Source organism: Sorex araneus, chromosome 6, assembly GCF_027595985.1.
Source record: "Sorex araneus isolate mSorAra2 chromosome 6, mSorAra2.pri, whole genome shotgun sequence".
In the NCBI taxonomy this organism is placed as follows: Eukaryota; Metazoa; Chordata; class Mammalia; order Eulipotyphla; family Soricidae; genus Sorex; species Sorex araneus.
Genome location: NC_073307.1, coordinates 85446473 through 85590651, shown reverse-complemented (window position 1 = coordinate 85590651; position 144179 = coordinate 85446473). Strand labels below are relative to the sequence as shown.

At 47.1% G+C, this 144179-nt stretch overlaps 1 protein-coding gene across 11 annotated transcripts; it reads left to right on the top strand.

Moving 5' to 3' along the window:
- The first annotated feature begins 40276 nt into the window (after window positions 1–40276).
- On the top strand, window positions 40277–100358 carry PARP11 (poly(ADP-ribose) polymerase family member 11). 11 transcript variants are annotated; one of them, XM_055142403.1, is made up of 10 exons: window positions 40277–40484; window positions 66967–67180; window positions 69813–69923; window positions 75963–76091; window positions 77221–77341; window positions 80886–80961; window positions 84954–85026; window positions 85108–85238; window positions 94066–94217; window positions 97306–100358. In XM_055142403.1, exons 4-10 carry the CDS (start codon window positions 75966–75968, stop codon window positions 97620–97622), a joined length of 996 nt encoding a protein of 331 aa, XP_054998378.1. In that variant the 5' UTR covers window positions 40277–40484; window positions 66967–67180; window positions 69813–69923; window positions 75963–75965; the 3' UTR covers window positions 97623–100358. The 11 variants fall into 11 exon arrangements, with proteins under 11 accessions (XP_054998378.1, XP_054998380.1, XP_054998379.1 ...); XM_055142405.1 differs by lacking the exon at window positions 66967–67180 and adding an exon at window positions 55611–55734; XM_055142404.1 differs by lacking the exon at window positions 66967–67180.
- Window positions 100359–144179: the final 43821 nt, after the last annotated feature.

Here is a 144179-nt window from a genome sequence, read left to right as displayed (position 1 = left end):
GATCCAGCTCTGAAGCATAAGCTTTGTGTGCACAAGTCATGAGTTGGATCCTGAACACAAAGCTGGGTGTGACCCCCCCAAAACAAAACAAAACAAAAGACTTAAGTGTAAAGTGTCTATTGTGCCTGTGGAGAAAGAAGAGGAATAATATGGAAAGAAGTGAAAAAAGACCAAGCGTATGAATAGGGGTGAGTAGGGATGCTTGCCCAGGTTGAGAATGGGTGCCCAAGCAGGGGAGTCTTCAACGTTACAATACTTATTTTTATTTGGTGTGGGGGCACAGTGGTGGTGTTCAGGGGCTAGTCCTGGCTTAAATGAGGGGCCTAAGAAGACCCAGGGGGCCTTCTTGTCTATTTTTTTTCTTTTTGGGTCACACCCAGCGATACACAAGGGTTAACTCCTGGCTCTGCACTTAGGAATAACTCCTGGCGGTGCTTGAGGGACCATGTGGGATGCTGGGAATTGAACCCGGGTCGGCTGCATGCAAGGCAAATGCCCTACCTGCTGTGCTATCACTCCAGCCCCATTTCTTGTCATTTTTAACCAACTGGGCTGGTAGTTCAATGTGAGAGCCAAGACTGTTGTGCCACCCAGGGCCTCTAGGAATGCACCCAGAAAAATTTGGACAGCCATGTGATGCTTGGGATTGGAACAGCGCTGACCATATGCAACACAAGAGCCATTAGTCCATACTGTCTATCAAATGCCTCTAGCGGGACTTCTCATTCTCGTGGCTTGTCTTTACAGGTGTAATTTGGATGTCTTGGATGGCTAAACCACCTTCACGTGGCCTTCTTGGAAAGGAAATAAAAGGAATAGCCCTTCATGCAGCCATTTTTACCATCCTTCCTTCCTTCCTTCCTTCCTTCCTTCCTTCCTTCCTTCCTTCCTTCCTTCCTTCCTTCCTTTCTTCCTTCCTTTCTCTCTTTCTTTCTCTCTCTCTCTTTCTTTATTTCTCTCTTTCTCTTTCTTTCTTTCTTTCTTTCTTTCTTTCTTTCTTTCTTTCTTTCTTTCTTTCTCTCTCTTTCTTTCTTTCTTTCTTTCTTTCTTTCTTTATCTCTCTGTCTTTCTTTCTTCCTTCTCTTCTCTTTCTTTCTTTCTTTCTTTCTTTCTTTCTTTCTTTCTTTCTTTCTTTCTTTCTTTCTTTCTTTCTCTCTCTTTCTTTCTTTCTTTCTTTCTTTCTTCCTTCTCTTTCTTTCTTTCTTTCTTTCTTTCTTTCTTTCTTTCTTTCTTTCTTTCTTTCTTTCTTTCTTTCTTTCTTTCTTTCTTTCTTTCTTTCTTATTGAATCACTGTGAGCTACAGTTATAAAGCTTTCATGTTTGAGTTTCAGACATACAATGATCAAACACCCCTCCCTCCACCAATGCACAATTTCTACTACCAATATCCCCAGTATCCTTCTCCCCGCCCCCATCCCAACCCTCCCCCTGCTTCTGTGGCTTCTATTTACCCCATACTCTCTCTCTACTTCGGGGCATCATGGTCTTCAATACAGACGCTGAGAGGCCATCACGCTTGGTCCCTCATCTACTCTCAGCACACATCCCGAACGATCCCTCCAACCATCACCGACCCCGTGCTCCCTTCTCTATTCCAGCTGCCCTCTCCCCCAGCTCATGAGGCAGGCTTCCAACTCTGGAGTAATATTCCTGGCCCTGTGTCTACTGCCTTGTTACCCATCTTTTTTCCCCCAAAAGTTTCCCGTTGTGTCTTACTGTCCATGATGGAACTTTGTTCACCAGGTTGGGGAACTCGGAAAGAGCTTGATTTCCAGTCTCTATCTTGGAACGGGTGTTGGGGGGGGGGCATGTTTCCCCAGTTGAGAACTAGGTGTATTTCTGAGGGTCAGGCAGTAAACAGCCCACCACACTAAATAAATGGCAGCAAAGCCTCTATAGGATCAACTCCCCACGCAACCAATTCCATTAATTCTATGCAGTTATATTCAGTCTGGAAATTAAGTTTTATTTCATGGCACTTCAAACGCTCAGACTTGAATTTATATGGGAGAATAAAAGGCGAGGATAGTTAAGACAATGGAGAGGAGAAATGTTGGGGAACTTTATCCTATCAAAGATCAAAACACTTAGTTCAGTCATAGGAATTAAGTGGCAGTGCTTTGATACACAAACCATGGACCAACGGAAGGCAGTGTCGTCAGACAGGCTCACACTTTTTTTTGAAATTGTTGATTCTGTTTGGATGCTTTTAGTTTTTTGCTCCACATCTGAGCAGGGTGGCTGATCAATCTGTCCACCCAAGTTATCAGAGACCCCTGTAAAACCAGATTCCGCCTGCCCACCATGACCTCCATGTGTCCAGGAGTGAGTGAATTTAAATAAACTGAAGTATATCCACAGGAAGGCGAGATGTCATAGAACTTTTTTGTTTAATTGAAGAAACACAGGTTTGCAAGACAATCTGTAAACAATTTCACACTGTTACCATAACACACCACTACCAAAATACCAACGTCAACATCCCCACTCAGCCCCCACCCAAGGCAAGATCCCTTGGGTTCTCACCCATTCCTCTCTAGGAGCCTCAGTTCTGTGCTCAGAGGCTCAAGTTCATTCTCATCCCATCTGCTCTATGACAGCCTTTGCTTCTCCATACTCCTCAAATGCGTGCAATCAGCCAGCGTCTATCTTTCTCCTTCTGACTCATGTCACCTGACCCCACCCCTCCAGTCCCATCTCCTATTGTCACCAGAGACAAGATTTAAACTGTTATGAGTTCTAGAAATCTCCCCTTCTTCAGTCCCTCACCTGCCACTGGGCACCGGGGTCACTTCTCTATCTTGAGTATTAAAGTGAGAAACTTGGCCCAAGTCCCCTTTCTAGGGCTTCCCTGGGCGTGCCTCTATCCCACACAGAAGGGAAAAAAAGACTTGAAGGGTGCCGATCAAAATGGTAACAGTAGTCAATATTTCAAAATAATAACTCTTAAGGGGAAATCAAATACCATTTCTGGTTTCTTCTCTAGACCCAAGTTTCCTGAAATGAGTCTATTTTGTTTCTGTACGCTAAACAAACAAAACACCGTAAAAAACCCACAAGACTTACTATGAAGGAGAAGCATAGTACCCTAAGTGAAGCCCCAGTGCACTGATGTCAGGGGGTGAGGAGGGGGCAATGACCTTTCCCCAGCATTGGGCTGGATATTTACTTCTGTTCATGCTCAGTAACCAACTTGGTTTTAGTACCTATGTTCTCATTTTTGGCTTATGTCAAGCTTTTACCCCTTAACCCACATCCTTAAGACATTATCACTTGAACAATTGCCACTAGTTCAAATACCAGAGGTTGGTTTAATGTTTTTAAACAGAAATAAAGGACGAGCATATTCCTCCATTGAATTCCACTGTATTTGTTTTGGTTTCTGGTTCAGGCCAACCATATCCCCTGTCTGTCTTGCAGCTCACGCCCCTTAGCTCTGGGTCGGCCTGTGTTGAGACATTGCCCTTGATTTTGTGTCACTGAAGGATTTTTCACACCACAGAACTTGAACAAGGAGCAGTAAAACACCTGGCTCTTTGTGCCTTTGGGTGACCTGACTCAGTAAGCGATGCTTTTGGGGTTCCTCCATCTACCCCAGTTTGTGCCATCCCTGAGGTGAAGATATTCTAGTTCTTATCTATTCAACTGACCTGAAGAAACTTTGTCAAAGACTCTGGAACAATCCGGTGTACTTTGGTAACCTTTCAGACAAGAAAATTAAAAAGCAAAGATGAAACAATGCGCATATGATGTGGTTTGTTCTACATGAATTTGTGCTGGCTTCTTGAGATGACCACTTCCTTTCAGAAGTGATAACGATCTAACTCTTTAATAACCCAGGTTAAAGTTTTCTGGAGATCAAAGCTAAACTCAATAGTGCAAGCTTTTCAAAGTACACATATATGTTATGTAGCATAGCAGGTAGGGCGTTAGCCTTGCATGCAGCCGACCCGGGTTTGATTCCTCTGCCCCTCTTTGAGAACCCGGCAAGCTACCAAGAGTATCCCACCCACACGGCAGAGCCTGGCAAGCTCCCAGTGGCGTATTCATTATGCCAAAAACAGTAACAACAAGTCTCACCATGGAGATGTTACTGGTGCCCACTCGAGCAAATCAATGAACAATGCGACAGTGCTACAGTGCATATTATATGCACACACACATATACACACATATATTTATATATCTCCTCCTTCCCCTTTTGACAACACAATTGCCCACCACTGATCATTTTTGCACTGCTCCTGAGATTCCAGAAAGATCACTGACAATGTCTCTGTGAGTAAATCTGTAAGTTCTTCCAGTCCTCACCCTCTTCACCATGTTTACACTCCCCCTTTTAGCCTGAAGATCCTTCTTGGAGATACAAAAGATAGAAGCTAAGGAGCTGAGCGATTCGGTGCTGTATCTTTCATCTGTCAGTGTTGCACCATCATCCCCCCGCTCTGACCCCGACTCTTCCCTGTTCTTCCTGCTCAGCACCGACTTGCACAAAGCTGGTTTGCTCTTCCTGAGCGTTGTTTGCAAGTCTCAGCTCATTCTGAGCCCCGGACTTTGCTAAGACAGTGGCTGCAAACCTGTGACTCTCTTTGCTCTTCTTGTCTGGTTCTGCACCTCTCCTTCTCCATTGAGGCCAGGCACTTTGCAAGCCTGAGAAGGTTGCTGTGTTTCCGCGGTGAGCGCTGGGCCTTCTCTTGCTTCTGAGTCAGGACTTCCAGAGATTAGAGTGTCAGAAATCAATTCTGAAAAGAATGGTTCTTTGATGCAGCCTTTGCCCTCTGATCCTCGGGCCCAGGAAAACAACAAAATGAAACAAAACAGAAGCACCGTTCACCAAGAGGTGGTGTGACCTCTTTGGATATCCAAGAAATAACTGGCCCTGTGTATTCGGGTTGATCATGATCGATTTTCCTAGAAAAATATAAAATGAGCGATTTTTTCCAAAGTGTTGCTTAACTTGCTTCAAGTAAGAATGTGGAAGAGCAATCCTTTCCAGTTTCTTGTGCAAGGGGAAAGAGGGGAGAGGGCAGAGATTAGAGAAAGGAGGGAAGTGAATGTTCAGTATCCAAAACATGACTCCATGTAGTCTTCATATCAATCCTGGAAGCATGCACTCAATCTTAGAGATGGAAAAAATGAAACGTGAGTGAAGTAACTTGCAATGACTTTGTTCCCGCTCCAGTAGGCAGAGCCAAGAACTTTGTTTTGTCAACTTGGTCTGACTCTCCTGCTTATGGTCTTTCTCCTACAAGACAGGTTGTAGGGAAGCAACTCATGGGACCGTCCATCCCAGAGAGAGCACAGAGAGTGAGCGGCCAGCTGAGGCAGGTAGCTTGCCCTTATATTAGAGAAACACTGAGGGGTTTCCCTGGACCCTCCAAAAGTGAAAACATTCGAATGTATGGACAGTATTTCTGATTCAGGAGGCTGTATATCAAATTCTAGATGTATGTCAAATTCTAGATTTGAGTTTACAGTTTAAGGTATTTGCCTGGACTGGAGTGATAGCACAGTGGGTGGGGCGTTTGCCTTGCACGCGGCCGACCTAGGTTTAATTCCTCCATCCCTCTTGGAGAGCCTGACAAGCTACCGAGAGTATCCCGCCCACACAGCAGAGCCTGGCAAGCTCCCAGTGGCGTATTCATTATGCCAAAAACAGTAACAAGAAGTCTCACAATAGAGACATTACTGGTGCCTGCTCGAGCAAATTGATGAACAACAGGATGAAAGTGCCACAGTGCTATAGTACCAGATACTTGCCTTACATGTGGCTAATCTTGGATTGATCCTCGCACCCCACAGAGTTCGCTGAGCACCTACCAAGAGTGATCCCTGAGCACAGAACCCGGAATAAGCCCTCAGCCCAGCTGGGACTAGCCCCAAAACCAAAAATTAAGTCACTCTTTCTCCTGGATTTTGTCCCAGAGCCACTCTGAGTTGGAGCAGCCCCATTAGAGAGAAGCATCTCTAGGCTGCCTTCATCCCTATCCCCTCAGTGATAGTCTCAACTTGGTCCTATTTGCATATATACGGTTCCCAGCTCATGCCACTGTTTATTGGTTTTTTCTTCTTCTTTCTTCTTCTTCTTCTTCTTCTTCTTCTTCTTCTTCTTCTTCTTCTTCTTCTTCTTCTTCTTCTTCTTCTTCTTCTTCTTCTTCTTCTTCTTCTTCTTCTTCTTCTTCTTCTTCTTCTTCTTCTTCTTCTTCTTCTTCTTCTTCTTCTTCTTCTTCTTCTTCTTCTTCTTCTTCTTCTTCTTCTTCTTCTTCTTCTTCTTCTTCTTCTTCTTCTTCTTCTTCCTCCTCCTCCTCCTGATTTCAGAGAGAAAGTCTTTTGCTCTATGGAAAAGAAGGGAGCAGATGTTGTGGAAATCAAAGATACATCTCTTACACTCAATGCAAGTACAATCTTGTGCCTTGAAAAATTGGGTGCCAGAATCCTGAGTTTCCAAAAAGAATGTTTTCTTTTGCTCCTCCCAACTCTTTAGTCCTTTGGACTTCAACTTTAGTCCATTCCCAATAACGGACTCACTTGAAATACTCTGCATAAGATCATAAAACCTCAAAGGATGCTTAAAACAGGCAAACATTTCTCATATACCCACTCCCAGTGGAGACCTGCCAGGCGATCTTAGAAGGGGCTGGAGGCTGGAGTGATAGCACATCGGGGAGGGCGTTTGCCTTGCATGCAGCCAACCTGGATTCGATTCCCAGCATCCCATGTGGTCCTCTGAGCACCGCCAGGAGTGATTCCTCCTGACAGAGCCAGGAGTTAGCCCTGAGCATTACCAGGTGTGACCCAAAAAGCCAAAAACAAAATTAATTAATTAATTAATTAATTAAAAGAAGGGGAGTGGCCAGAACCTGCCCTAGCAATGCCTCTGCGACTGCTCCAACCCCCCAAAGACACCACCACGCCTCCAGCCAGACCCCACCGCTCAGGACTGAGTGCCACAGGGAACCTAATCGCTGAAAACTTCAGGTACACGGGGCCCTGTGGCTGAAAACTCCAGGCCTTCCCGGAGTCTGGATGGGCGACCTTCCCTGTGCTTCCGGAAAACCTGGCAGCCGTGTCTCACTGCTGCCACCACGGAAGCCCACTACCGGCCTTGTTCCAAGGACTCCTAAATAAATCTCAAAATAGAAAGAAAAAACACACACACACACCTTCAGAGGATACGGAAAAGAAGCCCCTCCCCCCTCCACTTTGTCTAAACAGAAATCTCAGGGATGGACAACGTCCGCGCTCCCCCTGTCTCTGGCGAGGCGTGCAGCCACAGCTGGACACTATCACAGAACCTTAAACATGGAGGAAGCCCCCCACGGGGAAGGAGGGGGGAAACGGACTCTGGTGGAGTGTGTGAGGTTGGGGTGTTGCGACGGACAGTTTGTGAATCACGCCGAACTCTAAAAAACATTTTAAGGGGCTTTTTTTTTTTTTATTGGGTCACACCCGGCAATGCACAGGGGTGACTCCTGGCTCTGCACTCAGGAATTACTCCTGGTGGTGCTCAGGGGACCCTATGGGATGCTGGGAATCGAACCCGGGTCGGCCTCGTGCAAGGCAAACACCCTACCCGCTGTGCTATCACTCCAGCCCCTTAAGGTGCTTTAAAGGGTAAAAATTACATGAAAATTAGGCAAGACTGTAGAGATCCGGTGGGGAAGTAAAGCCTAGTCTGGGACTCGGGAAACCTGTCTTTTCGTTTTGGCCCTGTTCCTGTCAGCATTCCAGCGCGTGGGATAACACAGCGATACGGATCTGACGGGCGAGCCACAGACTAGCGCCAGTCGTTTCCCCTTACATAAGGGAAAATCTGAGCATCGTTTTGACGGAGAAACCATTCAGTCAGCCAGTCAGTCATTTAATACATATTGATTTAATTTATTGTGCGTCTACCATATGTCAGGCCTCGTGTGTTTCAACCGTATTCCAGACATACTTTAGGCAATAAATATCCCCAAGGGAATAAGTGAGGCAAAAGCCCTGTTATCATTTTGGGGGGTGGGAGGGGTAAGGAGAGAGACCATGAAAAAGCCAAGTATATTAAAAAGCCATAAAAGACAAGTATATATATGTATAAGGTCAGTTGCTTATTGTGGTAACATTCAAGAAGGGTGAAGAAATTGGAGACCTCTGAGTCCGGGAGAGATAGGGTCTTTAAATAGAGGAAGGAAAAAAGGAAGGAAGGAAGGAAGGAAGGAAGGAAGGAAGGAAGGAAGGAAGGAAGGAAGGAAGGAAGGAAGGAAGGAAGGAAGGAAGGAAGGAAGGAAGGAAGAGAAGGAGGGAGGGAGGGAGGGAGGGAGGGAGGGAGGGAGGGAGGGAGGGAGGAAGAGAGGGAGGAAGAGAAAAAGGAGGGAGGGAGGAAGGGAGGGAGGGAGGAATGAAAGCAGGAAGAGAGGGGAGGAGGGAAAGAGGGAGGGAGGTAAGAAGGAAGGGAGGAAGGGAGGGATGAAGGAAGGGAGGGAGGAAGAGAAAAGGAAGGAGGGAGGGAGGAACGAAAACAGGAAGAGAGGGAAGGAAGGAAAGGGAGCAAGGGATGGATGAGGGGGGAGGGATGGAGGGAGGGAAGGAAGGAATGATGGAAAGAAAGAAGGAAATAAATGAGAAAGGGAAGAAGGGGGAGGAGGGAAGAAGGAAGGAAGAAAGGAAGGGAGCAAAGAAGGAAAGAAAGAAGTAAGGAAGTCATGAATACTCAAGAATTCTGCATAAAATCCTTAAAACCTTAGGGCAGTGAAAGCTCTCTGGGGGCTGGGGGGAGTTGATCTAGACATGAACAAGCAGTTCAGCTCGAAATACATTCAGACGCCTATTAAGTATGGAAACAGATTACAAAGGGACAATTGGGTTATGTGTGCGCACACGTGTGGGTGTCCTGCACATATTGGCTACATTTAAAGCCATAGATTGAGTGAGATCACTAAGGAAGAGACAGTAATTAGGAAAGATGGGTGCCGGCACTGGCCCCAGGCACTGGACTCGTCAGAAGCGGGGACATAATGGGACCAGTCGAGGACACCGAAAAAGCTTCTCCAGAAGGAATAAGGAAAACCCCACGAGGGGCTTCCCAGAAACCAAGCAGGAAAGTATTTTAAAGGACCAGATGGTGACCTTGGCCAGCATTGTCTTGTTTTTCATTTTGGAGGGCACCCCAAGTAATGGTGAGGTTTACGCCTGGCTCTGCACTCAGGAATCATTCCAGACAGGCTCAGCGAACTCTACGGGGTTCTGAGGATTGAAACCCGGTCGGTCGGGTCGGCAGCATGCAAGCAAGAGCCTTACCCACTAGACTACCTCTCTGGCCCCCTCTGTCACATCATGACAGCCGAATGAGGACTTGAAAATGAGCCTAGGTCGTGGTGGTGAAAACCTTGGGACAGGGCCAGGTGTGGGGTAGGGTCCACCGGAGGAGATGTATGGGAGGGACGAAATGCCAGGAAAGCCCAAGTAGAAGAATTGGGTTCTGTAGGGAATGTGGGAGACGAGAGATTGGATGGTGAGTACAGAAATAAGGTTCTAGAGGTTGTTTCCTGTGCAGAGGATAGAGAAATAGGATGGTATGTGGAGGGGATAAGGGATTTCCCAGGGGGTTGTATTTAAGATGGGAGCGTGTCTGAGTACTTATAGAGGGGGTACAGGCGAGGAGGGAGAGTGGGGAGAACTTCAGGATAGTGTTGGAGGGAATTGTCAGTGAGAGGGGAAGGTGGCTCGTGGACAGAGTGGTCTTTGCAAGGAATGGGGCCAATTCATCCAGGATATCGGCGTAAAGACAAGATATAGATAGATTGGGAATATGTACGGAAATAAGTCATAACTCTATAAGCTGATATCATCAGCAAACCGAAAATGGGTCATGGAGGAGTGGAAGGACTTGAAGAGGCAGGTCCAAAGGTCCATGGAAAGGGGGGCAAGGATCAAATGTTTAGCTCCAGCCACAATCTGAAAAGATACCGAGTGGAGACACCTTTCAAGCACAAGGCCAAAGACTGCAGAGTCACATGAAAAATGACCATGGGAGCTTCCTCTCCATGCGGAGGGCTCAAATCGAGGCTGGTGGGCGTCCTGAGAAAGAGGGGACATGTGCACATGCCAGGGCGTGAGCAGAGAAAGACATCCACATTGAGAAAACCTCTGTGTGTGTGTGTGTGTGTGTGTGTGTGTGAGAGAGAGAGAGAGAGAGAGAGAGAGAGAGAGAGAGAGAGAGAGAGGGTTGAGGAGTCAGTAGAAAACCAGAAAAAGAGCATTAGATTTATTTTATTTTTCTTTGGGGGGCTGGAGCGATAGCACAGTGGGTAGGGTGTTTGCCTTGCACACGGCTGACCCGGGTTCTATTCCTCCTCCCCTCTCCGAGAGCCCGGCAAGCTACCGAGAGTATCTCGCCCACACGGCAGAGCCTGGCAAGTTCCCTGTGACGTATTCAATATGCCAAAAACAGTAACAAGTCTCACAATGGAGACGTTACTGGTGCCCGCTTGAACTGATGCCCGCTCGAACTGGTGCTCATCGAAAATCAATGAGCAACGGGATGACAGTGACATATAATTTTCCATATAGATTGAAACAGTCAACATTCCCACCAGCAGTAAATAGCATAGAGGAAGTTGGGACATCCCCAATTCCCCCCACCACCACCCCATATCTATGCCAGCACTAGTTATTTCTGTTTTTTTGACATTTGTTTTTTCAAATACATGTCAGTTGAAAGATCACATTGGGAAAGAAGCCGACGGAGAAGACGATGATGCAGAGCAAAAAGGTTCGAGCAGTAGCAGGTGGGCATGGCCATCGGTTTGGGTATTCCTTGCAGACGAGCTGGGAGGTACATGGAAGAGGTCGGAGGACATTTCAGGAACTTCCGTGCATCTTTTTTTACCACCACTTGACAAGACCTTGGATGAGAAAATGGGAACTGGTAATGTATAGTGTCCCCAGATCTCCAGAGCTGTTGGGCTGGACGCGTTGATGACTTACGAAGACCACGTAAGACAGGACGTGTAGGTACGGAGTCCTGGGTCCTTTTTCTCTTTCTGATTTGCTTTTCCCACATGCTTCTAACCCTGTAAATGTGTGTCTCTGCGGAGCGCTGTAACAGGGTCCCATTCAACAGGAGGGGCCCCGAGCACTTCCTCTTGGAAGCAGTGCCTGCAGGGAGCGGCCGTGTGGCACTGGGGAAAGAATCACGCATTGTGCTTTGGGCCCTAAAGCATCCTTATAGCACCAACTCACAAAGGCCTTTCTGGATACTCAGACGAAACACTTCAGCCACCGAAGAATAAAAAGCTCCGTGCCCTCCCTCCTGCTATTTACCCCTCTTATGTTCTTAGAAAAGGACTCATTAAGTCTTCAGAGCTAAAGCGCCAGTAAAACGTTTTTTACACTAAAAAAAAAAAAAAAAAAGACGTCTACTTCTTTTGGACGTTGGGAGTACAGCATGGAGAGGACCCAAAGACATAGGGAGTGGCTGTGGCTAGGGGCCGTGGTAACATGCATTTTGAAGAGATGTAAATATGTGCTCCTCTGACACATATGATGTCGGAAACCAATGTTATCTCAATAAAAATAAAATAATAAAAGATAGGCAGAGGAAGAGAGTAGAGTAAAAAACATTCAGAATGTCTGAGGCTGGAGACACAGCACAGCGGGGAGGGCGTTTGCCTTGCACGTGGCCAACCCGGGTTCGATTCCCAGAATCCCAAGCACCGCCAGGAGTCATTCCTGAGTGCAAAGCCAGGAGGTCATCCCTGGGCATTTCTGGATGTGACCCATAAAGCAAAAATGAATAAATAAATAAATAAATAAACCATTCAAAATGTCATAAAGACAACCCAGGTTAGATGATTTTTTTTTTTTTTTTTTTTTTTTTTTGCTTTTCAGGTCACACCCTGCAATGCACAGGAGTTACTCCTGGCTCATGCACTCAGGAATTACTCCTGGTGGTGCTCGGGGGGGGGACCATATGGGATGCTGGGAATCGAACCCGGGTTGGCAGCGTGCAAGGGAAACGCCCTGCCCGCTGTGCTATCGCTCCAGCCCCAAGGTTAGATGAATTTTTATGGGCTCAACCCCAGGTACTACTAGGACTACAGTCCTAGTAACAGTAGAAACTTGGTCTTCCTCCATTCCGTGGGGATATAACAAACTAGAAATAAAATATCTGGGGTAGGAGCAATAGCACATTGATGTAAGGTGCTGGCTTTGCCCTTGACTGACTTGGGTTTGACCCCTGGCAGCCCAACTGGCCCTCTTAGCCCAGTCAGGAATGATCCCTGAGCACAGGGTCAGGAGTAAGCCCTGAGCAACACCAGGTGTGGCCCAACCCCCCCCCCAAAAAAAAAAAAGAATCAGAAAAGAAATATCTAAAGGAGGTGTGGGTCAGGGGTGGAGGCCTGGGGAGGAACTTCTGAAGAACTTGCTTTCCTTGTGTTTTGAATAGATGAGTATTTATTAATACATAGCAAAGTGAGTTCATCGATATATTAAGTTTCAGAAAAAGAACATTTAGAGAAACCACCTCTTCACTTAATGCAAAAATGCATCTTCATGGAATTTAAACAGATATGGCTGAGAACTTGAAATATGCCATTCTCGGGCCAGAGGCCCTCACATACAGGATCAGATCCAAGCTTAAAAGCCAACTGAGGAGGCGGGTATTCACAATTCCTAGTTTTTTGGTTTTGTTTTGTTTTGTTTGCTTTTTGGGTCATACCTGGAGATGCTCAGGGGTTACTCCTGGCTCTGCACTCAGGAATTACCCCTGGCGGTGCTCCGGGGACCCTATGGGATGCTGGGAATCGAACCCGGGTCGGCCACATGCAAGGCAAACGCCCTCCCTGCTGTGCTATCGCTCCAGCCCCACAATTCCTACTTTATAGGTACAAACAGGGAGGTGCAGAGATGGTCTTGAACCCAAGCCCAAGAGTGGGTGAGAGGCAGAACTGGGGTCACAGTGCCGGAATCCCCTGTCATGATCTGATGAGCCTTCACCCCCACTGGTAGGGCGAGAGATCGCCCAAAAACCAGAGGGGTGGTCTTCGGAAAGGGCTCCAGCCCCTGTCTTTGTCTGGGTGCCCCTCATTACTTGGCCTCGTGGGAACCCTCTCACACTTTCTGCTCAAGATCACAGGTCAGCCAAATACATCTAGATCATTCCTAGCTGTATGGACAAGTGTTTAGACCCCCTAGACCTCCTTGATTTTCTCCCTGGAAGGAGGGGTGGTCTCCTCCCCCTGGGGCAGGGCGGTGGCGTGGCGGGGTGGGGGGGTGGGGGCGAGTGGCTGACACGATTCTGCTCAGGGTAAGAGAAGAGAGAAAAGGAGTCCCTCTCAGTCCTCGGAGACAAAATGGGTAGGGAAGAAAAACTGGGGACACCCAGGGTCCCGATCAGACCGAAGGGTGGGATTGACAACCACGTGCAGTTGGAAAATGGGGCGGGGGGGCTCAGATTTGGAGGTTAAAAGGTGGCCTTATTGGAGGGGGGAGGCGGCGGTCCTTCCCGGGCTTCTTAGGGACGAGGTGAGAGGTGTGCTTTCTGGGGAGAGCTGTGGCGTAGGCGGTGCCCTACCTGGATGGCTGTCACTTCAAGGAAGTCAGGTGACAGGCGCCAAGTTTCCGGGCTCCGCGTTCCACTCAAGCAACGCGTGTGGCCAGGCGGTTCCTCCTCTCACTTTCGCTTTTGCTTCTCGCTAAGAAGCTGCAGTGCTGTCACAGTTGGACGGTCCCACGCACCTCCGTGAGTGACTCACTCCATCTTTACATATGTCGGCCCAGGACCGCCGTGCTCATCGCCCTCTCGCAGGACACTGAAAGGGCCGAGCGACCTTTTCTAAAAACTGAAAACATACAATCTTTTAATGGAAAACCAATTATCAAATGCTTCCTTAGTAGGGCTGTCTTTCTTGGGGGGAAACTCCAACAACAATAGTGAATTCTGTTTTGCAATATGGAACGTAATCAAGGTAAAGAGAAAATGAAGTGAAATTCATCAGTTATACAGTTGGGGGTGGTGGGGGGGGCGGGGGGTATACTGGGGATTTTGGTGGTGGAATATGGGCACTGGTGAAGGGATGGTGTTTGAATATTGTATAACTGAGACATAAACCTGAGAACTTTGTAACTTTCCACATGGTGATATAATAAAAATTAAAAAAAGAAAAGGAGACAAACTTGGAAGCACAAGGAAAAAAAAAAAGAAAGGGCTATACCAGGGGGCAATAGCACAGCGGGAAGGGTGTTTGCCTTGCACGTGGCCAACACGGGTTCGATTCCTCCGTCCCTCTCGGAGAGCCCAGCAAGCTACCGAGAGTATCCCGCCCACATGGCAGAGCCTGGCAAGCTCCCTGTGGCGTATTCGATATGCCAAAAACAGTCACAACAAGTCTCACCATGGGGACGTTACTGGTGCCCGCTCGAGCAAATCGATGAGCAACGGGATGACAGTGACAGTGACAGTGACCAGGGAGTGACTAGGAAGCTTGCAGGTCTCTTTTCCAACAGTCCTTGCTTTGGCTGTTCCATTCCCTACCTTTCCCTGGAGATGTTAGGCCACCTCTTAGGCAGACATATAAAGTCATCAATTCATTTCTCACGCGCACGCTGCCTGTGTACGCTCTCCCGTGCAGACACGTGTGCATGTTTCAGGGAAGTTTACGAGTGCCACCCTAGGACGGCCCCTGCCTGCATTCTGCTTAAGCACCAGCCAGGTAAAGGGGATCTCAGAGTCCAGTGCTCCTCCTAGCACACTGTCATTACCCATGCCATGGGGGTCCCCCTTCTCCCACCACGAGCTCTTTGTAAGCAAATCTCCATATCTTTTCTCCATCCCTCCACTCCTGACCACCGAAGGCCGCATCAGGCTCTGTGTGCCCAAGGAATGAACGAATGCTTTTTTTTTTTTTTGCTCCAGTCCTCTTTTCTGGCCTGTGACCTGCTCATTTTTGGAAAGGCGTTGTTTTTCCTCAGGGACAACCTCGCTGTCTTTTCCTACATCGACGGTCAATGAGGACCACCGTACACTTCCGAGGCACTCTGTTAAGACTGGTCAGCACAATACGCGCGTCGTGTATTCCATGAGTCCTATGGGAAGTGGGAGAAGCTCACAGACTGTCACCGGCATATCCCACCAGTGGCTCCCGCTAGGATGTCACTTCGTGGGACAAGCAGAAAAGTTTCCGTATCTTTTCTCCATCTCTCCACCCCAAACACTGCCACCAGACTCCGGGGACCCACAGACACTCAGTGTGCCCAGGGAATGAATGAATGCGTTTTGCTCCAATCCTGTTTCTGGAATCAGTGGGTGCAAATTTCAGTGCAGGGGTCAATGTGTTTAACAACCTGTGTCTGCTGAGGGTGTACGTCAATTCGGACATACAGCACGTGAAAGAAGTGTCTGTCTTATTGTGAAGAGGAGCCGTGCTACTGTGTTGGATAAAGGATGAGCTACTCAAGGACCCAAAGCTTTAGGCTGCATTGGCTAAGATGGGACAGATCAGATCTGGATAGCTGAGGCACCAGAAACTTGAACTTGATGCTGAACCAATGAATAATTTTGTATATTTGGCAACTTTCCTCAACTCCCATCTCTGTGCTAACGGAGGAAGAAGGTGAACTAGTTACAGCTTCTCATTCTCAGACGTGTTCTAACCCCCCCTTTTCTGTCTTATAGCTCAGGGGGTTCCTAGCATCAAGCTACCTGAGCTCTCACCTTTATTATGCCTGCTCAGATGGCAGGGCGGGGAAGGGGGGAGCAACCTTCTGGGGGCTGGAGCGATAGCACCGTGGCGTTAGCCTGGCACGAGGCTGACCCGGGTTCGATTCCCAGTATCCCATATGGTCCCCTGAGCACCACCAGGGTTAATTCCTGAGTGCAGAGCCAGGAGTGACCCCTGTGCATAGCCGGGTGTGACCCAAAGAGAGATAGAAAAAAAAGAAAAAGCAACCTTCCATCTATTAGAGAGTTACCTAAACATTCTGATTCAGAGAAACTGTTGATAGCGTGGAAGTCATTCAACATCTTGCCAGGGCTTAGGGTCTCCTACCCCACCCCCAGACTGGAGGAGGAGAAGCAGGGCAGAACCTGCACCCAGGAGGTCACTTGTATCACTTGAAGTCCCGTTGATCTTCGATTTGCTCGGGCGGGCGCCAGTAATGTCTCCATTTGTCCCTGTCGCGTGCTAGTGCAGCCCAATGATATCTGCTCACTCCAGGAACAGGAAGAGCCTCAAATCATTCATTCAGGGATTTGACGAAGACATCTGACCATCTAGTTGGCATCCACTACCCAGCCACCGACACGCTCCAGGTTGCTCTCCGGACACTTGGGCCGAACCTCATGCACCCAGGAGGTGTAAAATGCAAATCTGTCGTGGTCCAACTGAGTTGCATGCGGCGTTACCTAAATGCCACAAGGATGCTCCTGTTGAAGTACCAGAAGATCTAGAGGACACGCAGTAGGAACGCAGAGGTAGGGGCAAGCTGCGTGCAGGAACCTGGGAAGCTGGTCACGGAACTGAGTTTCACAAGGAAGAATGGAACTAAGAGATGACCGTGCAGACCACCCTGCTCAGGGAACTGTTCTTAGCAAAGGACTGGGATGCGTCTTCACGTGAAAGAGGGGGTGTGGTCCACCTGAGAGGAAGGAGTTGGATATAAAGCCGGCGGAACATGCCCGCCCTGCTAGCACTGAACTCTGAGTGCCCTTCTACTGTGTTTTACTTGAAAGTTTCAAAACATGCATCTTAACACAGACGATAGAGCACTTGTCTTGCACACCGTCAATCCTGGCTCTAACCCTGCACTGCATGTGGTCTCGGAGCACCCCAGGAGTGATCCGCAAGCACAGAGCCAGGAAAAAGTCCTGAATACTGCTGGGTGTAGCCCCAAACCCCTCTCTAGTGTATCTTCAAAAAGTGGGGAGGGGAGGGGAGCAAAAACAAATTATCTTGCAGTTGAGAGCCGTGAGAAAGAAGACACTCAGCAAGAAAATGTGCAATTACTTGAGACAGAGAACACAGACCATCAACACTTGAAGGAGCTTTCAGCCTTTGCTGGTCCACATGTCTTTCCAGTTGGGAAAAATTTAAGGTGAAATAAAGTGAAAACCAGCCCTCACTCATTCAGCTAGGAAAGGGCAAAGCCAGAGCGAGAAACTAGTGTGGTGTTCTTCCCCCACTCCCCCACCCCGCCTTAAAAAATTCAAATCTGCAGACTTAGACAAATCACATCCCAGGTTGCTCAAAGAACCCCCAGAACCATTGTCAATAACCTTTGAAAAAGCCTGGAGAATAGGACAACTGTTAACAGCCAAGAGAAGAACAAAGTTGTCCCGATTCTCAAAAAAGGGGGAAAGGGGCATATTATAAAAACTATAAGCCAGTCAGCTTGACAATTATCCCTGGCAGAATTCTAGAACAGAATTTTAAAAAGCTATTTACTCCCCAAACATTATTATAATAATAGAAACGAAGGGGGAAATAACCCACAATTTCACCACTTTAACCCATCAACTGAACAGATGATTAAGTAGACTCTTTGTAACTCTTTAGAAAAGCAGAGATCACTCAGAGCCAACCCCAAACCTCAGAAGACAAAACATGTCTTCATTTATTCCCCTTTTTGAAGGGGATATTAGATTGGTAGAAAGAAGAGGCATCAGAACCATACTTACTTTCATCAGGGTATTTGACAAGATCTACCCTAATCACCTAGTGGGTAAGACATGCGCTGGCAGGAAGCCAGTGGGTACAACCAAGGGAGGGTAAGAATTGCACCTAAAAGTGCTGATTAGTCCATAGATCTGCCTGGAGGGAGGCTGGTGTTGAGCCCTGAGACCACTCTCTTTCACACTTTCTGGGAGTATTTTTTTATTATTTTTGTCTGCCTCTGAGAGGAGATGCTTCAGCTTTTCTTGCAATAGGAAGGAGGAATCTATAGGATGCATCCGCAGCCTGGCCACAGACACTTCGTAAGCACTTGCTGTGTGTTTTGTGATTTGTGCTCACCAGAGGTTTTTTTTTTCTTTCAGCAAAACCATCACACATAAGTTTTACCACCAGAGGTGGCGAGTAGTAATATTATCTCCACTTAGAGAGCGGGGCAGGGGCTGTTTTACAAGAAGACCAAGTCGTGTTCTTACAAGGAGATGATTCACCGGATGGAGGAGCAGCTCTGGGTCTACCTAGGTCTGGTACCAGAATTAGGAATTAAATGATTGTGTGAGGTCACAGCCAGGTGTTCACATCCACGTTTTTATCACAGGGCTAAATACCTGCCGTTTTTAAATCTAAACATGAGTTTGCAGCACAGAGAAGTTGGGGATGTCAAACTCTCCGCTTCCATGTGAGTGACCAGGAAGTGTCTCATTGCCCCCAAGTTCCAATGAGAAAATGGTGAAGAGAGTTCCCCAAATGCCAACTTCATTCATAGAAACACAGACTATAAGTGGAGGCACTGCACAGGCCTATAGGTTTGGTGAACAAGTAAATTATTCTAAAGTAAATGAAAAGAAAGGTAACCAAAGTTCATCCAGAAACCATAGCACTGTAACACTGTCTCACTGACGTTCCGTTGTTCATCGATTTGCTCGAGCGGGCACCAGTAATGTCTCATTGTGAGACTTGTTGTTACTGTTTTTGGCATATCAAATTCGCCACAGGTAGTTTGCCAGGCTTTGCTCTGTGAGCAGGATACTCTTGGTAGCTTGCCGGGCTCTCTGAGAGGGACAGAGGAATCGAACCCAGGTCGGCCACGTGCAAGGCAAACGCCCTACCCGCTGTGCTATCGCTCCAGTTCTCCATGTGACAGGGAAAATGCTTTTCTTTGCAAAAGGTTACTTCAGGCTGAGAAGATTTAAATCATCACATATTTAGAAGTTCTCCTATCAAAGGGCAGTTTATTGAGGACCAGACAAATAGTGCAGCAGGTTTTCGCCTTGCATGAGGTCAACCTGGGTTTAATCCTGGATAAGGCATTTTCCTTGTACCCAGTAAGGTTTCTGGAGTCCTTCGGGAGTGATCCCTGAGCACAGAGCCAGAAGTAATCCCAGAGCACTGCTGGGTGTGACCTAAAAACAAAGCAAACAAATCAACAACAATGGTAGTCTAAGGATGTTATGTTAAAGTCTGTGTTACCTTCAGGATGACGGGAATCCAGGAGGTGGAAGGAAAACCTAAGGAAGAACTCTCTGGAACTATCCGGAAATAAAAGGGCAGCTTCTCTGAGTGGTCAGTTGATCACGACTCCAAGAATTTGAGAGAGTCCTTGTTCGTGCCCCGCCGTGGATGCAGGAAGGAAGAGAGAAGCCACAGGCTCTCCTCCTGAAATTCTAAACCCTAAGCTGGACGCTGATATCATCTCATCAGAATGTGATTGGTGTTTTCCTGCTCAAAAGTGAATGATCAGGCAAATCGTACCTCAAAAGGCTGCCTCCGATAAATGCAAATACATTGAAATAGATTGATTTGTGGAATTGTGGAAGGAGAAGCGTTCCCGTCTTTTGAAGTTTCTTGAATCGGCATTAGGTAACTGGCGAAAGCTTACTCAGATCAGAGTAGACTTAAAACTTATCACCTGGGCTCCGAGTAAGCAGTTCAGTCACCAGACTGCTTTTGTGACACCAGGTACCAGGTAACTGGTTTATATGAAGGGCCTCACTCCCAAGCTCTGATTCCATTCCGCCTTGACCCTTAGGCTTATTTAGGGTAAAGTAGTTCTGGACCAGTGCTCTAGAAATTGCTCTGACCTGGGCTTGTTTCAAACACAAAACCAAACAAAACTGAATTTGAACATCCAGAAACAAAGGCATGCTGACTGAACTAGAAAGTTTGGGATCACATTTTTCCATCCGTCCTTCTTGCCTTTATGCTAGCGCCATCTACTGTTGGAACGAGCACATTTCTTCCCCCCCGCCCCCATTGGGAAATGGGCACTTTTTCCAGGCAGCGATGGGTGGGCGGACCTGGAGGAATCACCCATGGCTAATGAGAGATCACCCCTACTCTCTTCATCCCCAAATATCCGAATTGAAAGAACACTTCCTTCAAATACTTACTATCCCTGTCTCATTATTCAGGTAAGCATTCGGCCAGAGCCAAGCGGAGACACCAAGCATTAATCCACAACAGAGCTTAAAAGAACACCTCCTAACACCAATGCCAATGATCCAACTGAATAAGAGGACAGTGACTATTTTCTATGTCCTTAATTTGAGCTGGAGTGATAGCACAGCAGGTAGGGTGTTTGCCTTGCACCAGCCGACCCTGGTTCGATTCCTCCGTCCCATTGCATATTCAATATGCCAAAAACAGTAACAAGAAGTCTCACAATGGAAACATTACTGGTGCCCGTTGAGCAAATCGATGAACAATGGGACAACAGTACTACAGTGCTGCAGTCCTTTGTTTAATTTTTTAAAAGAAAAGTGTAGGATAATATTGGTTTGTCCTTTCTCCTCTTTTCTCCCTTGCCACAGAAACCTTAGGCTTATCGGGTTATACCCATCACAGTGCTCACGAGTCACTCCCATTCCTCTGTGTTTATCTGTAAACTCTTCTCTGTGCTCTCCTCCTCAATCTACCTTCTTCTCCTAATCAGATTCGTTGACTTTTAAGAACAGATCCTTCTAAGGACACATGATTTGTAGTCCTGAGTGAAATGTTGCCTTTCTGCTCTCTTTATGTCTTCTGCATAGTTTAAAGCAATGTCCTTTTTGTATGGGCACAGGAAGACAGTTGATATTATGCTTTTGTGACTGGGGAGTTAATTGACTCGGGATAATAGCCATGCCCAGGCATCTGCTTTCTCGACTTAAGCCTCAGTTGCCCTTAGTTCCTAGCACCCCAAAAGCAGGGTCCTGACGAGGGACTGAATGGACCCAGCAAGCTGTGAGCTACCCTGGCATCGAAATGGTCCAGGTCAAAGTGCCACAATATTGAGCTCTAAGTCAAGAGCATGGTCATGGACAAACAAGGTAAATGAATAAGGACCCCGCTGGGGTTAGGGAGACTAACCCGGCCTGAGGACTGTGGTCTGGAATCTAGAGTGAGATGTCACCAGGAAGAACCAAACTTTAAGCTTGATACATCTCTTCCTGTGCTCATACAAAATGACATTGCTAGAAATATTAGAAGTAAATTTACTACAACTATTTAAGTGGATTTCTAGCTGGGGAAAAAAGAAAGCAACACTCCCTGAATGGAATCCCGCCCTTGAGTGGATCTCCTAGTAATCTGGAGTAATCTTAGATGAGATTTTTGTCTGGGAGGCATGGCCTTACCTCTCTTTGTTGGTTTGTTAATGTTCAACCCTACCTCTGTATGCCCACCCTACATGATTTCTATATAAACTAGGCTGTAAGAGTGGGTTGGAGGAATCCAGAGAGAGAGAGAGAGAGAGAGAGAGAGAGAGGGGCAGAGAGAGAGAGAGAGACCCCGAGGTGGGGAAGATGGCGTGGCCCCCTTCACAATTTTATTTTTTCAATATACATATCTGACGTCCCTGCACGTGCCTGAACCACCAACCTGTGTGCAACTAAAGGTAAGAACAGCGTTCCCTAGACCCCCACTCTAGAACGTTTAGTGGGAGAACAGGATTTTGTGGTGCGGTGAATTAGAATACAGCCGTACTTCCCCACGAAGATGGGACAAAAACAGTGCCTCGTCAAGCCCTTTCAAAATCTCTCATGCCAAACTGAATGTGGCAAGTTCTTTATTGAATTGATTAAGTATTTTGCACATAGAACTGGACCTTGTGTTTCTCGGGACCAAACTCTGGTCCTGCCTAAAAACTGTCTACAAATTTCATCCTTGGTTTCCAGGTAAGGGTACTTTGGAGCCTAAGGTTTGGGGAAGGATTAAGGATAATGTCTTCAGGGAATTTTAAGAAGGGGCTCCCCCAACAATTCTGGGTAGCCTGGGAAATTGTTAACTCCATTCTCAACGCTTTGGAAGTTTCCGAGGAGGAGGATGTTAGATATGCTATGGGAGGCTTTCCTCGGGAGTTAAACAGAGAGGATCTTAAATCTGAGCATGAAATGAAGAAAGTCCCTACTACCGAGAGAGCCAGACCCTCGGCTCCTCCCATACCCAAGCCTAGGAAGAAACCCGATGCTCAATGCGTGGCTATTCCTCTACCCAAGCCCCGAATCTGCTCAACGCATTTTCAGTGGAAACACATTCTCAAAGTAAAAATCTCTCTGATGCTGGTGAATTAATGTTCCCTACTGGTGTCAAGCCAGAGAGACCCCCTCCCCACCTCCTCTGTATGACTCCACTTCCAGTGTATCAGAGGAAAGTGATGGGTATGACGAGCCAGCTACCACTTCCTTAGGTTCTGAGTCTGAGAGGGGCTTGGCAGAGAAGGCTTCACAGGAGCCGCCGCTCCTTGGCCAAATGACCTCCAGGCCACTCTGGACATGCTCCTGATAGAAGCTTACAGCTGAGACCTCTCCACCGTAAGTGGTCAATCCCACCCAGACCCCATGGGCTCCGTCTCTTTTTTTCCCCATCCAGCTGGAGGAAGATCCATCTCCGCCTTATGAAGGGTTAAGAATGGATTCACTCAGTCATTTCAAAAAGGCCTGTGATTCCGGGGGCTGGAGCAATAGCACAGCGGGGAGGGCATTTGCCTTGCACACGGCCGACCCGGGTTTGATTCCCAGCATCCCATAGGGTCCCCTGAGCACCACCAGGAGTAATTCCTGAGTGCAGAGCCAGGAATAACCCCTGAGCATTGCCAGGTGGCCAGGTGTGACCCAAAAAGAAAAAAAAAAAAAGGCCTGTGCCTCCAATAGACCTACATCTCCGAACCCACATCTCCATACTGCAGGGAGTATCTTACAGACTGGAGCAAAAAGGCTGATTGGGTACCTCAAGATTTTCACATGGTTGCTAAGACGTGCTTAAGCCCTTTTCAGCACATGCAGTGGAGGATGTGGTTCAGTGATGAGGCCAAGGCAAAACTTCAGAGCCTAGGCCATGCTGGGCAAAAATTTTCAGGGATTAAATTGACTTATGAGTTGTTAATAGGTGAAGGGAAGTGGCAGAACCCTAAAAAGCAAAGTCACCTTGCCTCGTGCTGCTTTTGCTCACGTCCCGTCCGTCCGTGAAAGCCACCCTGTGGGTCTGGGAGAAGATTCATGCAGATGCTGAATTTAAGTGAAACTGTACAAAGACTATTGAGGGAGCCTTGGAACCTTATGCAGACTTCAGGGGGAGGTTGATGGAAGCCATCAAAAGGCAGGCTAAGGGTAAGCAAACTCAGGAGCATTTATGGAAACAATTGGCCTTTGAAAATGCTAATGAGGATTGCCAGGCCATGGGCGCCCCATTAGGAAGAAGGAGGACATAATGGAGTACTTGAAGTTGGAATGTTGGTTCTATCAAACATCAGGCTTGTATTAATGCTGTCCGAGGCCTGGGCAGTACAAAGGCAAGATCAGGGCAAATGTTTTAATTGTGGGAAACCAGGCCACTTCCACAAGGATGGCAGGACACCTCCCAACCGTGCCACTGTGAGAGCACCACCTGGATCTTGTCCACGACGCCTTAAGGGAAGCCACTGGGTCAGAGACTGCCGAGCCAGATTTGCATCTCCCGGGCCCTGTCCCTGGTGTAAGATGGGAAACCATTGGGCCAGAGATTGTCACTTCAATTTGGATGCAGTTGTTGACCCCAATTCGGGAAACGTGCAGTGGGACCAGCCCGAGGCCCCACAAAATCGGGCAATGTTCCCAGCTGCAGCCCTTCTCCCCAATGTGGAGTTTCAGAGCTCCCATCAATAGATTCACTGCAACCAGCCCCGGCAGGGAGCACTGCCTTGGATATTCCCTGCCCTGATACAGTTGCCGTCTCTCCCACCCAGAGTCCCGACAGATTAGATTCTGGTAACAAAGGGACGAGATTTGAACCCCCAGGGAGAAAAGGAGCTTACTCAAGCAAACCTTGCAAGCAGCACATCAGGTTTTTGTGGTTGTCTGGAGGATTCCCTGACAGTGAAGGTAAAGGCGTCTCGATCCCTGACTCCATCCCTCATGGAGAGCATCCAGAGGCTCACCGACAAGCGGTTGAGTTCAGGGAACAAGGAGCTGTCCCGCGTATGGGATATACGGAGCTGAGTTTTGTACCTAAGGGGCATCAGGTTTTGAGCCAGGACAAAAGTGAGGAACTTTGGAATCAAAGAGTTGTGTCTATTGGTGAATTTGCACTGGCAAACCAAGCAGAACTTTGTGTAAAAGGGTCCAGCTACCCCGAGAGCTGTCAGTCAGGCCAAGGTGGAGAAAGCCTTGTCTAGTTTCTAGTCTCAACTCCCAAGACTGTCTGCCAGGAACTCAGTCTGGACAACTGACTCTCAGGTTGTTGTTTTTTTTTGTTTTTGTTTTTGTTTTTATCAGAACCTGTGGTGACATGCCAGTTCCAAGGAAGGTTATTCAAAGACTCAGGCTGGTACAGTTTTATTTTGGGGGAAGTGAACTTCCACTGCTAGCTCATGAGATGCCACCTCTGGGAAAACAGCTTCAGGGCCAGCGGGTACCTGGTTATGGAGAATAACCGATAAGCAATTGACCCAGGAGGCACAGAGACGCCTCATTCATGGGTACTCGCCCGCACAGCCATTACAGAGGCTGAGTCTGGTGAGGGACAGGAGGCATTGTCACTAGGAAAATTGTTGTGATTTGGTAAACAGAAAAGGGAGAGATGTAGGGTAACATTGGTTTGTCCTTTCTCCTCCTTTCTCCCTTGCCACAGAGACCTTAGGCTTATCGGGTTACACCCACTACAGTGCTCATGAGTCATTCCTGTTCCTCTTTGTTTATCTGTAAACTCTTCTCTGTGCTCTCCTCCCAAACCAGTTAATCACCTTCTTCCCCTAATCAGATTCTGTTGACTTGTAAGGACAGATTCTTCTAAGGACACGTGACTTATAGTCCTGAGTGAAATATTGCCTTTCTCCTCTCCTTATGTCTTTTGCATAGTTTAAAGCAATATCCTTATTGTATGGACACAGGAAGACCGTTAATATTATGCATTATATTATGGATGGTTAATATGATATGAACATTATATGGACATTAAAATATGGACAGTTAATATTATGCTTTTGTAACTTGGGAGTGAATTGACTCCGAATAATAGCCATGCCCAGACATCTGCTTTCTCGACTTAAGCCTCAGTTGCCCTTAGTTCCTAGCACCCCAAAAGCAGGGTCCTGACGAGGGACTGAATGGGCCCAGGGCAAGCTGTGAGCTACCCTGGCATCAAAGTGGGCCAGGCCAAAGCACTACACTACTTAGCTCTAAGTCAAGAGCATAATCATGGACAAACTCTGTCGTGATGCAAAAGAGGGAACTGAATAAGGACCCCGCTGGGGTTAGGGAGACTAACCCGGCCTGAGGACTGTGGTCTGGAATCTAGAGTGAGATGTCACCAGGAAGAACCAAACTTTAAGCTTGATACATCTCTTCCTGTGCTCATACAAAATGACACTTCTAGAAATATTAGAAGTAAATTTACTACAACTGTTTAAGTGGATTACTAGCTGGGGAAAGAAGAAAGCAACACTCCCTGAATGGAATCCCACCCTTGAGTGGATCTCCTAGTAATCTGGAGTAATCTCCTTAGATAAGATTTTGTCCTGGAGGCGTGGCCTTACCTCTCTGTTGATTTGTTAATGTTCAGCCCTACCTCTGTATGCCCACCCTACATGATTTCTCATGATTTCTATATAAACTAGGCTGTAAGAGTGGGTTGGGGGGATCCAGAGAGAGAGAGAGAGAGAGAGAGAAAGAGAGAGACGCAGGATTCAGAGGAGAATAGAGAGGAGATTAGAATAAACTGCAACTGATACCGACCACCCTGGCCCTCGTTCCTTCCTTCACCTGCCCATCACCATTGGCCTCCCCGAGGTAGGGGAAGCGATGTGGCCCCCTTCATCATTTTATTGTTTCAATATACACATCTGGCATCCCTGTGTGCGCCTTTATGACCAACCAGTATGCAACTAAAGGTCAGAACAGCTTTCGCTAGAACCCACACTCTAGAAAGTTTAGTGGGAGAACAGCATTTTGTGGTGCGGTGAATTAGAATACAGCCGTTACTCCCCCACGAAGATGGGACAAAAACAGTGCCCTGTCAAGCCCTTTCAAAATCTTTCACACCAAACTGAACGTGGCAAACGAACAAAAAACCCCAAGAACTCGTGGTTGGCTGGGGGTGGGGATGGGGGAAATGATCAATGATGAGTGGGAGCACACACTGTGCATTCAGAAGCCCCACATTCCACCCAGGGACCCCCTGCCTGCCCCCCCCCCAAGCACCACTGAGTCTGACCCTCCCAGCCCTCAAGGACTTGTTGGAAACTAAGAGGCGCAAAATTCCTTAGACTGCAGGAAGGCAGCTGTAATGAAAGGGGGACAGAGGAAAAGACACACGAACCCCTTGATGTGAATCACAACCAAACTCTTTTCAGAGTGCCGATGTTTGGGGCATCGGCCACACATGTTCTGTCCAAGGCAAGGACAACAAAGACATTTTTTTGTTTGGTTTTGTTGGGGGCCACACCCCGGTGGTGCTCGGAACTTATTCCTGGCTCTGTCCTCAGGGATCACTTCCGGCCAGGTGTGGGCAGGAATGGGGACGGGTGCATGGGATGCCGGGGTTCAAACCCGGGTTGGACCATGCAAGGCAAGCACTGTACCCATTGTACTATGTCTCCGGTCCCATGGCAAGACACTTCAATCCAAGGTCCTGTCTAATCCACGGGGCTCCAAAAAGAAGCTAATCTCTGTATTCGCGTTCCACATGCAGACTGAGTGGAGGTGGAAGGATTTGTATGGGATGATTCTAATTTGGGTCAGAGAGGTGCTTAGACACAGTGGCACTGAGTCAATGTTGGATGCTTGCAAACCAAGCACCTTTACCCCTTCCCCCTCTGTACAATCTCTCCAGCCATGATTCTTTTTTTTTCCTTTTTGGGTCATATCCAGAGATGCTCCAAGGTTACTCCTGGCTCTGCACTCAGGAATCACTCCTGGCAGTGCTCGGGGGACCATACAGGGTGCCGGATATCAAACTCGGGTCGGCCTCATGCTCTAGCCATGAATCCTAATATTCTTCTGTTACTCTGCTGGTTCCTTGTTTGTTGAGCGTAGTGTATACACAAGCCTCTGTGTCTGAGTGCTCCTTTGGTGAACCCCAGGGGCCCCAGGGAAGAAGTCATATGGCACAGGTGAGTCAAAGCAAGAGCAACAATGGGGGCTGGAGTGATAGTACAGCGGGTTGGGCGATTGCCTTGCACGCGGCCGACCCGGGTTTGATTCCCAGCATCCCATATAGTCCCCTGTGCATTGCCAGGTGTAATTCCTGAGTGCAACTCCAGGAGTAACCCCTGTGCATGGCCAGGTGTGACCCAAAAAGAAAAAAAAAAAAAAAAAAAAAGCAAGGTAGCAAGACCAGCCATCTGATAATGCCTTGCTCAGTATCTCTCTGTCCTTGCGTTCTCTGGATGGTTTGAGTGTTCATTACTTAGGGACACATGGCTCGGGGCTTTCTTTTTTAGTATCCTCTATTGAATACAAAATTACTCAAAGTTACTTTGTTAAATACAAAGTAACTGAATTATGTTTCCTGCTTCCTGTGTGTCTGGGCACCTTGGCACTGCCACGTGGGGCTTCACATTAACTTGTCTCATCCGGACACGACCTCATGGACTATGAGATAAAGAAGACACTCCCCACTCCTCCCAGCCCCTAGTCCTGAGATTTGCTCAAGTCTCATCAGGTGGTGAGAATTTGCCTCAGCCCCCAAATTTCTAGGGAGTTTCAGACTTGAGCAGGACAGTCTCAAACTTCTCTCTCCTAATACAGGGACTAAGTAAGCCCCCAGCCCCCTGGGTGAGAGCAGCCAGCCATGGGCAAGGCACTGATTTATATCCACATTTCTGTATGTTGACTTCATTATCTCTGTACCTATCTACATAGGCATATGCGTGTTTGTTTGTCCACACACACAAAAAGATCATGTTGGGGTTGGGGAATGTAACTCTTTGGAAGGGTACATACATGCTTTGCAGGAATGTGACAAACCAATTGCATAGCACCAAAAGAGTACTGTAGCACTGTCGTCCCATTGTTCATCAATTTGCTCGAGCGGGCACCAGTAATGTCTCCATTGTGAGACTTGTTACTGTTTTTGGCATATCGAATACGCCACAGGGAGCTTCCCAGGCTCTGCCGTGCTGGCGGGATACTCTCGGTTGCTTGCCAAATAAAAGTACTAAAAAAATTACAGATATATTTTCTAATAAAGAAGGTATAACAAGAAAAAAAATCCTTTATCCTCCTTTGATAGTGATGGAGAGTTTGGAGTTAGGGCAGAGTTGTAATTTTATGGGAGGGCACTTGGGATTTTAGAAAGGGGAGCATCTTTCTCTCTTTGTGCATGCGTGTGGTGAGGGTTGTGACTATACCTGGCTCTGTCTGCAGGAGTGATTCCCCTGGTGGTGCAATGCAAGGCAAGCAATTTAACCCCTGTACTATTATTTCTCTGGTCCAAGATGAGCAATTTTCTGAGTATGATCATCAGCCTCTGAAACTATATGAAGAAGGAAAGGAGGAGATAAAAAGGGTGGAGGGCAAAAAGGAAGATTCTAAAAAAAAAAAAAAAAACCCAACTTTTTTAGGGACAGAGATAGTATAAAGAGTAAGACACTTGCCTTGCCTGTGGCTGACATGGGTTCAATCCCTGGTACCACATATGGTCCCCTGAGCCCTGTCAGTAGTGATCCTTGAGTACAACTATATATAGCCTCCCAAGCCAACTGAAACCATCAAATTTGTTTTAACAGCCCAGAGATGTAATTCTTATTTTATGCAATTCCTGCCCATAAGGTGTATAATTCAATAAGATTTATTTATTTATTTTTGCATTTTAGGTTACACCTGGCGATGCTCAGGGGTTACTCCTGGCTCTGCACTCAAGAATTACTCCTGTCGGTGCTCAAGGGTGTAAAAAACTAAGGCACGCCGAGGGGCGTGTGCACTCTCGGGCTCTCCGGGCAGCTATCTCGCCATTCGCGTTCGGTGCTCTGGAACCGCAGTGTGTGGGCTGGATCAGGACGGCCGGTGGCCAAGGACAGGCGAAGGAAGAACGAGGACCAAGCTGGTTGCTGATTAGTTACCATTTATTCAATCTTCCATCTTTCCCATCTCCCGCACTCCCAGCTCTGGCCTCTCTCTGCATCAACTCCAGCCTCTCCTTCTCTAGTCTCTCCTCCTACTTGTCTCTCCCACCTTGCCCTCTAGGCTACCCCCAGCCAGGTAGCAAAATCAACATAAGAAAGCCCTTCCTGAGGGCAGGGCATTCCAAAGCCCTTCCTGACTCTTAAGGTTATTTTTCCTTTCTGTAGTCCAAACACTCATTAACATCTTAATACTATTTATTTTTGTATGGACATAGCAAGAGATACATTGAGGCTTGCAAGGCAGCTCTCCTGGCAACATCTTGCCACAGGCTCAGACCACAGCACTCAGGCCAGATTAATCATTCCTCACCCTAGCAGGGTCCAAATCTAGTTATCACTGTTTGGATCATGACAGCATTTGTCCATGACCAAGCTCTTAACTTATAGTTAAGCATTAGACACTTTGGCCAGGCCCATCTCGATGCCAGGGTAGCACACAACTCACCGCTTGCCCTGGGTCTGTCTCGTCCCTCGTCGGGACACTGCTTTTGGGACTGCTAGGATGTAAGGGCAGCTGAGGCTTAGGTTGAGAGAACAGATGCCCAGGAGGAAAATATCATGTAGAGTCAAATGACATAAGGTTACAAAAGCATAGCATTTGCTAAGTCTTCCTGTGTCCATACAAAAAGGACATGGCTCTGAATAAACTATGCAAAGGACTAAAGGAGAAGAGAAAAACAATGTTTACAAGTCAACAGAACACTAAGAAAGAAGCTACAAATAAACAAAGAGGAATGGGAGCACTGTAATGGGAGTAACCCAATAAACCTAAACTACCTGAGGCTATGTTATCCTACATAAGGGGACCATATGGGATGCTGGGAATCGAACCTAGGTCGGCCACGTGCAAGGCAAACGCCCTCCCCGCTGTGCTATCACTCCAGCCCTCCAGAAGCTCTTAGAGCACGCTGCACACAGAGATTATTGTCAATGAGCATTGCCTCATGAATGCACACATTCCCTCCGCTGGGCACCCTTAAAAATAGACCGATAGACTATTTTTTTTTCACGCAGTGTATACTGTCTGCCTCCTGTGTATTGTAGCGCATCATTCATCCATAGAAACACCCTCCCCAGCTCCCCACAAGCCCCCTCCACAGCGGCACAGAAGCTCCTTAGACAATAGCTTGATCTGTTGGGCAGAAGCAAGGACCTTGGGCGGCAGACAGAAAGGAGAGCAATTCTTGAGTGGGGAAGGGAAGTGGCGAAAGGGCTAGGAAAGGAGCCTCATGACCATGTCAGTTTTTAAAAAAATTATAGGAGTGGGGCTGGAGAGATAGCACAGCGGGTAGGGCATTTGCCTTGCACGCGGCCGACCCGGGTTCAAATCCCAGCATCCCATATGGTCCCCTGAGCATGGCCAGGGGTAATTCCTGAGTGCAGAGCCAGGAGTAACCCCTGTGCTATTGTCAGGTGTGACCCAAAAAGCAAAAAAAAAAAAATTATAGGAGTATAATAATACCCAGGGATGCACCTTGGTGGTAGAGTGCCTTCCCGCCCGATGTGCCTGAGGTCGCTGGTTGGATCCCCAGCCCTACCCATATCTCAGAGTGTGACCCCAACCCATGACAACCAAGGGTGCGTGCTTCCCTTCCCCAGACGCTGCCAGAATAATAGGGAGTGATGGGGGGGAAACTGAGGACACTGGTGCTGGGAAGTGCACACCGGAGGAGATGGTCGCTGGAGCACTGTATGACTGAAACCTAATCATGAGCAGCTCCCTAAGGCTCTATCTCACAGCGATTCGATTAAAAACATTAACTTAATTAATTTTTAAAACTACCTGGGATAAAAATTCTAGGAAAATCAATTCTTGTTGGTTGGAGAGAAAGCAAATAAGAGAGGTCTTGGAAGACCTCTGAAGATAACGATTTTCTTCTCCTCTGCATCAGAGAAGTATGTGTATGTTTCTGTGTATCAGGCCTATGTGGTTTGATAAGTTTTCATGCAAACTTTGTCACATAAAGAAGAGATGTTTAACTTTGACATATAAGTTGGATACAGTGGATTCTCTAGTATCTTGTAAGTGTAACCTTTACAAATATTTTAAAAAATGATTGTTGCTAATGCAATAAATAATAACATCTTTTGGAACTACAAACATGACATATAATAAAATCTACACGAGCAAAAATTGAGTCCTTCAAAAGGTATAAAAACTCAGGCAGAAGGCAAAAACTTTGATCATACATTTGTGTTATCAAGTCTAGAGAACATCTCTCACATTTGGTTCTATTCCCTTTGCAACCCTGACCACATCTTAAGTTGTATTTCCTATGGCACCCTATTGTCAATTCTAAGTAAATAAACATTGTAAGATCCAAAATATATATATATATATGTGAATAATAATGTAGCTATTATAAAATTTTTAAAAAACACACATTTTGCCCAGGTAAGCACTTGAATTCCAAGTGCAGGGGAATGCAGTGGAATGCCTGGTATGAGAAGTCAAGTTGATGGGTTGAAACTTTTTTGAGAGATGACACAGTATAGTAACGAGGCCAGGCTCTGAGACTAGGCATACGGATTTGGGTCCTTGACCTTGGATGAATTAACTGCTACATCTGTGCTTTTTAGTAAAAGGGAGAAAGAGTACCTGCTTTATTGGGAAGGTTGGGAGAACTCTACTGGTTAATATATACGAAAACTTAGTACAACATCAAGCACGTATGGAAATATTATTCATCCTTGAACAGAACAGCATGGGAACTGTGAGGATCCACTGATAATGGGTTAGTTTTTTCCAGTCATGAATTCAACCAACCATAGATACTGGTGGGTTGACAACTTGGATGTGTAGCCCTGGGCATGATGGGGGACAGAGACTCTAAGTGATCACCCCGAACCCCTGCTCACTAGTCCTCCCCACCCCAGTCATTCCAGGGACAAATGTATTTGTTAATTATTATGCTGTGCCTTTGTGCATCTACACACACACACAAACACACACATACACACACAAACACACACATGCACAAACATACACGCTTGCGCTCTCAATCTCTCTCCTCTCTTTCTCTCTCTGTCTTGTCCTCACAGACTTTATACTGACAATTGCCCGAGTGTTCTCTGTCCAGAGGTCCATGAATCTTGCCCCTTGACCTCCTTCAGACCTTCCCTGAAATGGTACCTCCTCAAACAGGAACTTCCCTTCTCCTCTGCACTTCCGTGCCCTCGTCTCTGGCTCCCCATCACTCATAGTCCCTTCTCACAAACCACACCCGCCCCTTGACAGTACACATTCTATTTCCTCCACAGCTGGACCTTCTCATCCCTGACTCCTGACCTACACTCAGGGCAGTTGTAGATACATCCTGGGAAGCTTGAGACCGGCCTGCATCAGGAAGCTGCTTGCTGAATATGTTGACTCAACAATCGAAGAGCAATTCATAGGAGATCATCTGGGGTTATAGCTTGGCCTCCCTGAGGGGTGCTCCTTGCAAGCGGGTGCAAAGTTATTTCTCACCCCCCACCACCCAATTTCCGCAGTGAGCTCAGAGCAAGCAGCCCACCCTCTAGCCGTCCTTTCCTCTCTCACCAGTGGGCATTATGGCTTGCAACACAGACACTGAGAGGTCATCATGTTTGGTCCATTATCTACATTCAGCATGCATCTCCCATCCCAACTGGTTCCTCCAGCCATCATTTTCTTAGTGATCCCTTCTCTATTCCATCTGCCTTCTCCCCTCCACTCATGAAGCAGTCTTCCAGCTATGGGGCAATCCTCCTATTTAGCCCCCCCACGCCCACGAAACACATACACGCACAGAGACACACACATACACAGAATTTTTCTTTTTTAGAGTGTGGTGACCAGAACTCTACTATGGCATTCCTGGAAGGAAAGTCCCCCAGGAATGTCAGTGCTCCGGCGCCTTTTGAAAATTCTCCATCCTCTAATTAGGATAGCCTCACATCTCAGCTGCTGCTTCTGACCGCCACTGTGAGCTGAATGTTGATGTCCATCATTGTGCCAAGATAATTTCCCTGAGCAGCTAAAACTAATAATCGCTGGTATTTTCAATGGAGCCTTTCCATTTAGGGGTGGGTGAGTTATTTAGGGCTTCATCTCTCTCTCTCTCCTCTCTCTCTCTCTCTCTCTCTCTCTCTCTCTCTCTCTCTCTCTCTCTCTCTCTCTCTCTCTCTCTCTCTCCCAGTTGAATTTCATTCCTTGTCATGTTTCTTAATTAGGAAGATTTACAGGATGCATTTAGATATATATGATATAATATATATTAGATGTATAATTTTGGAGACATTCCTGGATCTCAGCTTCAGCAAACGTTTCATCTGCTGATTTTCCCACTTCTTAATTCCTGCCGGGAGTTGTTACGTCAGACTTCAACTAGGGGCTGCCTCGCCTCATTGTTGGCGCTTTTTCAGACACAGGCTGGGGCTTTATATTCAAGGCCCATGGGCACACACGCCGCCTTTCTCTCCCATGAGCTCCTACCCTCTCACATGGCCCCTCCGCTCTCCCTTTCGCCTTCTTCCGCTTTCCCGCGTTTGGCGTCCAGCCGCTCTCCCACCTGCATGGCTCCTGATGCCTCATTCCTGGTTCCAACAACAACGGCAGTTGTGATAATAAAGCTAAAGGAGTAGAAACCAGAGCTCACAGCTCAGCGCTTGGTTCTCGTTTCTCCTCTTGTCTAGGGGAGGGCTGCTTTTGTTTTCTACACATCAATCTTACAACTTCCCTCTTCATTCCTCCACCACCTGTTTTCTTCCTTGGCTTTGTGACATGCCCGACAGGGGTAGGTCTCTTCTGCTCGTCTGCTCTCTCTTTCTCTTCTCTCTCCTTTTCTCTGCAGTGTTTCCTCCTTATTCCAGACCTCCATGGGCTCTGTGTGTGTGTGTGTGTGTGTGTGTGTGTGTGTGTGTGTGTGTGTAACCTGAACCAGCTAAGAGAGGTGTGGGGAAAAGGGAGGCTTCTCTTAGTGCAGAACTCTAATATGGACAATTTCAAGCATTATAGATTACTTAATGAAAAGTTGGGCGCTGGAGCAATAGTAGAGCGGGTAGGGCATTTGCCTTGCATGCAGCTGACCCGGGTTCGATTCCCAGCATCCCATATGGTCCTCTGAGCACCGCCAGGGGTGATTCCTGAGTGCAGAACCAGGAGTAACCCTTCTGCATTGCCAGGTGTGACCCATAAAGCAAAAAAAAGAAAGAAAAGTTTGTCAGTGGTTGAGCCTTAATGGTTGAGCCCAATGTTGAAAGAGTTAGGGTAGAGCACAGTAACGTTGTTTCCTATGAAAACAAGTCATAATGTTTCTTCAGCAATCTAAGAGCAAAGAGCCAAGCGAAAGCCCCCAGCATTGCTAGGTATGGCCCTAAAACAAACAGCAAAAGAAATAAACACAAGAACGTGAAAGGCAATTATCAGCTGGGTTTGTGCCTGTGTACAGGATTTTTATCAGTTACACTCAAATGGCTGAAGAGGTGACCCCGGTTTGATCCCTGGTACCACATGGACTCCTGCAGCACTGCCAGGAGTGAAACCTGAGTACAAAGTCAGGAGGGGCCCTGAACATGGCTGCGTGTGGCCCCCCAAACAAACAACAACAATAGCGACGTAACAAAATGTTTGAAATACTCTGCGCTTCAGCTTCCTTGTGACCTGTGACACTAACACAACATGGTCTTTAAGACCCTTTTCAGTGCTTAACTCTCTAGCTCAGTGATCATAGATAAAAATAAATAAGAAAACTGACCGTAGAGAAATAGAATAATAAAATAATACAATCTAATGGGGACACACTCAACTTTCAGCTATAAAACTGGACTATCATGCATTGGGGGAAGGGAGGTTGATGGGGAAAAGCTGACGCAGACAGTAGTAGAGAGTCTGGGCACTTCGGTGGTGGTGCAGTAACTTTGTACACCAAAACCACAAACATTAAGTATTCATTTTGCTAAATGACAACACACACAAAAAAAACCTTGTTAAAAGAAACAATTACTAAGGTTTGCAAAAGTTGTTCTAGTTTATAAAGCATGTTTCCTTCATATGACTTTAGGACATCGCCATATGCTTTGAAAACTTTGTCCACCTGGTCCCCAAACCAAATGTTCTCTCCATCCTATTCTCTGGTCACCAGTTCCAAGGAGCCCAGTATCAATTCAGCCTTCACAAAGAAGGTTCTATTCTCCAGTAAATGTACTTCGTCATGGTCATTCCACCACCTTGGAGGAAGATAAATTTCCAAATTACTTAGGACAGTTATTATTCATTTTATAAAAGTTGGCCCTGAAGAATCACTTAATGTGAGGCATGAAAGAAAACTCAGTGCCTGTGTACATCCTTGGCACGCAAGACGTCCAGGTTTGATCACTGGCATCACTTGGTCCCCTAAGCTCAGCCATAAGTGACTCTGAGCCAAGCTGGGGGTAGCACCCCTTCAGCACCACCAGTGTGGCCCCACAATGCCCCCACCAATCAACCAATTTGATTAATTATAAATTATATTATAATTATAAATTATAATTATAAATTAATTATAAATTATAAATTATGTTGATTAATTATAAATTTATAATTATAAATTATATTATGTTATGTTATAAATTATAAATTATGTTTTAAAAAAGATTAGTAAGTTGAACCCAGCAGTGCGTCAAAGAACAATAAATTCAGCTGAAGCAAAGTTTACTTTAAATGGACAAGAATGATTTGACTATTAGGAAATCTCTTGGTATACTTCAATATAAGTCAGAGTGAAAAAGGAATAAAGTAAGAGAGAGTTGATAAAATTTCATGGGTTTTTCCAATTAAATGAATGCTGTAAATCAGGAACAGAAAGAAATGTCTTTAAATGCAAGGATGGGACAATGCTTCCTTTGCACAGAGCAGACCTGGATTTGATCTCCAACACCCCATATGGCCCCTGGAGCATGGCCAGGAATGATCCCTGAGCACAGACCCAGGAGAAATCCCCCAGCATTGCCAGGTGTGGCCCTAAAACAAACAACAAAATAAATACAAGAATGTGAAAGGCAATTATCAGCTGGACTGCTGCACATGTGTAGGATATAAATAACCCAGGAAAATAAACCAGAAAAACAATAAAAGCAATTCTGAGGTTTTGTACAAACAAGGGTGGTCCTCAGAGGAGAAAGGAGGGAGAACTTTGGAGAGTGGCTCACTTGGATAATGTTCTGGGACTTTGGTGATGGGCTCCACGAATCCTACACACAAAGAAGTGTGAGATTATAATATTGAAGATCTTGAACGTCTCTGATGTTGTAAACTAGTGAAAAACTCTGTAAGAAATAAAATTTATATTCACAAAAATCAAATTAAATTAAATTATAAAATACAAAAGTGGATTAAAGAATATGATAGCAAGTGGGATCTGAGCACTTATTGCTTTGAAGATGGTATGTCCTTTTCCTTGTCTTGTAGTCTTCAATTTTTTTTCCTGAAATTTTGGCAAGTGCAACAGAATGAGAGCATATAGCATTATATGTAGTCTATATGATTGCTGAAAAACATTCACAGATCAGCTGAAAGTCTATTGTGTATTCAAAAAATGAAGACAAAATGACAGCACTCTTTCGCCGCCTACATTTGGTGGTCTTGGGCTGCTTCCCCTGCCCTGGACAGCCGATGGCACTGGGCAGAGGAAGGAGGAAATGAGCACCAGGCTGGTTAGTGTTCCGTTACATTTTATTCCAATCTCATCTCAATTCTCCTCCTATTCTCCTCCCTCCTCCTTAATTCTCTTCCTGATTCTCCTCGATTCTCTAGCCCGCTCTTACAACAAAATCATGAGGGGTTGGGGTAGCAATTACACATAGATGTGGTCATACAATCTACAGATGTAAAGCCCTTCTCTCGGGGGAATCTTCTTCTAGGACAAATTCTCATTCAGCAAGACGACCCGCCTAAGGGTGAAATAACATCCCCATCCCAGGGTGTGTTTCTCCTTTCCTTAGTCCAACAACCCTTTAAACATTCATCTTAATTCTAATTCTTAATAATATTAGTCATTTTGTATAGACACAGTAAGAGATACATTAACCTTATAGGGTGACTCTCCTGGGGACATCTTGTTATAGTTGGCAGACTACAGTGCTCAGGCCAGATTAGTTTTTTCTAACCCTAGCAGGGTCCTAATCCAGTTGTTACTCCTCAGATCATGACAGAATTTGTTCATGACTGTGCTCTTAATTTATAGTTAAGTATTATGGTGCTAGGCTTGGCCCATTTCGATGCCAGGGTAGCTCACAGCTTGCCCTGGGTCCATCCAGTCTCTTGTTAAGACCCTGCTTTTGGGGTGCTAGGAAGTAAGGGAAACTGAGGCTTAAGTGGAGAAAACAGATGCCCAGGAGTGAATATTATTTGGAGTCAATTAACTCCCAAGTTACAAAAGCATAGCATTAAATGTCTTCTAGTGTCTATACAAAAAGGACATTGCTCTAAAATAACTATGCAAAGGACACAAGGAGAAGAGAAAAGCAATATTATACTTACAAATACAAATCCAGTGTCCTAGAAGGATCTGACCTTACAAGTCAACAGAGTCTGATTTGGGGATAAAGGAGATTGACCGTTTGGGGAAGCAGAGCACAGAGAAGAGGTTACAGATAAATACAGAGGAATGGGAGTGCCTCAGGAGCACTGTGATGGGTGTATCCCAATAAACTTAAGCTCCCTGCAGCCAGAGAGAAAGGAAAAACCAATGTTAAGAGTAAAATGTTTAGAGCTATATTCCAACAATCTATTAAAATTCATAATAGGGTTTTATAATATTGTAGAATATGAGATAAATACAAAAATATCAATATTTTTAGTAACTTATCACAAGAACAAAAACCTTAATATCTGAAAACAAATAATTTAAAAAATGTATATCCACATGAACCAACGTGTTAATTTTTTTAAATATAAAGGACCTAATGACAAGAAGCATACAGTTCTGAATGGTAGGATTCACAACTACAAAATTTCTAAAAAGGAGAGATTTAGGAGACAACTTTCTTTATCGAAGAGAAAATAAATTACAAAGCTATGTTATTTGTAACAATGTAGAATGAATACAGAACAGTATAGAAATGAATAGTTAATAGACGAAAATGTTCAGAAACTGATATATGTATTCACTCATAAACAATAAATGTATAAATTTATCTGATCAACAGTAGCACTTCAAAGTAACAGAAAATAAAGAACTATTGAATAATATTTGGGCAAGTGGAAAAAATGTAGGGAAATAAAAGGTGGCTATCCTTATAAAAATCCATGTATAATAATAAACTAGACACCAATTTACACACAACTTTTGAGTACAAACACTCGAAGTTTCTGGAATCTCTACTGAACTAGTTTATAGGAACTCATTTAGAGAAAGCAAACAGACAAATATGCAGAAAAGTCTGCATAAGAATGCTGATGGCTACACTATTTTGAGTAACAAAAAAAAAGAAAACTATTTACAAATATATCACAATTATTTATTTAAAATAGGTAGGACTGAAGAGACAGTACAGGGGTACATGCTTGCCTTGCACGCAGACCCTACTGGTTCCACCCCTTGCGTCGCATATTCCCCTCCAGGAGGCCCCTCCAGTGGTGACCCACACCCTTTCCCCCAAAGGTCTATATGTGCAACATACACGTAGAGTAAGGGGTGCCACTAGTCTACTTTTAAAATCGTTAACAAGATTGATATGCATTGCAGGGAAGAATTTCCTATCAATATCCTATTAGGTTTGAAAAATCAGATTCCATACCTTTATTTTTTTTATTGAAGAAAAAAATTTCAGTGTGTGGAAGCACAGAAAAGTCCAGAAGGACATTAACCATTTTCTCTTTTGTTTCCAATGAATTGATTGTACTTCTTTGCCCAAGATTTTCTTTCTTTTAAATCTCATTATCCATTAGGATTATGGCCTTGAGGTCTTAGATCTAACTTCTCAAATAAGTGGGCATATAGCCTCACCTAGGTGAGTATATATGTTCAGAGAACACTGAACTTACCTTATACATACCTTTTAATTCAAATAATTCATTCTTATTTTATTTATTTATCTATCTATTTATTTATTTATTTGCTTATTTATTTATTTATTTATTTCCCCATGACCTCATCATCCTGGCTCTAAGCTCCATGGAGGGTGGAAGGCACGGACTGCAAATGATTCACCTGAGTCTGGCACAGTGGTTGGGGATTTAAAAAAAGTCACTTAATTTTTTTTTTTTTATTGAATCACCATGAGATACAGTTACAAAGTTTTCATGATTTTCAGTCATACAATGACCAAATACCCATCTCTCCATCGGTACCCATTTTCCACCACCAAGGTTCCCAGTATCCCTCCCTACATCCCCATCCCATCTCACCCCTGCCTCTGTGGCAGGCACCTTCCTTCTTACTCTCCCTCTCTACTTTGGGGCATCATGGTTTGCAATACAGATAGTGAGAGGCCATCATGTTTGGTCCTTAGTCTACTTTCAGCACACACCTCCCATCCCGACCTATTCCTCCAACCATCATTGACTTAGTGGTCCCTTCTCTATTCCAGCTGCCTCCTTCCCCAGCTCATAGGGCAGCCTTCCAAACCCTGGAGTCATCCTCCTGGCCCCTGTCTCCACTGTCCTTGGGTGTCAGTCTCATACTATGTCATTTTGTAGTCCACAAATGAGCGCAGTCATTCAACGTCTGTCCCCCTCTTCCTGACTCATTTCGCTTAGAATAATTCTCCACGTCCACCCACTTGTCAAATTTCATGAAAAAGTCACTTCTTGAGCTCTTGGTACTGTATGACAAATAAGGCCCGGGTGCTTTCTGGGCTCTCGTCGCCCCCTTAGGAAGAGGCTGTTATCGGTTCCCTTCCGAGAGCCAGTGAGACCTGTCCCGGCATGTCCAGGCATGTGAGCTTCCAGGCACGTCCCTTCCCGGTCACGCAACGGTTAGCGGGGCTCCCAAGCCCTTTAAACTCCTCCACCAGCCGGGCCAGGCTGCCCCGGCGGCTGCGATTGGCCGGCGGGGCCCGGAAGGGGGCGTCGCGGGGGCGGGGCGGGCTTCCGGGCGGGCGGGGCGGGCGCTGGTTGGCTGGCGGCGGGCGGAAGTCGGAGGGTCGGTGGTCGGGAGGCGCTGGCTTGCGACTGGGAGGGGGCCGCGGCCGGCCTGCACTGAGGTGGCCCGCCCGGCTCCGGCGCGCAGAACCTTCGGGAGCAGCCCCCCGCCAGGCCGGCCCCTTCCCTCAGGCTCTCTCCGCCCGATTTCGCCGTTATGTGGGAAGCGAATCCGGTGAGTGGCCGGGCGGGGCGGGGCGGGCCGAGGGGCGGGGCCGGGCCCGGCGGAGGGTCCGGGCCGCCGCCCCCCGCCCCCCGCCGCCCCGGCCGCGGCCCCTCCCGCGCCCCCGACCCCGACCCCGACTGCCCGGACGGCCTGGGGCTGGGTGTGTGTGTGTGTGTGTGTGTGTGTGTGTGTGTGTGTGTGTGTGTGTGTGTGTGTGTGTGTGTGTGTGTGTGTGTGTGTGTGTCTGTGTCTGTCTGTGTCTGTGTGTGTCTGTGTGTGTGTCTCTGTGTCTCTGTGTCTCTGTGTGTATCTGTGTCTGTATCTCTCAGTGTGTGTCTTTGTGTGCGTCTGTGTGTGTCTGTGTCTCTGTGTATGTGTGTGTGTGTGTATCTGTATCTGTATCTGTTGTGTCTGTGTGTGGGGAGGGTGGGGTGTGTGTGTGTTAAGAGGGAGAACATCCCATTTCGTTCCCTCCCCCCCTCCGTCCCAGAGTGTGTGTGTGTGTGTGTGTGTGTGTGTGTGTGTCTGTGCGTGTATGGGGGAACACCCCATTTCCTACCTCCCCCTGGTCCCAGGACTGTGTGTGTTTGTGTGTTTGTGTGTCTGTCTGTCTCTGTATGGGGGAGAAACATCCCCTTTCCTCCTCCTCCCCCCGCCCCCCTTGGTCCCAGGAGAGAGAGAATGAGAGAGACAGAGACAGAGAGACAGACAGAGAATAAGAATGAGAACGTGCCGCCTGTCTGTGTGCGGGTGGGGCGGGACCCATCCCCTTCCCTTGGCCCCTCCCCCCTGGTCCCCAGCCCCTTGAAAGGGCAGGGGGCGGGGTGGGGGCGGGAGGGGAGGGTCGGTTCTAAGCTTCCAGAGGAGGTTCTTAGGCGCCCCCACGCCCCGCCCACCCCTCACGCCACGCCCTGACCATGCCCCCACACAACGCCCTGCTCACGCCCCGCCCCCACACAATGCCCCGCCCACTCCTGCCCCACACCACACCCCGCCCCCACACCCCGCCCCGCCCACTCCTGCCCCCACGCCCCGCCCCCACGCCCTGAGCTGGACCCTGGAACGTTTCTTCTGCCAGCCCTGGGGTCTGTCTCCGAGTCTCTCCTCCGGTGGTGTTCTGTCTGCCTCTCTTCCTGTCTCCTCCACTTCAGACCTCTCCCCCTCTCCCCCTCTCTGTGGTCCGCAGCCCCTCCCCGAGCCGACTCTTGCCCACCCTGTCGAGCTGCACCTCGTGGTCACACGGCCTCGTGTCCGCCGAGTTTCCCAGCCCGCGGGGTGCCCGGGGCCGCGGCAGCAGCACAGCCGCTTACTCTGACTTACATTGCCCGGGGTCCAGACTTTTTCATTCCTTTGCGGTAATTGATACCCACCCCCTGCCCCCCTGGGTATTTAATTCCAGAAATGTCAGGCAGCTCTTCACTTAGACCCCGTCTTCTTTGAAGTGTTTATTTGCCCCGCGGGAGCCAGTCTGTTGACCTGATTCGTTGGTTGTCCATTGAGATCCAACCCCAGTCCATCACTTAACAGTGGTCAGTTAATACGATTTTTCTTTTTCTTTTGTTGGGTTTTGGGGTCACACCAGGCTGAGCTCAGGGCTTTCCCCTGACTTTGTATTAAGGGGTCACCCCTGGTGGTAGTTGTGGGATCCAACTAGGGTCCGCTGCATGTGGGAAAGTGTTCTATTCCGGTACTATCTCTCCAGCACTAATACGATTTTAAAAGGTAAAGGCCTACAATTTTTTTTTAAGTATAGAGGAAATCAATTTGATTTTATAAAAAAGATAATTTTGAATTATGAGAATGTGCTCTCATATAGTTTCACCTTCTGTCAAGTCTTTTATCATTGTATGTATTTTTCCTTAAATTATAAGTTATAATTTAAAATTTTAATTATAAATTTATAAAATATTAAATTTTATTCAATTTCTCCTTGGCAAACCCTTCAGTCATTCTCAGGTGGAAAAAAGGACAAAGTCTTGGTACCAATCGGAAATCTTGTTCTGAAGTCATATGTGTGTTCTAGATCCATATGGGTAGGGATATTTGTTTTTTCACTATCCTCAGACTAGAGAACATAGCCTGGCACATAGTGGCACTCAGTAGTTGTGTATTAAATTAGCAACAGTGATTGTATCAATAATGGAATCATTCATTCTTCCTCCCCCATTACTTGGAATCAGAATTTGCAATCCAAGCATTTGTATATTTGTGAGGATTTTAAGGGCATTCCTGAGTGCTTCATATTTGGTTGGTGATATCATTGTCCTAATTCTCTTTTTTTGTAAGTAATTTTCAGTTTTCTCTAAATTCACCCTGGTAATTTTGTCTGATTTCAGTAGAGCCAACCAACTTAATACATAGGAGCACACAAAAATGATAGTGACAGGGATTTCATCTCTAAGTCCACATTCTTCTGATCCTGCATTCTCCACCCCAAGATGTACTAGAGCTGCAGTATTTTCTTATCGATAGTGCGTCTCTTCCCGAGAACATGAATGCTATCTGTATACCTGTTTGGTCTTTAAAAATTGCATCAATGTTGTGTGTGTGAGTTTCTCTAGTTAGCTACCAGTTTATTTTAATAGAAGAGACTTATGGAATGAAAATCAAGTTTAATGTTACCCTATGGCAAATACCACTGAAAAGACTTTTTATAAAACTATACACAGTGCATCCTGAAGATATGATATTTGTATTGACCGCCTTTTAAAAAAATCCCCCTATACCATTCATTTCCATTGGATGAGACAATAACTTCTCAGTGAAGGACGGCCATTGTGAACTGCTTTGATTAAAACCTTCTCCCTAATTTCCCCCTGTGTATTTTTGGAGGCTTTCTTGACCTTGCTAATCCACTTCTAATCTGTAGATAAGCCTCTTTATCACACATACCTTCTATGTGATAATGTGTTTGAAAGCACTGCCCAAGGCCTTGATAATACTCCTGGCCTCTTTCAGATGGAAAGTTTCCATGCCATGATCTGAGGATAGAAAAAAGCCTTGCGGTAGTTTCCTTTGGGATTTGGGGGGGGGGGGAATCCCCAACAAGATAACTACAGATCTATAAGTGACTTGATCACTACATACACAATTTTACTCTATTTTTCATTGATAGTCATGAGCTCAGTTTGGATTCTGCTTAAGCCTTTTGTGACGAAGTGTAAGCAGAGGTCTCTGGAAGGCCGCTGCCAAGGCGGGCACCTGGTGTTCAGAGGTGCGTGTTGGGCAGTCTCCAACAACGTGGGCAGAAGCCCCTTGGCTATCCATGGCCCCAAGTTTAAGAAAGTGGCAGAGTGTGTAGCAAGAAGGTATTCCTTGGGCCTGCAGACTGCCTTCTCTGTCTCTTTTTCTTTGTCGAGGTTCTTTTAGCTGCCATGGAAGTAACTCTGACTGTATTACATATAATGGAGTTTCAGTGTCTCTGTCACCCCAGTGAGAGAAACTGAACAAAGCGACCAATATCTGAGACTCCAGTGATAAGACCTTACCTGCAGTGTCAACACCCTCCCCTTCCCCAACTCCACTGACACTCGAGCTATTCAAACCAGGTGATGAGAGGTTTTAGGACGGTAGGAGGATTTCCACAGGACAGACAGGTGGGTGGGCAGCAGAGTGATGGTGATTCTTATGCCCCCCTTCTGCTGTTGGGGGGGAGCCGTGCTAGTGTGTGTGCATGGCTGTGATGCTTTACCTGCTAAGCCCCATTTTCATCTTTAAAAACACTTGAAGTTTCTGGAATATTCAGAGTTGCTCTAAATTCCTTCAGTGGCCTGTCACGCATCTTGATGGAATAGCTCACATACTTTCTGTCATTTGTCCTCACTTCTCTGCAACTCCAGTCCCACTTTCACACCTCTTACTACAGGGTCACTAAGGACTTGGAATCACCACAAGCCTCTTGTGCCTTTTTGTAGCACCCATGTTGTCCTGATAGTTTCTTTCTCTCTCCCTCTCCCTCTCCCTCTCCCTCTCCCTCTCCCTCTCCCTCTCCCTCTCCCTCTCCCTCTCCCTCTCCCTCCCTCTCTCCCTCTCTCCCTCTCCCTCCCCCTCCCTCTCCCTCTCCCTCCCCCTCCCTCTCCCTCTCTCCCTTCCTCTGTGTCTCTCTTTGTATTGTTGTGCCCAAGTTTCAGATCCCCAATTGCGGAGAGACCCAGTTCCACACACGATCACATGATAATGCGAAAGCAACGGAACTTTTTCTTTTTTCCTTTTTTGGGTCACACCCAGTGATGCTCAGGGGTTACTCCTGGCTCTGCACTCAGGAATCACTCCTGCCGGTGCTCAGGGGACCACATGGGATGCTGGGAATTGAACTCAGGTCGGCCGCATGCAAGGTAAACGCCCTCCCCACTGTGCTATCGCTCCAGGCCCCCAAAGCAAAGGAACTTCATTACTAGCCCGAGCCAGCGCTGGCCCGAGCTAGGATCCAAGTCGCATCTACCGCAGTGGAGTCTGACAAGGACCCCGACTCCAAATCACAAGCAGTTTCTATAGGGTTCAGAGTTAAGAAGCAATTTATAGACGGGTCTATTTTTATTTTATTTTTTTTTATTTTTATTTTTTTAAATTTATTTTATTGAATCACCAAGTGGAAAGTTACAAAGTTCTCAGGCTTATATCTCAGTTACACAATGCTCAAACACCCATCCCTTCACCAGTGCCCATATTCCACCACCAATAAAAACAAAAACAAAAGCAAAAACAAAACAAACAAACAAAAAACAGTATACATCCCATCCCTCACCCCCCAACCCACCCCGTAGGTGAGTGATAATTTCACTTCCTTTTCTCTGTACCTGGATTACATTCCAGATTTCAACACGTAACTCACTATTGTTGTTAGAGTTTCAAAACAGACTCACTATTTTTGTTGGAATTTATCCCCTAAGAATACAGCTCTATTAACAGGGAAATATTTGATAATAAGTTTCCCACTGATGAGAATGAAGAGATTTACAATTTCTGTATTATAGTAATTAAGTCCGCGAAGATTTAAGTTTGAAAATGAATCATTTCCCTTCCTGGAACAGCATGTAGCCAAAGTTAGTTCACAGTCTCCATACATGGGTGCAAGCACTTGCTGGAACCCCAATTCCTAAAGCTGTCTCTGGTTCCCGCTCGTTCCACATCCACCGGCTCTGCAGAGGCATGGGCACCCGGGCCGAAAACCCGGCCGGCCGGAGCCGAGCACCGGCCCAGACGGGTCTATTTTTAGCATCGGCCCTGTGACAACAGTGGTCAGCAGTTAGACAATGGTTAGTAACCATTTCTAAGGAGGGTGCAGTGACCCCCCCATGACCGGCCAGACCCAACTGCCCAATTCCTTATCTTGGCAAATGACTCAACTGGGAGTCTACCAGAAACTGCAAGTCCCTCTCTGGGGAAAGAGAAACTGAGGCCTGGTTGGGACATGTTAACTGCAGCCTGTCCTGGCTTCTGTGGAGCCTGCTTCTGGGCCTCACAGTATTTTCCTGGAACTGTGCTGATTTGGGTTTCTTCCTGTTATTTGTCTGGAGTCATAATCTTGGCTTAAGAGTGCTGTATTTTTCTACCTCAACCTTATTTTTTTAACTTTTCTTCTCTCGCCACATCCCTCCTTGCTGAAATCCTGAGTCGGAGATATGACTATCCTTGTGAATATTGCTGCCAAGTGCTTGGTTTTGGTTTCCCGAGGTGGGTGGTGGGTAGTTAAGATGATTATCATTCAGACAAGTCAAAGGTAGTATGTCTAAATCAAGCCCATTTGATCACTGACTCATGATTTCACTGAAATCATAAGCGCATATTGAATTAGTGGCTATTCTGCCTAAAAAAACATCCTAGACCCTGGGAAGGGAGGTTATAATCATGGACCCAGTCAGTCTGCACCCTCGGTGCCTCGCAGTACCATTTGGGGGAAAAGTGGTACTCGAGGGCATCTGGAGGACAAGGAAGGCTTCTTGCAGTCATCTGCATTTGAGCCGCATGTTTAGGCTGTAGAAGTATTCTTAGGAGAAAGTCCAAGGAAACCAGAAGACCAGGCACCACGGATGTGAATGAGAACAGTGCATGCGGTTTGGATGAAGGAGGGGAGTAGGTCACATCAGGAAAATCTCAGTGGGAGCATCTTTGGAGAAGAACGGAGGAGTTACAGTGGGCAGTGGCTGATGTCTTGTAGCAACTCTGCTTAAGCAGTGATCTTTATGTGCATAACCCAAGGCCCTGGGGCAGGAAGTGGTGGGGCATGTTTCTAAAACTGAGAGTGCAGTGCGGCCCGAGAAATAGTGTCATAAACACAGGTGCTCCGAAGATCCACAACAGTCAGATGCATAGTTTGCTATCTCTGTGCCATTCTTTCTCATTGTTCTCATGAGGCATTAGGCTAAGCGTAGTGTTGGGACAGGAGCTGGAGAGACAGCAGAAGGCCTTGAGCACATGCTTTAAGTGCAGCCGTTCATTCCTTGGCCACCAAGGGGCCCTCAGAGCACAGAGCCAGGAGTAACTCCTAAGCCCCTGGGTGTGGCCCAGGACAAACAACAACAACAAAAGATAAGGTGGTGGCTAGATAAAGGCTGCCCAGACATAGGTTAACTGAAGTCACCATGAGATAGGAATGAATCAGTATCCTCATTTTGTTGTTTTGGGAGCCAAACCCAGTGGTACTCAGAGCTTAGTCCTGGGTCTGTACTCAGGATCACTCCTGGCAGAGTTTGGGGGGCCGTATGGGGTGCCAGAGATTGAACTTGGATCAGCTTCATGCAAGGCAAGTATCTTATCTGCTGTACTATGTCTCTCTACCCTTTTTTTTTTTTTTTAAAGAAATGATGGTAAAGTTCAAATATGGTGAACTCTCTGAGGACAAAACTAAGTTTTATTATTTTTTTTCTTTTTCCTTATTCCGTTTTACTTCCCAGTTTTTTTTCCCTGAACCACTGATCACAAAGAATAAATGCTAATAAAATTTCTCAGAATTTTTCTTTGAACACGGTTCTCAAAAAGCCAAGTTTTTCAATGCAGAACTGCCTGACTCCTGAGCAGTTAGTTAAATTTAAGATCTGGGATTCAGCGATTAAAAGGACCAGTGAAGAAGGGTTTCCTAAGCTGCAGGAAGAAAACCTAATCTTTATGTGCTCGTCCCCCCCAAGTCACATGGTTTTAGAGTTGTTTCCCCAGCATCATACCACCTGAGTAGGGGGAGAGAGATGGCAGGACCCTCTTAGGACTGACCCGGCAGTGTGAGACTTGGGAAGAGTCTGAATGTTTTCCGTATCAGGGAGGAAAACCCTGTTGGAGCTCCAGGCTGGGTAGAAGACTTTTACTAACTGCATGAGTTGAGGATTGCCTCTTTGTTCTTGGTCTCTTTTCTGGTTTTACCAACAGAGAAAGTTGATCTGGAGCTTGGCATTTCAATGGTGAAAGGTTTTCAGTGGTGAAAGTTTAATTTTCACTTCAGTACCACCGTATTTGCTGAACAAGAGCTGACAGGGAGTACTCAACACTGACCAAGCATACGGAGGTTTTACGGTGAGTTTGCTCACTGTAAGCGTAGTTGATACACTTATAATATTAAATAACTGTAGTCCTGGATGTTTCCAATTAGCCTGGATGTTTGGAGGATAAGAGTAAATGAATTCTTAATTATTCTTTGATTACTTCAGTCTCTGGAAGTTTGTTAACTTGGAAGACAATCAGGATTTTTGTGACAACCATTTTCTATTTCAGCTTTGCACAGTGTATGTGAAAATTTTATATTTCCATGGAGGGAGAAAAGAAATCCTGTGGATTGCTTCCTAATTCTTTTTTTGTTTGTTTGTTTTTTAGCTTTTTGGGGTCACACCCGACAATGCACAGGGGTTACTCCTGGCTCTTCACTCAGGAATTACTCCTGGCGGTGCTCAGGGGACCCTATGGGATGCTGGGAATCGAACCCAGGTCCGCCGTGTGCAAGGCAAAGGCCCTACCTGCTGTGCTATCACTCCAGCCCCACTTCCTAATTCTTGAGGACCGTGTTTGGAGAATGTTGAGAAAGTAGGAAGAACCACCGCCTGAGGAACCCTAAAACATGACAGGCTGAAGACAATGAATAAAGATTGAGAATTTGTGGCCAAATCTGCACGGCAAGATTCAGAGTATGATTTCAAGGAGATTGAGAAAAGAATAATCCGGGATAGAGTGAAATGGGTAGAGTATTACTGATAGATCAAGTAAGATGAGGGTTGTCACAAATGCATGCAGGGTCTAGTCACAGGAAGCTCCGTGGCAGGCCTGCCAGGCGTTGTTCACGTGTTGGCTTAGTTGGTTTTGCCAGTTAGTGAGGATGATGGACGCATTGGGCCAGAGGCTAGAAAAGCTAATAACTTGGAAGTCATTTTTAGAGTCCACGGAAAGTAAAGATATAAAGAGTTGTACCTCACATTCTAGTATACATATACTGCGGTGTTCGGTCTTTTTGATTTTGTTTTGTTTTTAATAAATTGAAGGCCTGTTGCCACTGTACCTGGAGGAAGTTTGTGTGTTAGGTTTTCCCAGAAGCCTGTGCTCGTGCCATGTCTCGTCACTGTGTTAGCAGCATGTTCCTCTTTCCACTAAGGCCTGCCCTTTGTGTTTTTAGACAGTGCTGTTAAATGTTAATAGTGTTTTGTAAACATAACTGTTATATAAACTTGGCAATTTAAAGTGGCGTGTGCCTCACTTGATGGTGACTTTTGCTTGAATGCGCTAGTCTGGAACAAAACACAGTGTGTCTTAAGTATCCTGGTAGACCATGTGTAGACCATGACTTAGCCAGGCACCAGAGTATATGAAATGGGAAAGTACTCAATCCAAAAATCACTGTATCACTGTATCACTGTCATCCCGTTGTTCATCAGTTTACTCGAGTGGTTACCAGTAACATCTCCATTCATCTCAGCCCTGAGATTTTAGCAGCCTCTCCTTACTTTTTTCCCCAACGATTGGAGGCTCTTTTCAGGGTCAGGGGAATGAGACCTGTTATTGGCATATCGCTACTGAGAGTATCCCCCCCGCACGGAAGAGCCTGGCAAGCTCCCTGTGGTGTATTTGATATGCCAATCCAAAATAAGATAGAAAAAGTGAAAAGGGGAACAAAAGACAGATAGAGCAAAATTAAAACCTCATTTATAGCAAGATGTTAAACCTCAGCCAGTAATAATCAATGATAAATACTCTAAACATCTCAATTAAAAGGCATTATCGACTGGATTAATGAGCAAGACCTTAGAACAAGTCTTAGAATAAATCTTTATAGCAAACACACTTTGTGTTTAAAGGCAAAATAGAATAAAGCGAATTGGAAGGAATAAACAGTACTGACACTTTTAATGAAGAGAAGATTAGAGGTAATTAGTATTAAGATAGATCTTGATAACATCAGGGGTAAAGAATGCCATTGCCTAATGATAAATCAGCTAATAACTAACATTGATGCACCTAATAGGTTCATCATACACGAGGCAAAACTAATAGCTTCCAGGAGAAATAGATCAACCTTATTACATTGAATCTTTTTCACTTTTTCTAAAAAATAAGCTACTGTGAGATGCATAGTTACAAAGTTGTTTATGATTGGGTTTCAGTCATAAAATGTTCCAGCACCTGTCCCCTCACTGGTTTATATTTCCCACCATCTGTGTCCCCAGTTTCCTTCCCTTCCTTCCCCACCCCTCCCTTTAGGCATTTTGGTTTGCAGTACAGGTATTGGAAGGTTGTCATGTATATCCCTATACCTACTTTCAGCACTCAGTTCCTGTCCAGAGTGACCATTTCCAATTATCATTGTCATAGTGGTCCCTTCTCCGTCCAAACTGCACTCTTCCTCCCCACTTTTGGCAAGCTGCCAACTGTGAACCAGTCCTCCTGGCCCTTGTTTCTGCTGTTCTTGTCTCCTAATGTTTTTTTCTTTTAATAGATGTTGGGTATTTTAATACAACAGTAACTAATAGCACTGTAGCACTGTTATCCCATTGTTCATCGATTTGCTCGAGGGGGCACCAGTAACATCTCCATTGTGAGACTTGTTACTGTTTTTGGCATATCTTTTGAATATACCACGGGGAGCTTGCCAGGCTCTGTCATGCATGTGGGATACTCTCGGTAGCTTGCCAGGCTCTCCGAGAGGGATGGAGGAATTGAATCTGGGTTGGCTGTGTGCAAGGCAAACGTCCTACCCGCTGTGCTATTGCTACAGTCTAATATGCTAGATTAAATGAACAATGGTAGAAAAGACTTGATCAGTGTTGACCGGCTGCTTTGTCCTAGCTGACATTTATATACCATTGCACCCAATGGCAAAATATACTTTCCTAACCTCATTCATTCCCAGTCCGTAGTTCAACCACAGGTATCTTCACTGCAAACACTTTTACCACATAATCCTTAGGGATTATGGTCATAGGGCAGTTTTGCTGTAAAAGAAAAGAATTGTTTGGCTGTAAGAAAACTTTTAATTGTATTTAGGTTTGTTTGGCTTCATTTTCTCATTGATGAAAGAAGAAACCAACTTTGTGCAAACTGATAAATGTAATCTTGTATATGTTGTATTCTGACTTCTAGGAAGATCACCAACACACTACAGTGTATAATATATGAATTAGCAAGAGCTTTCATAGATAAATGATAGTTACATTCAGTAAAATAAGTGTGTGTTATTATCATAAATCTGCTCATAAATGAGAAATATCTTTAATTTTATTAATTTTTTCATGTTTCAGTATAGTCTTAGCATAACTCTTTTTCTTTCTCCCTTTCTTTCTCTTTCTCTTTCTTCCTTTCTTCCTTCCTTCCTTCCTTCCTTCCTTCCTTCCTTCCTTCCTTCCTTCCTTCCTTTCTTTCTTTCTCTCTCTCTTTCTTTCTTTCTTTCTTTTTTTATCTCTCTCTTTCTTCCTTCTTTTCTTTCCTCTCATTGATTTTTGGCCAGTTAGCTATATGGTGAAAATATCATGAAACACACACACAAAATTTTTTTTTTTCTGACTACACAGAGAATGGTTCATGAGAGTTCATCCTTCTGGGCTATATAAACCCAGAAACCACCAGCTGAAAAGAATCCACGTAATACAAGGTCTGCTGTATGATCAAAATGGATATAAATTAGAAATCAGTAGCAAGAAAGATCTGTAGAGTTCTTAAGTATGTTATAAATAATACTTCAAGATAAAATATTGATAGCAAGTTAAGACAAAATAAAAAGTGAGAACACTTTCTGGCATGCTGCTAAAATAGTACTGAGAAATTTATAACTTTCTATCTAAATTTATATAAATTGATATGTCAGTGTCTTGTGTTGGAAATGAAATGTCACAAATCAATAACCACTGCTTCCTCTTAAGAAGCTAGAAAAACAACAAATTAGGTTTAATCAGGAGCAAGAACATGAAAGAGTGGAAATCACTGAAAGTGAAAAACAGCTAAACCAAAATTGGTGTTTTGGGAGCATCCATGCAATCAGTAACCTCTGGTAAAGCATGTGAAGAGAAAGAAAATATAAATTTCTATTGCTGAGAACAATATGGGGTATATCATAATTCTATAAACATTAAAAAAAGGAAAAGTGGTAAATAGTAAAATGTTAGCCGATATAGATTAAATGGATACATATTTTTTTAAGATACAAACTAATAAAGTTCCTCAAGAAGAAATAAAACAAATAGTCCAAATCTATTAAAGGACTCCTAAGGAACTCCAAGTGTGTAGGAAAAATATCTACCCATAAGGAAAGCTATTTTCTTTTATCTAAATCACAAAGATGATTTTAATAAAATCATACAGGCTCACATGATTACCTGTTAAATTATACTATACATTTAAGGAAGGAATGCCAGCAATTCTGTGTAAACTTGCAGACAATTGAAGAGAAGCTATTCAGTAACTCATTTTATGAAGTTGTCCATAAGTTGGTGCCAGAATCATTCCAGTTCAAGAAAATTTACTGACCAATATCTTTAATGAGCACAGATGTAAAAATTCTAAATAAAATCTTAGCAAATTGAATTGAATAATATAGATTAATGTGTTGTAACTGAATGACTTATCAGCAAGTGCAAAGTTGGTTTTATATTTTTATAGCTATCAAATAATCACTATATAAAAATGGAATGAAAAACATAACGTCAGTTTATGTGGGGAAAGTATTTGACAGAATCTAGTGTTTATTACTGATTTTTATAAATCAGTTTATTAGTAAATCAGTTTATTAGTTCATTACTGATTTTTATAAAAAACACTCAGCAATATGAACAGAAGGTAACTTGCTCATTTTCATGACGAGTGTGTGGAAATGGGTCATTGCAGTACCCTGGGCTTCTAAAACCTTGTATGCTCCCAAGAAAGGAACAGTGTTCGCGTGAGTGTCCTTGCCCGGCTCCATGGGACTGGAGTGATCGGGATGGTTCATCCAATGCAGATATTTTGCCATCGAGCCACTCCACAGCAGTGTGTCCACAGAGTGGAGCAGTGATGACCCACTTTTCCTCTGCAGGTCTGCAGTTGCAGGAATGGGTCAGTTACACAAGTGCTATATGCCTGCACGCAGGACTCCCCAAATAAACACCGGCCACAGGCTCACAGGAATCCCGTAGATGACTACAGTGTGTCTGGTGTCACATACGGTTGCTGCAGGAATGAAGTGTGTTCCCTGCCCCCTCACATGGAAGGAGACACGTGGGCCACTTCTGGACTTCACCCCGTGTGCTTATCTCCTGTGCTTATTTCAGTCTGTGCATCTTTATTTTTGGAAATTATAACTATGAGCAGAACAACTTTGGAGTCCTTTGTGCCCGAGGATGATCTCAGGGACCCCTGACGTGAAGGACTTCTACATCAACACTAATCATCTAACTGTCACTGTCACTGTCATCCTGTTGCTCTGCTCATTGATTTGCTCGAGCGGGCACTGGTAACGTCTCTCGTTGTGGGGCTTGTTACTGTTTTTTGGCATATCAGATACGCCACAGGGAGCTTGCCAGGCTCTGCTGTGTGGGCGAGATACTCTCGGTAGCTTGCCAGGCTCCCCAAGAGGGGCAGAGTAATCGAACCCGGGTCGGCCGCTTGCAAGGTGAATGCCCTACCATTGTGCTATTGCTCCAGCCCAATCATCTAACATCAGACTTAATAATACTTTCCCCCTCAGATCAGAGTGAATAATAAGAATCACACTATTCGTTCAGTGTTATACTGAAGAATGTAACAGTGCAATAAAGCAAGAAAAAAGTATAACAAATATCTATTTGCTAGACAAAGAAGTGCAAATTTCTTGCTATGTTGTCTGTATGGAAAGTGTGATGATTTGGTAGATAGGGCTAGATAGGATGTTTCTATAGATAATATAGTGACATGTTTATGGGCCACTATAGAAAATTTGATGGAATGTCCAAAAATCTAAACTGATAAATGAGTTTAGGAAGGTTGTTGGATACAGGATTCATCTACCAAAATCAAGATGTCTTTACATACTAGCAACGTATAGTCAGAAATGGAAATTTAAAATGCTATTCCAATGTAAAGAATATTAAGAATACAAAATATGTAGGTCTTTTACTAAATTATGTACAAGATATATACCTGAGAATTATTAAAATATAACTGAATTTTAAAAATACCTACATAACTCAAAACATACCTCATTCATTGGTTAGTACACGTAATATTATTAAACATACCTGTTCTCACCAGATAAATTTCTGTATAATCCAGCCAAAATTGAAAAGACCAAGACTAGTCATGCAATTCTGAAAAGTGACAGATTTGGAGAGCTGATACTACTTGATTAGCGATTAAGTATGAAATGACAAGCAAAGAGAAAGTCTAGAAATAGACCCACAGACATAGGCAGCTGATTTTAAAACATAGATATAGGATTCAGCAGAGAAAATGTATCAATAAATCATGCTGAAATTTTAATGAATCACATGTACCGTATTTTTTTAAAAAAAACTAAAAGTGGATCATAGGCCTAAATGCAATCACCAATACTAGAAACACCAAGAAGAAAAGTTGGAGAAATACCTTTGCAGCATTGATTAGACAAAGGTTTCTTAGATAAACTTCCAGAACCATGATCTATAAATTAATAAACTGGACTTTATCAAAATTAAAAATGTTTGATGTGCAAAACATATTGTTGGGTTGATGATAAATTAAACCAAGACTGGAGAAAAAAAAGTTTTTGTGAAAGATGTGTAAATAATAGAGTGACTTTGTAATAGTGAAAATGAAAAACAGCTCAGGTCTTCAGTCTATCAGTGATTAACTGGATATATTGATACAATTTAGAATATGCTCAGCTGTCAAAAGAAATGAACTCTCCTTATAGAATGGATTTCAAGCAGTCCTGCTGATCAAAAGAAGCCAGACAGCAGAGAGAACATTCTGAAAGACTCCATAAAAACCTATGTTTAAGAAAGGATAGGACTGGATAGCTAGCATAGTACCAGGTTAAGGTATTTATCTTACATGAGGCTGACCCTGATTTAATCCCAAACAGCACACGTGGTCCCTTCAGAACCATCTGATGTGATCCCTACATATAGAATCAGGAATGAGTCCTCAGCACCGCTGCTGTGGCCCAGAAAAAGCTGAAAAAAAATTGTTTAGAACAATGAATTTGAAGTAGGGAAAGAATAGTGGTTTCCTGAAGGCAGGAGAAAAGCATCAGAATATGAGGGTGATATATCATCAATTTGATTCTGGCAGTTAGTTTCATGAGTATTCATAGATATTTTGCTTGTCAGAACTTCCCAAATTAGACACTTTAAATACATATAATTGATGTCAATTTCACCTTTTACAAAGTTTTAAAAGAAGCCTACTATTGCATATAAAGCCCAGAAAATGAAAAATTGTAAGGTCTTCGTGCTGTTTGGTACGAGGTAAAATCATAACTGATTTAAAATGTAAGCACACTACCCCTGGCCGAGAAGAACAGGGGTACTTGATCTGATTTCTTTATCCTGATATCAGGATATTTATATTTATATATCATATTATATTTATATTTATTCTGAAATATTTATATTTATCCTGAAATAAGGATTATACTTTATCCTGATTTCGTGTGTGTGCAATATGTGTTCATTTCTTTCAAGTAATTTATTCATAATTAGGTTAAAACACAGGTTTTTCTTTTTGTTCACTGTCCAGGCATGAATCCGTGGCTGTTTTCTGGAGAATCCTTTACTTCTGAAGTGTCTTTTCCACACAGCTGCTGTCCTTTCTCATTTGGATGCGGGACTGCCTGCCTTCCCCTGCTACTGCAGTGCCTGGGGTCGGTCACATACCTGTGGTGCTTGCACTCTTGGTGGTGTGGTGCTCCCTGGATGTTGACACCTGGTTCCGGTGTTCACACACTTGTCCACGGTGCAGCCACACACACTTTAATTGTGATGCTTGCACCTGTGCCTATGGGGAGTTGCATCCTGCAGTTGTGGTGCTTGCCAGGGTTACCCGCTCTATCTGTGGTACTCGTGCAGCTGGCTGCAGTACCCTGTTGGTGCCGGGGACCCAAGGCAAGAGAGTCCCTGGATCCAGGCTCTGTGCCTGTGGGCGGTACCCGGAACTGATCCCCTGACCTTCTGCCAGTAAGGCAGGTGCTTCTACTCTGGACCCATTTCTTGGGCCCAGTCTGTTAATTCTAAAACAGTTTCATCAGAAACTCCAGACAGGCAACATCTTCCCAGTAGCAGTCATTCGCCTCCCTCCCGCTCCCTGCCAGCCCTTGGCAGTCGTTCATACGGTCTGTGCCACTCTAGACTGGCCTTTTCTGGAGATGTCAGTGGAATCCTATCATTTTGGCCTCTGGGAGTTAGGGAGGTAGTACAGGGGTAAAGGTGTTTGTTTTGATCCTACCAAGCCCAGTTGGAATTCCTGGCAAGATATATGATCCCCTGAGCACTGCCATTGGGTCATTCTTGCACACGGAGCCAGGAAGAGTAGTATTTAAATGTATTAAAATTAATAAGTCTCGGGGGCTGGAGAGATAGCACAGCGGGTAGGGCATTTGCTTTGCATGCAGCCAACCTGAGTTCGATTCCCAGCATCCCATATGGTCACCCAAGCACTGCCAAGAGTAATTCCTGAGTGCAGAGCCAGGAGGAACCCCTGTGCATCGCCGGGCATGACCCAAAAAGCAAACAAAATTAATAGGTCTATAGTTTCTCTTCATCTTCCAGAATGTTAACTATTGTCTGTCTTTTCTTTCCTTAATTATGAACATCCAAGTAAGTACAAAGTGGTAGCTCATTGATTTAGAATCCCTGATGATTAATGGTACTACCTTCTCACGTGCTTATTGGCCATTATGTACTCTCTCTGGGGCAGTGTTTATTCAAAATCTTTTGCCCATTTTTCCTCCGTTAAATTGAGTGTCTGGAGATCTTTATGTACTCTGGATGTGACTTGGAGTTACCATCTCCGGTTTAGTAGATTGTCTTGTCACTCTCTTAAAGGATCATTAACACAGAAGTTGATTTTATTGCACTTCATCTGTTTTCTCCTTTGCTGCTTGTACTGCTGGTGTCAGATATAAGAAACTGCTATTTCCTCCAAGGCCTCAAAGGGTTAGTCCTTTGTTTTCTTCTAAGACTTTTATGTACTTTATAGCTGGGGCTCTTCTATTTAGTATTATAATCCGGTTTTGTTTATTTTTTGGGTGTACTATAATGGAGGGGATTCAGCTGTATTCTTCTACATTGGTCCCATACCATTTATTCAAAAAGATCGTTCTTTCTTCCTCCAAATGGTCTTGTCATATTTGTTGGAATTCAACTGTCACTGTCATCTTGTTGCTCATCGATTTGCTCAAGCAGGCACCAGTGATGTTTCCATTGTGAGACTTGTTGTTACTGTTTTTGGCATATTGAATATGCCACAGGTAGCTTGCCAGGCTCTGCCGTGCAGGCAGAGGTATACTCTCGGTAGCTTGCCGGGCTGTCCAAGAGGGGCGGAGGAATCGAACCCAGGCCGGCTACATGCAAGGCAAACACCCTGCTGCTGTGCTGTCGATCCTCAGTTGACTGTAAATAGAATTTCTGGGCTGTAAATTTAATTTCTGGGTTAATTTCTGCACTCTGAGTTCTATTTCACTGACCTATAAAATGTTTACCCTCAACGGCCGTTCAACCCTTTCTTCTCTACTGGATTTTGTACTGTGTTTTGACATCAGGGAAGGTAAATTCTCCAACTTTATTTTCTCAAAATTACTTGACAATTCTGAGTTCTCCAACATAGATTTTTGGTAGGGATTTTATTGAATTTGATCAGTTTGGGAGGTATTGCCATCTTAAAAAATTAAGTCTAGAGGTCAGAGATATAGGACAACAGGTGAGACACTTGCCTTGCATGTGGCCAACATGGATTCCATCTCCTATACTACATATGACGCCCTGAGCACAGCCACATATTACACCCCCCACCCCTGCAAATAGTTTTAAGTCTGTGCAGGAACATGGGATTTTAAAAGTTTATTTATTTTTTTTTTAGTTTCAGTAGTGTTTTGAAATTTGCAGTCTTGCAAATATTACACATCTTTTGTTAGACCTCAGTATTCTGTTACTTTTGGTGTTATTGTAAATTCAGTTGTTTCCTTCTCCTTCCTGTAGTTTGTTTCTGCTGTGCTGGGGGCTCAGACCTGTGCGTTCCCCTGGAGATCTCTCCGGCCCGCGGAGAGACAACAGTGGAAAGCGCTCCTAATTAGGTGGATTCTGTGAGGGTCCCGATCTGAAATAAGACTAGTGAGGTTAGTAAACAGGGGGCCCAAGACGACACATGCCGATCAAGGGCAACTTTATTAACTGCCACACTGGCTTTATACTTTTCTTAGTAGGGGGTTGGTACATAAGTTGTCAATCATCAGGGAAGTGTCTTCTCAGACCAAATAAGGAAAGGTTCGGGGTGTATTAGGTGGGCTTACAACATTCTTCAAGAGTAGATTGAGAAATAGTGGGGAGGGGAAGGCAAGGGTCTATCTGGCAGGAGCATCTGGCAGGAGGAATGCACAAGGTAGAGGAAGGTATTCTACTTAATGGGGGGCTTAATGGCGTCTCTTAGTTAACTGCCCTGGGCTACTTTTACCTCTTGAGTTTGGCTATATCCTTTGTCACAAGGGCACCTTTGCCTCAGGTCAAGCAAAGCTGGTAATGGAATTTTCCGGTTTGTCCAGGGTAAAGGTTTTGGGGTCCTCTTTTGTTCAGGGTCCTGAGCAGTCCCCAACATCTCCCCCCTTTTTCTATAATAATAATGAGCGAGTGGGTGGAGTGCCTGTCTTAGGTTACTTGGTGGGCTCCCAGTTCTGGACATGGCAGTGACCAAAAAAGGTTAGAAAAAATGTGTGCACGACTCTAGGTGGTGCCATGTTCGCACCCAGATACTGGCACCAAGCTATCCCCGTCTTAGGCATTTCCACAGCCGGGAACAGAGTGAGCAGGGGCGGTATGCCAGGTGCTCAGGTGCTCAAACTCTGCAAAGCTCAGGGGCTGAAGTGTGGGCTTTTCCAAGCTATCCAGCCCTTCGGGGTCGTGTTGGGAGAGCTGCTGATAGTGGACCTGTACTGAACGTTTGGTTGCCTCATCAACCTGGTTCTTAATGAAATTTGTGAGCCGGCGGAATGCCCATGGGCCAAAGGAAACTAGCAGTAAGAACCCAATGAAGGGTCCAAGGAGGCTAGGCAACAGGGTCAAGAGCCAGGGTGAGGTGGAGAACCAATTTTTATACCAAGATTCCTCCTGGTCTCTCAATCTTTTCCTTTCCTCTAAGCTTTCTTCCACTCATCTAATGCTATGCTTAACTAGCCCAAGCTTATCTATAAAGAAACAGCATTCCTCCTAAAGAGCGGCACACACTCCCCCCTCTCTCAAAAAGGCCAGGTCAGGGCCGTGACTGTTAAGGTGGATGACCTCAGCCAGAGAGCCAACAGTGTCAGTTAGGTAGTTAAGGCCCTGTTTAAGTTCGAGGACATCAGCCTCCACAGCAAGGGACAGTTGGTGGAAGTTTTCCTGAGAGGAGACAAGGGAGTAGATGCCCGTATCGGCGCCTGGAGCACCCAGACTGAGAAGGAGGGCAAAGGTGATGGCAGTAACAGGCTCACGGCGGTGGCGCAGGAGAAAGGAAGAAGAGGAGAAGAGCAGGGCATCGGCAGGGCGAACTGTGAGGCGTGGCAAAAGCAGAACCAAAATGCAGTAATCGCTATGTGCCAGGAAGGCAGATGTAACAATGTGAAGAGTCAGGCCAGAGGAACAGGCGAAGTAGGTATCAGCAGGGGCCACGACGTAGGAAGGATAGAGGGTGGCATTAACGCGGAGGGAGGAATTGGATATAACAAGAGTCTGGTTGCAAACGGGTACTAAATCATACGGGGGGAGCATATTGGGCCCCAATAGGCAAAGTCCGGATCCCACCACATGTCCCAAAGTCAATCGGTGCGTGGGCCCCACTTCCCAGCGGAGTTCGTTGGCGTCAGAGACGTTCAATGGAGAGCCGAGGACAGCAATGCCTTCGTAGAATGGCGGTTGAGAGGAGTAGCAGATCCAGCATTGGTCATAGGCGGGGTCGGTGATGGCGGCAGCAGAGGCGTTGACCATATCCAGGATGAGCTGAGAAGAGGGTGCTGGACCCGCAGGCAGAGTAGGACGGAAGAAGGATGTGGGTGGCGGGGACCCGGAGGGCGCCGGTGGGTAGGGACGGAGGGCAGGGGGGCGAAGATGGTGAAGGGCGTTGTTGGGGCCCATGGAAATAGGGCGTGAGGAGGAGGCGGTTTTAAGAAGGCGAAGGGAGAAGGTGAAGCCTTTATCGTAGCCGATATAGGCGAAGACCCCAGGACAAAGTATTGGACCAGGGATGCCGTTAGCCAGCAGAAGTGAATTGGATGGTGAGGAAATTACACGCACGGTTGCAATCGATAGAGGTCGTGCCGGGGTGCTCGTCGGACCGTGATAAAGTCCCAGGGGGAGGAAGGTTTCCTATAGGTGTCACCCGTGGTCTCGCAGCCCCAGGTGGCACAAAAAAAATCGGGGCGATTGCCACAAGTGCGGGCAAGAGAGGGGTCATGTTGCAGCCTATGGCGGCCGCCAGGGCAAACGTAGATGGGGTCGGAGAGAAGTTTCTGGCGGTGGCAGCGGGCGGAGCAGCCAGAAATGACGCTATGGCCAGGGACGGCTTTGGGTGCGTGGCCGCCAGCGTAATCAGGGAGAGACCAGAAACTGCTGGGCATTGGGAGGGCGCAGAGGTCAACCCAGAGCTCGGGCCAGGGTGTAGTGGGAGACAATGTGGAAGTGGAGTTGACAACATCGCCCGCTTCATTAAGGACTTGCCAAGTAAAATTAAAAATCTGGGAGGAAACAGGGGAGGTACCCCAAAAAAAGGAGGGGGGCTAAAAATCAGAAGGAGATGGGGAAAGGGGAGATAAGGGGGCAGGGGAGGTGGAAGCATGAGCCCCGTCATGGTGGACAGGAGAGTCGGGCGGCACGGCGTCCTGGGCAGGGTCAGCGAGGTCTCGAACCGCAGCAGTCAGGTCGGCAGGACCTTGTGGGTTGTGGAGTCTGGGTCAGTACCAGGAGGGTGAAGTTTACTCCAGATGAAGCCATAGCAGGACCAGGAGTACATTAGTAGGTGTCATCTGTTAAAATATAAGCATAGACTTTTCCTCCTACAAGGAGGTTTCCCACTATTTCTTTTTTGTGTGTTCTAATGCAAATATAAGAATCAATTGTTTCCCAAGCCCTTTCTCATTCACAAAGTTGCAAGAACCAGATACTTGGAAGAGTCAAAAAACTGGATTAGCCAGTCTTATCTGCTGGGCAAAAGTGTGATTAGAATTCACTGTTGAGGAGGGTCTGCATTTTCCAGTCTGACTGGGGCAGAGCTGGGAATGCTTGTGGGGGGGGGGGGGATCCAGGGAAATCTTTAAAAACTCTCACTCCTTATGACCCTGAGCTAAGTAGCTTAAAAAAATTTTTTTTTTTTTTTTTGTTATCTCGAATAAAATAAAACACTGGTAGGACAAGTTTTGCAACCAATTTTAGAACTCCAAAAAACTCATGTTTTAACTAAACCATTACTCTTCGAACCTGTTTTTACTACAATTATTTCAGCTCACATTCTAATAATCCAATGCAGATGTATAAGTACATTGACACAACAGCATAAGACCTTTAAACCATCAATTTTCATGAAACATGAGTAAATCTTCTTTGGCTTAAGTTCAACAGTTTTTGTACCTTAGTTCAAATCATGAGCTTTCTAACTTTATCAATTCCACAATACAAGCATGCTGTCAAACACAGAAAGAGCCCTTCGGGTATTCATATATATATATATATTTTTTTAACCAAATTATGATAATAGCATAGAAAAAAAATTTTGACTATCAAATGTCTATGGAAACACAAGTAACTTTGTTTATTTTGAGGGTTTCTGTACCTCTGTTGTTTGAAAAACAGCTAAATTCCTCATTAAAATTAGCAGAGGCTTATAAGATAAACCTTGCACTCTGAATTCCCAATTCACTTTTAGATTTCTGGCTCTAGTTCTGTAGCTGTTTCTAGATAGTACAGATACTGGAATTCAAAAGAATTTCAACTGGTAATAACTATTAATGTTCTTCCAATAAGAATTTTAGACTAAAAATTTCAATTTCGTTGTAGGCGCCACATTCTAATTAGAAATCTTTGTTTAAACCTGGTCTAACAGGTTCCAAAATCACATAGATCCTTTAAATTGCTGAACTGCATATCACCCTGATCTCTTGAGATGATCCTGTTTTCCCCAGGCCTAATTTTTACCACTGATTCCCACTCTGGCTCCAGCACTCAAGTGTTCCACATAGAGAGACAGACAGACAAACAGACAGACAATAAGTTCACTAAAAACACCACATGTACATGTGCACACATCTGCAGTTGATCTATTGATCTGACCCTTCAGAAATGGCAGGGAAAAAACTGATAGACTGAGAAAGGAAGGAACAAGTCCCCAGGGCAAAGTTAAGCCCTGTCGGCCGATTGGGAACATTGCTCCCCGTTTCTCTGCCTGACCAGCCAGTTTCCTTGCTTGTGAAAAACGGGTCAAGAAAGCGCTTTTGTTGATATAAGCTGGCAAAACAATCCATGAGAAAGTTGTTGAAACCTAAGTTGTCAGATGTTACAATTTTAAGATCAAGACTACTTCTGAGGCGGATAGACCACCTTAACGACACACTTTTTCATTCCTGATATTATTAAACACTCAACCACATGATCTTGCATTTTCCTGACTTCTCTGCTGATAATAATAAGCATCACTAAGAGAAATATAATGAGACAAATATACACACACACTAAAGGCACACGCACATTCACACTCCTGCACTCGTTCGGACCGGTCCTCTTTCATTCGGGTGCACACCCCACGCACCACATTCACACAGAAATTCTTTTTTTTTTTTTTTTTGCTTTTTGGGTCACACCCGGCAATGCACAGGGGTTACTCCTGGCTCATGCACTCAGGAATTACCCCTGGCGGTACTCAGGGGACCATGTGGGATGCTGGGATCCGAACCCGGGTCGGCCGCGTGCAAGGCAAACGCCCTACCCGCTGTGCTATCACTCCAGCCCCCCACACAGAAATTCTTAAACCTGCCCTATGGGCGTCCACATTACCTTTGGTCTTGTCCCCCTGACAATGGGGTTGCTCCAATGTACATCGGGCTCTTTCTAATTAGAAACTAGCAAACTAGAGGCAAAGCAGGGGTGATCATCAGGATGCAAGGGAATTGAGAAAAAGCAGTCTTTTAAATCGAGTACTGTCTTACACATTTCTGAAGGAATGGCTGCTGGGGACGGCAGTCCAGGTTGAAGTACCCCAAAAAATGATCATGGTATTATTTACTGCTCATAGATCCCGTAGCAGTCACCAACTGCCAATTTTCATTTGGTGTGTTCCAGGGAGAGGGGGTGGCGATATAAAAGCTATCTGTATAAAGATTAAAGGGTTGAGGGGTCGAGGCAAATAATTTGGACACGGCAGCAATTTCAAAACCAAGGAAAAGCTGGGGAGGGTGCATCTGTATTATCCTAGGAAATGCGGAAACCCCTGTGTTACAGCGTCTGAGTCAGACGCTGCGCAGCCGAGTGAAGCAGGTCAGCGGCTGCACCGGCCAAGAGGATGTCGTCCATGTAACAAACAAAGTAAAAGGAGGGATAAAAGAGCGCAAAAAGGGTAAATTATGGAAATGGCAAAGGGTAGGGCTATTGGCCATGCCTTGGGGCAGGACTTTCCAATGGAAGCGAGGGCTGGGGCCCAGCACAGTTTGTGATAGGGAGAGAAAAGGCAAACCGTTTGCAATCCTCTGGGTGGAGGGGAATGGAGAAAAGGCAATTCTTAAGAATAAGGACAATCTTAGAGTTGACGTGGGGAATAGCCGATGGGCAAGGGAGGCCAGGCTGGGTGGCGTCTATGGGGATCATAGTTTTATTTATTTCCCGGAGGTCATGGAGGAGCCTCCAGTCACCGGATTTCTTTTTTTTATCACAAAAATGGGGGTGGGGTGCCGGGCTGTACCTGCACTAACAACTTGGCGGCCTGTAATTTTTCAATGGGAAGGGGCCCTTGGTGTCAATTAGTAAAAAGCCCACTTGTGAGAGAATATCCCTGCCCCAGAGATTGACAGGGAGCCCAGGCAGAACATAAGGGCATACAGTCCCGGATTTGCCCTCCTCGGTGCGCCAATCAAGTGGGGACAAACTTAACATAGGGTTTTGGGATTGGCCTGTACCCTGAAGGTGAGTCATCGAGGGGGTGAGGGGCCACTCTTTTGGCCAGTCTTTTTTGGCAATGATCGTTACATCTGCACCAGTGTCAATCAGACCCGAAAGCTCCTTCCCGTTGATTTCTAAAGTCATCATGCCCTTGTCCGGGGGCAGGGATTCGGGTCTCGGAGGGGAGGGATCAGAAGCAACAGTAGGAAGGTCCGAGAGAGATTGGGCGTGAGAGGCGGCATGGGAACAGCCCCTGGAGACCACGTCTAAGCGCTCTTGGGCCGTGCTAATAATCTGGGCCGAACGGGGGTTGTCGTGGGCACTAGTGATAATGGATTTGAGGAGCGACCAGTATTGGAGCATAAATCTTTTGTCAGCCTCCGACCCTTTAGAAGCAAAAAAGGAAATGAGCTCAGAGCCTACCCGCTCCCAAGAAACACAATTGATCGTGGGACAAGTAACAACAAACCTGGGACAAATCTTGTGAACAAAAGGGAGGGACTTTAAAATAACCCTATTCCTAACCTCGATATGTCTGTCACGTAAGTCTTCCTGAATGCCTTCAATAAATTCAGGTTCCTGACTGATTCCTGACCCCATCTTTAAGAGGGGTGAATGGGACGGCAGTGAAAAGGTACCTTATTAGACTAACCCAGCTCTGCGTCACCCCTAGGGGGCTTACCTGACGCCTTATGAGTGGCTCCGGACTCGTCGCCGCTTTGCCGTCCGATCGGGTGGCCTAACTCACGAACCCACGCTGGGCGCCAGTTGCGCGTTCCCCTGGAGATCTCTCCGGCCCGCGGAGAGACAACAGTGGAAAGCGCTCCTAATTAGGTGGATTCTGTGAGGGTCCCGATCTGAAATAAGACTAGTGAGGTTAGTAAACAGGGGGCCCAAGACGACACATGCCGATCAAGGGCAACTTTATTAACTGCCACACTGGCTTTATACTTTTCTTAGCAGGGGGTTGGTACATAAGTTGTCAATCATCAGGGAAGTGTCTTCTCAGACCAAATAAGGAAAGGTTCGGGGTGTATTAGGTGGGCTTACAACATTCTTCAAGAGTAGATTGAGAAATAGTGGGGAGGGGAAGGCAAGGGTCTATCTGGCAGGAGCATCTGGCAGGAGGAATGCACAAGGTAGAGGAAGGTATTCTACTTAATGGGGGGCTTAATGGCGTCTCTTAGTTAACTGCCCTGGGCTACTTTTACCTCTTGAGTTTGGCTATATCCTTTGTCACAAGGGCACCTTTGCCTCAGGTCAAGCAAAGCTGGTAATGGAATTTTCCGGTTTGTCCAGGGTAAAGGTTTTGGGGTCCTCTTTTGTTCAGGGTCCTGAGCAGTCCCCAACACAGACCCACAACCTCACACGTGTAAAACATGTGCTTTATCACTGAACTCCATCCCTAGTCCACTGTGGGTTTTAATTTTCATTCATTTCAACACACTTAATTAAAAAATTTTTTTTGTTGACTTTTAATTTTAATATTTTATGTAGGCACCGTGATTTAGAATACCATTAATGATAGGCTTTCATGCATAACTCAGTCCCTCACTAGTTCCTCCCCAGAGTTCACTTCCTTCTCCCATTGTCTCTTTTATCTCCACCTTGCCCCCTTCTTCTCCACTACTTCCTTCCCTTGTTCTAACTACAGATGTGATTGTCTGCCTTGCATACAGATGACATACTTCAGTCTCTGCCACCACATATGGTCCCCAAGTATAGCAAGGAGTAGCCCCTGAGCACAGAGACAGGAGTATCCCCTGAGTGCCAAGTTTGGCCCAAGAACCAAAAAATGTCTGTATAGTTCATTTGACTTTCTTTTTTTTTCTTTGCTTTTTGGGTCACACTTGGCAATGCACAGGGGTTACCCCTGGCTCTGCACTTAGGATTACTTCTGGCGGTGCTCAAGGTACCATATGGGATGCTGGGAATTGAACCTGGGTCAGCCGAGTGTAAGGCAAATGCCCTACCCGCTGTGCTATCACTCCAGCCCCCTCATTTGACTTTCTTTCGATTTTATTGTTTAGTTCATTCATTAGTAATGTCGTTATTTACTTGTGCTATTCTTTCTCATCTCCTATTGTTTTATTCCTGTATTACCTTCTTTTTCTGTACTTAGGTTTTATAGACCTCATTACACAAAAATATTTTGGACATTTTATGGGGTGACATTTTGATGTCTTTATTTTTTAATTTGCTGTTTTTTTTTTTATAAAGGGAGTCATAGAGTGGGGGACCCAGAGATCTGATGGTGTCTGAAGGCCACCAGGACCACTTGGTTATTTTATTCATGGTGGGGGTGGGGAATGTCTATACTTGCGGTTGTTTTGCACCACAGACACGTCACTCCTGCACTCAGAAGGTGCCAGGGATCTGACTCAAGGCTTGGGTCAGCCTGGCAGACTCTGGATCTAGGAGCTACCTTTCTGGACCCCTACCCCCTCTCTCGTTGTTGAAAATGGAATTTGTTTTAGCATCACTGTTGTTGAGCTGTTTGATGACCTGCATTGGCTCGATTGAACTCAAGTGTACAAACTCCTTTCTAAACATGTGTGCCCTGTAATCCTCGTTCAGATATTCCTGCCCCCCCCCATTTCTTTCTCTCAGTTAGCCCCGCTAAGTATAGGCATCGTTTCTGCTCTGAGTGGAACTGTTTACTCAGTGGTTGAGCGTAAGTTGCCTGAGCTGGTAGATGACCCACCTTTTATGGTTGCACATGGCTTGAAAACTGTCCTCACAGATTTTTTTTTTTTTGTCCATTCCACCAGGCACTAATTAGTACTTGGGAGGTTGCTCCTGGGTAACCCCTAAGCTGACGCCATCTCGACCTGCATGCATTCTTCTAGACTCCCACGGATGCCCGTACCATCTCACGCTGGATGCCGGCCTGGCGTTGGGCCCCTAGAGCCATGGAGCTTTCTACCCTGGTCTCGAGTCTACCCCACTGCCCATCCTCATTGTTCCTTGTCAGATACCTCCCAGGTGGGTTCACATCCTGGAGAGCTTTTCTTGCTCTCTCTGGTTCTCTCTCTACTTGCCTCCCTCCTGCTCAGCCATTTCCCTAGTGTCAGAGCTTCCGACCTTCCCTTCGGTATCTTTCAGGATGATTTCCATGGTTCCCGTAACACCCTGTAGCATGGGGATTGTCTGCTCCTCCTTCCAAAGAATTCGGCCCCCCTCCCCAAGGATGTGTAGTTCGGTGTCCACGTGGGCTGCCCTTCCCCTTGGGGGAGGCCCCCTGTAGTATTGCTCCTGGACTTCCGGGACACCTTCGCCAGAGGACACTCTGCTGACCGGGCAGGCCCGGGTGGGGATGGTGGAGGCGGCTCTGGGTCTTCTGGACCTGCTCCCGAAAGGAATCCCGTGGATGGGAGGAAGCAAAGGAGCTGCGGTCAGCGTCGCTGTCGAGATGGCGCTTCCGCCCGTGGGTGTGAAGCCGAGGAGAGACCGTGCAGTGGACAGAGGGGAGCCCCTCTCCTCTTGGCCACACATGCCACAGGTAGAACTTGTGTAACCCAGACAGGTCGCAGGGCTTGGCGGGTGGTCATGGTGTGGATCCTGATGTGAATGCTGGAGCTTCTCGCCTGTACTGAAATCTAGTCCATAAAAATAAACAAAAGTGTTTCTGTCCTTGTGTGGTGCCCTTAGGGTAATTTCCAGACACACGTGTGGCAGCATTGCTTTCGTTTACTTTTTGTTTTCAGCTTCTGTCCTGTGAGGGTCAGGCATGCACCAGGGTCAGTGGCACGCAAGGCAAGGGCCTGGCCCCCTGTGCTAACAGATTCCAGCCTTGACTTCAGGTTTTATTCCGGCACCGTGATTGCACAATAGTGTTAATAAGAAAGTCTCAGGAGGACTTTTATTTTAAAAATAACACTGTTCTGCTCATTCAAATGTGCTCTTCTTGGGAAGGGGGACCACAGAGTTCCTCATGCAGGTTCTCTCCTGATTCGACCCTTTCAATGCTAGACTGGGTGTTTTCTCCACGTAAGAGTTAATGAGGTTTTCATTATCGTAGGTGATTTCTGCAAAAGGGATTCTGGCTGTTGTTGTTTTGGTTTGGGGACCACACCCAATGGGGCACAGGGGCTAGTCCCAGCTTAGTGCTCAGAGTGACCGTGGCGGTGCTAGGGGACTTTGTAGTGCTGGGCATCAACCCCAGGACTTTTGCATGCCAACCACGCATGCGCAGTCCCTGAGCCGTCTCTTCCCTTCAGGTTTCCTTTACCGCCCCACCCCCAATTCATCATACTCCGCTTCTTGTAGTAAACATGTCAGAAAGCTTTCGACTCATCCAGAAAGTGGCATTATTTTCTTGCCATAGATCAGAATTTGGACTTTAAACTCTGTTTTCGCATAGCCTCTTGAATTTGATGAGCCAGACTATTGCCAGGTTCCGTCAAGAGATCTTTTTGGAGTTGATATCCTGATAGACGGGCCTAGCCAGCCATGCTCACTGCACTTGAAAATTGCAACGCGCGCTGCTGCTTCATGATAGATTTTCTGTTGGTTTGTTTTTTGTTGGTTTGTTTTCACCTTCACAGCCTGATGTGCAAGAAGAATCACCTGTTGTTTCAGAGAGAAACAATGAGTGCTGTTGTGGCTGAATGAGTCCATCTAACTGATGTTTATTAAGCACCCGATCCCTGACCAAGCAACTTGTCTGCGTTTCTTTTATTACCTGTCACGGTAGTCTAACCTCGAGCCGGTATTAATAGTTACCCATTTTAAAGTTACCCATCGAAGCTTCACTTATTCTTGGAGCCTATTGGGACAGAGTAGTTTTTCTTTTGAAGAGAAGCACTGGTAGAAAGCTCCTAAGATTCGGCTTTAGGAAATAGATCTTTGGAAAGAAAGCCATAGTATCTGTTAAGCGAAATAGTTAGACTAGGTGTCAGCAGTAGAGGAGAGGTCATAGATCTGGGGGTATTTTCCAAATCTTCCTTGACCTGCTAACTCTGATTCCAGGTGGAGTAATTGAATTTTCTTGGCTTTGGTTGTTCCCTAACTTTAATTCAAGAATAATGGTCCCACTCACACATCGGGTGGTGGAGGGTGGAAAGGGTGTGAGTTGACCAAGAATTTCCTTCTTTTTGAAGTTCTCTAGGATTGTTTGCTTGGATGGGGATACCTGTCTAGGAACTGTCCTATCTAGGGACACGTAGAAGATGAGTCTTCCTAGGCCTCAACCTGAAGCTCACCTGTGACAAGAAGGTGTTAGCGCACTTCCTGTGAACCTGTTTCCACAAGTAGACTTGCTCTCAGGTGCAGTGTGATGTCAGAGACTTCATGGCAACCTTAGCACATGCCTTAGCATCTGCACTAAAGAGTACATTTCTGTTCCCTTCCCTCTTCTAACACAAGTGAAAGTACTCCTAGGTCAAGTGCTTCCTTAACTCTTCACTTGCATCTCATAGTTGCAAGCTCCATTTCCAGAAAGACACAGCTCTGCTTACAAGCTTTCTCTCTTTGCATGACTACCCCGGACATTTATCGGAACTAGAGCTAGAATTCTTTGCCTTGAATGTGTGTGGAACTATGTAAGGTAAAAAAATCACCGTCCCAAACCAGAAGCTCTTGATCCTAGGGTGTTCTGTTTTTCATTTCCTAGCAGCCAGCCAACTTTCAAACATGAAGGAAAAATCCAGGAAATAATCACAAAGCGTCCCTTGGAGAGCGTTCCCAAACATGAGTGAAAAATAACGCGCCCCTGCACTCAGCTCAGGTACTGTACTTGACACGTCCCTGCATCGCCGCCCCCTCCCCTGACCACCGCCTTTTCACTTTTCATCTCCATTTGGGGACGAGGAAACTCACTTAGGCAGGGCCTGGGGTCATCCCCAGTTCGACAGCTTCTAGAAATGCATTGGGCATTTTATTTTATGTAACTCAAACATTTCATTTATTCTCCATTTACAATATTCTGGAATTTCAGGGATTCTGCTATCTCCTCTCCGTGTGTGGAGCTGTCTCCATTCCCACCACCAAAGATGCCATTCCCCCCACCCTCCTGCCCAAAAGGTTCCCCTCCTCTCATCCCTTCCTTCCCCCACCCTTCCCTCGCATCACCTCGATCCCTTTCACTGGATCTCGGAGTCAGTATTGATGCTTCTTACCAATTCATTTGCCTGGGTAATTCATATTCCATATACAAATCTGTTTGAGCATTTCCTTTCATTTCCTTACTTCCCTCAGCATAATCACTGCGGGTCCCAACCAAACGCGCCATTTCATCTTTTTAATGGCTGATAGTGTTCTGTTGAGTACGCCACCTCTTTGGCAAGCCTTCTTGAGCAGGGTGGGTCTTTCGGTTGATTCACTTTTGACTATTGTGAATAATGGACATTGGACCTTTAATAAGTGTTTTCTGACCTTTCAGATAAACACCTAGGAGTGGCGTTGTGGTATCACACAGCATTTCCATTTTCTTCTTTTTATTTTTAATTTTTTATTAGTGAATCACTGTGACAAACTTATGAACTTCCGTGTTTGCATTACAGTCATACAGTGATCGTTTACCCATCCCGCCACCAGTGCCCATTCTCCTCCACCAATGTTCTCAGTATCCCGATCCCTCCCAGCACTCCCACTTCTTTTTATTCTTTAAAACCAGTCTCCAGGGGCTGGAGCGATAGCACAGCGGGTGGGGCGTTTGCCTTGCACGCGGCCGACCTGGGTTCGATTCCCAGCATCCCATATGGTCCCCTGAGTACCGCCAGGAGTAATTCCTGAGTGTAGAGCCAGGAGTAACCCCTGTGCACCGCCGGGTGTGACCCAAAAAGCAAAAAAAAAAAAAAAAAAAACCAAAAAACCAGTTTCCATACTGTTTGCCACAGTGGCCCACTAAATCTCCATTCCCACCAGCTGCATACCCAGGATTCCGTTGTCTCTACTGTTGCCAACACTTGTTGTTTCTAGTGTCTAGGATATTGGCCATCCTCATAGGTGTGATACGATACCTCATTTAGTTTTGATTCCCGTTTTCCTGTTTTTTTTTTTAAATTGGCAAGCCACACTCTGTGATACTGAACAGATCACCATGATGTGGTGCTTGGGGGTGGTACCCCATGTGATGTTGGAGGTCCAGCTTGTACATGCAGAGCCTCTGACCAGCCCCCTGGCCTTTTTTTCACCAACAAGTCATGTTGGACCTTTCTGCCGAGTGTCTCCAGGTCATCTGTCTGTAGGAAATGTCTGCTCATCGCCCTGGCCATTTTTCAACTGGACATCTTGGTTTGGCTGTGGGGTTATGTGTTTTGATTATTAACCACCTTCTTGGATGTATGGTGCGTAGATTTCTTCTCCTAATCGCCAGGCTGTCTTTTTTTGGTTTGTTTTTGTAGAGTTCCTTTCCTGTGTGAAAGACTTTTTGCTTGATGTAGTCCACTTGTTTACTCGTGCTTTTGGTCTCTCTCTCTCGCCCGCAGAGTTGAATTTCCAAACCCTTCTCTGGTGTCGAGGTCCTGGCGTAGATAACCTGGGTTTCATTTTGCTCTCGAGTCTTTAGTCTGTTTGGAGTTCATTTTGTACAGGGTGTTGAATAGTGACCATTTCATTCTGTCGCATGGTTGTTCAGTCTTCCCAGCTCCATGTATTGCAGACCTGCTCCTCCCACCCCCCACCCCACGGAATCCGCTTCCTCATTATGGAACTGGCTGTTCATATATGTATAGGTTGTCTGTGTATGTATTGTTCCTGGATCTCTGCTTTATTCTGTGTGTCTGGTTTTGTGAGGGAGGATAGACACCCTCGTGCCCTGTGCGGGGCTGGAGAGGGAATAAGGGTGAAGGCAGGTACTTGCGTATGTTCAACCCTGGTTCAGTCCTCAGCACTGCGTGATTCCCCAAGCAGCACCACCAGAGGTGACCCCTGAGCCCAAAGCCAGGAGAAAGTCCAGAGCACCATTAACCATTAAATGTGGCCCCAGGACCAACCAAACGAGTAAAGCAGTGTTGGTGTGCACGCACACGTCAGGCAGCCAGGCAGGGAATGCCCAGGGCCTCACACAGACGGCGCCTCTGTTCTGCCACAGAGCCACGGCCCTGGCTGCCAGTGTGGAAATTTTAGATCATGACTGCAAAAATGAATATTTCCAGATTACCTACATAGTGCACGTTCTTTGTAAGACACGTTCTTTAACAAATTGCCAGTCACCGCGTATGTTTATGCATGTCAATATGAATAAATACACATACACACAAGTCTGAAGATACAGTTGAATAACTGTGGAGAAGGAGGAAGGTGAGAAAGCATCAGGAATGGAAGCGATCAAGAAATATTTCAGCCTCATCCTGAACAGTTTAAATTTTGGCGAGGAGGATTTTCGAAGACAGTTGTGTCCACTGAAATGAATAGTCAAAAAATCCTTCAAGAACGAGAACAGAGGGGCTGTAGCGATGGCACAGCAGATATGGCATTTGCCTTGCACACGGCCAACCCGGGTTCGATTCCCAGCATCCCATAGGGTTCCCTGAGCACCACCAGGAGTCATTCCTAAGTGCAAAGCCAGGAGTAACTCTGTGCATCGCTGGGTGTGACCCAAAAAGCAAAAAAAAAAAAAGAACCAGAACAGAAAGCAACATCCCAGATAGAGCTTAATCTTCCTGAGCTAAATCTGACCCTTTCCTGGTCAGGTCTTTACCACATTGGTTCTCTACCCCAGACCGCTTAATTGTCTCAGCGCTAACTTGCTGTTCACTACAATACAGTTAAAATGCCGAGGCCGTCAGTGGAGCATTCCGTTGTGGCCAGGGGTGCAGGCACAGACTCTGGATACAGCTGCCCATGCTGGCCTGCCTCTGTGCCCTCGTTCCTCATTTCCAGGCCTGGGGTAAGAGCTCTCCTTATAGGATCGGTGTGAGACCTACCGGAGTTACTGTTTGTCGGGCACCGAGGGCGGTGTGGGCACACCACAGAACGAGAGCCGTGGGAGCCTGAGAGTTCATGTCTTCACACTCATTTGAACACTGCTGAGTTCTTAGATCTCTGTCCAGGAGGTGTTTTTTTTCTTTCTTTTCTTTTTGGGTTACATCCGGCGATGCACAGGGGTCACTCCTGGCTCTGCACTTAGGAATTACCCTGGCGGTGCTCAGGGGATGCTGAATTTGAACCCGGGTTGTCCTGGTGCAAGGCAAACGCCCTACCCGGTGTGCTATTGCTCCAGCCTCCGTCCAGGAGTTTTCCATGAACATAGTGATATATTTTGGGGGCCACACTTGGTGGTGCTCTGGGCGTGCTCTTGGCTCTGTGCTCGGGGGTCACTCTTGGTGATGGTGCTCGGGTAACCATAGGTGGTGTTGGGAACCAAACCCTTGTCTCCTTGTTCCACTGAGCCATCTCTTCAGCTCAGAATGCCATTTTAAAAATCAGATTGTATTATTTAGCCAGCTGTGTTTTGCAACACTATGAAATCCTTATGTTCATGGAAAACTCCTGGACAGAGATCTAAGAATTCAGCAGTTTGTATAACCACAGCTTTATACACATAGCTTTTTTTTTTCTCTTTTTGGGTTACATCCGGCAATGCACAGGGGTCACTCCTGGCTCTGCACTCAAGAATTACCCCTGGCGGTGCTCAGGGGACCCCATGGGATGCTGGGAATTGAACCTGAATCGGCCATGTGCAAGGCAAACGCCCTACCCACTGTGCTATCGCTCCAGCCCCTATACACGTAGTTTTACTATATATAGAGAGAGATCTATCTAGCTATAGATATATATTCATTCCTCATTTGAGTGAAGCCATTCAGGAATTTTGTTTCATTTAGTTAATAATAGCATAATCATCTCAAGTTCCATCCAGGTTGTCTCACACACACACACACACACACACACACAAGACAGTTCCTTCTTTGCAATAAGAGGTGTATAGTACTCAGTTGACTTACTGTATCATTCCTTCTTTATCAAGCCATCTGCCTGTGAGCCATGTCTGTGAATAAGGCTGAAATGAACAGAGGGTTTAGGTACAGGTGGCCTTTTGTTTTGTTTTGTTTTGGGGCCACACCTGGTGGTGCTCAGGGGTTACTCCTGGCTCTGCACTTGCACTCAGGGGTCCCTCCTGGTGTGCTCGGGAGCCTATTAATCTGGATGGCATGGAACAAACCCGGGTTGACCACATGCAAGGCAAGCACCTTACCTGCTGTGCTGTCTCTCTGATTCCAGCCATTTTTATTTTGATTTGTTGGGGACCTAAGGCCACACACAGTGGTGCTCAAGACTCTGTACTTAGGGCTCTGGCAGTGTTTGGTATATCATATGTCATACCAAGGAGCGAACCTAGATCACCCACATGCAAGGCAAGCACCTAACAAACTCTCTCTCCAGCCCCAGAGTGCCATTTTAAAAGAAACACTGGGGAAGATTTAATTACAGTATTTTGTGTGTTGTATGTTTGTGTGCATGTGTTTTAAGTTTTTATTCTTATGCTTTTTGATATTTGATATTAAGTACTCTTGGGCTATTCCCCATTCTGTGCTAGGGATCACTCCTGGTGGAACTCAGGGAACTATATATGACACCCAGGATCAGACCAGGGTTGGCAACATGTAAATCATGTTGTGCTATCCCTCTGGCTCTGAAATATGGTTGTTGGTAAGAAAAATGGCATGGAGCAAGTACATTGGTTAAAGATGAAATGGAAAGAAATTACCAGTCATCGTCTCTAAGGTAACTCGGCACCCCCCAGATTAAAAAGCTGAGACCCTTCATAAATAAGGACAAATTCCTTTGGAAAAAATAACACTCCAGGGGTCTGGAGCAAAGGCACAGCAGGTGGGGCATTTGCCTTGCACGTGGCTGACCCGGGCTCAATTCCCAGAATCCCATATGGTTCCCCAAGGACCGCCAGGAGTGATTCCTGACTGCAGAGCCAGGACTAACCCCTGTGCATTGCTGGGTGTGACCCAAGAAGCAAAAAATAAAAAATAAAACTCCAAGCCAGTGACATCACTTCTTGGCATCTATCCCCCGAATGCAAAAACATTCATTTGAAATGGTATATGTACACTGGTGTTTAGCACCGCGCTTCGCACAGTAACCAAGATACGGAAACAACCCAGATGTGCAACCACAGGTGAATAGATGAGGAGTTGTGCAGATATACACAATAGGATAGAACAAAATCATGCGGTTTGCAGCAACATTCTGTGCTGCATGAAGTCAGTCAGGAAGAAAGGAATAGCTACAGAGTGATCTCTTTCATACATAGGACATAGGGGACTTAGGGACGTAATTCAGGGTAGGAACAGAGGACCAGTTGCAACATGCTGGGAGAACTGACGGACACAACTGAGTTGGGGGGATTGGGAAGGGAGTGGTGTCAGGTCTTTGGGGGAGAGAGGGGGGTACACTCGTGGTGGGTGTGGTGTTGGAACTGTGTGCATGAGAAACCATCATTAATAGTATTGTAATCCATAGGATCTCAATCCATAAAAATATTTTTAAAAGATTTAGAAAGCTCCCAGAACCAAGACAGGACCTTCTTCAGATCCCGGCTCTTTTCTTTGGACGCAGCCCAGTGACAGAGCCGGACATGGGGCACTTTGGGAGGAGCCCCCCGCACCCCTGCAGCGGCCCGAGCAGTGCAGTTCTCTAGGAGATCCACCTGCATCTCCCCCTCACAAGTGCACTTCCTCCTCACCTTCACCCCCTTCCTATTTCTTTAAAAAAAAAAAAAAGTTCAAGTTTTGTTTTTTTTTTAAATGTCTTTTTTAAGTGCACTGTTTATTAAGAAACGTCTTCCTCTCCGACTCTTTTGACCTAGGAGATGTTTCACAGAGCAGAGGAATTCCTACCCAAAAGGACAGATAACGACATGGACGAGATGGACACGTCGGATACGCAGTGGGGCTGGTTCTACCTGGCCGAGTGTGGGAAGTGGCACATGTTCCAGGTACCCCGCCCCTTCGCCCTCGCAGCCTGGCCTGGCCTCCCTCTTGCCACGCCACGGCAGGGCGCGTGTGACTGCAGAACAACCCCACAGCCATGCAGCGGGATCCTACCCGCGATCATAGAGGGAAGGAAATCGAGAGACCCGCCACGCTGGGCTTTCCCCCTGCCCAGGTCTCCCCAGGCTCTTTCCCAGAGCCCTTTGCGTGGGTCGTGTGTGCAGGGGGCAAGTGCGTCTAGTCCCCCTGAGTAACTCCCGTGTTCTGGCCTGGTGGGCAGAGAGACAGGGCAGAGCACACGCTAGACGCCTTCTGTGTGTCAGGTACTGTGTCAGGTGCGGTACGTGGTTCTGTCCTTCGTCCTTACGGCCACGCTGGTACCGAGTCAACACTCTGTCTTACACATCAAGTGAATGTTAGGGAAGTCAGCCTAGGGTTGGACCTGAGTCAGACACAGCTGAGTGAGGAGAGCAACCGGTGATTAGATCCCGTGCGCCAGAGTGTGGGTTTCCTTGTGTGTGTCTTTATTTTTATTTATTTCGTTATTTTTTCTTGTGGTTTTTTTTTGTTTTTTTTTTGTTGTTGTTGTTTTTGATTTTTGGGTCACACCTGGCAATGCACAGGGGTTACTCCTGGCTCTGCACTCAGGAATCACTACTGGCGGTGCTCAGGGGACCATATGGGATGCTGGGAATCGAACCCGGGTCGGCCGCATGCAAGGCAAATGCCCTACCCACTGTGCTATCGCTCCAGCCCCTCTTGTGTGTTTTTAATTATGAGAATCTGTAAGAGGGACTTAATTTGAGCCACTCAGGATGTGTAATTATTGTAATGATTTTTTAAAAATGTGACAATTCAGGAAAGTGAATTATAACCATGGTATTGAAAGGTTTTTTTCTTTTTTTTTCTTTCTTTTCTTTCTTTTTTTCTGTCTTGGAGGGGTGCAGGAAATCCTTATGTTATTTTATCTTGCTGGCTTAGCTGTGATGTTCCCCAGGTGCTGGAACTAGACCAGACAATGAGTCGGTTTTTCGTGCCCATCATTCTGTCTCTATGACCCCATGCCACCTCTCGGGCCAGGTAAGCCATTCACGTGAACAGCTGGTAAATGCATCTTTCTGGTTTGTCTTAAAGCCGGATACCAACATTCAGTGTTCAGTTAGCAGTGAAGATATCGAACAAAGCTTCAAAACAAACCCTTGTGGCTCCATATGTTTTACCACTTCCAAATTCAGCTACAAGATAGACTTTGCAGGTATGTTTTATTTTCCCTAAGAGTTCTGTGGTTTAGTTTTGATATGGCAAAAAGCTCCAGTATTGAAGATCAGATTTAGTTGACACATATACATTTTGGGCGGGCGGTGGGAGGTTTGGGACCAAGGCCAGCTGTGCCCAGGGGCCACTCCTAACAGTGCTTGGTGGATCTTAATAGGTCCAGGGATCGAACTGGGATCAGCCACATGCAAGGCAAAGGTCTTAACCCCTGTAGTAGTAATAGCAGCAGCTCTCTAGCCCACGGTTGATATTTTTACAAACAGTGAAACAATCCTTTTTTTTTTTAAAGCACAAAAAATACTTTATAAAAGTTCAGGATTTAAGATCTTCTTGAGCAATATTACATTTTATGTAAAAGTAGATATTCATGTTTATAGAATCGATATTAATGTGTATTGAAGTTGTTTTGTATTGAAGTTTATTTTGACTTCCTGGAGTTCTCTTCTCAGGAATACATGATAGTTCTTATAATTTTATGATTAGCCCATCAGGTTTGTTTTTTTTTGAGATAGTATCTTTTCATTTTAAGAATTGCCCAGATAAGTTACAAGACAAAGATAAAGTCATAGGCGATGATAGTTGAAGACTTAGAGTCAAATGTAATGGCCCGATTCTTGGATAGAAAAGTCTCTTCCTTCTGCCATTTTCTGATTGCATTGTTTTTGTTTTCACAGATTAGCCCACTAACCTTGAAATCAGCAAACCCCACCCCCACCCCCTGTTTGAATCTTATCTATGATATTTCGGCATGTTTCCAGGTATTCCTTGAAAACCCCTCAGAGCCAGTCACTCCCGGGTCAGGCTGTCACTTTCGCAGTTTGCTGCTTTGAGGCAAACAGGAGCTCAGTGGGAGACTTTCTTAATAAAGATGCTTTTGGGTTATTGCACAACTTAGTCCTCTCGCGGTTCTTTCCCACTTCACATGAGTTGCATGTTTAGGACAGCAGTCAAAGTGTACAGGAGTAGGGGTCGAGGGACACTGGGCCATTCCCTTAGGTTCCTCATGGCCCAGACATGGATAAGAGATCGATGCAGAAAGGGGCTCATGAGCTCAAATATTTAATGATCATTGTTGTGCCCCAGTGGGGGCTGCTTTTTTTTTTTTTTTTAATCTCATCAGGAGCTAAAACCCTCAGATCCTCACTCATGGCTAACCATCATCTCTTCTCTTGCTGATGTGGACAGCTAGATAGTTTAGTAAGGGGAGAATCAGTTGGCTTTCTGCAGTGCCCTCAGCAGAAAGTGTCAGGAGGTATTTTAGTCCGATATTCATGTGCCCTTTAGGAAGCACTACCAAGATAGTCATGTACGCGGATGGGAGAGGTGATACATCATTCTTCCTGTAGGGGGTGAAGTTTGGCAGACAACTGTGCAAGTGACATGTTTTCTGAATGAGTAGAATTTTCTTTCAAACAGCGCAGTTTACTGGAAACTATCTTTGTTTTGTTCTCTACTTGTTTGGTTTTTTGCCTCACACCCGGCTTTCACTGTCATCATCATCACCGTCATCACTGTCATCCCGTTGTTCATCGATTTGCTCGAGCGGGCACTAGTAAGTCTCCATGGTGAGACTTGTTGTTACTGTTTTTGGCATATTGAATACGCCACAGGGAGCTTGCCAGGCTCTGCCATGCAGGCGAGATACTCTCGGTAGCTTGACGGGCTCTCCGAGAGGGGCAGAGGAATCGAACCTGGGTCGGCCGCGTGCAAGGCAAACACCCTAGCCACTGTGCTATTGCTCCAGCCCCTGCTGTACTCAGGACATATTCCTGACTGTGCTCAGGATCACCCCTGGCAGGCTCGGGAGATCATTTGTGGTGCCGGTCATCAAACTGGGCTTGACCACGTGCAGGGCAGACACCTTCATTCCTGTACTATCTCAGACCTTAGAAGATTCTTTTGGGCCAGGGAGTTGGGGAGACATCTCTGAAGGCTCATGCACAGGAGGCCTTGCATGCTCAAGGCCTTGAATTCTATTCCTGACACTGCATGGTCTTCCCCAGTACCCCTGGACATGACCTTGAAGGCCATCAGCATCACCCCGCCAAACCCAGCATTGACCCATCTATTCCAGTTGGCCAGGTGTGGCCAGGTGTGGTCCCTACAGCTCCTCTGAGCATTGCTGGGGAGACTCTACCCCTGAGGAAAACACGGAAAGATAAGAATCACAGAACGTAATAATAATCTAAGCCCCTCAGTCTTCTATTGTTGAAGGTATTAGCATCGCATCTGTCTCATTGGCAATAATAACATCAAGCTGCGGCCAGTCAGCTCTGTAGAGTGGTGAAAAGGAGCCCAGTGTGAGATGGGCTGAGAAGATAGTACACGGGCTCCCCTTCGTGTGCCGAAAGGTCTTGCTTCTTCCTGCACAGTGAGTCCTGTGGGGGCCAGTCTCTGAGGACTCAGAGACTCAATCTTCTTCTTTTTTTTTTTTTATTGAATCACCGTGAGTTATAGTTACAAGCTTTCACGTCTGAGTTACAACCACACAATGATCAAACACCCATTCCCCGACCCGTGCCCATTCCCCATCACGAATCTCCCCAGTATACCCCCCCTTTCCCACCCTCCCCCTGCCTCCATGGCAGACGGCTCACATTTGCCTGGATGGACGGGCCCCTTTAGTTTGGAATGAATGCCAGTCAGCCAAAATAAGCTTACTAGACTCCTACATTAGGACCAAGTACTTGGGGACCAGGGAAATAGTACAGGGCTTAAGGCACTTGCCTTGCTTGTGGCTCCTCTGGATCTTATCCCAGCGCTGTCTGTAGTCCCCTTCAACATCAAGGGTCACTCCTGAGCGCAGAACCAGAAATAGCCCCCGATGATGGAGCACGCACACCATCCCCCCCCCCAAAAAAAAGAGACTTGGTACTTTGTGGGAATGATCTGGTAACTATTACCTCAAAGAAGGTATGAGAAAAAACAATACCTTTAGTCCTGATTAGTCTTTTCATGACTATAGAATTGCTAAGATAATTACACATTAAGTCGAAATGGGTTTTCTATTTTTAAAATCAATTTAGACATGCCACTTCAAAAAAAAAGGACAAGAAGTATGTAAATTTTTGAAATTCTGTGACTTATACACATTTTCATAATGGTTCTGTACCTTTATAAAAAATAATTATTTGCAACATTTTTGGAGATGGCAGGGTTCATTTTTTTCCCCACTCTAGACCCCAGCCAGCAGGGCAGCGGTCCCTTCTGGCCCTGGTCCTCTTCACTTTCCTAAGTTTAGAACTTGTCCAATGTCCCGTCAGTCAAACCCACGTGTGATTCAGAAGAGACCGGGCGCCACACCCCTACCGTGCAGGACAGGGAGACCGTGCGTCCCGATAGCACAGCTGTGACCGACAGGCCGCTCTACGGTCAAGTGCCTTACTTATATACCGAGCGCGCGCAGCTCCTAAAGCACCCCGATCCTTTATCCGCAGTAACGCGGCTACACGTCCTCGTAACAGTTTATAGCCAGTGCGTTTCTCTGACTAACGGCCCCCTGCTGTCTTCGTGTTTGTCTGCAGAGATGAAGCAAGTGAACCTCACCACGGGCAAGCAGCGCCTAATCAAGCGGGCTCCCTTCTCCATCAGTGCTTTCAGGTAGCCGGCAGACGCAGATCCTGACTCTGGTTTGGGTGGGTTAGTCAGTTGCCTCAGGATTTGTTTTTTTCCTCTTTAAAACTTTGGTGTTGCACTTTCCATATTACTTTCTGCTAGCATTTCCTTATTTGTTATCCTGGCAAGCTCCCCGTGGCGTATTCAATACGCCAAAAACAGTCACAGCAAGTCTCACGATGGAGACGTTACTGGTGCCCGCTCGAGCAAATCGATGAACAACGGGAAGTCAGTGCTATAGTGCTACAGTGCATTTATTTAGTCAGGCAGTTTTTTTTTCATTTCTTTAGAATTGTTAGCATGATAATTGCGAAGTGCCTTCTGGTCTCTTTATAAATCTTCTGTATAAACCTCTGGGGGGAAGTTTGACTTTGAGATATTCTCACAGGACTCACAGAACTGTCCGGGTTTAGAGGCCAGTGTCTCCATCTTCACCGAACTCCACAGATAATGCCTAGAAGTCATTTCAGACCTCCAGTACGAAGGGGGGCCTTGGAAGGCGGGGGTACAGTGGAACGGAACTCAGCTCCCTACTCTCTGGGTTGTGAGTTTTCCTTTCTTGCCATCACTTACCGTGTGAAAAGAGAGGAATTACATATTTGTTACTCATGGGGCTGGACTCCAAGGGCAAGATCTTCCCATGTGTTTCCCATATTCCAGAATAATCTCTCAAGCAAGGACTGAAGTTTTTTCTATTCAACACATGTTCCGAAAGGAAATTAATTTTTTAAAATATTGGCATATGAACAATGAGGAGTATCCATATGCTCTTCCCAAGGATAATTTGAAAAGGATTTAAGAAGAACATTTTTTTTCTTAAGGTCTATCACTTTGTTTCTTCAGACTTTTGGCTTGTATTTTATTCTGTTATTTTTTGTGAGGAGGCAGACTCGGCAGTGCTCAGGTCTGGCGCCTGACTCTGCTCCCGGATCATGCCTGGTACCAGAGATTTGGGCCAGGGTTCGCTGCATGCCAGGCAAGTGCCTTAATCTCTTCAGATAGTTCATAATAGTATCCTGATTTACAAGTCACTTAAATGCTTTTAAATATAAATGCTACTAGAGAATATAAGGGATGTTACAAGTTCCTTGTAAGCTGCGCACACTCATTCTTTGGTCCAAAGGATGTAATAAAGGAACTACTTATCCTCTGAGAATCTTGGAGAGAAATGAGACACGATCATGGAAAAAGTTATTGTCACTGTATGTTACTTTGGAGAGGAAAGCTTTTTACAGACAAACCATAGACCGCGTGGCTGCCCACCTACGAGATGGTCAGACTCCTTCGTCAAAACCCTGAATAAACCGTTTGAGGCTCTTCGTGTTCCTGGAGCGAGCAGATACCATTGGGCTACACTAGCACAAGACAGGGATGAATGGAGACATTAATGGCGCCCACTCGAGCAAATTGAAGATTAACAGGATGACAAGTGACAAATGACAAACCATAGAACCAAGACAAGATGGGAGAGAATGGACCAAACTGAAGGATGACGAGCAAAATAATGAAAGAGGAAGACCAGTTAGGTAGTATATAGGCAAGTGATGAAAGGGAGTCGAAATGTGCATTCTTGCAGATATATACAAAATTGAAGATATCCAAGGTGAATAGTATAGTTTCCTAATGGCAGGAAGTTTATAATTAAGACTATGAGCTACCAAAAGATTATTTTTTAATGGCAGAACACTGACATTGGTGTAGGATCAGTGCTGGAACATGGTATGTCTAAAACTCAACTGTGAATAACTTTGCAAATCACGGTATTTTAATAAAAATTTAAAAGGTAAACTTTTTTAAGCTGGGAAAGCTCTTGTTGCTCATTATCAAAGGTAGTATAGGATGTTCTTCTGAGAATCTCTAAGTAGAAAACCAGTTACCTATTAGAATAATGAACAAAGAATTGAAAAGGTTGATACAACTTCCCTTATAATCAGAGAATGCAGCTTATACCAGACTATATTCTTTTACTATCAGATGGACAAAAATTCAAAAGTTTGCTAATCCATCTTTCCTTGAGGGGAATTCCTCACACCTCTGGTGGAAATGCCAGTAAACCCAGCCTTCAGGACGGCATTTGAGAACTTTCCTTAGGAATCACAAACATATTGAATCGACCGAAAAATTATAGTTCAGATCAGCTAGTGTATGTGTAAAATGACGGTTAAACAAACTCGGTTTTTTACAGTGTTCTGAAAAGCTGCAAGAAGTTAACAGGCTAAGTAGCTACTTAGTATCTACAGCTGAAACCTAATGCATCTAGGAACTAGGATGCACCCATTCATTCAACCAGAGATTACTATCAGCAATGTGCCAGATTCTGCCGTAGGTACTGAATACACCCTCTGTCCGCGAATATGGAAAGTTCTCTAAGAACATATTGAGTGGGGTGGGGGGGGCAGTCAAGCTGCAAGAGACATATAGGAGACATGGCTGATGCATGTGGGGGCAGCAGGGTCTGGTCTATGTAAGCCTGAAGAAGTTCTCCAATACCCGGGAAACGGAAGCTGGTGTTGAATGGGAGTTGGGGGAAGGGGCAGGGCCAAGGCCTGGAGCGGGAGGGGACAGTTGACCAGTTACTTATTTATGCTTTAAGATTTTATTCACTTAAATGGAGGGGGGGAGGGGTCACACTCCGGTCTGTGCTCAGGGATCACTCCTGGTTGTACTCGGGAGCATGTGCAGTGTATGGGACAGACCTGCAGTTAGACCGTGTGCAGTATGTGAGCTTTAATCCCCGTACTGTCTCTCTGACCCCTTTTGTTGTTGTTTTATTGTTGTTATTGCTGTTTATCTGGGGGGGGGTTGGGCCACACCTAGTGGTGGTCAGGGATCACTTCAGGCTGTGCCAGAGATCCAACCAGAATCCACTGGAAAGCGCCTTAACCTCTGTGCTATCTCTCTGGATCTATCCTTGAAGATTTTAAACTACAGGGATTGGGTGATCTTTTTAAAATTGAGATGAGTTTGTAAAAATAAGTCTACAGATGACTTAAAATTTGTTCTTTTCTTCTAGTAATCTTCAGTTACCAGAGAGAAATAGTCTACCAACCTTTTGCCATTAAAGAAACCTTTTTTCCTGTGTTCACGTCCAGTGGTGTATAAACATGGTAGTTTTAAAACGTTTTACAGCTGACTATAGTACATGAACGAATGTGAACCATTTAGAATAGCGAGTGAAAAACAGATACTTAGGTTCGACTTAGATATTGAAAGACACTGAATGTATGGAAAAGAGGTTTGAATTGGATTGAATAGACAGCATAAATGTGTTTATAAATTAAAAGAACCCTAGTTGGAGAGGTTTACTTAAATCAGCAGTTTAATTTTCTTCTTTGAAATTTTTTTTTATTTTTTTGCTTTTTGGGTCACACCCAGCGATACACAGGGGTTACTCCTGGCTCTGCAATAAGGAATTACTCCTGGCAGTGCTCAGGGGACCCTATGGGATGCTGGGAATCGAACCCAGGTCAGCCTCGTGCAAGGCAAATGCCCTACCTGTTGTTGCTGTGTTATCACTCAAGCCCCTAACAATTTGTTAAAATTGAAGAGCCATTGCTTATATTATTATGACTCTCGGGCATACATCTCCACACACCCTTTGTTGGATATTTGGTGTACAGACACCAGTCAGTAGGGGACCTGTCATTCTGTGCTGGTTTCTTTCATTGTACACAGGATTTTTTGTTTGATGTAAACCCATTTGTTCTCCAGACAGTTCAGGAAAATCAAGACCAAAGCAGAATGTTTCAGATTCCAGTGTTATGTCAGGGTGGGTGTTTCCATAAACGTTCTAAATGTAGCCCTAAAAAGTAGCGCACGGAAGACCTTGAACCAGTATTTAAAGGCAGGAAGCCCAGGCTCCCTTGACCAGCTAGTTCCAGTCAGCACTGGCAGATAAGCATGGACGGGAAGCTTAAGGTAGTAGCAGGAAGTCTCCGCGGCTCCTCATGTCGCGTCTTGTCTTTTGCTGTTGACAGTTACATCTGTGAGAACGAGGCGATCCCCATGCCGCCGCACTGGGAGAACGTGAATACCGACGTCCCCTACCAGGTGAGGAAATGACCCGCGAGCAGCTTTGCGGAGGGCACTTGGAAAGGACCCGAATAAAACCCTGCGAACTTCTTTTTCCAGCTTATTCCTTTGCACCATCAAACACATGAATATAATGAAGTGGCTAGTCTTTTTGGGAAAACAATGGATCGCAACAGAATTAAAAGAATTCAGAGAATTCAAAACCTAGACTTGTGGGAGTTCTTTTGCAGGTGAGATAGTTTCTAATCTGAACCCTCCCCGGGCCTCCAAGACTTTCATAGTCTGAGAGTCAAGCACCAATGTCTGAATTATGTCACTCTTCCTCCGGGCCTGGGGACCCAGCCGGGCTAAAGTGATACCGTCTCCTTGCCATCTCCAGCACTCCGAGAAACTCTTCCGCTCCAGGTTTTCATCCTGATAGACGTCTGCGTCCCAAGGGAATCTGGGAAATTTGTAACTAATGCCCAAGTTTGTTGGCCTACGCTCTCCCATTCAAGTAATGCTCTCTGGAATCGCTGATTTATCGCTGATTTATCCCCCTCAAAAAAAAAATTGTACTCATTGTGTCTCTAATAATTCACTTGTTTTAAAACTTACCCTCAAGTGAGCTGTTTTGCCCACAGTTTCTATTGTAGATTTAAAATCTCAACTCATAACAAATTGTGTTTGGGAATGAGCTATTAGATCTCTTGTCCCCAACCTAAAAATCAGAGCGTCACCAAAAAGTGAATGTATTGCTAGGTTTTTGGGGTCAGAACCATAGTATAGCAGGTAGATTGCTTGCCTTTCACATGGCCAACCTGAGTTCAATCCCAGGCAGCTCAGAGGGTCCCCCAAGTCCCACCAGGAGTGATCCCTGAGTGCAGAGCCAGGGAGATGACTCAAAGGGCCGGAGCACGTGCTTTGCATGTGGGAGCTCAAGATTTGATCCCTGGCACTACCTGGTTCCTCAAGCACCACCAGTTGTATCCCCGAAAAAAGAGGATTTGTGAAATATTTTCATTCAATTTGTATATGAAATTTTGTTTTTTTTAAGTATAAAAATACTTAGTATCACTGTATCACTGTCATCCCGTTGTTCATAGATTTACTCGAGCAGGCACCAGTAACGTCTCTATTACACTCAGCCCTGAGATTTTAGCAGCCTCTCCTTACTCGTCTTTCCCAATAATTGGAGGCTCTTTCAGGGTCAGGGGAATGAGATCTATTGTTACTGTTTTGGGCATATCGAATACGCCATGGGGAGCTTGCCAGGCTCTGCCGTGTGGGCAAGATACTCTCGGTAGCTTGCTGGGCTTTCCGAGAGGTATGTATATATCTTTTACCTACTTAGTATTTAGGAAAATTTAAAGAAATATGGTCTGATAAAGACACATGTATTCTTCATTCTGAATTAACACTAATTAACATTCTGAATCATTCTGATTTAACATTCATCAGGTTTACTGTATAAGCCCTACTCTTTTTTTGCATAATTATTGTTACCAAATATTTCAAGATAAATACCAGAGCTTTAATTCATTTCATTCTTGTGCATTTGGAAATTAGACTGATTTTGTTTGGTGTTTGATTTCATGGAATTCTGTTGTACTTCTAAAAGTTGGCTAGTGTGGACTAAGTTCATTGAAGGTTTTGTTCTCCTAATGCCCGTTTGTCAGCAAAAGGATTTTTGATTTGTATCCTTTACAGCCTTGAGTCTGGGGACCAGGCCAATTTTTATTCATGACAGTAATTTGGATTTAAATGAATTTAGAAGGTTCCATTCTGTTCTTGATCAGATGATTCCATTGCTGAGGAAGCTTCCTCTTTGATTTTGTTCTCTCTGTGAAATGTCATTTCTCCCAAGTGGTCAGATGGAATCTCGGGCCTTTCGTCCCAATCATGCCTCTACAGTGGAGGTCAGACCAGCCTCCTTCATTCGAGTACTTGTTAAATACCAGTCAAGTGCGCTGGCGGACCCCCACCTCCACCATACCAGGATTTCTCTGGACACGGCTTGGTTTGATTCGGGCTTTGCTCCTGTCACACCATCCTGTAGGGTTCTGTGAGGGTAAACGAGCTTGCCACCTGCTCTGAGTAGAAAGTGCCGGGTTTCACTGTGAAGAAGCCTGTCATGTCCACGTCTCCCTAGAAGGAGGAAATAACCCAGTCAATCTGGTCGCATCTAACCTGCGACTCACTCTGACTGTGGCGAGGCCCGCCCGAGTCTGTCAGGCTCCCTGCGCCTGCTCACCAGGCTTCATGGTGTCCCTGCATGCACGCGTGCTCGAGTACCTACTTGATGGCAGGCACTGGGATAGAACCACAGCTTAGACAAGGAGTCACTGCGTCACGCCACAAGGGTCAGAGAGAGCATCGAGCAGCGTGGAAACAAGGGGAGGCACCTGTTCACCCCGACACCGTGGGCTGTGCGTTTCAGGGAGCTTACCCCAAAGAGGCTTTCTTTGGGCTCCATCTAGGCGGGAGAGGAGAGGCCACTCTAGACACTGAGAAAACTACAGGCCCACATTTGGATAGGAAGGGGAGTAACGGGTGTTAAGATCGCATCTAAGTTATGTAGAAAGTTAAGAGGAACGGCGAGGAAGAGGCGAGAAGGATAGCAAGGGATGGGCAGGCTGGACACGTCCATTGCCCTCCCCAGGTAGGACAGACACTGAGAAACCGTGCAGAGAGGCTCATGAGTCTAAGCAAGCCTCAATGGCTAGCCTGAACCAAACATACATTCACTTATACATGGTTTTAGTTGGTATGATTGACATGTAACATCACATTAGCTTCAGGCATCCGATACGGTTTTGTGTTTGTGCTTACCATGAAACGCTCACCACTGTAAGTCTAGTTATTTCATTATCACACAGCATTGTGTCTCTTTTCCTGTCATGTAGTACACAACTATTAACTCTTTCCTCCGTGCCGTATATTCCTCCGCTCAGACCTGTATCTTTTGTCATCCAGAGTTGGTTCCTTTGACTAGATTTCACCCTTTCCCAACCCCTAGCAACTACCATTGGGATTGAAAGGAAACAGAATGACGCTGGTCGGTGCTTGACACAAGGCGGATGGTGGGATGGAGAAGAGAGGTGGAAAGTATAACTCTGAACGTGCTGGCATGTCTGTTGTCTTTGACTGAGGGCTCGCGAGCAGGGCAGGTGCTAGTCTGTGTCTTTAGGGAGGACGAAAAGGGAGAGGTCCTGGATTCATGGGCTGGAAGCTCAGGACTTAAGACTCTGGTTTGGGCGTGGTTAGAAAGGGGCAGGGGGCAACAGGGCCTTCGGATTTGATAGGGTCACTAGGGAGTATTTGTAGGTTGGACAGAGGAAGAGGAAGTGCAAGGAGGAGACTAGAAAGTACCCATTGAACTGTGATCGCACAGAAGCTGAAGGAGGAAAGTGACTCACACAAAGAGCTGTCACCCTCTGGGTCACGTGAGAAAGAGTGCCAGGAAGGTAAATCGTGAAAATGGTCTTGGAGTTTTGCAGCCAAACCAAGGTGCCCTTGAGGAGAGTGATGTTTTTGGCATGGTAGTGTCTCTGCCACAAACGTTGATGACTCTTTCAAGGAACTCAGTCTTGAAATGGCTGAGGGATGTGACCTGGGTGGTGTGGAGGAGGGGCAGGGTGTTTTGGTTTGGTTCTAAATTTGTTAAGGTAAGAGAAACCTGAGCCTTCTTAATTTATAGTAGGAAAGAACCTCTAGAAGAAGGAGCGGTTGAAGGGCAAGAGGAAGGAAGGAAGGGGGCGCTAGCATGACTCCTAAAAGGTCCGAAGGGATACATTCAGAGGACAGATGTCCGAAGGAGACATCACTGTATCTCTATATCACTGTCATCCCATTGATCATCAATTTGCTTGAGCGGGTGCCAGTAACATCTCCCTTTGTCCTAGCCATGAGGTTTTAGCAGCCTCTCTTTACTCATTCTTCCCAGTGGTGCCACATTGGAGACTCTTCTAGGGTCAGGGGAATGAGACCCATCATTGTTACTGTAATTGGCATATCAAATACTCCACAGAGAGCTTGCCAGGCTCTGCCGTGCAGGCAGGATGCTCTCGATACCTTGCCAGTTTCTCTGAGAGGGGGAATTAGGCAATAAGAGGTCAAACGGCCACATGCTTACAAGAGCTTTGTTTTATAGTCTCTGGATCTTGGCCATTGAATGGGATTACACGGTGCGGGGACGAGGGGGTGGTTTGTGGGTGTGACTGCCTAGCTACTGGAAAATGCAGGATCTGGGTGGAGGAGGCCCAGTCTCGATCCGAGCAGGCTTGGAGATCTTAGCCCCCTGTCCCACACACCTGGGTTCCTCTGCCGGTTCCTTCACGTGTGAGGCTTCTCTAAGCATGTGGAGAGTGGCCTTGAGCATGGCTGTAGCTGAGTTCCGGAGGTCTTCAGCTGCCGGGGCTCTGCTCAGGGCAGGGAGGGAAACTCAACCCAACCCCTTCGAGGGGCCCCAGTGAAGACAGCCAGGTGTGGGGGCAAGAGATTCTTCCCAAAAGGAGATATACAAGGGTTATATATGCAGCTATAGGGAAGGAGAGGTGTTAGCATTATGAATAAGGTATCAGGGAAGAGTGTGTGTGTGTGTGTATGTGTGTGTGGGGGGGCGGGGGGTAAGATAGAGAATTGAAAATGGGGGAGAAGAAAAAGCTCCCTTGGGAGTGTAGATTTCCATCCACGTGGAGGGATGAGCTGAAAATGGAATATATTGCATTGTGGAAACTGTGGGGATATTGTGGGATTCACTCTGTCAGTCCCACTGTGAGAGCCGGGGACTGTGGTTGGATCACCCCAGGGACGGGAAGGATGGAGACTCCCGGGAAGGGCAGTGAGAGTTTCCGTCTTGGGGAGTGCACCTGGGGCTCCCTCAGCCCTGGCTGCCCCTCAGAGCCCCGGGGGTCCCTTTGACAGCTGGGGGCCTGCCACTCTGCCCCCCTCTGCAGTCCGTGGGTCCTGGAGCTCTGCCTCCCGGATGGTGTCCGATCAATAACGTCCCCTGTGGGGGTTAATACTCTCCCGGGACGAGGAACCACTGTGCTAAACCTCGGCAGATGTCCTGCCACCCAGAGCAGGACTGACTCCCACCCGGACTGTGTTCCTGCTCCAGCCCGGAGTGTCCATGTGCACAGCTCAGCACCCTGGACACTCATCGCCGAGGGGCAGGGAAGACTTTTTTTTTTTTTTTTTTTTTTTGCTTTTTGGGTCACACCCAGCGATGCTCAGGGGTTACTCCTGGCTTTGCACTCAGGAATTACTCCTGGTGGTGCTTGGGGGACCATATGGGATGCTGGGAATCGAACCCGGGTCGGCCGCGTGCAAGGCAAACGCCCTACCCGCTGTGCTATCGCTCCGGCCCCAGGGGGGAGACTTTAGAGCGGCATAACTGCAGAGAAGAGCGTGAGTCTGGGCAAAGCGAGGTCAGGGCTGTGAAGAGACTCCCGTGACGAGCCTCTCCGGCTCCCCTGACCTGCAGGAGGCCCCCCGGACAGCCAGAACCGTAGTTAGGGGTCGGCCTGGTGCACGGCTGCTGTAGCCACTAGACTAGGCCCAGCAGTGGGCATGGGGATCTCTGATGCCCACCCTGCCCCGCCCGCAGGCTGTGGACGTGCTGCCTCGTCTCCACCTTCCAGCCGGTGCTCAGGGCCTGCGCCCCAGGCTCTCGAACTGCTCCTGCACACGGGATACCTCAGAGAGGCCCGAGTTGAACTTTCAAACCAAATTTCACTCTAACCTGTGCCTGAAGAACAGGGATGTGAGTCCAGAGGGGATTTGTTAAATGCAGGATATTGGCAGGGTTTGTAGGAGACGCTTGGAGAAAGACAAAGGATTGACCAGTGTCCAGCCTAACTGACAGGGACTGCACCCCTTCGACAGTTGGAGCACCGAGCCAGGAGTAGCCCGGGAGCACCACCGAGTGTGATCCAAAAGTACATACTCACAGTTGGCTGTGTGATGCTTGGGTGACAGCGTAGCCAGTAACTTGCTCCCGGTCACTCGTTGCCGTCGATGCGCTCTGGGCTGTCTCCAATTCTTCTCACCTGATTCCGCCCAAGTGGGTGAGAATGTCCTCCCAGTGGAGCCAAGTTAGAGACGCAGGGGTAGAGTAGAGAGAAAAAGTGAATTACTAGTTAAAAGTCTTATGTCAAGAGTAACAATGGCCCGCATGGTTGTTTTTTGTTTTCTCTTGAGCCCTTCAATATATTTTTAAATAAAAAATTTGGATGAAAATGCAAAAAAAAAAAGATTTCTTCCTTATCACATTTGCAGAAGATGCAAAGCTAGAACGTAGGTATTTGAATGACTCAAAGACCTTGAAAGATTGAAAGATTGAGTCACAACAAATACTGTCGTGAATGTGTTTTTCTTTCTTCTCTTAGAGAAACCGTAAATGTCAGCCTTGTCATTAAAAAAATCAGACAGTACATAAGGTTCCAAATGATGAAGTCAGCGTAATTTGTTCTTAGTGGAAATATGCTGGCTTGCTCCCAAGGGAATATTTGCTTAATGTGCATCCGTCCCCCTAATATCCTGGTGGCACGAACCCATTGATCAGAGCCTGTGCATTTATATCTGGACACAGGCTGTCAGGCTGACTTTGGAGAAAGACTGCACACATTTAAAATTACTTTATCCAGCTAAATCTACTGCCTCAGGGTTATAAATTATTTGAAGCAATAAAGCCAGCCAAGAGAGAGATGGCTTATTAGTACTGGGAGTTTTCTTTGCAGGATGGGAGCTGGAGAGAGCGTACAGGGATTAAGGGATTCACCTTCCGTGCAGCTGACTCCAGTTTGATCCGCCTCCGCCAGACTGGCTCCACTGAGGGGTCCCCTGAGCACGGAGCCAGGAGCTGCCCCTGAGTGTCACCAGAAATGATCCAGAAATCCACAAACAAAGTCGGCTGTGTGATGCCTGGGTGACAGAACATAGCCAGTAGTTTGCTCCTGGACATACGGTGCGTCTGATGCTCTCTGAGCGGTCTCTGTTCCTTCTCGAGGGTTTTACCCTGGAAGGGATCCAGCAGACTCCGGTCAGCTGAAAATGGACGGAGGCCTGGAAGCTTTGCACGAAGGCCGCAGTGGGAAGAACCACGTGTGTTTAAGCAGAGGAAGTTGAGGTTGATGCTCAGAGTCGCTTTTGGATATGCAGAGGTGGCATGTGTGAGTGTGCTATGAGCTGTTGTGTGTTCAAAAGAGAATGATGAGGCCCCACTGCTAGGATACTAGGAGTTCAGTGTCAGGCAGGGGGGAGGCCCTTTCTCATAGTCGCAGTGATCACAAATAGGGTTTGTGTTTGTTGACAGAACAGAGAGCATTTGAGAGTAAGAATGAATTCAAGCTGGCATTTGTTAGCTGGCTATCAGATACCGGGAGAATCTTTTCCACTCTTTTTTTTTTTTTTTGCATTTTGGGTCATACCTGGCAATGCACAGGGATTACTCCTGGCTTTGCACTCAGGAATTACTCCTGGCGGCGCTCAGGAGACAATATGGGACGCTGGGAATTGAACCCGGGTCGGTCGCTCCAGCCCCTCTTTTCCACTCATATCAGCACTGGCCCTGGGTTTCTTATGACCACCAGGATCATAGCCAATGGATTGTCGGACCCCCAGGCAGTGCTCAGGGCTGGGGTCGGGAGTGGGGGGCTGGCTACCTGAGCTACATCATTGGCCCTTTTCATTTTTTTTAAATTAATCTTCTTGGGGACCACACAAGGCACCCCTCAGGAGTTACTCGGGTGTGTCGCTTGAGGGTTGCTGCCAGCAGTGAGGAGCCGGGGGTTGGACTGACCCGCTGACATGCGTAAAGCACGTGCACTAGCCCTTTGACATGTCTCTGCCCGGCCCCCCTTCAGAATGGGGCTGGTTTTGCTTGGGGCCGCACCCGCCTGTGCTCAGGACGTACTCCTGACTCTGTGCTGAGGGGTGGCCCTTGCTGGGGCTCCAGGGACCATGTGCGGTGCTGGTGGCCAGATCCACTCGGATGCACCAAGGCAGGCCCTTATCCTTCGTGCTCCCTCCAGCCCCATTCTTCCGTTCTCTGGATCCCTTTCCACAACAGCATCTTTCAGTGAAATATTTCAAAGCTGAAATATTAGGCAATCGTGTATGATCAATCAGATTTGACAATTTAGTATTTGATACATTTTGTCATTTTAATTCCCCCCCCCCAAAAAAAATAGATCTTTTTCTATTGGTGAAGAATTGATCTTATTCTTGTCCTTTTCTCCTTTGTACTCAAGATGGCTGTGATGCCTTTTGTCTGTTTTCATAGTTTTACCACGTAGGTGTGCATCTGTGTGCAATGCGCTCTATTATTTTGAGTTTTTTTTCTCTCTCTCTTTGCATTGTTTTTCCATTTAACATTATTTTGTTACGTTGCCTCTGTTAAAACATGTAGACCTAGTTCATTACTTTCACCTACCCGAAAAGATATGTCATTATTTCTTCATTTTCCTACAAAAGAATTCTAAGTCATTTTAAATTCATTTTTTACTGTCCCAGTCAGCCCTGCAGTGAATAATCTTTAATGTATTAGAGGACTTTTGTCCATTGAGCAGGAATTGAGCAGGATGGCTTAATATTCCTTCCATCCCTGAGATTCAAAATTCATTTCCATTTGATCAATGATCTCTGGGGATAAAAAAAAATGAAGATGCTTTTCTGTTCAGGGAAACCTGCTTTGTAAAGATTCTGTGAACTTTTTCTCATCTAATTGCTTACAGTGCCATTTTTCGGCATCTGTACTGCTTGACTGGCTTAGACGGTCGATGACCTTTACAATGACAGTACATAGTTTGTGGGTATCATTCCCCACCCTCAGTCTCAGTATCAGCCAGCAATTGTCAGGAAGCTCATGGGGTCCCAGAGCTCTGGAAATCATTTCTTTTGCAGAATGGCTTTGTCCACTTAGGATTTGTGTGCAGGAATTGTTGTTTTTTTTTTCCTGTTCCTCCTTTCTGTTGAATGTTGCTCCTTGACAAAAAAAAAAAATAAGTGGGTAAATGCCACACGTGGCATGGTCGTCCTCTGTGTGTGTTTTATGTCTCCGTGATGCATTCCTAGGAAGAAGGCTCAGCTCAAGAAGAAAAGAGGCGTGCCTCAGATCAACGAGCAGATGCTCTTTCACGGGACCAGCAGTGAGTTTGTGGAAGCCATCTGCATTCATAACTTCGACTGGAGGATCAATGGCATTCACGGTGCCCTCTTTGGGAAAGGTAGCTGTCAACGTTTCAGGGCTCAGGGGCGGTTCTAGGAGAGCGATGACATAAGACTCTCCCGAGAGATAATTGTGCTCGCTCTCAGCAGTTCAGTCATCTCTGAGTTCAAAATAGTGTGCTAGGTTTCTGGTGCTCTCGCAGACAGTCTGAGGCACAGAGGCCCCGTCCTGCATGGACCAGACCGAAATAAGAACCTTTGTACCTCTGTCAAATTAAAATCATTCCGAAGTCCCAGACATTCCCATGCGATATCCTATCCCTCTTAGCTGGGGATTTTGATCTTTATTCCTGTGTAAAAGTCCTTTCCATGACTAAGCTTATGTTCTACATTGCATCATACGTCCCCACCCCCCTACAAATGGGGGACACGAAAATGAACTAATTTCGCTGTGTACAGGTCTAGGTTCTAGGGTTTTTTGTCTGGTAGTTTTGAGTTTTTGCAAATGATAAGGTAAGGTTATTAATGAGCAGAAAGGATTAATGAGGGTGTTTTTTTTTTGAATGTTATAAAAATCCAGGTTCTTCAGTTTATGCCTGCTGCTCTAGCAAATTAAGAAGAGAGAGGAGAGAGAAAGGTTAGGGACAGGCAGTCATTTTCAAAAACCTTTTTTTTCATCCTTCCCTTCAGCAAGAGAACTGGCTACCACTTAGAATAACTTTTTTTAAGTTAATTTATTTTTTAAATAACTGCTGAAAAGATCCATTCCATTATTTAATTGTAAGGGAAAGTATTACATAAATCCCATCAGTATTGGGGATTCAGTTCATTTGCAAAAAGCAATAAATAAACAAAAAAATGAGAGTAAATTTTCCCTTAGAAGTGTCAATCTGCTGTGAACTAAGCCTTAGCCCCACGCCAGCTGAGAAAGATCCTTCTTTCTCGTTTTATTTTTTCCCTTTTCGGGGGAGAAGCAGCATGACGTCTGCCATATTATGAGGACTATTAAGCAGGTACGAACGTGGTGGCGCGGGAAGGAGAAAGAAAAAACAGTTATGAACTTGAAATAGCGGGATGCGTGGGCAGTCTCGGACTGGGAACGATACCAGCTCACACTCTGCCGAGATTCGACTTGGGTGGCCACACTTTTGTGTGGCCGGCCGCTCTGCTGCTGATGGAACACGATCCGGAGGCCAGCTAGACTACTTTTGGTCCCAGCAACTGCTTGCAGCCATGTCTCTAGACTGTGAACTAAACCATAGCCCCATGCTGCTCCAGGAAGGGAAATGATGCAATTTCTAACATAAATCTCCCTGGACTTAATTACTAAAATACTAAAATACAGAAATCCTAAACCACACAGATCGCGGCCGCGTTCATATCTCATCATTCTCAGCAATGGAAAACTAATTATCAAATGCTTCCTTGTCAGTAGGGCTGTTTTTTGGGGAGGAAACTACAACAATGATAGTGAGTTTTGTGTTGAAATATGGAATGTAATCAAGGTAAAGATAAAATGAAGTGAAATTTATCAGCTATGCAGGGGGCGTGGGGGGGTGAGGGGGTGGGAGGTATACTGGGGTTTTTGGTGGTGGAATATGGGCACTGGTGAAGGGATGGGTGTTCGAACATTGTATAACTGAGACATAAACCTGAGAACTTTGTAACTTTCCACATGGTGATTCAATAAAATAAATAATTCATTAAAAAATGTCAGTCTGTGGGGCTGGAGCAATAGCACAGCGGGTAGGGCATTTGCCTTGCATGAGACTGACCTGGGTTCGATTCCCAGCATCCCATATGGTCCCCTGAGCATCGCCAGGAGTAACTGCTGAGTGCATGAGCCAGGAGTAACCCCTGTGCATCACCAGGTGTGACCCAATAAGGGAAAAAAAGTCAATCTGCTGGGCCTACTATTTCAGAATCGTCAGCCACTTGATAGTGTTTTCATGGTCAAGCAAGGAACCAGGGAGATTGTTCTTTTTGAATGATTACATATGAATAGCATTGTACTCTCTACCAGAATCTTTTGGGTTGTAAGGTTTTCTTATAGCCAGAAATATTGTTGAGTTGTGATCCTGTGTCACAGAAATGTGGTTTCTTGGGTTTGCGAAATCACCTCTGTAGGGAAGGTGTTTGGTTGATTGTTTGATTGTTGGTTGTTGACAGTACTGGGAGTGGTGGCATGCAGTGCCAGAACCCGGATGCCCTTGACTATGTGAGGCTTTGGGGCCCACAGACCCCTGGGGCAATGTTCCAGCCCTCTTCAGGGTGCTGCCCAGAATGTGTCTGCGGCTGCGGAGCAAAATCAGGAGGTGGAGAAAGGAGTGGGAAGAGGGGAAGAGAGAGGGAGGGCCAGGCAGTCAAAACTCACTGTCACTGTCATCCCGTTGCTCATCGATTTGCTCGAGCGGGCACCAGAACCGTCTCCATTGTGAGACTTGTTGTTACTGTTTTTGGCATATCAAATACACCACGGGGAGCTTACCAGGCTCTGCCTTGTGAGCAGGATACTCTCGGTAGCTTGCCCGGCTCTCCGAGAGGGACGGAGGAATCAAACCCGGGTAGACCATGTGCAAGGCAAATGCCCTACCACTGTGCTATCGCTCCAGCCCAGTCAAAACTCAGGGCTTGCCATAGTAGATTTCTCTGTAAGATTTCTTGTGAGAACAGAGTTCTGGTGGTTTTGGTGGGGGCAGGGGAACGTGGTGGTAGTAGGGACCGGTCCATACCAACAACTGTGTCCGACTTACAGTCGGTACCACTGCTGTTCAGCCCTGATGGGTATTCTGTTTTTCTCCTAAAGACCTACTTATGATCCTGAGTGAGACACAGCGGGGAGGGCATTTGCCTTGCATGCAGCTGACCCAGGTACAACCCCCAACATCCTATATCATCCCCCGAGCACCACCAGGAGGAAGTCCTGAATGCAGAACCAGGAGTAACCCCTAAGCATCGCCAGGGTGTGACCCAAAAAGCAAATTTTTTAAAAAAAGGATCTTCAGATGGGGAAATTCCACATTCCACATCCACTTCTGTTACAGAATCCCCTGTACCAATTCTTTAAACAATGAGTGCTTTATGTGTATATTTTATATATTCTTCAGAGTAACCTTGGCTCTTTTTTGTTGTTTTTTTTTTTTTAAGGGACCTATTTTGCCAGAGATGCTGCTTACTCCAGTCGCTTCTGCAAAGATGACATCAAGCACGGAAACACCTTCCAAATTCATGGTGTAAGCTTTCAACAGCGGCGCCTACTGAGGGCATATAAGTCTATGTTTCTTGCCCGAGTGCTAATTGGAGATTACATAAATGGGGATTCCAAATACATGCGACCCCCTTCCAAAGACGGGAGCTACGTGAATTTATATGACAGCTGTGTGGACGACACTTGGAATCCCAGGATCTTTGTGGTGTTTGATGCCAACCAAATCTATCCTGAGTACCTAATAGACTTCCACTGACTTCACTTCCAAAGCCCAACAGTCAAGGACGTTTTCATCTTCTTCTTCTTCTTCTTCTGTTTTTGTTTTTTTAACAAGAGGATTTGCTCTCCTGTCATCTAGCCACTAACTGTTATTTCTCTGACACTTTTGAAACCTGTGGAAAAAGTGGCCTCCATATAAACAGACATAGTGACTTTAAGGTTCATTTTTCTGATGTTTGGTTTCTGTCCATTACTCCAGGTCATATTTGTTAAAAAAGAAAAAAAAAAGATCGATACCATTGCCATGTTTAACACCAAAGCGCAGAGGTACCTCTTAAAAGTGGGGCAGCTAAATCTCGGTGAACATGGTCCTTCCAAATTCATGGACTTGCCGTGTGTGTTGCCAGGATAAACGTGTCCAGTTCAGACAGATGTTAGGCATATGTTCTAAGATAAATAGGTGTATCCCTTCATGGAATGTGGCAATTTGTGTGTGTGTGTGTGTGTGTGTGTGTGTGTGTGTGTGTGGAGAGAGTTGCATTCTTTTATTATCATCTGTCAGACAGTATGTTGCTTTGTGGGACTTTCAGTGGGAGCATTTGAGAGCCTTGGAGCCGTCCAAGTGCCCAGACAGAAATCAGAAATAAGAAAATCATTTGCAGTGTCACCTGACGAGCGGAAGGAGGAAATCATGGTAAAAAAAAAAGCCTGTGCACAGCTGTCCACCTCTCACCTGCCTGGCCCCTCTCCAATCTCCCCGTCTGGGGTGACAGATTTGGTGCTTGTCACCTGCCTGTGGCACACCAACAGGGCCTCCGAGAATGGCCGCACAAGTTACTGCACTTCAAAGACAGCATTTTTCTTTTATTTCTCTTTTTAATTTTTGTAAGCATGGATTGGCCTTGTGTTTCACAGTTCCCACAATGATGACTTCAAAAATTTTGCCTATTCTCTCACCCCGCACACACACACACACACACACACACACACACACACACACACACACACACACACACACCCCACTATCCACCCAGGACTTACGGCATTCACATTTCTTTAGGTGGTTGCTGTCCATTTTGGGTCACTGTCAAATGCATGGGCTACTTGTCTGAACTGAGTCCGATTTGTTCTTTGAAATCCTGACTGTCAATCTGCTTGAAAATGAATGTGATGTATAGCCCTGTTGAATGAAATTTGTTTACCTGTTCCATCTGTTTTTGCTATTCTGTTGTAAGGAGAACTAAGTCATGCTGGAACCAACTTTGTGCCCTAACGTGAGTTGAGCAGAAACTGGCAACAACTTTGGCAGAGATACTGGAGTGCGGGTGTCAGATGAGGGATTTCACTGTAGGATTGTCAAGAGATTTCACCATCTTGATTTTCAGAGATTTTGACTGATTCAAACCAAGCACTTAGAGTGAGTCTTCCCCAGCCAGCTTTTTATTTAAAAACTAAACGTTTTCCCTAATTAGGTCTAATACATAATTCTCTCTTTATTCTCTCCCATTCTGGTGAGAGGTCAGGAGGATAATATATTAAAGAAAAGCCATTAAGTGCCCCATTAAGCCATTGGGTTGTCCGTTTTAATCATTTTTAATTGGGAAGGCATCTAGAAATAACAAAAAATTAAGAGTCTAAAGCAAGATTAAGAATTAAGATTCTTTAACTGACATGGATCCCTAGATTTTTGGTTTTTTTTTTTAAATTATAGTCCAAACCACATGTAATTGTACATTCAGCAGTAAGAAACCCGTAGGCAAGTACATGGACAATGGTTGAGACCAAGCAGCAGCAAAGATTTCCTGACTCAAGTGCTGCAAATAATTTAGAAGCAGCATGTTTTAGAAACATGTGGAGATCATCAAGAAAGAGTAACGGGAGGAAAAGCCATCAGGTTTTCTTACGAGAGGAAACACACTGTGCCCGCAGTGTTGGAGACGGTGGGATTTCAGATCCCGAAGATCGTTTTTGTCTATTATTTACACAACCCCCGCCACCAGCGCCATGAAACAGTGAAAGACGGCCTCACTTCAGCATTGCTCTCGCTCCCCAACTGCGCATGATTGCTTCTTCCATCACCAGTGGAATCACCGTTGTGACCTTTGAGGATTGCTTTTCTCTCGGACACGTGCGCATCCTGTCTCGAAGTGACTCGGAGCCCAGGGTGGAGATGTGCAAAGACAACTGGTACAAACTCGGAATTTCCGTAACGCACAGGAGCGCATTGCCGGACACACCGTCAGGAAGGGCAGCATTTGGGATTTTCGTCAGCGAATGTCCCGCCAACTCCCTTTTTCTAGGAGAGTGGATCTTCATCAGTTGTCTAACTGTGACTGGGTAGCATTCATTGATGTCAGAATTCTGATTTGGGGTGTGGATCAAGAGACAAGAGACGGAATTGGGACTCATCATCGGGACATTACACTCGACAACCACGTGTCATCACAGGGTATCATCAGCAGAGGGAGTGAAGAGAAGTCACATCAGATTAGTGAATAAATGATTTGAATTATTCCAGATTGAATCAAGCCTAGCTGATAATGACTTTTCTTTTCCATTTTGGTGATAGCAGCCTCAGGGGTTTAAAAAAAAACCAGATGTGTTTATAAGAAAACCGTTTCATAAATCTTGTGGTTCTGAACAGGCAGTTTTTGTATTCATGCTGCATTTCATTTCTAGACATTGTTACAGAGGATGATAATGAATTTGGTGCCATTTTTGATATATGACTATATTGTTTTTACATGTGGTGATTAAAGCTTTCCATGTCAGGTCTTGGTTGTCTGCGGATTCCGTGTATGTGTTGCTGTGGTTTCTGGCTCATTTTACCTGGCATTATTTAAACCCATTTGCAGCCTAGACATCCCGAACTCCGGAGGAGTTGGTTGCCTGGGCCTTATTACATGGGGGTCATCTCCGGCTCTCCGTGTGAAATATGAGTAAAGGCTCATGACAGAACCTGTGGGGCATCATTTATTCTGTGCTGCTGCAGATTCCAAAACAGGTCAAAGAAGGGTGCCCGCAGTGTCCCTTGCTCTGGGTACCCCCCACCCTTGGCTCGAAGGGCAGCTCTGGAGGGGGGAGTGTGTATCTGCACAGCTCAGAGCACTGTATTTTCTGCAGTGTCTCCCGTATACCTACAGTCATTCGTTTCTGAAGTGCTTTAGACAGTGGTTTTATCTTTCAACCTACACTGCTCCTCCTGCCACACACACACACACACACACACACACACGTGTAAGTTTTAGAGCATAGAGAATTGTGAGGCAGAAGAGCCATAGTTTCCCTTAGTCTAATTCCAGTTTTCCAGGAAATCCCACCCAGTTATATTATCAAGACTCATGATGATGAAAATTCGGCTGAGCGTTGTGATGTGTTGCTAAACTGTTACTCTGGCATGGAGGTACTTGAGGGAACCGCCCAGGTTGCCAGGAACAGCACTGGGAGCAATCTTATAGGGGTCCCTGTGGTGTGCTTATGCCTCCCCTGGGAAATAAACAGTCGTCTTTCTTTGAGGAAGAGAGTTCTGTTTTCCAGGATGTATGCTATTTTGCTTAAAGTAAAGAGGCATTGTGCTTCTAGAAGGAATTCTCTGCAAATCCAGAAATGCATCATCTGGTGACCTCATCATGATGGGAGTGCAAAAGACTGTGGCTTGTGTACATTTGGGGCCTCGGTAAATGGACGCAGATGAAACCAAGCCCTGGGATGAGCAAGGCTCTTAAGAGAGTCAGTCCGCAGGGCTAGTGTTGAGGCGGCCTCCAGCACCCACCCCACTGCCAGTTTACGTTGCATATCTGCGTGTCTGGGTGAGGACAGTTGGAAGGGGGGCACTGCCACGCATGCTTCCTTCATGGACCCAGGTGCCATCATGTAGTGCGTGATAGTGCAACAGAAAAGTGGAAGGTGATGGGGAAGAGAGCAAGGTGAGGGCAAAGGAAAGGCTTGTTGAGGGCTAGAGGATCAGCACAGTGGGCAGCAAGGCAAACGCCCAACCCGGGTTTGATTCCCAGCATCCCATATGGCCCCCCGAGCACCACCAGGAATGATTCCTGAGTGCTTGAGCCAGGAGTAACCCCAGAGTATCGCTGAGTGTGACCCAGAAAGAAAGAAAAAAATGAAGACTTGATGAAAATGAGTTTGGGTTAGAAATGTCATCAAAATGAGTTTACTTTTACCCAATTAGAAATTAAGCTCCCATTTGACCCAGCAATACCACTTCTGGGAGTATATCCTGGAGAGGCAAAAATATATATATAGGGCTGGAGCAATAGCACAGTGGGTAGGGCGTTTGCCTTGCATGCGGCCGACCCAGTTTCGATTCCCAGCATCCCATATGGTCCCCTGAGCACTGCCAGGAGTAACCCCTGTGCATTGCCAGGTGTGACCCCCCCAAAAAAATATATATATATAGTAGAAATGACATCCGCACTCCTATTCATTGCAGCACTGTTTACAATAGCCAGAATCTGGAAAAATCCCGAGTGCCCAAGAACAGATGACTGGTTAAAGAAACTTTGGTATATCTACACTATGGAATACTACGCAGCTGTTAGAAAAGATGAAGTCATGAGATTTGCATATAAGTGGATCAACATGGAAAGTATCATGCTAAGTGAAGTGAGTCAGAAAGAGAGGGACAGACAGAAAGATCACACTCATCTGTGGAATATAAAGTAACAGAATGGGAGACTAACACCCAAAGATAGCAGAGATAAGGACCAGGAGGTGAGCTCCATGGTTTGGAAGCCAGCCTCACATGCTGGGGGGAAGAGGCATCTCAGATAGAGAAGGGAACACCAAGTAAAGGGTGTTCTGAGGACCCGCTTGGGATGGGAGATACGTGCTGAAAGTAGACTATAGACCGAACATGGTGGCCACTCAATACCTGCATTGCAAACCACAACATCCAAAAGGAGAGAGAGAGAACAAAAGGGAATGCCCTGCCACAGAGGTGTGTGTGTGGGGGGGGATATAGGGTGGGGATGGTGGGAGGGATACTGGGATTATTGGTGGTGGAGAATGGGCACTGGTGGAGGGATGGGTACTCGATCACTGTGTGACTGGAACGCAAGCACGAAGGTTTATTACTGTCATTGTACCTCACAGTTATCCACTCATAAGAAGAAATGATTTTCCTTTTACCCCTGAGCGGTATGATGCTAGAAGGGACTTGGAGAACCAGGTTGCCCTGCCTCTGGGGGAGAACTTAGGGCGCTAGTGGGAGCGGGAGGGGCAGCAAGGGGAGAAGTGAGCATTTCAGGGGCTTGTGAGGCCGCCGTTAGAAAGATGCCATGGTTTTGCTCATGGCCAGCCAGCCGGCTCCCTGCTCGAGCGGCTGAGTCTGCCGGAGAGCCGACCTTCCGTTTTCTCAGCTAACTGCATGGCTGTCACGCACCCCTGCAGGCGCAGCGCTGGGCGTTCTGTAGCTCAGCACTGAGCTTTGGTCTTACTCCCTTGTAAGTGACTAGTCAAAGATTGCACCCCGGGGGTCGGCCAACGCCAGCTGCCTGCAGCTTTGAAGCTTTGCCACAGTCACTGGGCTCGCTTTGCCGTGTCCCGGGAGACCCACGTCCAGAATCAGACTCAATCTTTGCTGTGATACTCATTCTACACCCAGACTGAACTTCGCTTGTGTGTTTGTACCCTCTCCCAAGGGGCTCCGTGGGCTTTGGTGTTTCCCAGGAAACGTGTGGAAACTGCAGGCATTCGAGATCCCTGCTGGATGGACGTCCTGAGGGAATGGGTGCTGGAGCCCAGTTCCTTCTCTTCACTCCTTTCAGGACACCAAACAGTGGCATGGGAGCCATGCACCTGCCTGCCTTTGACTAAGGCAGATAACTCACAAGAACGGGGGGTGGTGTCCTTTGCACAAGCTGCTGCTGACCAAGAGCTGATTGGGAGAACAAACGAGGTAACCTCCGAGCCTTCGAGGGATGCATTTTGAATTTGGGTTAAGAAAAGACAGTGGCGGGGACCAGGGTGCATCAAGAAGCAAGAGTCTGGGGGCTGGAGCGGTAGCACAGCGGGGAGGGCGTTTGCCTTGCACGCGGCGGACCTGGGTTCAATTTCCAGCATCCCATAGGGTCCCCCGAGCACCACCAGGAGTTATTCCTGAGTGCAGAGCCAGGAGTTACCCCTGTGCATCGCCGGGTATGACCCAAAAATCAAAAGAGAAAAAGAAAAAGAAGCAAGAGTATGGGACAGGGAGGGGGAAGAAATGGACTTGGTTTGCCCAGAATCTCAACAACGATTTAGTCCCCACTCCCACCCAACCCCTTTTTATTATTATTATTATTATTTTGTAGCACAGCAGCAGGGCGATTGTCTTGCATGTGGCTGACCCAGGTTCAGTTCCTCTGTCCCTCTCAGAGAGCCCGGCAAGCTACCGAGAGTATCTCGCCCGCACAGCAGAGCCTGGCAAACTCCCTGTGGCATATTCGATATGCCAAAAACAGTAACAAGTCTCACAGTGGAGATGTTACTGGTGCCCGCTCGAGCAAATCAATGAGCAACAGGATGACAGTGACAGTGACAGTGGTGCCAGGATTGAACTCATGTCCCTGTGCATGTGTTTTACTGCTGCATCACATTCCTAGCTCTTCCTCAAGGTCAACATTCTTGAGGTCCTGCAGCATTCTGAGTAGGGGCCAAGCCCCAGGGGGCCCCAGCTGTCATGTAGTGGGCAGGATGTATACTGATCTGGAAGACCAGAGGGATCAGCATTCCCAAAGGGCAAATCCAGACCATTGCATGAGACACTCTGTCCCGTCTATCCCATGTACCCATGGAGTTCACTTCCTCTTCCCGTCTTGTGCCCCTCCCATAATGCATTCCTTTCTGTCCACTGTTCTCCCGAGTAAACTTTGTCATATGACCACTGGTCTGTGCCCACATAGATGGGTGTTTTTTTTTTTGCTTTGCTTTTTGGGTCACACCCGGCAATACACAGGGGTTACTCCTTGCTCTGCACTCAGAAATTACCCCTGGTGGTGCTCAGGGGACCATATGGGATGCTGGGAATTGAACCCGGGTTGGCCACGTGGCAAACCGCCCTACTGGCTGTGCTATTGCTCCAGCCCCCACATACATGGTTTTTCCTGGCCAATTCATTGCATACATTTCTTTGAGCTATAAGCCCTAGGTCGCGTGATCTCAAAGTTCCCAGGTCCAAGCTCCCTCTGTGACAGAGGGCCTCACCTCTCGGGGCTTTGTCTGAAATTGGAGACCTGAAAGAAGAGGAGTGTTAGGTAGAGGGTTGACGTTATTCTCCATGGCCACACCCAAATCTTTTCTGTTGGGTTTTGACGGGGATGAGGAGACCAGGTATGGGGTGAAAGCGGGTTGGAGAATTTTTTATTTTAATCATTCAAATGAAGACAGCAGATAGAAATCCACTCACAGAACCAGAATGAGTTGCCTCCAGCCACCCCTTGCCCCTGGACCCAGGAGTCGGCCTTTTGGGGACCAACACAAGTTCAAAGGGTTATGTGGAGAGAGGGACAGTCACACCTGGTGGCTTACTCCTGGCTCTGTGCTCAGGGATCACTCCTGGCAGTGCTCGGTGACAATAATGGTGCCGGAGATGGAACCTGGGTTCTCCACATACAAGACAAGTACCATATTCCCCCATACTACCTCTCTGGACCCTTGAGATTTTTTTGTAGTTGTTTGTTTGTTTGTTTGTTTTACCATATCTGGTAGTCCTCATAGCCTATTTCTGACTCTGCTTACAGATCATTCTTGGGGGCCATATATAGTTGTGGGGATTGAACCAGGGCCAGCTGGGTGCAAGACTGTGGCTGTTGGTGCAGCTCTAAGACCTGAGAACCTGGAGATCACACAACCAGGGCTGATAGCCACAGACCGATGGTCACATGACAAAGTTTTGCAGCGGGGGAGGGGGAAACAATGGTTATATAAGGACAGAAAGGAACGCATTGTGTGAGGGGCACGAGATGGAACAAGGAAGTGAACTCTATGGTTACGTGGGCTAGATGGGACGGAGTGTCTCGAGGTGTCACTGGTCTCTGTGAGCTATTGCAGAGGTGGAGCAGTGAGTTTTACAGACACCCCAGGAGTCTGCTCCCCCCGCCTCAAACCCTGGCCATCAGCAGTTGCAAGGCCATCAAGCCATGCTGGTCATCGGGGAACGTCGGGTCCCCCCGGCGCCAGCCTGGCTTCACCAAGGCCAGTGCTCAGAGCCTGCCCACACACACATCGGTCCAGATGGTCAGGGAGCTGGACCAGGAGGAACTCCAACCCAAGGCAAGTGTCCTGAGCTCTGCGCTACGCCTGTGGCCCAGTGACACTGGGTTCTGATAGAATCTCTAAGAAGAGCGAGTTGTTTGTTGGGCCGAAAGGTTCACTCTTGTTCCTGCTGTGCTGTCTCCCCACGGAACACAACCTCAGCATAGCATCTTCTCCCTCTGGGTCCTGCGTGTGGCTTGGACACGAAGTAGGGCCACATGACCTGGTTTGAACCCTCGCTGAACCCCTTGTAGAGATGACTCTCCCTCTCTGTGCTCCACCTCCTCACTTCTCAGGATGGATAATCATATTCACACCCACCTCCAGGGCTGGGCTGGCTGGGCTGGTGCCTGCATCCTGGCCATGGGGGATTATCTGCCCATGTTGGTGGCATGTGTAGACCTCCTCCTCTTGGGGTCACGTGTTCTGTGACCCACGTGACCCCGAGACCAAGAATGGGTTGAGGATACACATTCTGCAGGCAGGAAACAACCTTAGAGGTTGCTTCGATTCTGAAGAATCCCCAAAATATATGAAATAAGGTATCCCGGGGGGTCATTTGCATATTTTGAGTGGTCACTCCTGGCAAGGGCCCTGTCCTGTAGGAGGCTGAACTTTGTGCCTTCATCTTCGAGGTGAGAAAACCAATCACAGACAGATGGGTCAGGGGTAATTTTCAAAGAAATTAAATGTAGGGGCAGATCAATAATACAGTGGGCAGGGTGCTTGCCAGGCACGTGGCTAACCTGGGTTCGATCCCCAGCATCCCATATCATCCCTAGAGCCAGGACTAAACCCTGAGCCCGGACAACTGTGACACAAACCCAAAATAAACAAAGAGCTCAGATGTAATTCATCCCCCGTTCTCTCTAATTCTCTATGTGCTTCTGGCTGCCACAGACCTCACAACTGTCTGGCATCTTTGCTGTTGAAATCTGCTCGTCTAGGGAGAAGAACTCCAGATGGAAAAGCAGGTATGTGAACAGCTTAACGAGAAGCTGTATTGCCCATTACCTGCCGGTGGTACCCGCTTACACTTTGGAGCCCAGGGAAGATAAAACCTGTGTACAGTTTTGGACTCAGGCAACTAGTGCACAAGCTTTAAGGTGTGTGATGGCACGGGGTAGCGGCATTTGGCAAGCAGTAATGGAGCATTGGGATAAAATTCACCCTCATTTCCTAGGGAGACAAAAATAGAGGCCTTGGTTCTGGTATAAAGTGATTTCAGTTCTTAAAACCACCAAATGAATTCCAGAAGTGTGACTTTTTCATCGTTGCTTTAGTCACCGAGCATGGATTGATCATCCCCTCTCTGCGTGCCAGATGGTTTTCCCTCCCATACCAGGCCCTCCGCTGGAAATGAGACTCCAGAGATGAGTAACAGACGGTCCTTCTCTTCCAAGCGTTGTGGGTCTGGTGAGGCATCAACCGTGCAGACGAGTACAGGATAGTTCCGTGTACTGAGTGCTGATCGGAGATGTGAAACCCCGTGTCAGGGAACATATAGAGGTGTCACATGTGAGAGAAGAGTAGGTTTGACCAGCAGCCATGAGTGGCATTGAGGGGGAAAGAGAAGGATCAGAAACAACAACACCCAAAAGGAGAGAGAACAAAAGGGAATGCCCTGCCTCAGAGGCAGGGTGGGGTGGTGGGGGATGGGGTGGGGGTGGGGAGAGGGATACTGGGATCACTGGTGGAGGAGAATGGGCACTGGTGGAGGGATGGGAAAACGATCACTGTATGAGTGAAATGCAAACACTAAAGTTCATAAATTTGTAACTGTACATCACAGTGATTCTCCAATAAAAATTTTTTTAAAAAATGTACGGATGAATGAGTAACAAATACTTCTGCAAACTGGTTTTCTTTGCTTTCAATAAAATTCAAGGCAGACCTAACCAAGTTGTCAGTTCTGAGACATTGAAAACAATGTGTGGTGATGGATGGATTTTCTATTTTTGATATAAGAAACTGAAATTGCTCTAAGAAATGAGTGATGCCTCTGAAATACACCTATTTGTAGAGATGACCTATGTGCCTACATGTGTGTTTATGGGAGAAGGTATCTCAGCATTTACCTTGTAGAATGAGAGCAAGTAAGAATGGAACAGAACTGTTACTGCAGCCATTTTTATTCTAGCAAATGCAATGTTCATTCATGAAGCCTCCACAAATGGCAAGAAAGCATCATCTATTCCATGGAAAGATGTTGAACAATTATTTATTAAAGATAATATTTTATTGCCAAAAAAACAAAAAAAAGAAGGGATGAGGTGCGTAGATTGGATGAGACCTAGAAGGAGGGGAAGGGGTGTTTAGTCTAAGCTAAGGGTTGTGTTTTGTTTGGGGAACTGACCAGTGTTCGTAAGATACCGAAGCAGACTAGGGAAGAAGGGACATTGATGGGAGAGATGGAGACGATGGGGAAAGAGCATCTTGGGGAGTTCAGAAGTCACTGATTCTTGGCCGACTTACCCTGCTCCTCCCTCCTGGCAACAACCAACACACCACTTCTCTGCCCCTACGTGAGTGCATGAACCAAACAAGAATGCCACTGTTGTGTTGTAATGGACTTTCTCTCCTTAGCTGCGTTCATAGCCATCATGATAGTCATAGGCTTGGATGCCAGGTCCAAGCTGGTTCGAGCATATGATCTTATTATCTTACTCTCTCCACGCTGTCCGGAGTTGGGCTAGCACGGGGACAAGCAACCTGATCGGAGATCTTCCCTGATGGTTTAGAGCTTTGAATTGACCCTAATGGAAGGGCTATTTTCTTTCTGATACGGAATCAGTGAAATTGCTCATGGTTGTTTGCGAAGAAGTTGGTCTTCCATAGAGAGAAGCTGAAAACTACCGAGAGGCAGATCTGAGAGGCCGAGGAAAGTCAGTTCTCTCAAGTCTGATGCCTGTGTTTCCTGGGCTTGGTTCACCTGGACCAGTTCAATATTCTTAGCGTTTTCTGCCAAAGTAATAAGTAATAAACCACCAAGAGTCCTGCCCCAGGAAGAAAGGACAGTAGTGGACTCTGGTTTTGATAGGTGCTCATCTTCATGGAGCCAGGACAAGGGACACAGCTTGAATAAGGGATTGTCCAAATGACGAAGTGCCTGTGCTCTTAAGTGTGAGGTGACCAGAGACTCAGGGCAGGGACAAGAACAACCCCAGGGGGCTGGAGTGATAGCACAGCGGGTAGGGCATTTGCCTTGCACGTGGCGGACCCGGGTTCGAATCCCAGGATCCCATATGGTCCCCCGAGCACCGCCAGGAGTAATTCCTGAGTGCATGAGCCAGGAGTGACCCCTGTGCATTGCCAGGTGTGACCCAAAAAGCAAAAAAAATAAAAAAAAAAGAACAGCCCCAGGCAAGCGTGGCCAGAGGAGGCGGAGGAGATGTTCCCTCCACAGCCCTGGTGACTTCACCTGGCTCTGTGTGTCTCCTGGGTCTCAGATGGGGAAGCCCATCTCACACGTCCTTGTTGTGGTCCCGAGCTTGATTTCTGTGTTCTGAACTGTTCTAAACCAGGGCTTCTGCCCTTCACTCTGTTTGCAGCCCGGAGAGATGGTACAGGTGTGAAGGCACTTGAGATGACCCCATTTCAATCCCTGGCACAGCATATGATCCCAACCTCTGCCAGGAGTGACCTCTAAGCCCTGAGCACTTCGAGGTGTGGGCCCCAACCCATTTTTTTCTACTCTGTGACTTTGGGACCTTTTTTTCACCCTATAAATTGTTAGGTGACCCCCCATATATAGGTATATGACAAATACCCAAGACACAAATTTATTGATGACAAGCCAGAAGGAAATTTATTTTCAAACACATGTGGTTTTCCTGTGACCCTCATATCCAGTTACATGACTCCATAGGGATCTGTGGCCCACAGGGTAAGAAATCCTGTTCTAACCAGCGTTTCTCAACCTTTAATCATCCGTGGACCCCTCTGACTTGCTTCCTTCCTGTGACCTTCCTCTCCTATTGGGTGGCCCTTACTATCACTCCAGGCCACACCTACCCATTTAGGTGATTTTTACCTCAGTTGTCCTTGAGTTACCCTCTGGGCTCCCAAGGAGTTCTGTAGGCCCTGGCTGGGAAAAGCTGCTTTAGCCCACAATTTCCACAATCTGTCTCCCACCCCCTTTCCTTGTGGAGTCGATCTCCTTCTTCCCCAAGTCATTCTTTCCTGCATTTAAAATCGATGCCCCTCTCACCTCTGGTGTCTTCTCCCTGAGAGAAATGTGTGCCCTTCTCTCAGTGATTACTTATGGGCTGATATCAGATCTTACCTGTGTAATCTCAACGGGGCAGCAGCGCTCTATCGCTCTATCTCTCCTGCCACCCATGTTCGGTAGTCTCACGCCGCTTCCCCCACCCTGGGGAAGTCAACGGTGATGGGCAGGTGAAGGAAGGAACGGAGCCTGGCTGGCTGGTCTCAGCTGCAGTTTATTCCATTCCCCTCTCCATTCTCCTCTGATTCTCCTCCTGCTTCTCCCTCCCCCATGCTACTTCATTCTCCTTCTCGATCTCTCATCAATCTCCTTCTGCCTTTCTGACTCTCTTTCTCCTCCTGGCTCGGAATCTGTATCCCCCAGCCCCCTCTTACAGCCTAGTTAAGTCCCCAAAGCATGAGGAGTTGGCGCTTACACATAGGTGTGGTCACAATCAATAGGGATACAGTTCTTTCCCCCAGGGGATGTGTTTTCTATGACAGATACTCATTCAGCAGGACAACTCTCCCAAGACTGAAATTCTAACTATGGGTGTGTTTCTCCTCTCCTTAGCCCAACAAACATATAAGCATTCATAATATTAATCATTTTGTATGGACACAGTAAGAGATGCATTAAACTTATAGGATTGCTCTCCTGGGGTCATCTCGATCTCAGACTACAGTGCTCAGGCAAGGTTAGTCTTTCCTATCCCTAGCAGGGTCCTAGTCCTAGTGCTCGGGAGACCATATGGGATGCTGAGAATCGAACCCGGGTCAGCTGTGTGCAAGGCAAATGCCCTACCTGCCGTGCTATCACTCCAGCCCAGGTTTGAGAAGTTAAATCGGCATGTTCAGATGCGTAAAATTTGACTGTGTATATATACCATGGGTTCTTTATCCATTCCTCTCTCATTGGACATCTGGGTTCTTCCTAGCAATTACCTTTGATTTACTTTTATTATAAAAGAAAGCTCATTGCAGCATTATTTATAAGCTCCTCAAATAACCTAAACAATATAGCTGGTCAAAAAATAAGGGACTATTAAATATGCTAGTCCTATGTATTTCATATACATATATCTTTACAAATTATATAATTCAAGTATTATATATTGTGTAGAATATACTTCAATATGCAAAAATTGCATTATATCATCCAATGTGATCTTATGGGCCTTAACCCACTTTCCAAGTTCAAGAGGGGATCTTGCCTCATTCTGACCCTGACTCTTCTCAGCCATCCCAAAATTGACTCCCTGCTGGAAGCTGGAGGTGTGTTTCCCATTGGTCAGGAGGAGGGGGCTGCAGTCAGTCCCCAGGCGTGCACTGGCCTTGGTGCCACAGTAACCCAGACCTGTCTGTAAACCACCACGGTCATCTCTAACAATGGATTATTGGAAAATCCAGTCAAGCCGAAAGACTGTGCAAAAGGTTCTTGAATCCAACCCTGAGCTAGGTTGGATTTTATAAGCCCAAATTTCATGCACAGGAATCAGAAGTCCCAGATGCCTTTTGTGCCTCAGTAGATGTTTTTGACTAACATTCTTTTGCCAAGTGACCTGTTCTCCTGCTTGAAAGATGGGATTTACTTTCTTCAAGGGTCCCCTCTTGGCCCGGTCACCAGAGACAGGAAATGGTGTAAACAGGGGACTCTTGGCCCCAGCTTTGTCTGAAAGGGAGCTGATGAGAACAAAGATATTTTCATCATCAACCCTAGAAGGCGGCCGGGAGCACAATAGCTTACTTTGGAAAGGAAGAGAGAAACTCATCCAAGAAAAGATGGAAGTTTGGACAAAGACTCAAGACGTCTGCCCATTGATTTTTTTTTCCTCCTCACGATCGCAAAAGAATTCTGCCAGAAAACCTGGCGCCTATGGATGAAAGTCCAGCTTTCTTTTATAGCATTCTTGAGCAAGGGCTGAGCTCATTCTGCACAGCCAGACCGGAAGATGATGGATGAGCCAGCTTCCCAATCCGTCTTCATGTCCCAACGTCCATAACATCCTCCCACTACCGGGAGAGGAACATAACAGAATGCAGGGAGGCGTCACGGTCCGTGTAGCAGAGAGAAGCAATTTCCGCTACCCCCTTTAAGGGGCCTAGCTGGGACCCTTGTGATGAAAGACAGATCCGTCAGAGGAAAACAGGCTGAACAAGCTCTTCACGCATATACGGTAGGTGTGCGGGGGAGATGCCGGGGAATGGCGGTGACTCCCAGAGGTGACTGTGTGGAGAAACTCTCCATCATTGGAGCATGGAGCGACCGACAGAGGGGAGGATTCTGAGCTGAGAGGAGGGGGCTGATGGGGCGAGGGCAAGACTGGGACCATCTGTGTAGCTCTTTGTCTGGGTGTGTGTATACTCAGACAGCCTCCTGGAAGAAGAATTCCCCTTCCCTGTTTGATGAAACTTCAAGGTGCTGATTTAGGCCCATTGCCTCCCTCTGGGAGACTGTCCATCATTAGAAAAAAAGGAAGGGGTTCAGAAAAAGCTTCTTTCTATCTGTGTTGGGAGATTTGCTTTTCTTTTTCTTTTTTTTTTTTGCTTTTTGGGTCACACCCGGCAATGCACAGGGGTTTCTCCTGGCTCATGCACTCAGGAATTACTCCTGGTGGTGCTCAGGGGACCATACGGGATGCTGGGAATCGAACCCAGGTCAGCTGCGTGTGAGGCAAATGCCCTACCCGCTGAGCTATCGCTCCAGCCCCTCTTTTTTTCTTTTTGGGTTGCACCCAACGATGTCCAGGGGGTTACTCCTGGCTCTGCACTCAGGAATTACTCCTGGCGGTGCCTGGGGGACCTTTTGGGATGCGGGAGATTAAACCCGGTCGGCCACGTGCAAGGCAAACGCCCTCCCCACTGGACGATCGCTCTGGCCCCTGTGTTGTATTCTAGGTATCTCCAGCTCCATGTAGTCTTTGCCACGAAGCAGCCTGTTTGGAGGTGGCAGGCCTGAACCCCAACAGTCCAAGACAGAGTCACATCTTTTACTCCTCTTCCCCGGTGTTTGCAGAGAATCAAGAATCCCTCGGGCTGACTGGTCCGACCTGAGTGGGGGGCACACTCAGTACTACGGGGTCACATCTTAGCTGAGGGTTTAAGAGGGGTAAACGGATGTGCCTTTTAAAACAACAGACCATACAACGCTGGATGAAAGTGGATCGAAGTAAGGTTCCTCCTTTAAGCACAGATCCAGGGCAGGCGTGCGGACCTTGGAGGACACTCTGTCTTTCTCAGGCAGATCCCAGGACTGGACCACCCAGAAGAGCATGCGAGAAGCGAGAGAGAGGGGATGGTGTTAGGATCTCAGAGTGGACGCACGGCCCTGGTCTCCCTTGAACATGCCTTTTTCTAGGTCTCTTTGCCTGCCTGCTCTCCATGTTCTCTCTTGAACACATGTGTTGCTTGCTTATCTCCACGTCTCTTTGCTTGCCTGGTCTTGCCAGCTTGTGTTCTTTCTTTTTTTTTCTTTTTGAGTCACACTCGGCATTGTACAGGGGTTACTCCTGGCTCATGCACTCAGGAATTACTCCTGGTGGTGCTCAGGGGACCATACGGGATACTGAGAATCGAACCCGGGTCAGCCGCGTGCAAGGCAAACGCCCTCCCCACTGTGCTATCACTCCAGCCCCTATGTGTGTTCTTTCTTAATCACATACTTCTTTCCTTCTCCCGCTCACATCTTTCTCAGCTGGGTTCAGTGAAAACTATCTTGCTTCACTAAAAAAAAAAAAAGAATAAAATAAGATCGGTCAAACTAAAAGGCAATCTCAGTTCCTCTCTCTCCCACCAGCTTGTGACTAAGAAGGCGCCTGGCTCTCTAGAAGGGGCATTGACGGCCCATGTGGTTTTCTGAACGGGGGTGTGAAATTCTGCATGTTTGGAGAGTGGACAAGGATGCCCCCCAGCCCTCCTGATTGTTCTTGGGAGGAAAATCCCAGCCCTGCTCACAGCAGTGGCCCGTTCAGCAGCTGTCTGCAGCCCGAATGCTGCCGACCCAGTGTCCCGGGCCACTAAGACCCATTGGCCATCAACATGAAATGACCATCCACAGCCTGTTTGATCAGTCAATCCACCCTCTTGTCCGGAGCTCAGAAGGACCTTCATCATCTCCAACCCCCTAAAGTGGGGGTGGGGGTGGCAGTAGTTAACGTGAGAAACAACGGGGCTAAAGTGGTAATACAGTGGGTAGGGTGTTTGCCTGGCATGAGGCCAGCCAGTCTCAGAATGCCAGCATCCTCTGGGGTCCCCTGTGTGCCTCCAGGAGTGATGATTCCTGAGTGCTGAGCCAGGAGGAAGCCCTAAGCGTTGTGGGGTGTGGCCCCCCAAGCAGGAAGCAAAACCAAACCAATGAAGGGAGCTGTCTGCTGCTCCTCATTTTCTCTGAGGGAAGACCAGGGGGGTCTTGGCGAGATTTCAACCCCAGCGCATCAGGAAGGCATCAGGAAGCTTAGTGTAGAGCAGTGTCGGGATGCAGAACAGCCGGCCGGCCAAGGGTAGCCTTGGAACACCGGGGCCTCACGCGTCTCCAACGGCAGGAAAGAGGGCAAAGGGAGCCAAGTGACGTGTGACTTGCCAGGGCAGGGAGACCCTCACAGCCTCCCCACCCCACCGTGGGCCGACCTTCATGCTCCTTGAGACTTACTCTCTCGTGAAACATGTTGTCAGGGATGTTGATGTCTTGGCTCCGGGACAAAGGATCTTCAGGATGGTGCTCACGTCTTCGGTGGCTCTTTGCCACCTAATCGTCGCTTGGGATTTCTGGAGTGAATCCATCAAAATCAGATGAATTGTGCCTTTGCAGCTCCTCAAGCCTTCATTTATGTGGTTCTATTTTTTTTTCTTTCTTTCTTAATCCTCTTCCACCTTTCAGCGCCCTTCCCGTCTCCGTGAAGCCTCTCTTCTGGTTCAGACACCTCAGGCTACCTCCCCGGGGTCACACACCATTGCACCCTCCTTTGCAGAAAGAGCTCATCCATCACGCTTGAACGCGAATTCCTTAATCACAGACTAATAGCTTCCACTCATGGTCATTATTTCAATTACTTCGCACAACTCCATAGATTAGACAGCACCATCCCAATTTTGCAATTAAGCCAACTAAAGCTTGGCGAGAATGTGACATGTCCCAGCTCAAACAGCCAATGAGGATAGAGACTCACATCTCTCTTGGTCCAAAATCCAGCACTCAATACGATGTATCCATCTCTCTATCATCTATTCACTCATCTATCATCCATGTACCTATCCATCCACCATCTGTCTACGCATCCATCCATCATTACGTATGCATCCATCCACTCACCAAGTATCCATCTCTCGAATCGATCATCCATCCATCTATTTATTCATTTCTCATCCATCATCTACACATGCACCCATGCCTTTATCATCCATCTGCCTCTCTCTCTCTCTCTCTCTCTCTCTCTCTTTCTCTCTCCTCTCTCCACTCTGTCCCCCATCTATTGAGGAGGAGAGCAAATACATTCAAGATCAGTCCTGATGCTCGGTTAAACAAGTTGGCTTGACCTACCCTAGCTACATTTTAGTGGCTGCAAAAGCAGGCGGATTCCCAGTTGTCTATTGTGGGTGGGCAGTTGCCAAATTCCAGAAGCCATAGATGTGTTTCTGGGGGGTCCTGCTATCTGCATGTCCTCCCTGACCCTGCAACCTTGGGCTTCTGCTGTTTTATCATCTGCTGCACCAATACTAATTGCTTTCCTTCTGGCCTCTGAATCACTGGAAATCTCTGTCAGTGGCTGAACATGACAACTAGTTCTTTACTCCTGCCGCTGCATTTGGTTCTGTTGGACACAGTTCCGTGATCGGGGAAACTGGAGGAGACCCGGATTACAGTGGGCCAAGGGCAAGATGTGTTGAGCTGCTGTCTCGGAAACAACGATTCCCAAAGCCTGTGGGCCCGCTGCACTGACTTCTCCCAGCGAATCTTCCGGACCAAAGATGTTCATCACTTGAGGCTGTTTGGGAAGAAAGTTATTAACTCCCTCCCTGAAGTTGCCGTGTAACACACTGGGGAAATGAGATTTTATTTGTACTCAGTTTTCCTGGGTCATAGAAATCACCTCAAAGCAATGGTCTATTGAGGATAGAGAAGACTATCCAGACATCGTTTTTGTTTTTTTGCTTTTTGGGTCACACCCGGCGATGCACAGGGTTTCCTCCTGGCTCTGCACTCAGGAATGACTCCTGGCGCTGCTCAGGGGACCATATGGGATGCTGGGAACCGAACCCAGGTTGGCCCCGTGCAAGGCAAACACCCTCCCCACTGTGCTATTGCTCCAGCCCCTACAGCCATCGTTTAAAGCAGGGACTGAGGGGATTGAAGACAGCATATTAGAGCAGCTTCAGGCTCTTTGTTTTCCAACATCCCTTTGTCTTGGTTTCCAGAAGGTGCCATCCTTCGTACATCAGGACTGCAGTATTTGGAGTCTCTCTCTCTCTCTCTCTCTCTCTCTCTCTCTCTCTCTCTCTCTCTCTCTCTCTCCCTCCCTCTCTCTTTCTCTCTCTCTCTCTCTTTCTCTCTCTCTCTCTCACACACACATACACACACACACACACCAGCTCCCACTATCTTGCTATTGTTTGGGGGCCACACCTCCTGGCTGTTCTCAGGGTTCTGCACTCAGGAATGACTCCTGGTGGTGCTCAAGGGAGCCTCTGGGATGCCGGGGATCGTACCTGGGTCACCACCGGCAAGGCAAACGCCCTCCCACTGTACTATTGCTTCGGCCCTAAGTGCTCAGCGGACCATATGTGGCTCCAGGGATTGAACCAGGGTTTTCCATGTACAAGGCAAAGAACCTCGTCCCCTTTGCTATCTCTCTGGCTCCCAAACTTTGAATCTGCTGAGGGCAAGGCCAGTGCCTAAGGCTGTCTACCAGGTACTGATTCCTAAGTTCGACGAACAGGGACCACCTTGCCTTGAGCACTGCCAGGTCACAGGCCCCTCTGGGCTCAGGCTTCCTTGCTTGTAGCACGGGGCCTGTCTCCCCCCCCCCCACCCCCGACCCTGACAATAGTTTCGTATGTTTCTGTATGGCGTGTGCTCAGACGCCTGCCTGGATTCATCTATCCAGGCCTCCAGGAGGCCAAATCCATGTGTCTGAGCAAAGAGTAGCAACCCCTATAGGAATGCCTGCAGGATTCTTTTCCAGGTACCACTGGATCAAAAGGGATAGCACTGTAGCACTGTTGTCCCATTGTTCATCGACTTGCTTGAGCGGGCACCAGTCACGTCTCCTTTGTGAGACGTGTTGTGACTGTTTTTGGCATATCAAATATGCCACGGGGAGCTTGCCAGGCTCTGCCGTGCGGGCGGGATACTCTCGGTAACTTTCCTGGATCTCTGAGAGGGATGGAGGAATCGAACCCTGGTCAGCTGCATGCAAGGCAAACGCTCTACCCATAGTGCTATCGCTCCAGCCCCAAAAGGAGAGAGATGCATTGAAGGAGAAAACGGGCAACTGCTGACATGATGGCCTATGAAGAAGGAGCTGGTGTGGGGGCTGGCGTTTGATGATGAGAGTGCTCCCCCTCAGCCTATGAGTGCTCCCCCTCAGTCTATGTGCCTGTATGTGGTCCTGCTTGTTCTCCAGGAAGGAGAGCTCCAGTGGGGACCACGGGCGCCGGGAGCTGCCCACCTCTTGTTTTCTGCGCACAGGCCAGTGACTTCCACTAGAGGGCGCCCTGAGATTGGTTTATCCCAAGCACCAAGCAAGCTCGGGGACCGATTTCCTGCTGAGCCCTGCTCCGGAGGGTTCTAGCTGGGTTTCCCCAGGAGAGCTCTTGGTCTCTGTTGTATCTTCACCTCCTGGTGCTTCCCACTCTCGGGGAGAAAGGGGTTATGGGTTTGTGGGTCCAGCCTCTCCCCATCGTCCATCCTGATTCTGGCGACCTCAAGGCTCTGAGGAAAGATGCTGTCCCCGGGGCTGGAGGGCGAGGACAGGGATGAAGGCACAGGCTTCGCACACGCCCCGCCCTGGACCAAGCGCCGGCACTGCATGCTCCCCCGAGCACTGCTGGGTGTGGCCTGAGTGCATCATCTGTCATCCGTGGCACCACAGGATCCCAGCAATGCCACATCCTACCAATCTCTGGTCACCACTGGAGACCCCACCTCTGGGCCACACCCCCCCCCCCCCCGGCCACACAAATGATGCTCTATGTCAACCCACATATTTAGCAAAGGAGACACAGGTGCATTCTCCCTCAGACAGTGGCCTGGGGGTCTTCCAAGCTCTCGAGTGTGGCACGTTGACCTAATGGAAGCATCTTCTCCAGTGACACATCCGTGTGGGTTGGACGGGTGCACCCAGAGGGAGAGCGTGGGGTCTGTCTGGCCTTACAGACACGCCGTGCATTGCTTCCGTGTTCCTGTTGCACTGCATCGCGTAATGCCTCGCTTCTCCTGCTGCCTGGCTTGCCTGCGACTGATTTCCAGAAACTTCTATCATGCCAGCTGTTGGGCACAGTTCAGTGTCTGTTCATATGTGAAGGAGAAAATAAAACACGGGACGTTGGCTTCATCCCCTATCTTGCCGGCGTGAAGCATTTGCCAGAACAGAACGACTGAACCGTAGAGTCCATGTTTGCCAGGGGAAAGGCTCACTTCTGCTGACCCAGAGGAGGAAAGGGGGACTGGGGTAGGGGCTCAGGAGCTTCCTTTGTTCCCCGCTACCAAACTTCTTCCTTTCTGCTGCAAAATTCTCTCTTGCGGGCCGGAGCGATAGTACAGTGGGAAGGGTGCTTTCTTGCATGCAGCCGACCTGGGTTCTATCCCCGGCATCTCATATAGACCCTGAGCACTGCCGGGAGTGATTCCTGAGCACAGAGTCGGGAGAAAGCCCTGAGCACCGTCAGGAGCAAATCCTGAGCACAGAGTTGGGAGGAAGCCCTGAGCACCGCCAGGTATGGCCCCCCAAACAACAAAATAAAAAATTTCATGACCCTTGCTGTCCTCTGACCGCTCTATTCTTGTTTGTTTGTTTGTTTTTTAATTTTTTTATTAGTGAATCACCGCGAGGTACAGTGACAGACTTACAAACTTTCTTGCTTACATTTCAGTCATACAGTGCTCAGAGTGCCCATCCCTCCACCAGTGCCCATTCTCCACCACCAATGGCCCCAGCATCCCTCCCACCACCCCCACCCCGTCCTACCCCACCCCTTCCTGCCTCTGTGGCAGGGCATTCATTCCCTTTTGCTCTCTCTCTCCTTTTGGGTGTTGTGGTTTGCAGTAGAGGTATTGAGTGGCCATCATGTTCGGTCTAGAGTCCACTTTCAGCCCGCATCTCCCATCCCGAACAGGCCCTCCTAGCACCCTTGACTTGGTGGTCCCTTCTCTATCTGAGCTGCCTTTCCCCCCAGCAGGCGAGGCCGGCTTCTATTATAGCTCTATTCTTATTCCCTCTGGTCCTTGCTGATCTGGCGCTGAATTCTCCGGCCGGGATCCTGACTCGCTCTGTTCTGCTCCTCTCCTGCTGCGCCCTGTGAACTCCGCCTCGAGTGCCGATGTCCAGCTGAGACGGGTCACACAGACCTTCGGCTGGGCAGCAGCCACTGCCCAACTGAGAGCCTGGCCTGCCGGCTATTTTGAAGGGCAGAAAGACAGGGTGGGGGGGACAGTGGGTAGAGGATGAAAGAGATCAATAAATGGAGCAATTTATTGCATTCAGCAATTACAGTCGGGGCATTTCTGAGAGACCGGCCACTGCGACTGACAAGCCACAGAATGGCTCAGCCCGGCGGGATTGTTATGAGCTGGATTTCAGCACCCTTCCCCCATGCCAATCCATCTCAGCTTTCATGATTGTGGGGTTCCAGCTGCCAGGTTTACTGTGTAAAAATATAGAATGGGTGCCCATGCAGGATTTGGGGAATATTATACTAAGGCATTTTTCACTGCTTCCCTGAAATTCCAATTAAATCGGGAACATCAGATTTTATTTTAAAAATGGTTCTTATTTTATAGACAAGAACACTGGGATGCAAAGAGATAGTGTTGTGTGTGTCTGTGTGTGTGTGTGTGTGTGTATGTGTGGTAGTGGGGAGGGTTTGAGTCACACCCAGTGGTGCTCAGGGTTTACTCCTGGTTCTGTGCTCAAGGATCACTTCTGGTGATGCTCAGAGGACCCCATGCAGTGCCGGGGATCGAACCTGGACTGGCTGCATTCAAGACGATTGCCGTAAGCCCTGTACTGTCTCTCTGGAGTGCAAAGAGACCGTTTGCTGAGTAGCTGTAGCTACGAAATCACAGAACCAGCCTGGCTGCTGTTTGCAGAGCTCTCAGTCATCAAACACCCCCTCTAAACCTATATTGTCAGCAAGCACGGCGGAGATATACACAAATACTTACAGGCAAAGAAAATAGGGCTCCTTGCACCTCTTCTGAAAATGTAAATCAAATACCAAAGTGTTCTTCAATGAGGTAATAATTAGAGTCCAGATGAGATGAAGACCGCAGGAAAAATTGAAGCTGGGAATTTTTTTTTTCGGTGCAGGGCTGGGATGGTGGTGTTTGGGCCATACCCAGCAGGACTCAGGGCTTGGTGCTCAGGGCTCCCTCCTGGCAGGGCCTTGAGGGCTCAGGCATGCAAGGCAAGCTCCTTGATCTCTCTTCTATCACTGAGGTGAGAAACTTGAATATAAAGACGTCTTAACTGTCTAAAGGGCTCTTCTCTGTGGAAAGGGGAGCAGAGAATTCTAATGGGGTGAGAGAAGTATCAGGTACTGCTCAGACAAAGGGCGAATAGGTAAGTGTCACTGTCACTGTCATCCCATTGCTCGTCGGGCACCAGTAACGTCTCCATGGTGAGACTTGTTGTGACTGTTTTTGGCATATGGAATACGCCATGGGGAGCTTGCCAGGCTCTGCCATGCAGGCGGGATCCTCTCGGTAGCTTGCCGGGTTCTCCGAGAGGGGTGGAGGAATAGAACATGGGTCAGCCACATGCAAGGCAAACGCCCTACCCTCTGTGCTATCACTCCAGCCCAATAGGTAAGTGAGTAAGGAGAAATGTTCTCCTTGAAGCTGGCTTCCGGTCTCTGGCGAGAGATTCCCTGTTCACAGAAACCCTTGTAGCACACCGTGTTGGGTCAAGGAGCCTGGCTGCAGTGAGGGCTGTCTGTGGTGTTCTTCCCTCAGAGAAGAGGGCAGCCCATGGTGTGTTGGCTGTGCACGGAAAAGTAGAAAAGTGTCAGATGGGAAAGGCCCTTGATTCTCTCCCCAGGACCCATCCCATGTTCTTGTTGTCAACACCTAACAGCAGCTGGCAAGAGAGAAATGCACCCAGGTCCAGTCCAGCCCAATTCTCACAGAGCAGGGTGAAGAATGTGGGTTTGCAGCTGGATGACATCATGGGGGGAGCTGGCCCAGATGGAAAGTACATTTTTCATCTCCAGGATGGGAAGAAGCCCAGCATAATAAAAAAAAAAAATCCGAGATGCATTTGCACTTAAACCACTATCGGGCCGCAGGAGAACCGTGCAGGGAGGAGAAACTAGGAAGTGCTTCGGGCTGCCAAGGTACTGGATAAGCAAGACAAAGCATTGCAGTGTCTGCGGTGGAACTGCAGGCCAAGAGCTGAGAGGTTTCCCTGTGGAGCAAAGGTCTCTGCCAAGGATGCAGAGCTGCCAAATCCATTCCCAACGCAATCGAGGAGAGGCGACATCAAGCTCTTGAGAATCCAAAAGCGTTACTTTTTAGGGCTCTCACAAAGGAGGATGACGAACATTTACTAGGATGCCCCCTGAATTCCTGCCATTTCGGGAGAACCTAAGAGTGATGAGCCTGGAGAGGGGGCCGTAGACTTGTGAGTTGTGAGGAGCTGTTGCTCCCAGACGGAGCAACTCAGAGGCTAAGGAACAGAGAGGCCACAGGACGTCACGCCCGGGGGCGGGGCGAGGGGGGAGCGGGACTCAGGCTCCCTAGCTGCAAATCATTCTCCACCCTCAGTGACCCCTTTCTTCACTGCCTCCCTGCGGTTTCTCTAATTGCCAAGTGTCCTCTCTGATTTGCTCTCTGGACAGTCAGGGCTGCCAGACCAAGCGCTCGCGGACATCCAGTGGGCTCGCATATTGCGCGCTCTTCTCTGCCTCTCTGCTGCGCGCATCCCTCGCTGCCCCGCGCATCCCTCGCTGCCGCACGCATCCCTTTCTGCCGCGCGCATCCCTCGCTGCCGCGCGCATCCCTCGCTGCCGCGCGCATCCCTCGCTGCCCCGCGCATCCCTCGCTGCCCCGCGCATCCCTCGCTGCCGCGGCGCGCGTCCCTCGCTGCCCCGCGCGTCCCTCGCTGCCCCGCGCATCCCTCGCTGCCCCGCGCATCCCTCTCTGCCGCACGCATCCCTCTCTGCCGCGCGCATCCCTCGCTGCCCCGCGCATCCCTCTCGGTAGCGTACGCGCCTATTGCCAAGGTCAGTCCAGGGACTCGCTTCTTTCTGGGGGGCGTCACGGCCTGCTCTGGCAGTGCTGTCTCGTCGTATTTGACCAGAACATATACCCTTCCACCAGCACACCCCCAAATCTCGTTTGCATACGGATAAAGCAAGTCCACGCTGTTGTGTGGGTCTGGAAAGACCGCCTGGCTTTGCCCAGTGCTCTGCGTTCACTCGCTTCATTCCATTTGACATCAAGCCTTCTCCTGCTCTTCTTTTAAACGCTTAAGTGTAATTTACACATTTTTTATATGAAGTTCTGATATTTCCTTGGAAACTAGTATAGTACCATGAATAGTGTATCTTTGTGTGTGGGGGGGGGTTAGCTACCCAATAATGCTCGGGAGCTCCAGTTGGGGATCCCATGAGTGCCTGCAGGGGGTCTGGCGCTGCTGCGCATGCGTCTCTCTGACCCTTCCCTGATGCTGGGGGCCTGTGATGTCCAGGGGACCCTGTGGTGCCGGGAATTGTACCCAGGTCTGACACACGCTAGGTCTGCTTCCTAACTTTTGTACTATTTCCCTGTAGTCTAGTGTTTAAAGCATACATCAATTCAAGAACCAGCTTTCATCTTTATCAGAGAGATGATTTTGGTAAGTTCCTTTTTAAAAAAAATCATTTATATTTTTGGTTTACAATACTAGGCTCATCATTGGAATAATTCCAACCCCACACCCACCACCAGCTTACCCTTTTCCCTTCCCCGAGGACCCCAAGACCCCTCCTTCTCACTCCCACTCCCCACTCAGTTGTGTGGATCAGTCCCCCCCGCCGTGTCTTTATGTTGCCTTCAGATCTTTGTCACTACCTCAATGTGTATTTTTAAGACCCACGTATGAGGGAGATCATTCTGTATCTTAACGCTTCTGTGCCTAATTTTCTATCTCTAAAATGAACAGAATAATAGTATCTGGCTATGACAACATTTGTCATACATCATCAATTACTGGGCATTTAAAGAGGCAAGAAATGTGACCTATTTCTTGGAGAAAAATAAATCTATGGATGTGGATAAAAATGAGAGCAGCGGTGGGATCAAAAGAAGCAGGTTTTGAATGAATGCTACATATGTGATTAAAAGATATAAAGAAAAGCATGATTATATGAAAGGGAGCATGGAATATGATAGAGAGAGAGAGAAAGAGAAACACAGAGAAGAGAGAGACAGAGAACAGATAACCGGGCAAGTCATGTATTTACTTAAAGCTTTGAATTAGCATTAAACCTTGCCCTCAAGTTTCAGGTCCAAATGGCTTCACCATCAAATATTTTTAAAAATTAAGGAAAAAAATTAACACCAATTAGAAATAAATGTTGCTATGAAGCAGAAAAGAAAGATTGTTTCCTACTTTACATTATACATTGCACATGATTCAGATACTAAAACTAGACAAATTTATTACTGGAAAGCTACAGCAATAATCTTCAACAAAAATTTAGCAAATTAAGCCTAGAGGCAATATAAAAAGACTCAATGACATGGCAAAGTGAAGTTCATCTTGGGAATGAAATACTAAATCTTAAAATTAATGTCAGCGTCACAGAGAAAGACAAAGGCTGGGAGATAGTTTAGAGGTAGGGGTACATGCTTTGCAGGCCTGGGAACTTGATTTGATCCCCAGCACTGGTTGTGCCCCAAGCACTGCCAGGTATGGTCTTCATGCCCTCCCCCAGCACTGTCAGGCCCTCGCAGAACTATATTGAGGGGCCTTGAGCACGGAACTCTCTGACTCAGTTCACCCAATTGGCAGAATATCACTAGGAGTCAATTCTGGGTCCCCAGAACACTTCTGGGGAGTCTTCCCCCAATAGACCGCAAGGAAAAACCCTATGATTATCTCAATAGATGCAGAGGAAAGGGCTGGGGGAAACAGGCCATAAAAGGCCTTTTATGATTAAAAATAACTTCTGGGGCCCAGAGCAGTAGTACAGAGGACGAGGGTGTTTGCCTTGTCCATAACCAGCTCGGGTTCGATCCCAGGCACCCCAGATGGTCCACTGAGCACCGCCGGGAGTTATCCCTGAATGTAGAGTCAGCAATAAGCCCTCATCACAGCCGGATGTGGCCAAATAGCCAACTCCCTGGCCCCGGCCAGAACCAAAAGCAATGCACAATCAGGAGCTATGAAGCTGAAACAATTTAATGGAATCTACCCGCCCCAGTTCTGAGAAGGCCCGAAATCTGTAAGCCCAGACCTGCCTACCTGCAAGATTCAGCAACAGCGCATTCTTTCGCCATCTGTTTTTGTTTGATTGTTTGTTTGGGGGCCGTAGCCTGTGGTGCTCAGGGCTTACTCCTGGCTGTGCACTCAGGAATCCCTCCTGGCCATATAATTTTAAAACTGTATAATATGACGTACTTAAACATAGCACTATACATTTTTTAATTTTTAAGTTTTTATGAGTGAAACACCGTGAGGTACAGTTACAGACTTACAAACTTTCGTGCTTGCATTTCAGTCATACAAAGCTCGAGTACCCATCCCTCCACCAGTGCCCATTTTCCACCACCAGTGGTCCCAGCATCCCTCCCACCATCCCCACCCCGTCCTCCCTCCACCCTACCCTGCCTCTGTGGTAGGGCATTCCCTTTTGCTCTCTCTCTCCCTCGCTCGCTCTCGCTCTCTCTCTCTCTCTCTCACTCACTCACTCTCTCTCTCTCTCTCTCCCCTTCTCCTTTTGGGTATTGTGGTTTGAAGTAGAGGTATTAAGTGGCCATCATGTTCGGTCTATAGTCCACTTTCAGCCCGAATCTCCCATCCCAAGTGAGCCCTCCTAGCACCCTTTACTTGGTGGTCCCTTCTCCATCTGAGCTGCCTTTTCCCCCAACATGCGAGACCGGCTTCTAAGCTGTAGAGTAATCCTCCTGGTACTCATCTCTACTGTTCTTGGGTGTTAGTCTTCCATTCTGTTACTTTATATTCCACAAATGAGAAACGTAGCACTATCCATTTTAAAACATCTACAAGAAAACCCAAGAACAGACTTTTGTGACTCTCAGTTGACAAAGGTGGGGTTTTGCGCACAATAAATGCACCGATGGAACTAAACCACATCAAAATTCATAACCTTGCCCTTGGGAAAACAGTGTCAAGGAAATAAAAAGAGAAATTAGAGATAAGTAAAAATATTTTCAAAACCTTATCTGAGAAGAGATTGCATCAGAATAAAAATAGAAGACAAATGGCTCAATTTGAAAACAGTGTACCTCGCCAAAGGAAAAAAAAATGAATAGCAAACAAGCTGAGAAGATGAGCAACATTATTTACTTTTAGAGAATTTCAAAGAAAGCTGCAGTGAGGTATCATCACATACCTATCTGAACAGCTAACACAGAAGAAACTGTCAATAGGCAATATCGACAAAGACATAGAGAAACCTGAACTCTGATATGTAGCTGTGAGAATATAGAAATGAGGCCATACTCCAGAAATCAATTTGACATTTTCCTAAAAAAGAAAGTGTTATATGAATATTCCCTATTTATACGATCAAAATAAAAACCTATGCTCACATCAAAACATACTCAGACATGAATTTTCTTAGAGCTTTATTCATGATATACTTTGACTTGGAAACATCCCAAATGTCCCTCAATTGGCAGTTAATAAACAAACTGTGATATATGAAGACAACTGGTACACATTATAGTATAGAATTCAGAAAGAATATGTTAAGAAAGAGCAAAAATAAAAGACTATACTGTGTCCAGAGAGATAGTACAATAAGGCCTTGCGTGTTGCCAACCTGGATTCAATCCCAGCCACCCCTTTTGGCCCCTCAAGCCTTTTAGGAGCGATTCCCCAAGTGCAGAGCCAAGAATAAGCCCTGAGCACGACCAGGTGTGGCCCCAAAACAAACCAGAAAAGGACAACACCATGTATGCTTTTATCTATTAAAAGTTCTAGAAAAAGCATAACTGCCATGCTAAAACAGAACAGTAGAGCTACAAGACAGGCAGGGATATATTTAGGGCCATGGAAATATTCCATCTTCTCGTGTAAGTGGTTACAAGGCACATTTGTCAAAAGTCACCGAACTTTACTTTGAAAATGGAGAAAGGATACATGATAGATACCATTTGGTGTAAAAAGATGCAAAATACTGATGTACATTATGATGTGGCTCAATCCCCAGACATGCTGAAGGAAGGGAGGCAGCACAATCGAACCCTGCACGCCTCCTGCATGCTTGGCTGAGGTGCTTAGTGGGACCACACACCTCACTGTGGGACTCGCACTCTTGACTTGGGAGTTCTACAGGGTGGGGGTTGGGGCTGGGTGTGCCACACGTCACACGCTCCCCGTCAATAACATGGCCGGCAGCAGGCTCAAAGCATGCGGGTGGCTGTGGGGACTGAGCTGGCAGCCTCACGTTCACAGGACCCGCACTGGCTGCTACTGATTCACGTCCCCAGGCCCTGTGCGGACGTTTATTTCCTAAACAGGCAAAGCTTCACACCTGAGCCCTATCGGTGTGTGTCCGAAGCAGGAAGACTTAAGTCATGCACACCAGCGTCTTCAACCTCCATTCAGCCTCCAGCCAGCCAGTCGAGCACAGAGAATGAAACACACACACACACACACACACACACACACACACACACACACACACACACACACACACACAAGGACTGGCCAAGCTTTGGGCTCACCTGGGCAGCCCTCAGGGAGCTCACAGACAGGGGATTTGTTGAGAACCATGTCACTCGTCCACCCTGTTCCCAACACGTGAGTCACTGTGTAAACTGATAGCAACAGTCAAGACCGTTAGTGAGCACGTCAACATTCCGTAGGTACATGAAGAACAGAGATGGCGAGTTTTCCACAGCCCATCAGCGACATCCTCAAAGCATAGCCCTCACGGCTTCCTATTCTGTGTTTGCTTATGTTTCCCTCCACATCTAGGAGACCCTAAATTGTTTTATTCTATTCATTCCTGGGTTCATTTTTTTTTGCATCCATTTATATTCTCAGACCCATGCTGTTTTGCCCAGGGGACTATTCCAAGCTTGGGGGTGGGTTTTGTGCTAGGGGAATGATCTCTCACAGATCCAGATAGGAGCATGGAAACATCCTTTCCTATGATATATCTTTGTGTTGACTTTTGGGGGGTGTCACACTCGGCAATGGCCAGGGGTTAGTTCTGGATCTGTATTTAGGAATCACACCTGGCGGTGCTTGGGGGAGCCATATGGGATTCCCGGGATCGAATCCTGGTTGGCCATGTGTGAGGCAAATGCCCTCCCCACTGTACTGTCACTCTGGCTACTGCTGTGATGTTCCACGGGGAGGTCCAGCAGAAAGGGGCATCCCTTGAATAGTCCCATCCATTGTCGAACTGTGCAAAGAAAATTCCTCAGCTAGGGAGGCTAGAGCAACAGTGCAGTGGGGAGGGCGTTTGCCTTGCACCAGAGACCTGAATTTGGTCCCCAGCATCCCATATGGTCCACCAAGCCCACATGAGCACAGAGCTAGGAGTAAGCCCCGAGCACTTCTGGGTGTGGCCCCAAAGCAAACACACAGAAAACCACCCAGCCTGTAACAGACACTGAGAGAGGTGAGCAGAGGTTCTAGGCGTGGATGATAAGGTGCCTGCAGGGCTGAGAGTCCCCTGGGCATCACTCACCTGAGCCTGCAGTAGGCTAATGCTCGCACCTTCCTGCCACACAGTGCTGATTCCCAGGTGCGGGCAGCTGAGGTTAGGAGCAGCCAGCTAAAGCTCAGTGCAAACACTTGATCCCCCGGAGCCGAGAAGCATCATTTTATCCGCACATGATGGGGTCTAAGAGCAGGTAGGAATCTTCTCAGACATTCTCACGAAGTTACACGAAGTTAACTTACACGAAGTCACAAACATCAAGGGCTTCACTGTCACAGAGGGATGGGACGTTACCCTCGTAGCAGCCATGCCACAGCTTTCTAGTCTCAATGGCCCTTAAAGAGCTGGAGAAGTAAGACTCATTCCAAACAGATTTTTTAGATCCAGTTCCTAACCTTGGGTTGTTTAAAAAAGTTAGTTCTGCAGAAGCCTCAACTTTGGAAGTTGTTTTTTGTTTTTTGTTTGTTTGTTTGTTTTTTCATGGCTGAGAAAAGTTCAGCCTGTTCTATACATTTCTTCTGCTAGATGGGGCTCTTACCATTCCACTGCAAGATACTGCACGAGGGAAGAAGCAGCAGGGTTACTGCCATGTATTTTTTTTTTGCTTTTTGGGTCACACCAGGCGATGCACAGGGGTCACTCCTGCCTCTGCACTCAGGAATTACCCCTGGAGGTGCTCAGGGGACCATATGGGATGCTGGGAATCGAACCCAGGTCAGCCGCATGCGAGGCAAATGCCCTCCCTGCTGTGCTATTTCTCCAGCCCCCTGTCATGTATTCTTAGTGAGGGTTCTCATACAAAGAATATCATGATCCTTCCTTCCCTCTTTCTGTCCCTCTCTCCTTCCTTCCTTCCTTCCTGCCTTCCTTGCTTTCTTCCATCCTTCCTCCTTCATTCCCTCCTTCCTTCCTCCCTCCCTTCCTCCCTCCCTGCCTTCCTTCCTGCCTTCCTTCCTCCTTCACTCCCTCCTCCCTCCCTTCCTTCCTTCCTTCCTTCCTTCCTTCCTTCCTTCCTTCCTTCCTTCCTTCCTTCCTTCCTTCCTTCCTTCCTTCCTTCCCTCCTTCCTTCCTTCCTTCCTTCCTTCCTTCCTTCCTTCCTTCCTTCCTTCCTTCCTTCCTTCCTTCCTTCCCTCCTTCCTTCCTTCCTTCCTTCCTCCCTCCTTCATTCCCTCCTTCCTTCCTTCCTTCCTTCCTTCCTTCCTTCCTTCCTTCCTTCCTTCCTTCCTTCCTTCCTTCCCTCCTTCCTTCCTTCCTTCCTCCCTCCTTCCTTCCCTCCTTCCTTCCTCCCTTCCCTCTCCCTCCCCTCCTCTCCCCTTCCCTTCCTTCCTTCCTCTTACATGTCAGCTCTTACTGCACATCCACTGTGTACTGGACAACCAACAGGTAAGGTTTCTGGCATGACTTTTCTCTTAAGTTACAGTTAATAACAACATGCACCCAGATGATCATAACAAACATTCAGGTGCCATGACGGGGCCTGGGAGTGGGGGACAAGGAGGGTGACCCTGAAGTGGGAGTTCAGGCTGGACCGTGCGTGGACCTGGCTGCCCTCGAGGGGTGGACTTTATGGAGAAGGTGGCAGCTCGTGGGAGTGTTGGTGGCAGGAGGAGCCCTGGTCCTGTGTCGGAGGACCTCGCACTGGTCTTCGTGGGAGGGACAGGGTCGGGCTGTGAGGACCCGCTCCTCTTTAGATTTCTTCCCCCTTCCCCTAAGCTCTGTAGACCAGGGCTCTTCTTAGTTCCCTTCTCTTGTCACACCCCTCCACTGCCGTGCCGGCTGGTCTCACCTAGGCCCACAGCTTTTTGAGTTTGTTTTTACTTTTGGCCACGCCAGGTGGTGCTCAGAGCTTACTCCCGGCTCTGTGATCAGGGGTCAGTCCTGGTGGTGCTTGGGGGACCCTAGGTAGTGCCAGGGACCAAACGTAACCAGATGTGTTAGGGAGAGGGCCTTCATGCCGTGCTATCTCTCTGCCCCTGGTCCAGTTCTTGCATCAAGGTCCCTAGAATGCAGACACCCAGCCCAGCCCTCTCCTCTGGTCCCTAAAAGCCACCTCTTTGCGGGGTGGAGGGAGGTGCCCTCAGGGTACTCAGGAGGTCCAGTTTCTCAACAGTTTGGCCAGTGGTTCAAGCCAAGTGCTGAAGGTCGTGGTGCTACACGGAGTCTGCAATTACCCACGGCCACCCCAGCCCGCTCGGGACCTCCGGGGCTGCATCTGGTAGTGCAGAGGGATCCACGTGGCGTCAGGAACTGAACCGGCGTCAGCTGCATGCGAGGCAAGTGCTTTCACCCCGATACCAGCTCTCCAGCCCTCTACTGTATTTCTAACCCCTAAATGTGTCCTTGACCCCCCGGGATGGCCTGGGCTTGTGCCCCTCTTTCCCAGCATAGTTCCATCACCACCAGCCGTCTGGACACCCCCAGAGTCCCTTAGCCGCTGGTGCCTCTACAGCAGTCTCTCCCCCGCCCCCCCACACCCCCACCCCAGACCAACGGCTCCACTACCAAAATCCATCCCAGCGCCATCCATTGTGTCTCTTCTGTGACTCTGGATGACCGGATAGCGCATCTCCTTATAACACACGTGCTTCCTAGGTAAGACGCCCACTTCCTTTCCCCCCACCCCCACCTCCACCGACGAGACACTTGCAAGTCGTCCACTTTCCAAACCAAGTCAGGTCACATTCCGTCCCTGCTTGCAGCCTGCTGTCAGCGCCCGCTGCACTTAGGAGAAATGCCCCGCTCCGGTTGGAGTCCAGAAGCAATTCCCATTATTCATTCTGTCAGAGTCACCCTGAGTCGCCCTTGCGCTCCCACACTCCAGCATCACCCGGCTTTTCCGTCCCAGCGACACTCTGCACGGTCTTCTTCCAGAACGTTCTGGAAGGCTGGCGGCTCCTAGTTCCCATTCCAGAGTCACCACCACCTCTCCCCTACACCTAAATTCTTCCTAGAACTTATCATCATTCACAGTCACCCCGCCCCCGGTTTCATTGTCTCGACCCTGTTTCATGAGGCAAGGGACTTCTCTCAAATCACAGAGTCCGAGGGACTTAGCAGAAAGCCTTTGACAATAAGAAATTCTTTGTTTAAAAAAAGTATAAATGTGCTTTCTTGGATACTAGTTACCCAACAATAAGTCACTAAGTTCCTGGCAACAGGGCTATGATAACTAGCGAGTCATAGTGCTGAAAGTTTCCATAGCAATTCCTAGAAGATGCTGTTCAAATGTTCGCTGCAGGCTGACTTCAGGTTGACCTTGCAACCACTCACTACTTTCGGGCTGGAGCGATAGCACAGTGGGTAGGGCGTTTGTCTTGCATGCAGCCGACCCGGGTTCGATTCCTCCATCCCTCTCAGAGAGCCTGGCAAGCTACCGAGAGTATCCCGCCCGCACGGCAGAGCCTGGCAAGCTACCCGTGGAGTATTCGATATGCCAAAAATGATCACAAGTCTCACAATGGAGACATTACTGGTGCCCACTTGAACAAATCAATGAGCAACGGGATGACAGTGACAGTGACAGTGACAGCTGTTTAAATGTAAAACATTCCTGGTAAACATGAAGCCCTCTATCTAGCCACTACAGACTACTATGTGGTAACCTTATAACCTTATATGTGTGGGGAGGAGAGGAACAGACGTCAGTATTTGGAGTGTGAGTCTGTTATCATTTGATATGTAAGCCTTTTTTTATTATTATTAAATCACCGTGAGATATACAGTTACAAAGTTGTTCATGATCGAGTTTCAGTCCTACAATGTTCCAACACTCCTCTCTTCACCAGGGCACATTTCCCACCACCAATATCCTCAGTTTCCCTCCTGCCACCCCTCAGTTGGCCTCTACAAGAGACACTTTATTTTCTTTTTTTGGGGGGGGGTCACACCCGGCAATGGTCAGGGGTTACTCTTGGCTCTGCACTCAGGAATTATTCCTGACAGTGCTTGGGGACCCTTTTTGGATGCTGGGAATCGAACCTGGGTTGGCCGCGTGCAAGGCAAACGCTCTACCTGCTGTGCTATTGCTCTAACCCCTAGCCCAAATTTTCTTTATTTTATTTTATTTTTTATTAGTGAATCACCATGAGGTACAGTTACAGACTTACAAACTTTCGTGCTTGTATACAGTTATACAATGGTCAAGTACCCACCCCTCCACCAGTGCCCATTTTCCACCACCAATGGTCCCAGCATCCCCCCCACCACCCCCACTCAGTCTCCCCCTCACCCCGGCCCGCCTCTGTGGCAGGGCATTCCCTTTTGCTCTCTCTCTCCTTTTGCCAGCCCAGCTTTTCTTGGCCGAAGGAAAAAGCTTCATGCAAGGCAACACTTCTCAGTCTTTTGTGACCGTAAATCTCTATTGAGCTTGTGTCCATCATGAACCTGCCTCCTGCTCTACTAAATATCTCTCTAGTCTTATGCTGTGCCCCCTCTCAATACCCCCCATAATTTCTGTGATTAAACATATACATATATATATACACATATATATATATGGTGGGCCCCTTGGAAGGGGTGGGCTCCAGCTTCCCTCCCTGCCCCAAGCAGAGCTCCCAGCAGCCGAAGACCTCCGAAGCCTAGCTACAGCCATGCTCAAGGCCCCTCTCCACATGTACGGACGAGCCTCGCGCCTGAAGGTACCGGCGGAGGAACCCAGGTGTGTGGGACCCGGGGCTGAGACTTCCAAGCCTGCTCGGATCGGGACTGGGCCTCTTCCACCCAGATTCCCCATTTTCCAGTACCTAGGCAGCCACACCCAGGGACTGCCCCCAGCACTGTGTAATCCCACCAACGGCCAACATCCAGAGACTATAACACCAAGCTCCCAGGAGCGTGCAGCAACATCCTTTAGCTTAATTCCCCCTCTGGGAAAACCTGGGAAGCTACCAAGAGTTTTCTGCCCACATGGGAGAGCCTCGCACACTCCCAGTGGTGTATTCATATGCCCAAACCAGTAACAATGCTGGGTCTCATTCCTCTGACCCTGAAAGAGCCTCCAACGCGGCACCGTTGGGAAGGACGAGTAAAGAGAGGCCTCTAAAATTTCAGGGCTAGGACAAATGGAGACGTTACTGAGACCGCTCAAGAAATTCGAAGATGATGATGATGACACATATATATGTTTTATGATTCTCTCCAAACTATCCTGGGAGTTCACAGGGAAACATTTGACCCCTAGCTGAGAAAGACTAATTTAAGAGGTTGTGACAACGATGATGGTGAGGGCTTGAAGAAAACCAACAAACGTTGGTTGACATCAAGCATTCCCGGGGAAGAGTGAATCAGAGGGATGTAGTGACTGGACATGAGTGTGTGTGCACGGGGTGAGGGGGGCAGGGGGGTGAGGGGGGATTCTTGGCTGGGTAGGTCAACCGTGCTGTTGATGCAAGGCAAAAACTCAGAAGAAAGGAACAGAAACGAACACGTGTGGAGGAGCTGTGAGGCTGGGGAGGATTAAGGAAAGTCTTCATCTGTAACATTGGCTCCGGCTGGAAGCAAAAACGTACAAGTAGAATTAGACTGCAGATATTTTTATTTCAAATCCAGGTTTTTGCACTCTTGCCATGTACGAAGTTATTATTTCTGAGTCTACTTCCTTTCTCTGCTGGTATTAAGTCTTTGTCTCCCGCCTCCAGAAATGTGCTTTTTCTTGTGATACAATGAAAGAAAAATGCTAGCAAGTGAAAAAAAAATCCCAATTTAACTGTCTGATCAAGCTTCTGCAATGCCCCTCTGCCATTTCCTAAGATAAAGGCCGGGGAGGGGTTGGTTGCTTTTTATTTCTTCTTGCTTCCAAAATACTCACAAGCCCCTGAATCATTTGTCTTTTTCAGATCTTAATATATATACTGAGCCCAGGTGGTGAAATTTACTGAATGAAAAAGATGCGGTTTTCCAGGTGGTTGGGATTCAGAGGTCGTTGAGTTCAGCAGAGGGGGGGAAATAAATAAATGAAAACGCCCAAGTTAAATATCTCTTGCCAAGGAACTGCACTGTGAAAAGAACCCAGGGGGTGTTTAGTTAATTAAATCCACGGAACAGCCCCGAATTTGAACCCAGCCGCTCCGAGTGCCGAGAAGACGACTTCGGTATGCGGGAGCGTGTTTAGCGCCGGCTCTCCTTCTCTCCGCGTTTCCTCGGTTTAATTTCCCAGCTGTCAGGAGCAGCCCCTAACCTCATCATTTTCCACTTCGGGGCCACGCCAGCTGCCACCGTTGAATTTATGGAGACGTTACTGCCTTTAGCAAAATGTGTGCTGCGTTTGGTTAATGGAACGCTTAGCCTCCTCCCACCTGGTACTTCTAAAAGTCAGTCTCCCGACAGGTTCCTTTTCCACTTCTCTTTCCGGAAACTGAAGCCCGAGCTCACCCCCACCCTGCTTCCGCTTCGGACTCTGTCCTTACAGGTCACACGCATACCTGCCCCAGTGTCCGGGTAGCTGACCACGGTATGGCGGACCTGTTGGCTTCTCAGACTCTTCTGACTATCTGCTGCCACCATCTCGCAGCTATGGGAACTGGGGCGGGATAGGACAGCTTGGAGGGCGCTTTCCTTGCATGTGGCTGACCCAGATTAAATCCCTGGCACCCCAGATGGTCCCCTGAGCACCTCCAGGAGCGATCCCTGAGTGCAGAGCCAGGAATAAGCCCTGAGCATTGCTGGGTGTGGCCCCCAAGCAAAACAAAACAAACACACAAGCAAACCCCCCCTTCCAAAGGATCACTGCGTACAGTGCAGACAGAAGCCAACTGACGGACCCTAAGACCGTATGGGCATTCCCCCACTCTGGTGGCTGTCTGTGTGGAGCTTGGATGAGGCTATCTGGCACAGGAAACGAGCATAGCTCTCCACGGGAGGGGACCGCCACACGGCTCAGTTTCCCTTTCTTTCCTCCCTTCCTCCCTTTCTCTCTCTTTACCTCCCTCCCTCCCTTTCTTCCTCCCTCCCTCCCTCCCTTCCTTCCTTCCTTCCTTCCTTCCTTCCTTCCTTCCTTCCTTCCTTCCTTCCTTCCTTCCTTCCTTCCTTCCTTTTCCCCTCCCTCCCTCCCTCCCTCCCTCCCTCCTTCCTCCCTCCCTCTCTTCCTTCCTCCCTCCCTCCCTTTATCCCTTCCTCCCTCCCTCCCTCTCTTCCTTCTTCCCTCCCTCCCTCCCTCTCTTCCTTCTTCCCTCCCTCCCTCCCTCCCTCCCTCCCTTCCTTCCTTCCTCCCTCCCTCCCTCCCTCCCTACCTTCCTTCCTTTTCTTCCTTCTTTCCTCTAAAAAAAGCTTACATTTGGAAAGGATGAAGTAATCACAGACCAGTGTAAGCAACTAGGCCCTGGATTTAACATTCTTCTTGATGTCCTTCAAGAATTGGAATTTTTTAGGAGTCCCCATGCTCTTCTTCAGAACTCTGACTTGAGGCTAGAGTTGAGTAGAAACAGGGTCCTCAGTTTGCCCTGGAATGACTCTTGCCCTCCAGACCAGGTGTCGGGCCTGGAACATGAGCATCGAGCGTGATGCTCAAGTTGTAGCCGTTCTCCCCACCCTGGCCGCTGTTTCTGGGAAAGCAGATTTCTGGGTCTCGCGGGCAAATGGTCAGCAGAACCATTCTCATCTTCTGAGCTTCAGGAAAAGTTGGCTTGTGAGCAAACCACGCCCCTGGCATCCTCCAGAAGGCCAGTTCTCTCTCCCGTGACCACTGGGCACACACAGAGCCATCCGAAGACAAGAGGGTGCTGTTCATGCCCCCTGGTGACCCCCCAAACCCAACAGGCTCAGACTGTATGGGGGCTAAGGTTCGGCCAGCCCTACCGGCCACCTCTCTGTGCCCACAACGCGCTCCAGCTAGAATGTGGGTCTCACTGAAGCAGACTCGGAATTTGTGGTGCAACTGTGCAAATATCTTTTGCATCACGAGGAAGTAGCATCGCCCGTCTGGAACGGAGCAAAATCTTAGTCCGTATTCGACATTCCAGAGACTTGGGCTTGAGTGGTATGGATAGAGGGACCCGCTGCTACTCCCCAACACGCATTTCATGCGTAGCAAAAACGGTCTTGTTGTTCTCCCCAGTACACTGTGTATTTCCCCGTTTCTGCAAACCTCTTCTTCCGGGTGTCAGGGCCCGCGATTCGAACACAAGACACCTGTGAGGAGTTTGAAGATTTTTATTCCGGAGAGTTATTACAGACTAACCAGTTAGGGCCACACCCCCCAGAAAATGGTCGGGAGCGTGACCCCCTCTGACCGCTGGGAAGGGTTTAGGTAGCCCCAGTACACATCTGTGACTGACCACTGGTTCTCTCCTTCCCTACACTGATTGGGAAGCAACCCAAATGGCTGCACTTTGGGTCTCGCCCGGGACCCCTCATTCACTCCATCACCACCTTCCGTCAACTCAATAGCAAACCCATCTCGAAGGCTCAATTTCAATCCCTTTTAACAGAAAAAAAAACAAACAACCCTCTTCTGGTTGCTGTGCCAGAGAGATGGGACAAAAGTGAAGGTGCTTGTGTGACTTGTGTGATTCGAACCCAGTACCCCATAAAGCCTCCCTGCCCCCCAGACCCACCAGGAGTGAGCCCTGAGAATAGAGACAGAAGGAAGCCCTGAGCACCCCGGGGTGCGGCCCAGTTCCCCTACCCTCCCTTCCACAGAAAGGCGATCCTGATTGCTACCTAGAAGGTGTTCCCATCCTTAAAAACTAGAGATCCCAGAGCACTGCCAAAGTGCTCCCCCACCACGGAGTCCTCCCCCGCAACACACACACCACGGAGCCCCCATCACCACAGAGCCAGAGTTGTACATAACTGCCTGGCCCTATTGTCTGGGTAGCACCAGGAGAGACCCAGGGCCAGAACCCTGAGAGCTCACTCCCAACCCCAAAGAAGAAAGCTCTGCTTTAGAAAGGGAATGGCCAGCCACAGAGTCGGGGGGTGGGGGGGATGGAGTGGGGGTGGTAGGAGGGAGACTGGAATCTTTGGTGGTGCAGAATGGGCACTGGCAGAGGGATGGGTACTCAATCATTGTATGCCTGAAACGTAAGCACGGAAGTTTGTAAGTCTGTAACTGTACCTCACAGTGATTCGCTGTCACTGTCACTGTCGTCCCGTGGCTCATGGATTTGCTCGAGCGGGCACCAGTCACGTCTCCATTGTGAGATTTGTTGTTACTGCGTTTGGCATATCGGATATGCCACGGGGAGCTTGCCAGGCTCTGCTGTGTGGGCGAGATACTCTCGGTAGCTTGCCGGGCTCTCCGAGAGGGACGGAGGAATCGAACCCTGTTTTGTAGCTCTGTTTTCTAGGTTCTAACCTGACCGTTCTGTGTGCGCACACCTCCCTCCCACCTGCTTTCAATCCGTCGCAATGCTGCAAGGACATGGTCACCCTCGGTCCCCTCTGTTCCCACAGAGCGTCCAGGGCAGACTCTCGCACGTACGGGGCGCCCCGTACCCCTCTGTCTTGAGATGAATGCCAATCACTATGTGAGTCGGTGAAGGGAGAGTGAAAGGAGCAGTTAAGGAAACGCTGGAGTCCTGGAACCCTCAGCTGGGAACCGGCTCCGGAGTCCAAGAGGAAGATAAGGCGAGAGAAGGAAATGTGCCGACCGGCACTCTCCTTGGAGGCAGCCCGCTGCAGCCCCAAAGCAATCCTTCCCTCTAGTGAGAGAGGGGGAAATAAAAACCCGAGTGGCAAAGCTGGCATCGGAAGTGATGACGTCAACCTTCCACGCCCACACTGACCTGTCACTCATGTCCACTCAGTAGCTCAGCAGCCGAGTGACCGTGTCTCTCTCCTCACCTGTACGCGCACGTGCTCCTGGGAACAAGGCTCAGAAACGGCATCAATAGTCCAGGGAGGGCAGGAGGTATCGATCACCCCACTCTGTGTGCATAGGTTTTGATTATTATGATTTTATCTTGCGTCTGTATGTACTCAGTGCTGTACTCCTGGCTCTGTGCTCAGGGATTACTCTTGGTGGTGCTCAGGGAACCAGAGGCAGTCCAGGATCAAAGTAGGGTCAGCCACATGCAAGGCAAGCTCCTTAATGCTTGTACTCTCTCTCTAGTCTCTCGGGTACTAATATTTGGGGAAGGTTTTAGGTCGAACCTAAAACCCAGGAGGTGCTCAGGCCTTACTCCTGGCTCTGAGCTCAGGGATCACACCTGGTGGATCCAGGGGGTCATCCAGGGTGGCGGAGATGGAACCTGTGTCAGCCGTGTGCAATGCAAGTGCTTTACTTGTTGTACTATCTCTCCAGTCCCTCGATTATTATTATTTTTTAAATAAAGGCCAACATTGTAGATTAAGATTGAATGTTGTTGGGTCTAGACGGCGCAAGAAGGATCCCGGGTGTGAGAAGGAGTCTCTCCCGAGAGCAAAGCTGCCATTGGCTCAGCGCCGGGCACAGCACCCTGGACGCTGGCCATGCAATCGAAGCTGCCACGGGAAAGAGGCCATTTGGAGACGACTCAGCTCAAGTGGACTCAGCTGTGGCAAAGGCCCTAGAACTGTCAGTGGGTGAGGTTAGGAGGGAGTGGCAGTTGATGACACAACAGGATGCTCCTGTCTACACAGACAAGAGGTTTGTCACTCCGATCTTGCACCTTCCCACAGCCACCCCCTCTCTGTAGCTCACTGGGGGTTGAGTATCAGATGGTGATTTTTATTTTTATTATTATTATTATTATTATTATTTTGCTTTTCGGGTCACACTTGGTGATGCACAGGGGTTCCTCCTGGCTCTGCACTCAGGAATTACTCCTGGCAGTTCTCACGGGATCCTATGGGATGCTGAAAATCAAACCTGGGTCGGCCGCGTGCAAGGCAAACGCTCTCCCCACTATGCTATTGCTCCAGCCCAGATGGTGATTTTTAAAGAGTCTTACTCAGGTAGGCTCTATCTGAGTTCTTAAATTTCACCCCTGCAAGGGGTGGCTTTAATTATTTTTAGTACATGGACTGGGGGATACATCTAGTTTTAGAATATTGCACGCGCGCGCGCGCACGCACACACACACACACACACACACACACACACACACCTGCCCTGCCAAATGTCCTGTTTCCTTCATAAGCAGACAGACAGACGTCTACCCCCCTCTCTGTGGGTGGGTGGAGTGGGGAGGGGTTGTTTCACACATCTGTTTGCTGTCTCTGTCATTTGCCTTTTTCTGGACATTTAACTGAAATCCTACGGTGTTCATAATCTTTGCATCCAGCTGCATTATTATTACTATTCACTGTATCACTGTATCACTGTCATCCCGTTGCTTATCGATTTGCTCGAGTGGGAACCAGTCACGTCTCCATTGTGAGACTTGTTGTTACTGCTTTTGGCATATCGAATATGCCACGAGGAGCTTGCCAGGCTCTGCCGTGCGGGCGGGATACTCTCGGTAGCTTGCCGGGCTCACTGAGAGGGGTGGAGGAATCGAACCCGGGTCGGCCGCGTGCAAGGCAAACGCCCTACCGGCTGTGCTATCACTCTGGCCCATTATTACTATTGTTGTTATTAATTTGGGGGAGAGGGCTATATCCAGTGGTGCTCAGGGTTTATCCCTACCATGGTGCTCAGGAGTGAGCCCTGATGGTGCTCAGGGGACCATATGAGTTGCTGAGGATCAAACTTTGGTTGGGCGGATGTGAGGCAACCATCTTAACTTCACGACCGTCTCCCAGACCTGCACCTAGCTCAGTTAAGCATGAGGTTCGGGGAGGTCGTTTGTTTGGGTTTTGGTTCATCTCTGTTGTGATGTGTGTGGGTGTTTTATTCCACTGAATTTCTGAGTGGTCTAATCCATTGTATAGACATACTCCAGTGGGTTTACCCATCCTCAGGAGGCAGGCATTAGGATCTTGCCAGTGTTTTACTATTATAACTAACACTGCACTGAACGTTCTCTGTGTGGGGACATGTTTCCATTTCTTTTAGATTCCTCAGAGTGAAATTGCTGTATTTTGAGTAACTTCATACTTAAAGAAACAACCGTGATCCCAGGATAGATGGACGATTTAAATTCCTGCCAGTTAGATGTGAGGATTTCATTTCTCCAGACCCTCAACCACTCTCCCCTTCTGAATTTTAGTTCGTGTCTAATGGTGCTGTGTTATTCTTTTAATCTGCTTTTCCTCATGACAAATGATGCCATGTTTCTTAAGCTATCCCCACATTTTCTTTGGTAAAATGTTTATTTATCTAATATTTTATTTTTCAATTGGGTTGTTATATGGCTGTGCTTAAAAAGTTCTTTTTATATTCTGGATTTGTACTTCTTAGATACAAATTTTGCAAGTTATTTTTTTTAGCAGAGTCTGTAGTGAGTCTGTTTATTTTGTCGGGGATGTTTCTCAAAGTGTGAACGCTTTTCATTATAAGTGTGATTCACCCATGTTTTAATGACTCCTGTTTGGAAACCAGAAAAAATGTTCACGAGAGTGTCAGCAAGACTTTTTCCTGATGTTTTGATCCTGGCTCTGTGATCAGGGATAAGTCCTGGCAAGTCTTGGGGAGGACACATGTGGTGATGTGTGTCAACCCGGGGCTGCTGTGTGCAAGGCAAGTGCCCTACCTGCTCTACTATCCCTCGGGCCCTTTCTATGTTTGTTTGTTTTTTAATGAGTATTTTATTGCTTTAGTTCTGTTTTTTTTTTTTTTTTGCTTTTTGGGTCACACCCAGAAATGCACAGGGGTTCCTCCTGGCTCTGCACTTGGGAACCACTCCTGGGATGCTGGGATTCGGACCCGGGTCGGCCGTGTGCAAGGCAAACGCCCTCCCCGCTGTGCTATCGCTCCAGCCCCTGCTTTAGTTCTTATACTGGACCTGTGATTCATTTTTATCCACCATTATTTAGAGAAGGACCAAAGCTTATTTTATTACATGTGAATATCCATCTGCCAGCCCTTCTTATCACAAAGATGCATGTATATCCTTTGAATTGTCTGGTTAGTTTCCATCAAAAATCACGGCCATAAATTTTGAACCCTCCATTCTGTTCTAATAATCTCCAGGCCCGTCTTTATGCCAGTGTAACATTGCCTTGATTCTAGAAGATGTCTATGAAGTTTTCTAATCATATAGTATAATTGTCCCAACTTCTTTCTTACACAAAACTTGCTTGGCTATTCTAGACCTTTTGCCTTTTTATAGATAGCTGATGTTTGTTTCGGGGCCATGCCTCAGAGTGGCCCTGGCATGCTCCTCGCCCTGAACTCAGGAATAACTCCTGATAATGCTCAGGAGGGGGCTGGAGCGATTGCCCAGTGGGTAGAGCATTTGCCTTGCACGCAGCCGACCCGGGTTCTATTCCCCCTGCCCCCGAGAGCCCAGCAAGCTACCGAGAGAATCTCGCCCGCACGGCAGAGCCTGGCAAGCTACCCATGGTGTATTCAATATGCCAAAAACGGTAACAAGTCTCACCATGGAGATGTGACTGGTGCCCGCTTGAGCAAATGGATGAGCAATGGGATGACAGTGACAGTGATGCTCAGGAGATTCTATGGGGTTCTGGGGGTCAAAACAGGATAGTCTCACACAAGGCGAGCACCTTTCCTGCTGTTCTATCTCTCTGGCCTCCCAAAGAGCTGACAGAATTTTTAAGTAAGTTGATACTTTATGCTAATTTAGAGAGAACTGACATCCAAACACTACGCGTGTTTATGTTACAGAGAACTGATGTCTAAAATACTCTATTTTTGTGAGTCTTGCAAGCATTTCAACTTCATTAAAAAATTGTGTTGGGAATCACTTGCTTCTAATCGTTTCCTAAGGCAGACACTTAAATGACTGATTTTAGAGCTTTCTTTCCTATCTTCGGGGCTCGTTCCCAAGCAGCAAGCAGGGGCCCCAGGAACCACTTCTGGCCGTGTTAGGCCTGGCTATGTGGGCCTGACAGTTCAGGGCTCATACCAGATGACGCTCTGCCAGGGGGGCGACCAGGGCTGTACCCCGCAGCGCTCGAGGCCCTGGGTGGAGGCTGGCATGAAACTTGAGGCATTCTGCATGCCAGGCGTGTGCATCAACCCTTTGAGCTATTTCCCTGCCAGCTCTGTATTATTTTATAACATGTGCATTCAATGCTATAATTTCCCCGTAAGCCTGGATTTACTGCGTTCCACAAATTTTGACAAGTTGTACCTCATTTGCATTTTGCTCAAAATATTTTTCCTTTTATTCTTGAGAGCTCTTTCTCCGACGTCCTATTTAGAAATGTATGTTTAGGAGCCAGGAGGTATGGCTGGGTGGTAAGGCAGCATGCCTTGCCTTTGTGAGGTTCTGGGTTTGACTCTCAACACTGCAAGGAAGGAAAGAGGGAAGGGAGGGGAGAAGGAAGGGAGGGAGGACAAATATTTGTTTAATCTCCAAGTGTTGGGGAATTTACCAGCTATCTTCTCTGTTACTGGTTTCTAGTTTCACTTCATCCTGGTTCTACTAAGAACATCCTTTGTAGATGTTTAAGTCTCTTAAGTTTGTTCAGGGTTGTGGTATGGTGCAGAATGTGTTGAATATCTTTCCGAATATTCCATGCATGTTGGAGAAGAATGTGTTGTCTGCTCTTGTGGGATAAAGCATTTCATAAATGTCACTAAATAACAACTGACGCTCCATTTTCAGCTCAACTATTTCCTCATTGATTTCCTGTCTGCTAAATCTGTCAAGTACTAGGAGAGAGATTTGAATCCTCCATAGAGGTTTCATCTGTTCTCCTTGCTGTTCTATCAAAATTTTCCTCATTATTTTAATACTCTATTAAGTGTATACATAGTAAAGATTGCATCTTCTTGGGGGAACTTACCTCTTTATCACTATGTAATCTTCTGCTTTACTCCGATCATTTGTCTTTGTCTGAAATTTTGTATGGCCCCAACAGCTTCATTTTGACAAATGTCAACATGTACCTCTTTCTCCACCCAATTAATTCATCTATCTTATGTCATTCTGTTTAAGTATAAACATATTTAAAATATTTTATAGAGAGCAGATAGAAAAACATGTTTTTTATCTACTATGATCATCTCTAGTTCTTTGGAAGAGTGTTAGGGCGATACTTGGCTACGCTCAGGGTTCACTCCTGGAGGTGCTCAGACGCCACTTACAGTGCCGGAGACCAAACCTGGGTCAGCGATACGCAAGGCAAATGCCTTAACCCCTGGATAATCTCTCCGGCCCTATTTCTGCCTTCTACTTTCTGCATTTGCCGCTCACGTCTAAAGGGATGTTTATACAGTTGGGTGAATACCTAGAACGTTTCTGACTTTTCTTTTATTTTTAAATTTTTTTCAATTGAATCACAGTGAGATAGACCCTCACAAAGATGAATAGATTTCAGCCATAGAGTGTTCCAACACCCATCGTCCACCAGTGTACATTTCCCAGCACCAATGTCCCCAGTTTCCCTCCCACCACCCCACAACTCCCACCCCCAGCCTGCCTATAGAGGCACGCAGACTCTCTCTCTCTCTCTCTCTCTCTCTCTCTCTCTCTCTCTCTCTCTCTCTCTCTCTCTCTCTCTCTCTTTCTCTCTCTCTCCTTTCGGGCATTGTGGTTTGCAGTACAGATCCCGAGAGGTTATCATACATATCCCTTTACCCACTTTCAACACTCAGTTCTTGTCCAGAGTGATCATTTGACTATTATTGTCAAACTGGCTTCTTCTCTATCATTTCTGACTTTTCTATTAATTACACTTACTCTTTCTTTCTTCCCCCACTATGTTTGATACCTTCTCTGGTGTTTACTAAGCATTTCACATGATTCCCTTGTCTTACATCTCAACACCAATCATATATCTTTTTTTTTTGCTTTTTGGGTCACACCCGGAGATGCACAGGGGTTACTCCTGGCTCTGCTCTCAGGAATTACTCCTGGTGGTGCTCAGGGGACCATATGGGATGCTGGGAATCAAACCCAGGTCAGCCACGTGCAAGGCAAACGCCCTCCCCGCTGTGCTATTGCTCCAGCCCCTCATATATCTTTTTTTTTTAACATACTTTAATGGTTATCCTAGAATTTGCATTATGTAATTTGCACAATGTAATTGTGTATACTTTCAAATATGCTTAAAACTTTCAATTCCTTCCTCCTGTCTGTTATAATATTAC

What these genes read in the sequence shown, in the direction of transcription:
- PARP11 (XM_055142397.1), top strand. Translation starts at nt 67,031, where the DNA reads ATGCATTCTTCTAGACTCCCACGGATGCCCGTACCATCTCACGCTGGA. An exon ending in CCTTGTCAGATACCTCCCAG is followed by an intron (nt 67,181 to 75,962) that starts GTGGGTTCACAT and finishes CTTTTGACCTAG; the next exon opens with GAGATGTTTCACAGAGCAGA. An exon ending in TTCTCCATCAGTGCTTTCAG is followed by an intron (nt 80,962 to 84,953) that starts GTAGCCGGCAGA and finishes TGCTGTTGACAG; the next exon opens with TTACATCTGTGAGAACGAGG.